Here is a 144,179-nt window from a genome sequence, read left to right as displayed (position 1 = left end):
AAATCTGGTTTTAAATAAGCCTGTAAGGTTTGATGAAGCATGGACTGTGACCACCAGAGAGGCTATTGAGAAAAGGTTTCTGTAGTCAGTAGTTAAGATTATTCATACCTGGTAGTTGAGCAGTATATTTCTATCCCCTTCAGACAGTTTAAAAAGAATCTTAATACTGTGTGCTGTTCTTTAGATGTATCAGGTTATGGTTTCTTGAAACAATCAAACAAATAACATCCAAATGTAGAAAGTACATAAATTCAGCTTCAGCTGGCACAGAAAATGGTATCTTGTTCACCGTGGCTATGGACACATATAAAACAAAAAAAAATCTGATTTTTTTTGTGATCCTGAAGACTGACCCTTACAGGGGGATGTATTATGTGTGTTGGTTGGATGTTGTAATTACAAGCTGCAGCAGCATCCCAAGAGGCAGTGATAGGTTTCCACATGGCTGTTGCTTCAACATGACATGTTTTAAGATGTGTTCTCTTAAAATAGGAGACAGCTGGGGGGAGAAGGTCATAGTTGCTTAAGTAGGATTTTAAGCAGCAGCCTCCAAACCAGGCTGCAGTAGCTGTAGATCAGGACATCACACTGTTAAAATTAATGACTTTACCAACATCTTGAAAATTATTCTTGGATGTGTAGTGCCCTTAAGGTATGTTCTGTATTGCAACCTTCTGTGTTATTGTAAATTTGACTATACAGGATATTTCTCATAGTGAAGGAAGGGAGAGGCAAAAGAGAATTGTTTACTGTAGCCACTTTATACCAGGTTTCCCAAAACATTCCTTCTGAAATCTTTTCAAACATCACACCTGTCTGCTGGGAAACAGAGCAGAGATCCCTTTTTCCCCTTCACTATGAATTAGCACAATGGGAATTTTAAAAAAAAGGTCATGATTTCTTGCTTTAGATTATGATTATTAAAAACAAATTTTCCTTTTTCTTGTGTCATAATTCCTTTGGAATCGACCAGTTGTGCAATGAAATTATTTTAGCTGAAATACATGAGACATTCAGAGCTGTAATAACTTACTTCCAAGACTCAGGCCTTATGATCATAATGAATACTTTATGGTACTTCAAATTGTTCATAATTCCTCAAAGTATTTGAAAAGTCTTTTCATTGTAAACAATATGACAACTTTCCTTGGTTAAAGTTCACAGCAGCTAAACTCCTGCTCAATCCAATTTTCCCTTAAGTTATTAAGCTGCAATTTTAAATGTACATTCAGCAAGAACTGCATTACATAATGTCTCTCTCAGTCTTACAAGTGTAATTATGGGACAACACCTATTCAAAATATGACACAGGAAATTCTGGGATGTTTTCTCGGACAATATAGCAGACTGGAGAGAGAAGTCTTAAAGTTTGTGTGTTTAAGGGTGTGATCTGCATCCCTAGTTACAAATTTAGCATCAAGCGAGATGATGGTTTAATTAGAAGCAGCACATTGCCTTTGATAAGCAGATGTTCCTTTTATTTAACTGCTGCCCACAAAGTTAGCCCAAATATATTTTTTTTCTTTGCTACAGAATGCTAATTTCTGGCCCTTGGTCATTGTGTTACTATAATCAAAACATTCCCAATTAATATGTCTTGTCATAAATGCATTAATTCATCCCTGCTTGTCTCCATAATTTCCTTAGAGCACTGCAGCTAAGAAGCTGAGCTTCTCTGTCAAAGCTGTGTGAGTAACAGTCCAATAAAGCCACACCTAGTTGTCAGTGGACCAGGATTTGGGTAAACATGGGCCAACCCAGCACTCATGTGTCTGGTGACTCGGTAAACAATGAAGCATTCAGAATTTTAGGGTCCTACCTACTGAGCGAATGTGACCCCACCTTGCTATTATTGCTGTAACAGCAAGGTAAACAAAAACGACACGCAATTCAAAAGAGCTGCCATTGGACCTACTTGAAAATAATTCTGTGCAGTTGCTCGATAGGTTGCTAAGCAAATAAAGGCTCGGCTTTGTTCTACTTTTCTAGCCTCTAGGTAAATAACAAGTGTAGAAAAGCACCCACAAGTTAATAAGCAAATAAAGCTTTTAACTTTTAAAAAATTATCTGTCTTAGATACTGTAGCAGATGTTATCTTGAATGTGTTACTGATTGCACCAGTTTAAGAAGAATGCTTTGTTATATTCTATCAGGTTATATTTTATCTTTATGTATCTTTGAGAGCTACAAATGTTTAACTTTGAACTTAAGTTGAAAGAATGACTGGATGTACTCTTAAAAATGGGTATTTATCATTTCTCTATTTTTTCATTTCAGTTCTACTGCTATCTGTGTATAGCCATAACATTTATGTAGCTCAGGATGTTAATACTTCCTAGGGATGGGTATGACCAAATGTCCTGAAACTGTAGTTGGTTGATCACTACCTCAGAGGATTTGGTTCAACACAACTTTTGTTATTGCTGTGTTGCAGATTTTCAAGGCTCAGCATCTAGCACAGCAGTTATGTTTGAATAAGCTCTCTTTCCAATTATAGCTTTAAACCTTCACAAAACCTCCTTGGAAATGCTGCCATCCCTGGTCCAAATTCTTCATTCATATTCACGGACAATGCTGATATCTAATGGACAGAAAAATTTCCTCTCAATCACTCCATCCACCCCCAAGTAAGAGCATTCATTTTAATAGTATTTCCTGAAGGTACATAATAGTATAATTTTGGTTATTTTGTGCTCATGAACAATTAAATATTTATGACCTGATCTTTTCAGCAGCTGAGCACCTCCTTGAAGGTGATGAATGCCATGGCTTTGATAAACATGCTACTTAAAGGTTGCAAAAATGAACTGCTCCTGCAGTCGTGCTTGTTCTCATTAAATACTTAGGCCATGCCAGGGAATATAAGAGGTTCTTAATTTGCCTTTATTTCCCAAAAAAAACACACAGATGGAGCCTGAGAGTGAGCTGTTACAAACGAAGAGTTCTATCTGTCCTACATCCTGTATTTATTTACACCAATGGGACTTCTTGTTTGAAAAAGGGCTGGTAACAGAAGCAGTTCCAAAATCAAATTGTAAGATTTTCCACATGACTGTAAGGGTTTTCCTTTCATGAGTTCTGTTAACTAACAGTATTAGAAAAGAAATCATACAGGCTGTAGGACCTACTATGAGTCAAAAAAACTACTGGGAGTCTTAGAACTTTAGAACTCATTAGAATCGAGCAAATCACAGCTATATGGTAAGTAAACCAATGATCACAATAGCAAATAGCTCTGCTACTGCAAACAAACTGCCCTTTCATTTCATAAAATTGGATAGAAATGCAAATTAGGCCACAAGTAGTAACATAGTTCAGTTGTAATATATGATACAGTTCCTACTTTGCATCTGCTGTACAGCTCTACTTTCTCTCAGAAGACAACCCTAGAGCCTTATTTTAAAGAAATGTTGATATTTGATATGTGTGTGAGTGTGTTTATATTTATTTATTTATTTATTTATTTATACCTTTATATAAGCTCTGAATATAAGCAAGGTTTGTATGGAAGCAGACAATTAAGGAAAAAACTCTCAGTGTTGCTTTTCTAAAATTAATTATGAAAACAGAGTAGAGAGTTCTCTATTAATAGCCTGATTCCCACTAGACAGTAGCCAAAGAAGGAGACTCCCTTCCTCTAGTTACAAAAGATAATACGACATCCCAAGCTTGCTGGCCTTTTACCTCTGCATGGAAGAACTCAATCTATGGTCATTTGAAAATGGCCTTCTTAACAGATAGGGATTTTGGCTCAGATAAAGACTGAAAAAGGTGCACAGGTCAAGGGCTGGACTATCACCTTTACAAGCAGTACATACTAAAGAACCTGTTTAGCAAACAGATCAGTCCTAGGTGCATTGCAGTTGTACTGATTATAAGGGCTTAGGTGAATGTACGGATTTGCAGGTGGTTTGCAGCCACTGTATGATTTTTGTCTTTAATTTACCAGCAAGCCTTGGTTCTGTTTTGGAAGGTAACCAACCTATAAAATGTTCAACCTATAATATGCCCATCTAGGCCATATTTTAGCTTCACTTTATGAAATTTTTTTCACTTTTGGCTTCTTTAGCTTTTAGAGGCAGGAAAATATTGCTCGATAGGAAGGGTTACTTTTCAGTTGCCAGAATTCCTTTGCAGTTTTAATGGAAAGAAGCAGAACTTTTTGGGGGGAGCCAACATCTCATTTCCATTCCACTCTCATACAGCCGCTGTTGTATCTGCAGGGCCTGCAGAATGTAACTGCTGCGGCAGGGCGAACAAAGGCGCCATTCAGCATGGAGAGCAGCTTCCCTTCCGCACCGCTCTCTGGCCGCGGCGAGCTTGGCTGGAGCACGCCATCTGACCGACACAGGATTCGCTGCCTGAACAAAACTCCCCAAGGACACCCCTTTGGCATCCTGAATTAGTCCAGTGGGATGAAGACTTCCTTTTTAGCGCTGGCGTGAGTGCCGAAAGACAGCTGTGGCTTGCTTTTGTTTCCCCACTCTTTGCATACAGACGTATTCTTTGGGACCGCACTTCACGAAACTATTGCTCCTTGGAGCTCAGGTGGCTGGTTCCCCTACGCCAACTGCGTTCTGGGGTGGTACATTGCAAAGTTACAGAAGCTGTGAGAGGACATTTTCTGTAATCTGCCGCCTCTGGAATCCCATCGCAGGGGTCATTTCCTGACTTTTATGTCCCTTGAAAGTTCCCACCCCCTGTAACTTTGTAAACTAAGTAAATAAGTGACGTGTTTTCCCATGTTCCTGTGTTATGTACATAAAAGAAATTAGCTTACCATTTTGCTTAAGAAAATTAATATAGACGCAGTTGCTGATTTAAATAATCCAACTAGGATTAAGTTATAAACTGAGTGTCTAAAGAGAAAGGAACACCTTATTCATAGTGTTGATTCATTTTTAGATATCAAACTGATGAAAAGTACAAAAAAAATTGTTAAAGCTTCATAAAAAGCTTAACACTTTTTAGCAAGAGCACATAACAACCTTCAGCACATCTGTTTTTTAAAGAGAAAAACCAGGTCACAACTTTCATTTTCAAGCCCTAAATTACACAGTACCCATACCAGATTTGCCAGGCAGGCTTTTCTTCATAGATAAACAGCAGATATGGTTGAGAGAGGCTAAGCCACTGTGACTATAAGCACCATTTCAACAGTCACCATTATGAACTGTGTCATTACAACATCAAAAAAACAGTGATTAAAGGGAAAGATAACCAAGCTAGGTTTAGTTGATCAACTTTATTCCTAATGAAATATCATTGAAGCAATGGAGGTTTATGTCCTGGATGATTAAGGCCCAGTACGTCTGCAGTTTCCTTCTACATTCCATGAACAGATATGGCAGAAATCTCCAGTGACTTCAGAGATGTGCCCATTATTTAAATCCCTATGATCAGTACAATTGAATGTACAGTACAGTTCTAGTTTGAGGGTTTGCAGGCAAACCTCTCATGTGTGTAGTATGTTGTGTTTCCTTCTTTCTTTCTTAAAGTAAAACTATTTTATTTATAGTCATCTCCATAAAATGTGGACTTCAGTAATGGATGAGTCACAAAGGATTGGTGGTTCAGTTCAAATATACATCCAGAAGTTTAGCAGTTTCCAGAGTTCACCTGATCTCATCCAAACTTCTCTAGCTGGGAAATGAGATGGCAATTTCCTAAAAACAGTCTGTACTATGACTTTGTAGTGCTTCCTTGTTTTATTCAGGACAGCTGTAGTTCAAGAACAGTATTTTGGTGTTTCCAATTTCAGTTCTGGCTGAAACAGAGAAGTGCCAAGACATAACTTTGCAATAGCTTTCAAAAACTTTTTAAGATATTAAGTTTTTAAGAGATATGCTCCCTGTTGGTTTGAATTTCATGTTCATTTTATTCTAGATAGGCTGGTCTAGCCCTTTCCACACAATAATGTCCCTAGTTGTTTTACTGACCAAGTATATTTAGTCCGGCAGCATTTTTCAAAAATAAAGCAATTTGAATTGAATGTGAAAACTAGCTGGCATGTAACTGCACAGAAAGATTCCTGGACTGTTGGCAAGTATTTTTCCCAGCACTTTTTAGCCTAGCTCTAAGATGTTATATACTTAGACTAAGTGACATGGATAGATTTATTAAGAGTGTTGTTACTAAGAGTCATTTACACTACAGTAAATGAGGCAGAGTACTGTTACATCTTACCTGGCAATATTTTCCTATATTAGGAAGTCCTATAGTAGTGAATAAGGATTTTTGGAACAATTGCATCAGGATTCCATTCAAAAATTGGAGAATAATCTTGAGCAGTGATGTTGCCTAAAACTTCTGACTTTTGATTTATTTTTATTGTATTTCTTGCATTCACTATAGGGAAATAAATGGTCCTCATCTGCAATTGAAATGGGCTGGTTATTTGCATAAACTTATTTGAGTAATCAGTTTTTAAACCCTTAACAACCAGCTTCCAGAAGAATAAAGATAAATTGCAGAGAAAGCAGTTGAAGGAAACAACCCATGGATGTGTGACATACTTTGCATTATTTCATTGTAATATTCCTGTTTCCTGTATTTTGACATAAACACATACATAAATGTATTTGGACTTTCATTCCTGAAATACAATTTTTGCAGCCTGCACTTTCAAGTCACACACCTACACTGCTCTTAAGCAGCGATCTCTCACACAAGTATCCAAACAAAATTCATGCATAAAACTTTCTGCTAAAAAAGCCCTGATGATACATACAGCAGCCTCACACTTGTAGGATGTCAGTGAATTGTAGTGGAATTTAATAGAGGCAGAGTTATCCAGCTATACAAGTGCCTGCAAATTTTGTTGCCTGCAAAGCTGTCTGAGTGTTCTGACTTTTCTCCTTCTTCCCTCATACTTTTGAATGATGAATTTTTAGGTGTTTGTACTGAAGAGGTCTAGGAAGGTGAATAGAGTTTGAATGAGAGAAAAAAAGAACTGAAATATATATAAGATTTAAGAAACCAAATGATGCAACCAATATGATGCTACTGTAGTAAAGAATTCTTAAATGGCCTAGGCAGCTGCAAATTGCAAGGAATTGGTCTTCCATATTTCACCAAGGTATAGAGCATAACCTAATGAGAAGTCCATCCATTCTGTTTTATTCTCTTCTGACCTTTCAGATTATCTATTTAATGCTAGTTGTTTACAAGATTTGGGGAAAAATTCTTTTGGTAGACATTGAATAAATGAAGGACAGCAGTAATCATGTAAATGTAAGCTTTTGCTGTGTTGTCTACTAATTACTTTTTAAAAATTACTCTAGGACCTTGTACCATCGAAAGGTCTCCAAGTCAGTGACTGACCATCTAACATTTCTTTTAAAAGTGCTAATTAGTTCCAGCTTTTCTATTTCTTCATTTCATCAAAATTCTTGGCCATCAAAAGAAAGTTCCTGGCAAATGTCATCTTGGTCACAAGACAAGAAATCATGAAATAAAACCAACTTGGCATCTTTGTTAGCCTGGTGAAAACTGTTAAAAAGCAATCAAGAAACAACTTCTTTTGTGTTTTATTAATGATAGGTCTGGCCTGCAGAACTATCGTGGAGTTTCATGTACCTAAGAGCTAGTGAAATACTTTATATCAAAATGTTTTGGGCATTTTTTTAACCTTATAGAAAACAAAGTTGTTATATCCCTTTTTTTTTTTTTCCCCCTTCCCTTTCCCATTAGGAAAAACAAGAAAAAAATATTCTTTCCAGTTGAGTGAATATGAAACTGTATATTCTGGTTTGCTGAACTAATCTGAAACATTTCATTTGAAGTCAGCACATACTGAAATCAATATCCCTCTGCAGCTGCTTTGCTATACATCTCATATGCATATTCCCTCTTGCAGGCTAGTGTTTCTTGGCCAAACTCTTTTCCAATCAGATGGATGATACTTCATCAAAGACACATGACCTGTTTATCAAGTGAAAGACTTCAGTTTGGCCATATGAAAATATTTCATTGTGAAAATGCTGAAATTAAGTATTTCCTTATTTCTCCGCTGGAATTTTTCAAAATAACACAACACATTAAATAGGAATTTCAGCTCTAGTTTCGCTCTGAGATGAAAGGATGTATTAACAATATTATTAGTCTCAACCATATGACAGTCTGATTTTCATTCAGATCAGGCATGATTAGAAAGAATTTCCCATCCTACTAATACAAACTAAATTACTTCATTCTGTGGACTTTGGTCTCAAGTTTGCTCAAGAATCCCATAGGTTTCCATGAGGTCTCCAGAACCAGAAGAAGACAGCATTTGATGTGTTTCTTGCATTAAGGCCTGAGTCTGATCCCACTGAATGGAGTGCATGTTTTGCCCCAGCTTCAATGAGAGGATTGTCTTAAACGAATATTTATGGGTAGAAAAGCAAAGCCACTGGGCATGTGGTTATCTCTCAATAAGCCACATCCTGCTGTGATTTTTTGCATATACAAATTATAAATGGCCACTTTGTAATAGAATTAAGTTGTCCAGATTCATGACAAAAGAACTTTTTAAAGTGGAAGTACTTTTACTCACTTGTGTTTGAAGTTGATTGCTAACATGGCTTTGATAGGGAGAAGGAGTAGATCACTAAAAACCTGTCTTGTTTTAGGGTCTAGTCCATGTTATGATCAGAGAAACGCATTCATTTAGCTATCTTGGATGAGGTGTTTAAAAGTAAAACAAAATATAGAATGCCCATCGATCACAAGTAGTATCTACTGCACTGTTGTTGAGTTGATTTTGTTTTTTTCATTCAGAACAGCTTCTGTGTAGAAACCCAGTAACATCCCTAGCTTTAAATATTTGGGACCTAGTACATATAGCTTTTTCCTTCCCTTCCCTTCCCTTCCCTTCCCTTCCCTTCCCTTCCCTTCCCTTCCCTTCCCTTCCCTTCCCTTCCCTTCCCTTCCCTTCCCTTCCCTTCCCTTCCCTTCCCTTCCCTTCCCTTCCCTTCCCTTCCCTTCCCTTCCCTTCCCTTCCCTTCCCTTCCCTTCCCTTCCCTTCCCTTCCCTTCCCTTCCCTTCCCTTCCCTTCCCTTCCCTTCCCTTCCCTTCCCTTCCCTTCCCTTCCCTTCCCTTCCCTTCCCTTCCCTTCCCTTCCCTTCCCTTCCCTTCCCTTCCCTTGTTCTGCAATGATTACCAAACAAGCTATCATGACTTTTGTGAAGATTATCTACATAAATAGTGCTAGCACTATTTTACTAGTATTGAATACTGCTCTGAATGAACTTCTGGGTATGGGATTGAAATTCTCTCACATGTGCCCCTACTTTCACGTATGAAAAAAAGATTGCTTTCAAAGCACTGTCAGCTTCACTGAAAAGCACTTCATGTTTACCATTATTTGTTCTTGTCAGGTAATTTTCAAGTTCTCCTGAGGCAGAACTTATCCAAGAAGTGGGACTTGAGATTCCATTGTGCATATTATTACCATTCCACAGCAGCAAAATGCTATCTTTTCATTCTTTTTTAACACCAAAGAGCTGTATTTCTGACAAACTGAATTCCCATGGCTAATGTAGTGATTGACTACACCAAGAACAGCAGTCTTATTTTATTTATGTTTGGTAGGATGTTTTTGGATAGTTTACATTACTTAAAACAAACACTTCTGTTTTCTTCATGGGACCCTCAAAGTAAAAATGGAAAATCATAATGTTTTCTTTATCTATTCTGTGATAAAGTGGTAACCATGTAGATGAAGGACACTCACCCACATGAAAAATAAGATCAATGCAATAATGTCCTATATTCATTTTCTTGTAACACATTGCTGTAATTATGTCAAACCAAAACATCTCTTACTGAAGTCAACTTAAACTGCCACACACAGAGACACAAAATCCTTTGAATTTTCCTTTTTATGGAGCAAGATATTCAAAATTTTGAGCCCAGGTTGATTTTAGCACCTTTAAAAATTTAGATAACTGGTAAAGAAAGCAACCTATCAGTTTGTGACTGGTGGAGCTCTTTTGCAATCCATGCTGCACTATCCTTGTTTTCTTTTCTACTCCATCTTTTTTAGACTACATTACACTGTTTGATTTCATCGCTACGGAGCACCAGATAAAACCTGGATAATATTTTTACCAGATATTTTCTCTTTCTTTTATAGTTGTTCTCTGTCTCTTTTCTCTGTAAGAAAAACAATCAAAACAACCACAACCATAAGATAATTGCAAATCTATATTGCTGATTTCATGTTTTTTGGAGTCTGCAGAGACTTCCACACTCATTTCTATGAGTACTTATAAAGATAGGAGACATTTTTCTTGGTTTCAAAGTGACACGTTTCAGTCTAAAACATCTTCTGCTAATTCATGAGAAGACAGAAGTCTGAGTTTAATGAAATTGATTTCACGTTACCTAGAGCTTCTCTGTACAATCCTGCTGAGTCCCCAGTTTCAGGGCAGAATCTATGGTTCCACAATTTGTTGGCTAAACCATTCCCCCAGAATGATTCCAGCAGAAGGCAATCCCTGCACCACTAAAATAAAGACTCGAGGAGACAAAAGAAAAGGTCTCACAGACGGTCATTTTGATTCTTGTCCCCATTTGATGAAGCAGAGCACAGCTGCACTCATCCAGTGACAATTTCAGCTCAGCCACGTTTTGCCTGCGCAGCATCGATGGGAGTGCACCTCCTTCCCTGGTTGTGTCTGCTGGCTGTGCTCAGCCAGGGTGTGCTGGGAGAAACCTTGGCTGGGAAGGTTCATGTCAGCCTGAGGCAAGCAAGGAGGCAACACCACAAGCAGAAACCACAAAAGGAGAACTCAGCCAGAGCCTGGCTTTTAGTTCTGCGTTCTTGGTACCCCATGTTGTTTGTCCTTAACTCTAAAGCTGCCGTGTCAATTGCTTTTGTCTTCTGGTCTTTGTTGTTGGTGATTACTGGATTATACAGGATGAATTATAGAAGCATCTGAAATCTAGTTAAAGATAGACTTACTGAAGGGGAAAATGCTGGTGTGATTGCAGATCCTGTACTTTCTGAATATCATTAGCATTTATTTTGATAACAAGGGCTGCACTTGTCCAGTGCAAGTACCCATTTATTCCTTGCTATGAAAATATCAAATCAGAATTTTCTTTAGCTTTGTGTTTGTTTACAGTTTCCAAATTTATTTAGACTGTGAAATTCAGACTTTACAAGGAATTTGAGTCTTTATGCATTTCAGTAGCTGCTTTTGGCAGACATGTCTGTACACCATTCAGTGTTTACCATAACTTCTGTGCAGAAAAAGTATTTAACAGTTGTTAAATATTTGTAAAGTTGTAAAAAACTTCAAAACTAAAATATCTGTCACAGGCAGCCTAACACAGTCTGAATTTTTATTATCAACATTTAATTAAGGATAAATTTATGAGGCTCTTTTAACTGAACAACTAATTTAACAACTTGCTGTTAAAAGTTGAAGTAATTTATACTTCCTTAATTTGGCATTTCTTTACTACCTGCTCAATTTTTGTTTTTATTTTAAACATTTCCAGCTGTTGTAATTTTAATTTGCATATCCATGGTATGTAAAGTTCACAAATTTTCTTTTTTCTGGTGCATCAATGTAGCAGATGTTTTCTCATTTAATAAAGCTTACATGTGTGGCTAGATTTAGTTCAGCAGTTCTATAAAGCCAACTCCATTGAGTTGATTACTTATCTCAATGAAGCATGGCTTTAAAATAATCATAATCATGTTCTCCATGGTAACTTACTGAAAAAAATGGGCAATATTTTCACCTAATGGGGTTCAGAGAGTTTCTGTTACTTGTCTGACTAGCTTTTGCTTTTATCTTTTACCTGTGATGGACAGGTTACTTTGTAGAGTAGGAATAATGTCTACTTTTTTTTCTATATGATTTGTTTAGGGGCAGTTTTAAAAGACACACAAAAAAGAAATTAAAATCCTCAGTTAACTTAAAGCAATGCAATATGTTTATATGACTAAGGCATTTGTAAAAGTTGAAGCTACATGGAGAATGCTGTATCTTCTGTCTAACAAAAAAAAACCCCAAAAAAACCAAAAAAAACAGGGTGTATTTTTCCTGCCTGTGTCTTATTAAAATTAAACACAGCAGCAAATGGTAGCCATTGAGATTCACCTCAAATTCCTTAAGCAGCTTTAGGACAAGTGAAACTCAATGGTTTTGCTATGAGAGATTTGTGAATATTTATTTCTTACCACATGCAGGAGATTTAAAATGAACTACAAATCTAAGTGTTCTAACTGCCATGTTCTCAATGTTTTTCCGTGATATTGGCTCTGTTTCTCACACTTCCAGAAACCTTGTTTCTCTTAAGAATATGCAGTAAAGCTGTGTGTTGAAATCCAGTCTCTGCCCATTAGCACTCCAGAAACATGAGCCTTTTACAGAAGAGATTATCCCATGCTTGTTCTTACACAGAAAACAGAAGTTGACTTGCTGTTGGTGGTGTTTGGGATAATGGTTAGTGACATTATTTAGGACATGGGAGATGGAGAGCTAATGTCATTCTCAGCCTGAGGGTTTTTTAATCTATCTCTCTCTCCTCTTTGTGGCAATTCTGTAATCATCCACTAACAAAGCAGGGTGGGTAAGATGTGGTGACACTGAATTACCACAGAACAGCCAGACAGGAAGAAAAGGTTACTCTAGTCTCGCTGTGTAAAACTCAACCAAGTTATTTTACAGCACTGAATTGGCTGAATTTATAAGTAAACAGAGACATAAATAAGTCATTTTGTGACTGTTGTGACAGTGTAATAAAACCAGTTTACAATAATTACCTGTTCATATAATTCCCAGAAAATATTGATATTATTTAGACATCCAAATCATCCAGCAGCTTTATACATTAGGCCTTCATCAACATAACATGACATGTTTAAACATGGCAATTGTTTAAGTATTTTGTTGCATTAAGAGCTGTATAGCATCTGTTTCCCATCAGACATGGTATTTAGATGAAAAAAGTATTTTATAAAAACTTAAAAATTTGTTGTCTCTTTATGCTTGTGAAATTAGAACAGAATCGTCATCCATGTAAAAGAAAAAGCTTAACAAATTATTTTTTCAAGTAGTTTATGCAGCTATTGTGGCAGTTTGAAGCTAGGCTCTTCTGACTGCTGAATTAGTGAGTCTTCCTTAGCAGCACAGAATGATCCTGCAGTTATTTTCATTTGTAGAGAGTTCTTGTATTCAAAATCTCACCCATTACTTTTATTGTATTTAACAGTCTAGAATACGCTTCTGCCTAAGCACCTTTTTCGGTAATATTCTCTAGTTCTGCCTGTGCCATATGTGCAGGAGTATGAAAGGATGGCAATACTCCAAACTTTAACACTTAAAGTGTATTACAATTCCTGCCATAAATTGGAGTATACATAGTCAGTTACCTGAAATTTGTACTGGAGTGGCCTGTGAAATATGATGCAGTGCTGCAAAGTTGTCTTAATTCTTCTTGCACCCTCATGGAGTCCAGCAAATGGAGCATACGAAGGGTTTTTTTTTATTTTTTGAAGCAGTTATAGCATCCTTAATCTTAGGGATTACCAGCATCTATCTATTTTTGTAGAAGAGCAAGTAATCAAGGTGACTGTCTGTGGAGTACTCTGAATTCTATAATAAAGTGAAATTACAAGTGAAAAACTGTAACAAATACATGGATGTAGAGAGTACTGCTCCCTTTCAACTCAGGGTCAAAAACAAATCAGATATCAGTCACAGGCATTATGGTTTTACTGAGTTTTGGACAGCTTCTATACACATTATCAAAAGAAATATCATCTTCATCTGTGTAAGACCCTGATATTTGCCTCACATTCTTCAAAACTTACAAACACAGAAGTACAATAGTAAAAAAAATCAACACTTCACTAGCCAAAAAAAGCTGTCAAACAAGTCATGGACAGCTATTTTTTATCAGTCTTATCTAAATCATTGCAACCCTCAGGCATCAGTTAAAGATCCATGCTCCTTTCTCCTCAGTATTGCGCACACGTTAACTTAAGACTGTACAAAGTTTCTTCCTGTTTTTCCATTTGATATAAATAATTTGAAGGGGATTATTTTTCTCTCTTTGTTAGATTCATGTAAACAGATCCCAACTTCCGTGAAGTGAATTTCTCTCTAGTAGAAAGAATTAGGTTAAAAGTTCAAGGCTGTAAGAGCGTCACCACCAACCTGTGGCACAGAGCACTGCTGCTGTATGCAGGGGGACACAGTAAAATTAGTCCACTTGAGACAGAAAAATCCTGAGAATTCTTTTCTTTCCCCTCTAGTTTCAGCTTCTGTTACCTGATCACACACATATTAGAATTGGGGCATTTATGTTGGTTGCTTTCTTTTCCTTTGGGCTAATTATTGTGTCAGAAAGCCTGTCCCAGGCAAGATTTAGTCCAAGTCCTGCCAGTTAGATCCAGGTAATTACTTTGAGAACTAAACTTCAAATTCTGCTTTTTTCCCAGGTAACAGGTAGGTCAGTTTAATTTGTATTTGATTGTTTCTCTGTAGTTAAAAGGATTCCTGATGGAAACTGGCTTTTGAAATAAATCTGGTCTCTGTAGCCGGCTACATTCTGCTCAGATCATTGTTGAGAAGGGGGAATGAAAGAATATCTGAAAACTCCAGGACATTTAAATGAGGAAAAAATTTAAAAATTTTAATGGGCTCTGAAAGAAGTTCAGTATCGTAATACACTTGTAAAAAGGCTGAAAATTGAGCAAATTTTCCTAAGCCTGAGAATTTAATTAAATATGTTGTAGGTTTGAATAGGAAGATATTTCTTGACCTTTCTTCTCCTATGGTGGGAGAAAGAAAGAGCAGTATTGACTGATCTCATAGGTGAGCATTCAAGATGAATAAATACATGTTTATACTAGGCTTTGACTGTGTAAATTGATTTAGTAGAATGAGAATAAGCAAAAGCCATACACAATTTATCGTTCTAGTAGCTTATATGCATTTGAAGTTACTATTCGTTACATAAAGTATCAGAGTTATTGAAATCTCAGATCTTTAAAAAGAAAATTAGGATATTTCAAGCTGGAGTATGACTCAGAACCCTGTCCTTAAGATCCTTTGTGCTGTCTGAAAGATCACAAAGCAACAGGGGGAACAGACTTTATATGAGAAGCAACAAAAATGCTGTCAAAAGCTAACATAAACAAATATAAAATACAGAGAAAAATAAATGTGTTTTGCCATTCTGTATGACTCAGTGATGCATTATGTTTAGTAGTGTCAACCATATGTGTTTAAGACAAAAATGTGATTGTATTTCAGCTGATACTTTTTCTTTGATTTTACAATACACCTGAATCCTGCACAGCTCTGTATTATTCACTGAGACAAAGGATGACAGCAAATGAATTCAATACATCAATAAATTACAATTCAATAAAATTCTTCCAATATGTTTACTGCTAAAGACTGTAAGAACAAAATAATCAAGCTCCTTTCTGTTTTCCCTGTTTGTCTCTTTGGCCCTGTTTCAAACACTTCATTGTTTTTCTAATGGGGTTAAAGGAGAGCTAGCAGGCAGTGTAGAACCCTTTTTACTGTATTTCTCTGAGTCACTACGTATCCTCAGAGATGATGGTATCTGAATTTGTCAGCTTGGTCCCCTCCTTGCATCTGGCATAGTTTCAGTGTCACAAACAGGAACAAAGACTTGTTTAAAACAAAAAGAAGCAAGTAGCAGGGCCCAAAATTATATATGCATATTAAGAATGTGCACAGCTTGGGAAAATAGTCTGTTCTCTCCTACATTCTCCAGTTCATCTATTTCTTAGAAAATCACAGCTATTCAAGTTTACAGTGATCTCTTCATAAGTTGGACATTCAGAGATTTATGGAAAGATGACAAATTTGACAAATAGCACTTATAGCAAGATGAGACCAGCTACTTTTACAGATTTTGACTTACTAAAAAACAGTGCTGACAGATGTTTCTCAGTATGCAATCATCTAAACAACTATTATGTTATTAGGGCAGAAGTAATAAAAGAGGAGTTATTATTTAATCCATTTGTGAATATTTTTGCTACTACAATGGTTTCTGTATTGCCCCTCAGAGATGGCTGTACTGAAGTGATAGATGTAAGTGATAGAAATGAAGTGTCTAAGCTCTTCCAAAAGATGATATAAACATTACTGCAACAAATAAAGAAAATTCTCCAGAATGAATGCCATTTAGAAAAGTGGCTTTCATACTTATTTGTTCAGAAAACAGAACAAAAACAAACTAAAAAACAAACAAAAGAAGACAATAAGTAAGCAACAAATATTCAATAGATTTATTTTTATTCAAAAGTAGAATACCGTGCCCTAGAATGGTTCTTTACAAGATTTTTTGCTTTCTTGGTATTTGTAAAACTTTCTTTGATAATTGAAAAGTGAGTTCATATGCTATGACTTTGTACTGATTAAAAAGTATTAAAAAAACATTTTCTGGTACAAGGCCTTTACAGAAGGTTGCTTACAAAATATATTATTTATTGATTTAAATTCTATAAAGGAAAGAGTTATTCCCAATAAGGCTTAGGGAGCTTTTGCAATAAAGCCTGATCACATAGTCAAAATCCTAAAATAAATATACAGACAAAGAGGATAAGTGAATAACAATTGACTATAAAGCTTTAAATCTGAACTTTATGATTCAGTGTTTCTCATGCAGTAATTTACTTTAACTGAAATGAGGACACTGTGCCCTTACATGACTGATGCTAATTTGGGTCTCAAACATAGGACACCCCTCATAATGAAGTATGGGTTTGGGTGTGTCAGACATGTGTGTGGCTTCATTTGAAATCAGCTCCACAGCTGAACATTACAGGAAAAGAATATGCTGAAGTTTCTTCCCATATCATAGCAGAGAATGTCACAAATGAGTGACTCATTGCCTGAGCTCTATTTTCAGTTTCTGGTGTGTTTGGTCATCCTTCTCCTGTGTGGGAAGATGGCATGTCTGGTCTCCTAGGCCCCACTTTATGTGTAGTAGCTGTGACATAGCCAGCTGCAAAGATGAAACAACTGTAAAATATATCTCTTCCCTTTACTTTTCCAGTGGAGCCATGTCAGACAGCTGGAAAACCTACAGTGACATTTCATTGGCTGTCTGCTCTTCCACACATGGTCTGTAACACACAGAGTAGTTTCACCTCCGCAATGCACTATCCTGTGCTTCCTAGGTGGCTCTCAAGGCCCCTAATGTGGCACTTTGGGATGTGGTTTAGTGGTGATCAAGGCAGTGCTGGCTTACGAGTTGGACTTGATGATCTTAAAAGTCTTTTCCAGCCATAATTTATGATTCTAGAGATTGTAACAAGACAGAGGGATCACCATCCCTGGAAGTGTTCAAAAGGTGCATAGATGTAGCACTTGGGGATGTGGTTTAATGGTGAATACAGCAGTGTTAGTCTAAGTTGGACGTGATGATCTTAGAGGTCTTTTCCAACCATAACCATTCCATGATTCTAATGAAAAGACCTCCATTATCCATGCACATCTGTGACAATCAATATCTCATCTTTTTTTGTTTCTGAAGATGTTTCTGAAGATGTTTCTCATATTTATGTAATTTCAAACAGAAGTATCCTTGATTTAATATGAATAACTAGAATCTTGCTTATAGAGAGGACAGCTGACGCTATTTCTTGGGGAAAAAAAAAGAAAATTAATATTTAGGACCTTTTCAGGACCCTTCACAGTAAATGGAAAACATCAAAATTTACATGATTGTACTGTGGATTTTACAGGCTACATTTTCTCTAGTATCTACTTTTGTCAGGGTACAAAAGTCACTGAATTGCATGGAATAAAACCTGAGGCAGAATTTCTGTCCAGACCTTTCAACAAATGTTACTTAACCAGCTTCAGTTTCTAACCAGAGCCCTCACTGCATGGAAGCTGCATATAGCTCTTGTGTATCTGCAAGTCTTTATTTTCTGTTGATTATGTTTTGTTATTTCGAAAGTCAGTTTCAAGCAAGCCTGCCAAGCCAGAAGATGCAAAGGCTGTCATGTCACCATGGATTCTCATGTACTGCACTACCCACAGTGTAGTATGCCAGGGTGTGGAGGACAAGCTCATTTATGTAGATAGTACTTGTTGGTATTAAATATTCCTCCTAAAATAATAAAAGAAATAAGTGAGCACACTGCAGCAATAGAAAGAAATCTGCAGCTGATTTACATACAAAATTGTCATTTGTCATTTGCTTGACAGTCTCCTTACTCTGAATTAGCTCACTCCTTTAATTCCTCTCTTTTTTCTCTTTAAGTTGTCCTACAAGTTGGCTGAGTGCTTTACTGTGCTAAATTCTGATATTTATGCAAGTGGACTGAGTACTTGCTACACTTCTTTGCGCACTAGAAGCTGAACTTCAACACCCCTGTTGACTGTGGAAAAGATGTATGGTGTGTAGACATGGAGGAAGAACAATTATGGGGCTTCCTTGCTATTTATACTTGTTTTCTCTTCCTTTTTCCAGTTTTATGCATCTACTGATTGTTACAATCATAGTTCTTCTATGTGATAAAAAATATAATAGCACGCAAAAATGTATTTGACATCTCCTTCAGCACCTCATCTTACAGCCTTACATGTTTCACATCTGTCAAATACTTAAAACAAAGTGCACAGTTCTCATATCCTGTCCTCCCCACAGAGGTTTGGTTGATCTCATATGTATACCCATTTCCACTGGACTTCACAAGCATCATGACAGACAGCAGGGCAATTTGGAATGTGATGATCTTTCTGGCTTATTCTATTACTTTCTTTTCCTTGATGAGCATTTTAAGAAAGATGCATTTTTTCCTCTGTGCTCACAAAATTCATTATTTCTTTGTATGGAGAAGTTTCCTTGTGTGCTCAATCACTTCCTCTCTATGAGAAATTCATTAGACATAGATACAGTCACTCATGGTATTTCTTAAACTCTGTTGAACATGTATTTCTGACAAATGCTACGTGTTCACTCCAAGGCATGATGCAGTGTTAGTCATCTTTATGTATTCCTACTAAAAATAGTGAACCCCACAGCCAACTATCTCTGTGTTAGTGGGAGCCAGCTCTGTGGCTGTGGAAGGGTGACTAACTCCTGGAGCAAACACTCTCCAGAATGCCTCCGCTTACTCAGTTCAGCTAGGACATTTCCTCCCCTCTCTACATGATTAATGTTTTAACCATTGTCTTCAACATTAGCTTTGTGTTGGCAATGGTAATGAGAAACATTTAGTCTGAAGCTTTGTTCCAAATTTAAAAGATGCTCTTTAGCCAGTTAAAGGGGATATCTTTATTGTTTGTACTGCCTCATGTTCCATTTTTGCTAAAGCACATGAGATCAAAGTATGCCCTGAGGCATCTTACACCACTGCTACAGTTTAAAAACTGGCCAATAACTAACAACAATTGATTGCTGTCAGATTTCACCAGGCACCACAGGACGGGTCAAAGTGATAGCAAATTTTAGTATTTTACAAGAGAATGTGAGAATCTTCCTGCTAGCAGAGAAGAAAACTGTTATAGACCTGGACTAAGCCAGGTCTCTGCAATAATGGTTATAGTTAGCTACAAAGTGTACATTGTCATGCCTCCTAAATGTATATGCATGTTTATATACATTTGTTTGTGTGTAAAATATTTCAATGTCAATATATACATATTATTGATAAATAAAAGGATGTATGGACAAAAGCTGACACGTGTAATTTCCAGCTCTTATTTTGGCAAACTACATTGCAAGTCCTAGTTCTGAACTTAGCACTATAGGTCAGTCTTTAACTGAAAAAAAAATTTCAGAAACCAGGCAAACATACGTCAAGCCAAAGTATTAACACCAGTTAGAAAGCAAACACCGGTTTGAACTTCCATCTGGAACCTGAAGCATTGCTGTGCCCACTTCTGGGCCTCTTGCTTCAAGGAAGACACTGAGGTGCTGGGGCATGTCCAGAGAAGGGCAATGAAGCTGGTGAGGGATCTAGAGAGTCAGTCCTATGAGGAGCTTGGATTGTTTAGCCTGGAGAAAAGGAGGCTCAGGGGAGACCTTATTGCTCTCTCCAGCTCCCTGAAAGGAGGTTGAAGTGAAGTGGGAGTCAGCCTCTGCTGAGCGACAGGACAAGGTGTCACAGTCTCAAAGTGTGCCAGGGGAGGTTCAGGATGAACACCAGGCAGGAAGAAATCCTCCATGAAAGTGGAACCACCATCCCTGGCAGTGTTCAAGAAACAATTGGACATGGCATTTAGCACTGTGGTCCACTCGACAAGTTGGTGACAGGTCAAAGGTTGGACTCACTGATCTTGGTCTTTTCCAACCTAAATGATTCTGTGATTCTGTAATATATAAAAATAATAAGTTCAGAGGAAAAATATTAGAAGTTATCCTACAAAGTTGTTTTGATGAAATGTGGTTAAAAATGAAAGGACTGAGATTTCAATCTTTATGTTTAAAGCTAAGTATTTGTTTTGCTATTATATTACTGTTTGGAGAAAGGTTGGACATGAGCCAGCAGTGTGTGCTCACAGCCCAGAAGGCCAGCCACATCTCAGGCTGCCCCAAAAGCAGTGTGGCCAGCTGGCCAGGGCAAGGGAGGGGATCCTGAACCCCTACTCTGCCCTTGTAAGAGTGCACAATGCCCTACCTGGGGTGCTGCATCCAGCTCTGGGGTCCTCAGCATAAGAATGATGGGGACCTCTTGATGTGCTGGAGACAGTCCAGATGAAGGCCACAAAGATGACCAAGGACCTGGAGCACCTCTCCAGGCTCAGGGAGCTGGGGTTGCTCAGCCTGGAGAAGAGAAGACTTCAGGAGACTTTACAGCAACTTCTAGTACCTAATGAGGGATTATAAAAAAAGAAGAGACGTTTTATACAGGCAAATAGTGACAGGGAAAGGGTTTTAAACTTAAAGAGGGCAAATTTAGATCAGGTGTTAGAAAGAAATTCTTTTCTCAGAGGATGGTGAGCACTGGAACAGGTCGCCTGGAGGAATCGTGGGTGCCCCATCCCTGGAAGTGTTTTGTGGCAAGTTGGATGGGGCTCTAAGCAACCAGAAATGGTTATCCTTGTCCATAGCAGGGGGCTTGGAATGAATAAGATGATTTTAAGTGTTCTTCCAACCCAAACCATTATCTTGTTCAATGATTCTCTGATTCTGTTTGAAATGAAGGCTTGTCTGCTCCCTGAATCTTGGACACTTTCCTTCCAGAATTTAAACAGAGGTGACAAGAAACCGTAGTTAGTTAATTTTATTTCAATGCTAGTCATTCTCAAAACAGCCATCTCCACAAGGACCTCAGAAATTAACAATTAATGCTCTTACTGAATGCTCAAAGTAATTATTTTTTATTGTTTCTAAATGTAATTTTTGTCAAGGACACACCACTCTCAACTAGTTTCCTGTCTGCTCTTGACACAGCAGAGATCTAGAACAATATTAGCATGACAAACAGAAATAACATCAAGGGGCATTATATACAAAGCAAATTACTTGCTTTTACCTCACTGACTGCCCAGACTGTCTTAATAAATAATACCCTGGCTCTGATTCAACTCTCTGCTTGCAGTCCTAAAAATTATGGCACAGACTGTGTTTCAATGTGTGTACTGAAAAAGAGAGATCCATGCTCAAGGAAAAATAGCGAAAAAAAAGAGAGAGATCAGTCTTTAGCTATCTAAACAGACATAATCTCATTTCTAATCTGGCCTTGGAAAAGAGGTGCAAAAATATATCTCATCTGGTGTGCGCAACAATTTTAAAGTAGTATTCTCTAGAGGATCAAATTATTCAGACAGCAGAATGAGAGGCAAAACAAGAGCCAAGGATTTTGAATAAATACTACAGCTGTGGGAAATGAGTTGCAGAAATAAAAGGAGGAGGGACCAGCTAGTTTTGAGGGTAATAAGCATATGAAATCTCAAGGAAACAGAGCAAAACTGAGTCTGATTTATACCCTAAATAACTTCATTGAGTTCATTAGAGTTCCATAGGATACTGAACACATCATCTCAGAAATTGGTTGGTATATGATGGCTGTGAATAAGAGAGAGGGAATTCTGCAGAAACACCAGTCCTTTTGTCTTAAGGCTTTTATATTATACTATTTCAGAAAACTTGGAAAGTGACAGGCCCAGAGTGGTAGCTAGCGCCAACAGTACTGCAAGCAGGTGTTCCACAACTCCCCAGCTCCTCCAGCTCGAGTGCTCTGCCTCCATCCATAATTCCTCTGATGCTCTCAGTTTGGATCACTCTATGCTGTAAATTTTGTGATGATCAGGGTAGTGCTTTTGTTACACATACAGATGTGCAGCACTGACTAGAAACAGATCTCAAGATTGTTTCCACTCTAGGCATCTTGGCCTTTTGTCAGAGCTTTTCTGTTTTTCCATGCTTTTCAGTCCTCTGTGTTTGTAAGGTTAAAAATAAAATGGGCTGAGCCATCCAAAAGTGATTCTCCACTAGGGACTGTTTCTGCTTCTGCAATTCTGTTCTGTGCACCCTTCCTTCCTGTTGACTTTGCTGCTTTGGTTCTCCCAAGCTAAGTCTCTTGCTGCCAGGGAAAAGACTTTGTTGCTCTCCTTCAGCCCTTCCTCCCCACCATCCCTATATGTGTTTGGGCATGACTAGGAGATGAGTATTGCTTCATATGGAATCTTGCTTCCTGTCTGTCAGAAAAGAACACATTTCTGTCTGCAGCCAAAAGGTAGAGAAACAAATAGCGAATCCTCATTCGCAAGGAAACTGTGCTTTATTCAAGATACATTGTGCCTGAAAATATACACGAAGCAGCAATGGTGACTTACTGTATCAGACCTCAGTTTCTCTATGCCTGAGCCATCCTTCTGAAGTGGCCCTTTGAAGTTTCACCTGTTTTAATTATTCCCTATGAGCTTTTAAAATTTTTCCTAGCTTTACTGGAGATAAAAGACAGAAACCTGAGATTAAGTCACAGAAGCAGTTGAAAAGTAAGCTATTTAGGTGGGAAGATCTTTCCAAGAAGAACCAGGAATCCAAGATGTTTATCATAAAGGGTAGAAAAACACAGAGGGAAGCAAACCAGTATTGGGTGCAATATCCTTCCAAAGCATATCATTGCAGTTACCTATTCTCATGAAATCAAGATTAAATCCATTGGAACAATGAATATACAGAGCTTTTAGGTCCTTACATGCTTAAATGCTGAAATACAGTTTTGAAAACTTCATATTTTTTACTATGGTTAATTGGAAAAAAAAAAAAATTGTGGATATACTTGGAAAGCCAACAGATGGCTCCAAGCCACTGGATTCTTCCACACATCCTGTGACCCTGACCATCTTTAACTACAGGTGTCTTTATAAAGCTTTCTATCATGACTTTGGGAGAAATGCCAAATTATTAATTATTGCTTTTTTTCCTTCCAAGAGCTTCTTTCCCAAAGCTGGATGTGGTCAGTATTTTGGTAGACATTACTAGTTTCTGCAGGAAGGAAGGAGGAGCCTGTATCACACGTATGAAAGATACTCATAAGAGCTTTATTTTTTTTTTAGAGCAACAAATATAGGACTTCTTTTGTTATTCTTTCTAATGTTGTCATTTTCAACTATTTTCTATGGAATTGTTCTTAGAGTACATACACATACATACACTGAGGAGGTTCACAGTCCACACATGAGAACTGGTTCATGAACCTCAGAAAAAGGGGGGAAATACTACTCTCACATCTGGCAGTCATTTGTTCATCATAGAACTGTGCATATGAAAGCATTGCATAATAGATATGCAGGGCCAAAATCATCCTGGGCGTAACAGTACTGACGTCAATTCCCTTACACCACGAAAGAATTTTTTGTGTAGAATGCAAACTGTTTTCATGAAAGAGAGAGATCAGTATGGATTCTTTTTGATTTTCTTTTCTTTAAACAGCTGGCAGTGGGTAGACATTGGCTTGCTGGCCAATTGCAATAAATGAGATGGACCACGAAAAAACAAAAAGGAGAATGGGTATGGAGACTCAATTGGTATTGAGGATTTGAAATGCTATGTGCTGTATGTAAGGGATGCTATTTCAGACTATCTCCAGAATGGTCACTTGATTTACGTACCTATTACAAGCTAGAAAACACAGAGTATGCTCCTGAAATGCCTAGGATTTTTTCATAACTAACATGCTTGGATCTCCTAGAAATGTGAATCATTTCCTACTAACAAAGGGTAAATTTTTAAGTGTACCTATGTGACTTAAAAAGCAGAAGACCTCTTCTGAAAAAGTGCAGGGAAATTTGCAATTGTACTGTCACTTAAATTTTAAATCTCCAAGTTCATTTCCTGTCTTGTTTTCAAGGTGGCTGGTCCTTGGAGCACTCCCTAACTCACAACAATAAAAACAGGCAGACTCCTTTAGCTGGCACCTGAATTTACCTCCTGGCTTCATCTATTGTGGATTAGGAACAATTCTACTAGTAGAGAAGCAGGAAGGAAAATTGCAGAAAGGTCATGAAAAACGGGAAAATTATTGTCTGGAAGCACCGACTGATGGCTGTCAAATTAATATTTCTCTAAGTTTTGTGATGTTGAATTTTGGGTTTGAAATCCAGAGGAGTTTTTGGGTGATCCTTTGTGTCCTAAGAAAGGCACACATTGTACATCTTCCTACAAGCAGTAATTCAGATTATCAAAAATATTACCATTGAACCATAAGACATTATAAAGGTTCAGGCTCTGCATATTAAGACATTGTAAAGATTTTGAGTCCACATATACAATAAAATTATATAAACATTTATTAATCAAACATCTCTCGAAACCTTAGCTGCAAAATTTCAGGGTACCTTTGTGGCTTCGGTGCAATAAATGGAATCTTTGCTATAAACAGAACTTTACCCTTAGCCCAAAATTGTTTCACAGATTACATATGCTTTTTGCAGGTAATGTCTGTGATTTACTAAATGTATTTGTAATTTGCTAACTGTATTGTCCTGCACAGAGGAAACAGCATGACACAGCTTCCTCCCTTATTCTTCCAAAGGAGTCTTTGGGGTCCTGACCCTGCTCAAAAGGCATTCCTGAACTTCTCTGAACAAAGTCTGCATTTGCTGCTGATACTTACAGTAGGCACAAAACTAAGTAGAGATTGTGCCAGTCATAGCTTAACCTAAAATGCTAAATCAGATCTTTTCAGTTAGGAATATTACCACTTTAAAAAGTTGGTGGTTTGTTTTTTTAAGTTGTACAGCTCTTTTTTAGAGAATTATAATATTAAATGTACCTGCTGAATAACTTCTGTGTGGTTTTTTTAAACTTCTGTTCCTTTACAGTGTTCACTCTTTGATTCTATTTAGTGGGAACAAGGTCAGGATACAGGATACATGATCTGGACACGTACACATTTAAACATACGTGTACAAATATTTTAAAAAAATATTGTGGATATATCCTTTATAAATTTTACATTGAAGTGGGGTGTGAATTTATACTTTTCATATTGTTCAGCTAGTTTGCTTCAAGAGAAACTTCACTGAATTAAATTGAACTACACATAAACTAGCTGCTAGAAAGCAAAAGGAAAAATCTGTGTATCTGTGTGTGTGTGCATATGCACAGCTTTGAATTAAAACTATTATTATTTCTTCAACTGAGCAATTTCAGACTGAAAAAATCAACATTTGCAACTTCAAACACAAAACATAAAATAACATCCTTACTCTAGTCGCAGTTAACCACATAGTGACTAAATATAGCATCAGCCTGTCTTCAGGATGTGTCCACAATAACAGATTACTCAAAATGTTCTGCTACTATTCCCTACCTAATATTATGTCTACAACAAAATGTGGAAGTTTAAAATATCTCTGTAATTATGGTAAACAGACAACAATCACTAAAATTGCAGAGTACTGTCCACTGCTCCTAACCTACAGGCTGTATATAGAAAACTAAATTAAACAATTCTGCCTACTGCTACTAGTCAAATGCAGACTGCATTCCAGGTGTTGGTGAAGCACAGTGGAATCATATTTTGAGTGAGATATAAATTCCAACCTGATTTTTGTTAATATTTTTAGACGACTTCTAATTCTGAACAGCTAATGTACGTTGCCTTACTAACTCTGTTAAGAATTTTCACAGACATTTTAAAATGTAGAAGCCATTAGAAAAACGACACGATTTCCTCTTGCTTCCTTACTTAGAAATGGGGAAATTACTCAATGTGCAAAAACCTTTATTCAGGTTAACTCAATCATGCAAGCCAAATTCCTCTTGGAGCTGAATGCAGACAGAAGCAGGTATCCTTAAGTGTCTCTCCAGCCGTGTTTTGAGGAAAGCATTCCTTATTTCTGGCCATGGCTCCCAGCCCTCCCTGCCTGCTCCTGCCGGTGCCCTTCTGCTGACGTACAGCAGCCTTGGAGTGAGAACAGGAAGAGGAGAATCAAGGAAGCAGCTGTTCTCTGAATCACAACCCTCTCTGGATTTCTCTTAAAAAAAAAAAAAAAAAAAAAAAAAAAAAACAACTACAACAAAGTAAAACCCTAATAGAAAGATAAGACCCAGAAGAAGCACAATATTCCTTGAAGCCACCTCTGCAGATGCCACCAAGAAGCTCAGCACCACGGTGATAAAGAGGCGTGCAAGTGCACACAGCGTTTTTTCTTTACAGACTGAGGTTCTCTTCCCATTTGGTTTGTACAGTCTGCAGGGCTGGATAGCCACAAATTCAGACTCATTTGTACAAATGGTCTGTTAGAAGCTGCCTTAGTTTGGCTCCAGAAGCTTCCTTTCCATCACCCTGAGTAAAGTCTTCCTAAGTCCACTTTTAATATTCTCAAAGGTTGTATTTAAGAATAAGCTCTGTCTTTCCTATTCAAATATATATCCATTTTTAATCTGCTTGCTTCCTGCCCTAAATGAGCATGTAGAGGCCAAAATCCAATATCAACACCCTATAAGCTGATTTCTATCCAGACACTTACAAAAAATTTATAGATTGGAATAAAGGTTGTTTTGCAAATTCAAGAAAATATTTCCTTTTATCATTTTAGAAATACCAATTTGCATTGTATATATCTGAATTCTGATTATCTGTTTCTTAATTACTTCAGATGCTTTTCCAACGAATAGAGCTGTAAGATGTCCTGAATTTTAGAATAAACTTCCTTTTGTTTTTCATATAAAAGATTAATTAGAAAGTTTCTGTAAAAGATACTCTCAAAATACTTGTAAAATAGCCTAAACTCAGAGTAATTTGTTCTGAAATGCTTAGAAACATGACTGAAAACATAATCGATAAATATGGTTCGAGTTTTCTGGCCAGAAACCTGACCTTCTGTTCAGGTTTTGCTTGGAATTTAATCAACAATTAGAGATTACTAGCAAGAGCTAAGATCATAAAATCATAGAATATCGTGACTTGGAAGAGACCCACCAGGGTCATTGAGTCCTGCCTCTGGTCCTGCACTGGATGCCCCAAGAGTCACACCCTGTGCCTGGGAGCATTGTACAGACACTTGTTGAGCTCTGACAGATTTGATTCTGTGACCACTTCCCTGGGGAGCCTGTTCCAGTGCCCAACCACCCTCTGGGTAAAGGACTTTTTCATGCTATCCAATCTAAGCCTCTCCTGACACAGCTTCATGTCATCCCTTGGGTCCTGCCACTGGTCACCAGTGAGAAGAAATCAGTGTCTGCCTCCCCACTTCCCAATGAGGAAGTTGTAGACAGCCATGAAGTCTCCCAGAGCCTTTTTTCTCCAGGCTGAGCAAGCCAAGTTGTCCAGATACTCCACACATGCCTTCCTCTCTAGACCCTTCAGCAGCTTCACAGCCCTCCCCTGGACACTCTCTAATAGCTCCATGTCCTTACACAACAAAGTAAATGTAAGCATTCCTGTATTATTAGAATCATAAATGACTGTGCTTTTACCTCTTCCTCCATTAAATTGTATCCAAAACTGAGAAGTACATTCATTCACAACTGATGAATTTCCATGCCAATTCCTGAAAGCTTCTAAGACTTAATTCCCTCAGCTGCTATTTCCCTTGTGCTATTTAGAGAAACAAAAAACCAAACCAAACCAAAACAAACAACCCCCCTCCCAAAAACCCAAGTAAAAAAACTCCACCAAACACCCCCTCCAAAAAAAAAACACCATTGATGACTCTCCTTCCTTGCTTATAGTTCCTTCCTTTCTTTCTTCCTTTACTGAGGTTGTATTCTGTGTGATCCTCTTGAAAACTAGATACTCAGTCATTCCATAATTTATGTATCAAATCAGATGCAGACTTACTTAGATTAATAGATACTAATATTCCCTAGACTGACACTTGTTATACTCTTCCGCAGTACAGCCACATGGTTCTGAAGTTTTACCTACATTCTTCCATTTTCCCATTCAAATCTAGATTTTTTAATAGTCTAATAGCTCTTTGTTAAAGGAACCCAAACCATTGCATGATTTTATGACTGTGCCTCCTTGTAAAACCTTTACGTTCCTTCAATGAAATAATACATGCATATGACTGATGGAAGTGGCTACATTGCAGAGCACTTGCAGTTTTGAAGATAGGGAACAGGTTTTGGTGTGTTGAGGACAAAGTTCGTCGCTCACATATTAGATTTCCAGTGTCTGACATGAAACCATAAAAATGTGGCCACAGCTTACTTGCAATACGTTTGTGGACAACATGAAAAATGCATAGACCTCATTGGATAAGGGAACTGCCACATTCCACCATGACTCAGTTTAAGATGAAACCATGATATGCAGAGAGGGCTGAAATTGGACATTTGCTATCTTGATGCTGTGGAGTCATTAAAAGTCACCATGGACCTTCAGAAACCTTTTATCACATTCACTGTGTTTTTAAGCATAGATGCTAATAAATTTCATAATGTAGATGTAAGATGGTGAAAAAACTAGTCTCTCTGTTCTCACATCATTAAAATTGTGTTTTAAATTCCCATTCTGGTAATTTCTGTAGACCTTTTCCCATACATTTTGCATGTGGTACTAATATGGGTAGAAAAAAAACTTTCCAACAAGTTTAGTTGGTGACCTTGGATGACACTTTACATTTCATAGTGTGAAAACAGACCTAGTTGATCACTTAAAATATTTGTTTTCTTGATTAAAGATTTCATGAATACATGACTTTAATTTTCATTGCAGCTCAGGCTTCTGAATGGACAAGTCACTATTGAAAAAGATCTTAGATGCCTCACTTGGATGTTTTTATCATCCTTTGTTAGCTTTAACATTTAAAAAAAATGACGCACACATTCCTGTAATATTTCATCAAGTTCTGACTAACAGAGAATCAGAAATGTTCTAAAATGTACAATTACAAACAGGCATAAACTCTGAGACATTTTTGTGGTTTCAGAGAAAACTGACTTAAGTACATACGTCTGGAAAGTCCCACCAAGAAGCCACTTCTGTATTTTCAGGAAATTAAACAAAAAGGCCTACTGCAATTTTTCTACTGTCATTTGTTTATTTATTTTAAGCCACATAATAAGCAGAAATTTGTGATCGTAGGTGTAGTGTTTGGAGCAAAAAGAACTCTTTTGAAGATAAAAGAGTTGTTTATATAAACAACTGTTCTGAAACATTTTGAGACCAATTCTAATGGTCTCATGTTCTGTGACACTGTCAATAGTGGGAGGGTACAAAGCTTTGTAGCTGTGGAACCAAGTCATGATCACAGTCATTCTCTTAAGTGCTTTGTTTTTACTTCCTTTTTCTGGAATGACCCACAGAGACTACTGGACAGATGAAAAGATGGTAGTATATGCCAGAAGATGCCTCTGAAAAGTCTTGATAAAAAGGGTGACTGGAAGAGTAGTATCCTGAGTTATACCCTGAATTGCTACTCTTGAGCATAGGAAGAGCTGTACTAGATCTGAGGGACCCTCTAGCCCCACACCCTGGCCCCAGCACTGGTCAAGAGCAGGGACCTGCAGAAGAGCAAAGAGCAGGAAGACTTAGTTGTCAACATTCCCTGGTATTTGGATGATCCTGATAACCAGCAGTTTGGAATTCAGAAATTTCTTTATATAAGAGCCTTGCATTTGTCTAGCCCCATATTCTAGCACCAAAAATATCTGTGAGTAGATGCATAAAACCCAGTAAAAGTAGATTAAACATATACTTTTCCAGTCTCTTGATTCTTTCAGATTTGAGGACTTCCTAATCCTGATACCATTTGTGCAGTAATCCACCAACAGTTCTCTCTCCCAGTTAGACAACCTTTCCCTAAAATACTGTAAATTGCCATAATCCACAATGTCCTCTGGTAACAAGTTTCACAAGGCTCCTACCCCTTCAGCTTTGAATTTAATTGCCAATAGCTTAATTTGATGGTTATTACTTGCAGCTGATAGAGACTGTAAGAAGTTGGTCCGTGTTAATAAAAGTTAGAAGGATTAAAATTACAGCCAGGGGGATTCTGATGTAGCTCAGAATCACATTTCCCCTTTTCAAAAAGCAAATGTCTTCATCATGCCTACTCTCTGCATTGACAAAAAGGAATTTCTTTTCCTTTTTTGTAGGGAAGCTTACCAGATCAAAGGCTTTTCCAAATCTCTGAGTTTCTGGATTTCAGCAGTACTTTCTGTCTAAATCCCCTGGCAATCCAGAACCCAGGTAAACGGTACTTGAAAGTTTTCAAGCATGAGTAAAGAATCCTCTTCCAATCCTGAGAAAACAGATAAGGAAACCTGGACACCAGACTTTTTGTAATAATACAGGTATCAGACAATTAGAGACTTACAGCTGCAAAAATGAAGCCTGATCATTCAGGATACTTTGACTCTGTCCCAGATGACCTCAAAGCAATATTGCAGAGCTGTGGGACTCAGAGTGAGCCCTAAGCTGCACAATTAGTGATCGTGATGGAGGGATCACAAGTTGAAGCCTAAATAGAAAGCATCTGTTTCATATAATCGTTGTGCAATCTTTGCACCCTTGTGCTGAGATATAGGGTAAGTTCTGTAGCACTAACGTAAAATGGAAGGAAACAAGAATATTTTTTCACACTGGCATAGTAAGCACTGTTATTCTGTCATATTTCTGCCACTGAAAGAGTGATGAGCTCACATAGCTTGTACAATCACAGCACATGCATACTGGGGAATGTCCAGCAGCAGCTAAAGACACTGTTCCTTTGTTCAGCTGCCTCTTTGGTGTTGTGAAGCACCTGTCTTCTGATAATGCAGCCTTTTCATATTACTACCTTACACTTTGTTTCTGTTTTCTATTTTTAGGACAAGGTCCCCAAATGTCTTACCTTACTAAAGGCAGAGCGTCATATAGAGTAGGCATTTCTGCAAGGGTTTCATTCTGAGAGCTGTAAGCAGTGATGTGAATTCACAGAAGAACCATCCTGCCATCCTGTATCCTGCCACTCCCCCACTCAGCACAGAGCTGTGTGCAGTGTCACAGCCTCACCTCACACAAGCCTCCAAGCAGACAAGACACGACAGGCGAGCCTGCACACACCACCGTGCCCCAGTGGAACACTCGGGCTCCTATGCACAGTGACATGCTGATAAACTCTTAATTAGCTGCTCTTCACGAGTGTCTGCTTCTGCTGCAGATCCTAATTCATTTGCCTCTGCCTAAACTGTGTCTCTGTGTGCCAAATATGGATTATATTGCAACTGGTATCCTCCTGTGTGTGCCTATACAAAGGATGATTAGCTGTAAAGCCTTCTGAGAGACATTTTATATGGAAAACTACTTACAGAATATATCGTGTTGCACCAGACAGCTGCCTAAATGCTGGAATCAATATCTTGGAATTTATATGCCAAGACTGCCATTCAAAGTTACTTGTAACTGTATCTACTACAGCAAAAACACTATTTGGCAAGTAACATTTTTCTGTCTCCCAGTTGCCCTGGTACTCAGACCTGGTAATTAGACCAGCCCAGCACGAGGGTGTCATTATGCTTTTCCTCATGTTACCTCTCTCTGTGGTCTACTGTGTCATCACTCAAAATTTCAGATGTCTGTTTCTAATTGAATGCTTCCTTCTGTGATAATAAAGGTGATTCATATAGTGATGAAATGTCCTAAATATTATATGGTGTTTTTCAGAACGCACCAGACACTTCTGCTTTAATGCAAATCAGTACTATTTTTCATTATACATGTTTTTATCAAAAGGGGATTAAAAAAGACAGCGAGAACTGCAAATAATATGACCTCTAAAGAGATTTATGCAGAAAAGGTATAAAGATATAAACTTTTTTCTTTGCACTGGAATCAGTGAACGCATTTCTGACACAACTCCTTTTGTGACAGTATGTATATTCTATGGTGTCTTCCCTCTTCCAGACACATGACATTCTTTCAGAACATGTTCCTCAGTAAAGATGCTGAACAATATATGCTGTCTTTGAGCAGCAATGAGCACAGTTGAAATCTGTGCTTCTGTTGGAGTCCCTTGTCACTCCCACAATAAAATACAACATGACTGTACTGAGTAGAAGTGACCTCGACTTTTATTTATACTGCTCTTTCTTTTATTATTTGCACCTGCTTTTAGATTTCACTCTATTTTAAACTGCTCTGTCATAGGTCATAATTTATATTTCCCCACCCTGTCTTTTAATTTGCATCCCAATCATAGTAAAGCTTGCAAAAAAGAGAACTCTGTAGAGCGAAATAGGGAGAAACTGTGCAGGCTGTTTCACTAGAACAAAAGGATTTTTCCCTCTTCAGATACCAAGAGGCTTTATCTGTGAACCTAATGGGTCACCTTATCTCTAAAAATTCACAAACATGCTGAAGGCCTGATTTCCTGCCACTTTAGGTTTAGCGAAGTAAAACGTGTTACAAAATTATCCCTGTGGCTTCTACTTAATTTATCTACCCAGTATTCCTCTCAGAACATGAAAGGATGGGTTAAAAATAATATTCTTCCCACCTTGCCACCCACCTACATTGCCCTTTTTTACCTCTCTGAGGCTTTCCTTTGCTGACGGACATGGGAGTGACAGCAGAACTTCCTTAGTTTGGCTGCCAAATCCTCTTTTCTTGTGGGAGTTGGGACACCTGCTAGTAAAGGTACCTGCTGCATGTTCAAATTTGAAGGTCATTGTCTGGCTTTGTGCTACTACTTATGTAGTAAGCTCAGTGCTGATAATACAGGATTCCTGTATTATACCCTAAAAGACACCATTTCCATGTGGCAGTAGTTTCTGATTCACATGTTCACTGAAGTCAGGCTTCCTCTTTTGAGAACTGGAGGAAACTAGATTTGTCATTTGAAATGTCAGCAGCTTTCACATAGGAAAAAAAAAAAAAGAAAAAAAAAAAAGGACAGGAAGTAAAGCCAGTGATTTGTATTTCTATCATAACACTGGCAAGACCTCTGAAAACAGGAACAAGAACAGGTCCTGGAATATTTTAAGTGTGGTGCCAAATCAGTTCCAACCTGTATCTATTAAAAAGTAGAAGTCAGCAGGAACATAAAACACTGCTGATTTATGTTCCTTAATCTCCTCCCAATGTCATATTGCTCTCATTGTACAGTTGGCTTTACAAGCTCCAGCAAAGGACTGGCATCACCAAGGGCTATGGAAAGCCCTGTGTACACATGTAGAGAAAAAGAATGTCTACTCCTTAAATAACAATCGTATTTCTCTCAGTGTGAGATTGGAAATGGTAACATATCACTGTCAAAATACACTCTAAAAATAAATTTAAAAATCAACTCAGAGCTGTCTTTTATAAACTATTTTACAAGCAACCTTAGGGCATTATTGTCACATGGACAGAAAATCAGTTTTTGTCAGAATAAAGTTAATTACAAAATCTAAAGCAATATTTACATATTCAAAAGCACAGCCACATAACAGCAATGCAAAGAGCCTCTGTGCAGGAGTTTCTGATCTATTGTCCATTAAAATGGGATTATTTGGCCTATTTTCAGAAAATCTACCTTGAATCAGGTCAGAACTCTGGTGACTTTACCCATTACAATCACATTTCAGTGCATTCACCACAAGAGACTCAACACAAGATGACAGACATGAAACTGAAGAATCAATTTAAAAAAAATCTGTGGAAAATGTAGTCTGAGAGCGTCACTCAAAAACCCAAGGTGAATGAAATGTGTGTAAATACAGGACTGCCATGTTTTTGACACAGAATGACAGGTGGGTAAAGGTGTGATTCAAAAGCATTTACTGAACAGAGAATTAATCTCAATATTATAAGCAAATTTGTGCCACAAAGGAAAGTCTGAGAGAGACCATATGGCTTTAAGTCAGGAAAATAACAGGTTTGCTGCCCGTAAAAAAAAAAAAAAAAACAAAAAACTGTCTTACTGAGTTATGTGGTTTTGATGGCAGATTTAGCAAATGATTGGCACAATATAATAGAGTGCAATTTTAAGAACCAAAGAATTATCCTGCATTGGTGGTACATGCCTTTATTGTATGCACTGAAGTCTCAGTCTGGCTCTAAATGTTTGTGTGTATTTCTTTTTTATTACTCATTATTCACTTTTTTCACAAAAAGTATTTTGCTTGAAGCAACGTGCAATATATTATTCAATCTATCCACTGGCTTTATTTATTTGGGGGAGAGACTTTAACAGCAATTTATTTCTGTTTGGAAATGTGAAAAATTAACAGGAAAATTCTGTTAGCTTTTGATAATTTCTTTTTATGGACGTCAAAATAGAAAAAATTCACGTTTGACAAATTTTGTCCCGTTTTGCAGATGAGGTTACATTCCTCCACAACACTTAAAAAAAAATAAAATAGGCTGAGGGAAATCACTTATGTGTTTAGTCTAAATATTTTTGATGTATACAGAAGAAAAACTATCTGACTGTATCCTGTTAAATATTCCTGGAAACTGGTGGTGACCTCTTACAAACGGGAAATGCACGGCAGGGGACAGCACGATGCAGTGGCTTCCAGCTGTCACACCTCAGCTGCACATAAACGAATTGATGCTGTGTTTTGACTAGGGAACCAGTAGACAGCAAGTGCACGAATTCCTTTCCATGGAGAGCATCCACACTGCTCCCTTCTCCAGCAGCAGTTCCCAAGTGGAGCCCATTGGCACGGGTGGGCCTGTGTCAGCTGGCTAAGGGCAGCAGCGTGGGGGGCAGAGGGGGGAAGGAGAGCAGCCAGTGTGCAGAGCTCCCCCCCAGCAGCCTCTGCCCCTGTGCTGCCACGCTCCCCTCCCTCCCAACCAGCCCTGCTCTGGCCACAGACCTGAGCAAATTACACGCGTGAAGTCGCCTTTAATCACAGCCCTTGCGGCCACAGAGACAGAGCTTGTGATGCATCTTCTCAGCAATTCACCCCAAGGCAGACCAACCAGCTGAGGAAATGAACAACAGCAATTCCCCTCAGAACATTTGCACCCTCTTCCCAGTACTTCCTCATGTTCCTCATTGTGTCTTTTCTTTCTGTTTAAATATATGTATGCATAATTCAATTTTGTACTACACAGCTTCTTTTGTGATTTTTCCTATCCTTTTTCAGTTTTAGCATGATTCTTTCCATATTTCTCAAATGTGGGACTAGAAAACATGAACACAAAAACCAAATCTGAAGTGCTTCCTAGCAGTTTTTGCATTTCCGTGATGATCTTCAGTCTTCTATGTAGCTGTGAAGAACCTTTGTCTAGTTTATCAAAATCTCTTTTGACCACTTTTATAAATCTAGTCAGGGTTTATAACAGCAGTCCTAAGTGCCCCTAAATTACCTTCAGAAAATACCTGAGATGCCTCTCTTCCATTTACATGCCTGATTAAGTGCTTATTTGCTATGCAGAGCAAAGCTCTTGCTTTGAAAGTTCTGTTTACTTAACAATTATCTTTTTGAACTAGAGCAATGCCAAAGGTTTTTACTCTGGTATTTCCAAATCCCTTCTTGGCATGGTTAATCAATCCAAAAGCCTTTTTCTTATTTAAACAGATTTATGGATTTATGAAGGCCACAAATCAAGTTTCTTTACTTGATGTTATAGTTTGAGTAGTCTCTGAATTTCTCATCTGTAATATGAAGACACTGACCTACAGGCCAGCTTAGCAGCTCTGCACTACTCCAGTGAAACAAAACAGTTTTAACTGCTGATAGGCTTTATAGAAAGATAATTCTTTTCACTTTCCTTCTGCAGCTTCAGTGGCTACTGGATGATTGGATTTTCCTTTTCCAAAGACTTGGCATGAACAGCTCTCTGGGAGAAAGCAGGTGTGTTCCTCTCAGATTCATCTCTGCTTGAAATGTGGAGTTTAGGCAGTGGTCCTTTAACTTCCCTGAATGAAAAGTTTTGTCTTTGTTCACTCTTTGTTCTTTTTCAGAATCAGTTCTCTTAAAGGAGAACACCTTCGGGTGGGACTGGATGTTATTTTAGCCCCCAAATTCAGTACACAGAAAGAATTTCTTTAGCTATGTTCACAACCCTCTTAAAAGAGGCTCTCTTTGTGATTTCAAGCCTGCTCCAGTATTTGCCAATATATAAGGAAAAATATGTATATTTTAATTATTCCAAGAATAGCCTAGTATTAAATAACCATAAATCAGTTGGAGACTGGTTTCAGCTGAGAGCACAACTCAAAATTCCAAAAGTCAAAACAGAGCCCAATGTTTGAATCTCTTTTATCTAAAATTATATGAATCCTGCAGGAATGTGGCCACAGCACAACAACATAGACAGCATCAATTGTTTTCTGTCTCTACTTAGCTGTTTTCAGGGCCTCAGTCTTGTCACTTTATCTGTCTCACACTCAATTTCTCCAGCTATAAAATGGTGTTAAAACTGTACTTCTTTGTAAAGAATTATAAGATAAACTGGGGAAATGTTTCTGTAGTCCTGGAGTTTTGTTATAGGGATTGTGATCAGAACCCTAAAGATTGCACTGAATATAAGCAAAAGATTTCTATGCCATTCATCACAGACACAAAACCAAAATATTTTTCTGGATATCAAAAAGTGACTGGACTGCAGTTGCTGCCCTCCAAGTAATTATCCATTTGTGAGTGACAGACATAGTTACTAGGCGATGTACAGCACAGAGTATTGACCTGAGGACTTCCAGTAAAATGGACACCCTTGTTCACCTTTAGTCTGTGACCTGGCAAATAAAGGGAAAGTCAGAGGATTTAAAAGGTTTCCACATTTGGTGTGCGTGTTGGTAATAGTAAGACTGGAATTTTTTAGGGAAAACATTATTTAACCAAAAAATAGCACCACTTTTAAAAGACAACATGTATTTCTGGCAAGCACTTCTCAGTACAGCACAGCAATGAATCTTTTACTGCTTTGCACATGCAGGTCATTGCCAATTATGTAAATAGGGTAGATAAGAAACTAGAGAATCTCACGTTGGGCAGTGCTCTTTACTAGGATAAATAATTGAACAAATATAGAAATAATCAACCTTGGAAAGTTAGGTTTACTTTAAAAAAACATAGCACTTTTGCCATAAACTTAGTTAGCCAGTCCTTGCATCATCTTGCCTTACAAATTGGCCACATACTCATGCTGACCTAAATTACTGGTTTGTAATTGGACACAACCTTTGAAAAGTTTCTCATTTGGGACTGAACTTTTTATGACCTGCATAGAAAACTGCTATTTGAGGGGAAAAAAAAAAAAAGAAGATTGTAATTTGAGCTGATGAGTTTTGCTCATAGGGAGACAACAATTGATTTGAGAATTTAATTTACATAGAGATCATGCCCAAAAGCATTTTACAAATACAACCATAGAATGTTTTTTGCAAATAAAGAGTTAAATCTGACCCTTAAAAAGCATCTAAAGCAATTTCTGAACATTTTCTTTTGGCTTTCCTGTCCTTTCATGCTTCTATGCATGAAATGCAAAACCAGTCCTTCAGCTGGGATTTCTATGCAAAGGTTAGGTCACCAGCCTAACTGCTGAAATTGGTTAGTTATCCCAACAATACATTTGTGATTTGCTAAATAAAATCATTCTGTGCTGCAGATTTATTTGCCAATGCTGGGCTTATATATGTGGACAACAAATATGAAAGTATGGCTTTTGTTGCAGCCAAACAAACCTGAATTTGAACATGCCCAGTTTAGAAACTGCCAGCTAGATCCAGACGAGCTGACTATAGATAATATGTGGATTTTGCCTACAAAGCAGGGGCCCAATGGGTCAAAGTTACTTCACTTACAACTTTTCTTCAGAATGCTTTCTCAGGATGCTGTAGACAGTCATTAAGATCAAAAATCTGCTCAGCAAAGAAAGTGTGACTCATATAAGCAATAGTTTGCTGAATCATCCATTTTTACAGTTGAAGGGCTTCACTCATTCTTCTTAAATAGCAATTGCAGAAATGCAGCCTAAACTGGGTATAAAATGCTCCTAAATGTGGAGATGTTACTTTGTACTCTCTGCACTCAGTTCCAGTACAAATATTAGTCACCATAAAGACCAGTGGCAAACAGAACCTGAAGAAGAAAATCCAGGGCACAAAATATTCTATGCTATCACATGCTCTATGGAATAAAACATACAGATTCACACACACACACACACAAAGGGGTTACACTGTTATTTATTTTGCACTGTTATCATGTTGCTTTGTGCCAAAGATTCTACTATTAAGGTTTAGAAATAACATTATGTTTATTTTAAAAAAAAGGAAAATTAAGTTATTTCAAACCAGTTATTAGTGCTAACTTTGCCTTAGAAAGTGCTTGTTTTGAAAAAAAATTGAGCATATTCACTTCATTAATTTTGTGTTAGTAGCATAATATCTGAGTTATAAGTGCTTCTGGTAGTCATTATGTAAGTCAGAACTTAGTTCCTTATTTTTAATTGACTTAGAAAATAGAAAGAGTTAAATAATGTTTTGCAGTATCAAAGGATCTTCATAAAAGTTTCATTATTGAAAGTAACTTCTATCTCCACTATGCCTTTTGCATAAAACCCCCAAGGGACTGTACAAATATTTTAAGCTAAATCTTACAACCCTAGCATGAAATACTGATAATAAGTGGGCTCAGGGGTATAGAAAGAGTACTATTAGATATTAGGTTTACTGATCATCATCATGATCAAAAACATCCAGGATGGAGAAGAAAATAATATGAAAAGTACCTTGCATCTGAAAGTCAGCAAGAAAAACACCAAGGAAAGCAATAAGACCAGATTGGTTGGATTCAAACTTTCAGACTTGTAACTCCATTCATCTCTGAAACTATTTTCAGTGGAAATCTTTTGTCATAAATGTATGTTTTACATTTGTCTATTTCAGAAATAGTGATAGCAGTGCTATGTATTATTATAGTGGCATGTACTATTATTTCCTTCATGTGCAAAACACCAGTTTCTGGGCACCAAGGAAACCCAAATGTCCATGATCTCAGACCTGAAAAAAGTTGGGTAACTGGACAAAAACTAACCTGTACTGAGTTACAGCAGCATGGATGTCCATAGGTTACTGTGATTAAAGCACCACCAAAACTTAGCTTGGTTCTCTGACTTTTGTTGGAGCAAACTACTCTTTCAACTTTTCATTTAGAGCTAAGCCTGCTACCAGAAGCAGCTTCTGTAGGATGTATTTCTTGAACACTTTAAAATGATGTTAAGAGAAGAACTAACACATAAACAACTCGATGCTGTTCTTTAGGAAAGAAGAGTGACTAAGGTGGAGACTCTGACACACATCAGAGTAAGAAAATCTTTTCTCTCTGCATGTCTTTTGGTGCAATGTGATTGTAAAGCTTCATTTTAGGAATACAGAACTGGTAAGGCATTAGTTCATAATACATTCATGTTAAGTTATAAAATATGACTGTTTGTACTGTGAAACTCTGAAATGGATTTTGGAGTTGTTTGGATATATTACCGGCCCAAAATTATTTTCATTCATTAATAAAACAAGTTAATATATTTCCATCCTTTAAACAAAACTAAGCCCTTCCTGAAACGCTTAGTAACTGTCACAGCACACAAACTCCCTTCATGACCTTGCCCAAATCTGCCTTAAGGGGGCTTATTTGATCATTGCTATCCCCCTTGTAAAAGCCACAGTCACCACAGCCTCCTCCCTTATGGCAAAGCTGTAGATCCACCTATAGGTACATACAGGGACAGCTTTGGCCTCGCACTTGAGGAAGGTAACATCCTTTTGGTATGCAGGGCTCCTGTCAGGTTACTCATTTACAAGTTACTTTACAATATTCTTCTCCATCTTCTATTCTGTATGTGCATATGTGTGTACAGAAAGGCACACATACATTAAGATGAAAACTGGAAAGAGCACATAAATATCCAGTCCACAAAGGGCTTTCTAAATTTGTAACACTTCACTCTTATCAGTACAACCAATCTTACTGATCTTTGCTAGGAAGCAGAAGTTCCAGGATAATAATATGACACAGAGAGTTGCTCCCTGCCTGCTGAATGAAATGTGGATTTAAAATTTAAGAAATATTTACTGTATATTTTAATATACTCAAATGTATTTAAAGTCCTTTATAGAGCAAGATAATTGTTAATTAAATGATCATGTTTCAGTTCATTTACATGTGTAATATTTGCATGATAAGGTGTTATGCATTTTGTTGACATTCTTATACTCTGCCAGAAAATATGCCACACAGAGTTAATGAAAGAAATGACATGATTTTGCTTGTAATGTTTATTTACTGTATTATCACCATACAATTTAATTATTCTGAGCAGTTGAGACCTGACTGTCATTACACTCATGCAGAGATAGAGCAAACATTTGGAACTGTAATGGTAATACTCTAACCACTTTGCATGAAATTATAGGCAATATTTAAATTTCTCTCCAAACTTAGAATAATTTCAGCCTGGGAACATACTTTCTACTTCAGGTTTGGGGGGCTTGTTTATTTTCCTTCCTAATAACTAGGGTTATTTCTAAGTCATTTGAGTTCCTTTAAAAATCAGGCTTTTGCATGCTCTTGAATGTCTAATAAACACTTTTGATTTGGAAATTGAAGCTGGCAATTGATTAGACCGCTCTGGAGCACAGTATAGCTCCACACTGATGAGAGCTACTCATATAGATTTTACTGAAGTAAGGCAGTGCAAATTGCAGCTTATACACAAGCACCTTTCTTAGAGAGCTAAATGACAGATACTTGCTCTTTCATTGACTTGAACTTTTCTGCAAGCAATAACATAGACGTGGTAAAAATCTGGGCAGTAAAATCATTTGCTTAGATTTTAAATGGCTGGTTTGAGACCTAATCTTGATCTTGTTAAATTTGCTGGTAAAATTCATGTAAACATCAATTGGAGGTTTAATCCTTTTGTGGATTAAAATGTTCTTGCCTATAAGTGGACATGTTAGCTATTGGTACACCTGAAAAAAACCCCCCAAAACTGTAAAACAATCATATCTGCCTGAGTCTAAATTAGATGGCTCCTTCAATATTCATACTTGTGGTTCAGCAGAGGGGGAGGTTATCCTTCACAAGGCACACTGCTTTAGACTTACTGAATAATTCACTAAAAAATGAATACTGGAAGAAATGTACTTAATGCTTTACTCAATTCTGAAAGTCTGATCAAAATGTGTGACTGGATCAAGCAGAAGCTTGGCACTAAATCTGATATGCCTTTCCTAAGAGGAAAATGCTCAAAAGATCTGGAGTATTTTGATTGGTAAATTGGCAATTGGGATTGCCTGGGGAAGTGGGCAGGGGCAGAAACTGTTTTACTGAACGGATAAGAATTCTGAACACAGCAGGAAACACAATCTACAACACTTTCCAAAAATGCTGGCACTGATATTAAACATGTATACCTCATTCCACTTGAGTAATAAGAGTATTGTGACTTAAATTTATTTCTCATGGTGAGGAAAAATGCATCCCACTGAGATAAAGCACTAGAATAACAATGAGACAGCCTGGAGGATGAGCTCTGTGCTGTTCACTGTACACCTGGGCTGTAGTGCCTGCCAGCCAGGTCCCATGGCCCCTCCATCCTATGTCCCGCAATCCTGTGCCAAACTGGATCCCAACAAAAAGACTGCTGGAAATGTTGCTATGCTGCATGACTCCAAGCTGCAGTTCTAGCTGATGAGAGCTAATGGCAATGGTATTAACTATAAACCACTATTTGAATGCTAAAAACATGAATTCTAGGTTGTTTTGTACTTCCTGCTCATTTTTCTTTCCTGATCCAAGAGGAACTGCAACAAAGGGTCAGTCTCTGTCTTCCAATATCCTTATATTATAATCCAAGAGAATCTGTAAAATAGAAAACACTTCTGGCCAGGGGGAAAATATCTCACCTGCATAACTGCAAGGTGCCTTTCCTAGAACTTGCCTGATTCAGTTCCCTAAACATGGCAACTCCTACTTACTTTCCCTGAACAAGCTCAGCACAGTCTCATGCATGCGCCCCATCAGCAGCTCGCTGACCCTGATCCAAGGACACCTGGACCAAAAATGTGGGTTTACTACTGAATCTTCTTCAGGATCAAAAGAAAAATTATGCTGCTTAAAGCCTTCCCCTGGGTGCCACAGGCCACCAGCCAATCTTAGGGCACAGTAAGAAATACCCCATGCTTTCTTGTCCTTCTCTCCATGGACTCTACATCAAGCTACATTTGGACGTGATGGGAAGTACAGCCTCTCCTTGAATACTAAGGAAATGTTGCTATGCAGTAGCCCTTGGTGATTTATTGTTCTATAAAGAAAAATATGGGGAAAGAAGCCATCAAACAGCTCAACCAGGACAACATACTTCAAGCTGCATCTCCCTGTGTTTAGCAGATGACAAAGACATTGAAGATCAATAATGAAACCATGTGGATTAAATTTTTTACCCACTCTATTCCCAGTTCCACTTTTTCTTGTGGCAAAGTCTGGTTTTGGCATTGATGTGTTGATCTGTTCCAGTCATCCCTCCCATCCCTTTGATTAAATTAGTTGCATATGTAGATTTGCGTTTGTGTGTTTTCTAATATCAGATAGCATCTAATACTGCATCTCTTTCAAAGGAGAGTGAGAAGAATGGGCAGAAGCTACATTTTACCAGTAGGTTTCCCTACTGTCCTCTCAAAGAATGTAACACTCTTCTCCTCAGACTTCTCTCTTTTTTTGCCTTATCTCCATATATCTTGAAAAGTTCTTTGTGTTTTAATTTCTGTTAGCTCACTCTCCTCTATTGAAAATACAAGTATTTTATTAATAAAATACATAGAAACACAAGCAGATTCCTTAAAATATATAAAAAATAAAATAAAGATTTTTAAAAACTGAAAAAATCAAATTACATTAAGAAAATAGCAACAGGCAAATGTGATCCCACATCATTTCCAAACTTGTGGTGTATGAGGAGGCAGTGATGGATTTCATGCTGTGAGTGTTTTATAACTATACTGAAAAAATAGCATTTTATTGTAGGTTTGTTTCAGACCTCAAAAGCCTAATGATGGTCATGCCAAAATAGCACAACATGGAAGTGGTAAAATAAACCCCAAGCAGATGCTTCATAGGAATATTCTGTGCTGTATGATTGCAGGGTTTTACTAGGGAAGGCTTTCTCATGCAGATAGTCCAATGGATCATTAGTGAACCTGCCAGTCTTAGTGAACATTTCTGTTCTCTGTGATGATATATTTCCTCTTCCTGATCCTTAAAACTTGTTTACTCATGTATTTCTGCATTACAAAACCTGAGAGATTTATATATCATGCTAAATAGACTAGATCACTAATATATTGTAGAGGAAGTCTACTGAAAGTAGAAAATAAATTTTTCAGTGATACCATTATGAAAATCTTACTATTTTTTAGCTTTTTCAGGTGCACTTCTGCAACTTTGACCAATTCTAGTTTCCATGTATGAGTTACCAGACACATGCATTTGGGAAAAAGGATGTGTAGTATACATAGAAGAATGACTCACAGAAGAAAAGGGCAGAAAAAGAAGGGAGAGAAATATCTAAAATGGGAAATGGATGGCAAAAGAGAACACAAAATCAGGAAAGTGTGAAGCCAAATTTGGGACAGTTTTAAAATCTAAAAATAAAGCTTTCAAATAGGAGCTGAATTTAAAAATAAAGCTTTCAAATTTCAAAAAGATACAAATAGGAGTAGAATTAGTCTGATCTTCTAGAGGGGATCTCTCCTTAAAATACTATTTGCAGTCAGATTGAAAGGGATTTTATTTTAAATGCTGATTACATTTTGTGAGGTGCAGCCTGAGAACCATGATTTATGTACGGAGACTCCTACGTAATATTAAAGATAAAGAGAATTATTCGAAGCTAGAGAAAAATATTCCAGCTCAGCTCTTCATCACATTGGCTGATTAATATTGAGCCTTTTGTGTATTGCCTGATACCTGCTACTGCTCTTTCCAGCTGGTTATTACCAGCTCAGCTGTAAGAGGAGAGAGCACCATTTCTTTTACCTGGGTGGTAGTTATGTGTTAGGAACAATCTTGCTTGGAAAGACCAAGTGATTCGTCCAAAATGATGGAATGGGGTGTCCTGATGCAACCGAAGGTGGCACAGAAAGAGCTTCTGAGTCTCTGTGGGTTTTGAGATGAAGTAGGATTTATTCGTGATGGTGCAGCAAAAGAAATGCTCTCAGAACTGTTTCTAAGAATAGCAGGATGACTTCTGTAGCAATCCTGTGAGTAATTTGAGAGCAGCATCTATTCTGTGTTTCTGAATCCCATGAGAACATTTGAAACATAAATATATATAATTGTACAACAGCTTTTTTTTTTTTTATTTATTTAAAATAGCTTGACTTGCATAATAAAATTTCTGCGGTCTACAGTGTTTGAAGAATCCTTGCACCAAACCTTGGGCTTCATATTTCTTTACCTTTTCTGTGAGCTAATGACAAAAGTCTATGGAAATGTAAGTGGTAAATTTGAAAATGAAAATCTGGGAGCTTTAGCAAGGCAGCTGAACCACAAGAGAATCATTCTCAGAAGATTCATTAAGATGCTGGCCAAGTTTCTTATATGTGTTTCATTTAATAGAAGAAATCACTATACAGTAGCTAGCATATATGACCAGTGAAATACACCCATGGCCAACATAAGAGATAGTAATGGTCTCACAGTCTGAGCTAATCCCAAAGCAAATATCAGCCACTCCCCAATCTTGAAAGCCATTGATTACAACTCTGTTTCTAATGGAAAATCAAATAAAAGCATTGACACTGTTAAAGAAAGGAAAATGCGATGTGGAAAGATTAAAGGACAGACATCCTGATCTAGCTGAACCCATCTGAATGCAGCCGAAACTATCAGAAGATTAGGAGTGGCAAGAGGCAGCTCCTTTTGCATTCTCAAAATCTTAAAGGTGTTGGTCCCAAGATTAGACTGCTTCAGGACTGCCTTGTATCCAAACCATGAGATCCAGAGAGTGTTTCTTAGCAAATTATTGCAAAACTATATATTCCCAGTAAGAGTGTCTTTCCTTTGGAGACATCTCTTGCACTTCTGGGTTGACAGAAATCAAAGAGACTATTTCCTGTAATATAGAAGAATATGGTTTCTTTACATGCCATATAGCTGCCATAAGCTTATGTTTCTCAATAATATAATTTTAAATTCTCACATCAGGCAGAAATTTGATCCCAAACCTTCTATAAGCCATACAGCAGCATTTCTAAAAGCAAAACTGAAAATGTATAGGTAAACATATGCATATTTGGAAGTTTGCAATATTTTTAGATCAGTAGTAAAGTGAAGCACAGAAAATTCCCCACAATAAGTGCATATGAGTCTTAGAACTTGAAAATATATACAGGAACAATAGGCCATAAACAAAGATTGCCTGAAGGTCCCAGTTAACTGCTACAGTCGATGTGATCTACATAAATGCTAAAGTAATAAAAGCTAGCAAAAGCTTATTGCTACATATTGCAATCAAGTTCTCTACCTCAAAATTCAGTAATATTTTGAAAGTTTATAAGTAGTAAGAAATTTAGCACCAGATCAAGAAAAATGGCCTCCTTGATTCTTTCTATATCTTTGTCCCATTTTGTCTATTCCTGCCCTTTAAAAAATTTTGACAAAAATAATTTATCCTACTAGATCATTAATAATGTGAAGCAAAATTTTTCTGATGGTTTCAGGACATTGGGAACAAAAAAAATAAACAAATGTGCTGAATGACTGTTTTGCTTGACTCCTTCTCATCCCTGCAGATAAACTAACTTTCTTTATCTGTTTTGAACAGTGTTTATAGGAGTGCTTCTCAGATGGTATTTTTATTTAACAGAGGTAATTACTATGCTGATTCAGGACGGCATATCAGCAAAGAAATGGTATCTCAAGACTTCATTGATGGTAATCGAAAAGACAAGAGTCCAAATAACATGCTCAAAGAGTATTTTTCACTGCATGGCCTTTTGCAGCTCACCAGGAGTCTGTGTCCTTAGCACAGCACATTTCTAGTCAAATGACTGAAAAAAAAAATTTATTTGCTTTTACATTAACACTCGCTTTTGCACAATAGGTGGATTTCTGCATAAAATATATGTCAGTCAGCTGCTTTCTCCATTAACTTTCAAGAAAGTTTCACTCTTCGATGCTCTCTTGAGGCTTATACTCCTTATTTCCCAAAATGCTTTACCAATCCACTTTTAGCATGCCCAATCTTACTGTTCTAAATTGATGCATAGCCAGTCAAGCTAAATAACAGTTCCCAGCAATCTCAGATATGCAGCATTTTCAGGTACACATTTTCTAGTAACAGCAGGAGAATAATGTGTAGTTAACATATTTGAGTGAAATCAAGAGACCTAGAATCAATTCATGCTCCTACCACAGGGATTCAGTACAGCCTTGGGTAATCACAGCAGAAAAAAATACACAACAGATATCCTCGGGCCTCTGATGAGGGCCTAGGTGTCTCACTCACAGTCCAGTCTCCCTAGCCAATTCCAGGCTAGATGGAATGGACAGATAATAGGTGCCTCCCATTTCTGTCTGCAAACAGGACTGGACTTCCACTCCTCATTGGATTATTCTCTACATGTTCATTCAATGGCCAGTGCAATGAAGCCCAGATTTTGAGAACCGTAGAGAGCAGCATCAGAGCCTACCAAGTAGGTACAATGCCATGGAAGAAAAATAGCCGGAAATGTTTTTTTTAATTTTGAACTGCTTAATTTTTCAAGAACAACTGAGATATAAATTTTCAGAAACAGCTGGAACATCCTTTTCTGAGGATAGGCTGAGGGAGCTGGGCCTGTTCTGCCTCAACAAGAGACAACTGAGAAGCGACCTTGTCTGAAGGGAGGTGGTCAAGAGGATGGAACCAGACTCTTCTCAGGGCTGGCAAGCAATAGGACAAGAGGCAATGGGAAGGAGAAGGGGCAAACTGATGCACAGGAAGTTCCTTTTGATTATGAGGAAGAACCTCTTTACTGTGTGAGTGATCGAGCACTGGAACAGGAGTCTTTCTCACTGGAGATAGTCAAGAACAGTCTGGACACAATCCTGTGCCATGTGCTCTAGGATGACATGGATGTTGGACTAGATGACCCACTGTGGTCCCTTCACACCTGACCCATTGTGATTCATGCACATGAAGATATGTGTTCATACATATGGATGTATATCTGTGCACACTCTTGTGTATGTGTGCATGGCTATACATGAATGAGTGTGTGTGTGTGGGTGTGTGTATGAAAGACATTTTAAAAATGAGGGTACTTCACAAGCATTTAGAAGATTGATTTAGCAATGGAAGAATTCAACCAAAAACCCAGAGCACATTTCCAGCCATGTGTTCCTCATTGTACTTGTCTGCATTTCCATCTAGAATGAATAACTGGAAACACTCTGTCAGAACACCAGATCACAAGAGGAGCAGGATGCTTCTTAACTACCACACAGTTCGTAAAGGAGAAAAGGCTGTTTGCTGTAAGTGTAAGTCAGATCAGGCTGAAGAGAAGCAATTCTGTCTCTTCCTCCCACACACAGACAATTTACACCTGCACAATTCAGCTGTGCTGAAGCATTTTAATCAATCTCAGAAAATCAAGAATAGGCTTTAAAATTCCCTTCTCAGGGAAGATCAGAGATGTAGGAATGTCGTATCATATACATTGCAGCTGGTGTGTGCACTGGAAATAATTAAAAATAGTTTCTAAAATCTTACGAAATTTTTTCATATATTTGTGAATTGGATTTAGGCATTAAATTAACTGAACACTGTTCTTTGTACAGCAAATACATGTACTTTGTTATTTACAGTGGGAGATTTTTTTTTTATCCTTACAGAATGTGGAGGCTAATAGGAAATATGTAATGCATTACTATTATCCACAATTCATTGACAACAGGGCAGTTTTTGTCCATACTTCTTCAGAAATGGTGTTTCTTACAATAGTGCCAACTAAGAAAAAGAGTCCATTTTTCTAAGCACTATGGAAACAGAATAATCTTAAAACAAGCCGTACCTCAAACAGTTTACAACCTAAGGAATGAGAAAAAGCAGATTAGGGTTGTTACTCTTTATGTCTTGCCTTGTATAATGAAACTGTAAAGAATTATATAAATTGTTGCTAGTTCTGATGTAGTCTGTGATTTGCAGATTAAACTGAAACTAAGTATGGCTTCTGCCTTACTGTTCCAAGATACATTTGAATTTCTGGATCTGAATGAACCTGACAACCTTCTTTCTCACAAAGGCTTTTAGTTTTACTTCCACAGTTTTTTAATCAACCTTGGATGAAAGGGGAGACATGCTGAAGGTTTTCTGGTGCCTTCTAATCAGAATTCTAAATCAGATGAGGCATCAAAATCAGATCACACTTCTTTATACTTAATCTGAATATTTGTCCTTAATTGTTCTAAAGTTGCTAAAATGCTCTCATATAAACTAGTGAACTGCCTGCAAATTTTAGCAGACTGAGCTAGCAGGGGAAAATTTGATGGACAAAAATAGATTTAAGGCCTTGAATGATAATTCTAATATCTTTGGGGGACAGGGGGGAGGGAAACCCTAACCAGTTATCCTGTCTCTATTTCTGTTTACAAAATGCCTCTTCAAATCTCATTTAAAACATATGCAGGAGCAGTGGTCTCCATGCCACCTTACAAACTGCAGATGTGTTTCTCATCCATTGTTGAAAGGAAATCATCAAGCTGCAAAAAGGCAGCAAGTAGAGTTCCTAAAGCACTGTTCTTGGATTAGTTCTATTTGCATCTGGATGGACATAGATGTCACTGAAAACAGCTGTGCTTACAAGATGGACTAAAAAAGCAAAATAATGGCAAGAAAGGGAGATATCACACCAGAAAAACTGGGTAACTTTGAGGACTGGAGTAGCAGAAATTAAATTCAAACACTAAACCCAATTTTAAACTAAGAACAAAAGTTTTACTGTAAAATCCAACCTTTTTAGCTGGAGGACACTCAGGAGGAGAAGGACATGTAAACATCAACTGGATACAAATCTCTTTGAGCTACCAATCTGCTATAACCAAAGAAAAAGAGAGATACATTAATAGGCCACATCAGGGATAGGGAAGGATTAATACCACTAGCATAGAACCCTAGCAATCACCCATATGTACTGTTCTGCACAATTCCATGTTCAAGAAGAATTAATTCAAGCTAAAGTAGTTGCAGAGATGGTATATTCAATTGCTCTGGGAAATGGAGAGCCAGGCATATGAGAAGAAAATTGAAGACTGTGGTCTGGTTCATCTAGAGTATGGGGACAATGGACTAAATATATTAAGGGGGGAAATAACTATTTAAGGTAGCAGACAGTGTTGTCATAAGAACACACGGGTATAATCAGAATAGATTGAATAAGCAGATTTAGGTTGGAAACTAAAATATTTTCTCTTAATTAGGGAATGAAGAGAGATACCAGCTTCCCACTAAGTATGAAGGAGAAACACACAGGGTGTTCTAACACAACAGTTTGTTCTAACAAAAACAGCTCAGTACAACAGAGAAATTATCTAACATAGGTGCTCATGCGAGCAGAGCCACATAAGTTAACTTACTGGTGTTTTGTCCTTATTACTTTATAGAATTCTTTTAGCTATGTATGCAAAGCTTCATTTTTGAATTGATGTTTCAGCAGAGTAATTGAACCCATTAATCCTTTATCTATATACCCAACCCCACTGAACTAATAAAAAAAAAAAATACATGGGTTAAAATACTGGAAGTCAAAACTATTTTTGCCCAAATGATTTATGTGTGCCATGCTGCAGTGGGTAAGATGGCATCCAAAAAGGTTGTGATATTATTTTAAGTACAGTGTTTTCCAGGGCTTCCCAAAAGCCAACAGTTTTATTCCTTCCTGCTTGGTATGTTTACCACCCATTGTATAAAATGTTACTATAAAAAGAAATTTGTTAGTTTTATTACTTAAACCCTGGAGAAGTCAAATATTTCTAGAGAGCTGGTGAGCAGGCATTTTACTGACATGCCCATGTAACACTGAAATACACTGAAAAGAACTAATAAATTTTTGGCACATTTGTCCCTAAACCTGTGTGCCTGTGATCTGTTCACTAACATCTGACAGACTACAGACAGCTTCAACATCTTTTCCATTTTTAGCTGACTGTGATATCTCAAAAGAATCAATTTCACCATTGATAACTAAATTATTCTTGAGCAAGTAGAGAAAACAATTCAAAAGTATTTATGGGGTCCAGTCTTTTTCCAGAAGGATTGTGTCCTTTTTTTTCTATAACTCTCTGAGAGTTTTTCTATATCTCTCTGAGATCCAAGACTACCTTTTAATGGTTCACAAGTTGTCGTTGTAATCAACTTGGCTGCAGGCCCAAAGCAAGCTGTGTGACTCAGTGACAGTTGCAATCAGTGCAGCCAGGAAAAAGACAAAGAGCCAATACATTTGGAATCCATAGCCATGGATGAAAATGTTTGGAGAGCTTTTCAAGAAGTCTATTGGTTGGAGAGTTTCAGATTAAACTGATGTTTAAAATATTAGAAGTCATTCTAAGGAACATGGATACAGCATCTAATGCAGCCATCTATTTTTTTTTAAGAGCATTATGTTTCAGATACAGTTGTTTTTTTTTTTTTTTAATGCCCCACAATAAAATGTTTCAGTGCTGCTGTGCACTACAAGACTATTGTTTAGGAAAGGCTTAGACATGTTTTAATACAGGCAGCAAGTTGCACTATCTTAAAGAGGCCAAGAATATCATCAACTGTATGCATGAGCTTAACTCCTAGAAATATCAGTGAGATTTAAATATGGCCTAGACAGAAAATTAGTTGATTTTATTAGGAACATGTACCATCCCAGAGCCCAATACATCTTCTTGAAAAAGAAAACGTTTCCTATTTGCAATTTGCAGATTGCTTTGAAATAAAAAATGTTACTTCAGTAGAAGGTATCTAAAATTTCTCTTCTTGTAAAGAATAAAGTCCCTTGGTATAAATTTATTGAGCAAATTCTTTCACAAGCATTTTGGTAACATTTGTGTGATCTGCTTGTGAGAGCAATCAGGAATCCATGCGAACACTGTAGGGAGGAGTTGAATCTAGGGTGAGATACAGACGATGTTAAATAGTTACACCTGTTCTGCACTTTCTGCAAGGAGAAGAAAAATGCACAAGCATATGAGAACGAGTTAAAGATATCCTGAATAGCTCCAACTTATGTAATAGTACACCCACTTTCTCTGCTAGCAATTCATTGCTTCTTCATGAACAGAAATGTACTTTAAAGTCACCCACAATCACACATATGAATACAGTCCCACTCGCACATTTGAACAGCAATTCCTATAATATTACCTTGTATCAAGTAGCCTAAAAATGAACTTTTAAGGAAGAACACACAATATACATTTTAAATAGCCCTGAGAACTCAGCACATACATCAGTGAGAACTATGACATGTGCCCTTGTCACAAAGAGCCTTTGCTTACATAAAAATTGCCAGATTGGCTCAGATTAGTTGTCCATCGAGTCTTGAATCCTGCTTTTGAAGGTGACAAGTACCAGATGCTTCAGAGGCAGGTGCAAGAAACCCCCATACTGAACACTTATGTAATAGAGACGGTTCTTCCTAAAATCAGGCAGTTGGTGGGTGGCTTGTGCTTCACAGCAGGAGAGTTTATAATGCCGCGAAATGTTTATCTTCGTTATGTAACGTCGATGTGATTACCCATCTATAGTCAGCTTGGGCAAAAGGTGCCACAGGGCTTTTAATAAACACTGCTAATCAAGACCTTGTTTTATTTCTCAACTGAGAGACATCAGAGCAATTGAGGATCTGAGAGACCCTAGAGTATTATATCCATTTGCCAGACTGATCATCTTTTACAATACAGAAAGTACTCTTAAGTAGAGTTTGTTTGGCCATCTAAAAGGCGAGTGTCTGGCCTAAGCTAGTCATGAAACCAGAAATATATTCCATTGCTGATAACTAGGAGCAGTGAATTTTTGGGGTTACACAGGATGAGCTTGAATTGGGGAAGTAAGCAATGGGGCTTTTTCCTTCAAGTCCTCCTTGGAAAAAAAAAATGTCTTAGGCAAATTAAATTAAAAATAGCCCAGATCTGAAGCAGAGAGAGTACAATTCTAAAATAATATTCATAATCTCCACTACTCTAGATGAAATATAGGTTTTTTTCTAAAATAAAAGGATGAATTTGCTCCAGAGTACAGAAGTAAGAATGGAAACTTGCAGTAATAAAGTAGGAATGGAAATGTGAAGTATACATACCAAACTCATCTATAGTGGATGTTTGGTTTTTAAGTAAGTTTGTATTGGTGTTTTAGATTTTTGTTATACTTCTCCAGGTTAAACTTTTCTCTGAGAGGCAACATGCATATGTAATGATCAAATTGAATTTGTTTGATAGCACAATCATGTCCTTAGTTAATTTAGCTCAACTCTATATGGCTTACAGAAATAAGGGCACACAGAGTAGTCATCACATTGGTTTGCAGCACAAGACCATTTGTAGGAAAATAAACAAGTACAGTGCAGAAAATCTCTGGGTTTAACATTCTTTTAAACTAAATTATTTTGATGAAGTGGCAAAAATAAGCATGGTGGAAGAAGATATTGGAGTAACTGGGCACCTAAAGTGGTACAAGGCAAGTTCCCCCTCTGCTATCCTGTCACTGTGCAGTCTATTTTCTAAAGCAAAGACTATGTGCAACATTCACTTGCACTTGAGTCAACACTCCATTCAGATCTTGCTTATCCATTCCTGATTTCTTCCTGCTTCTATCAGACCAGAAGAGCTTGAGAGAGTTATATGCTTGCATATCTGAGGGACTCTTAAAAATAGAGTGAATATTTCCATTCTCATTTTTAGAAGTGAGAGAAATCAGGGCGGAATAAGAATTATCCTCCCATGGAAGTCAAGTGATGTAGGAACTTACTTCCTCATGACTGAACATATTAAATGGTAGTGCAAATGCTCCTTGTTCATTTTACTAAAAAAAACAGGTCTGCTTGAATCCCTGCAGTGGTAAGTTGAAACTTACCCATCTGTGCCCTGAAATTAATTAAAAGTCTGCATAAAACTGACCACAGCATCTCAGCTGAAATCTCTTCAACTACATTGCAAGTTCTTGCTCCATCACATCATACCCTGGAAATATTTTAAATGAATTTTTAAATGCCAAAGACTGCACAAAACAGGGTTGCAGGGCTGGGAGGAGAACCATGACTGCTGATCCTGTGTTCAGTGCATTAGGCCACAGTTTCCCCTAGATAGGGCATTTCTGCATATGGCACAGAAATGTGTCTCCTGTTTCTATTTCATATGGGCTGAAATGACTGCAATTAATCTGTCCGCAGCTGCTGGCCAGCAGGTACCACTGTAATTTCTGAATATATTTGGGGCTTTCCCTTTGGAGGATCCTGAGAACTGATTTTCTAGGTGACTATTGATCATAACAAGTCAAAAAGCAAAAGAAAAAGAAGAAACACATGAGAGCTTATATTAAATTAAGAACAATATTCTAAGTAAGACTTTAGCATGTTCTTCACAGAATAATTACTTCTTAGCATAACCATTTGTGAACAAAAGAGATTGCAGTGTACTTAAATAGTCAGTTTTCTTCCTTGGATTTACCCAAATTTTTGTACCAAGCCACACTTTAGGTTGGCACAACTCACCACTGCCTCCATAAAAAGCAGTTTTGCACTGTCACCATCTTCTTCCTCCCCTCTCCACATTATCCATTCTCGTGTGAGCGTGTGTCTAGTCACATGGTTAGCTGGAAATACTGAAAGACTAATCAGGGTGGTTTTCCCACACTAGTTTTAATCTAAGTGATCATCCCAGTGAAGTACATTGCCCAACACACAAATATTTGGGCCACCTATGGTACCACATAGGGAAGGGAACAGAGTAGGAGGAAGGTGAGGTTGATTGCTTCAGTAGCAATGCTGTCCTAACTGGCCTTACCTTAAAGCATGTAAAATATCACCAAAATCAAACATATACTAATCCCAAAGCACCCTGCAAGCATGCTCCAAAAGGACAGAATAAACTTCCCGAACAACTGATATCACAGACCACCACTGCAACTGCTGTGCACAAATCACATCTGCCACATCAACATCACAAGATGAGTTCCCCATCCTCCCACCTGGGTCTCCATCTTTCCAACACGAAGCAGTAATTTCTATCCAGATTGTTCTGGGTTACTGCAAATCATCAACTGGAATAATTTATGAAACCTTGATATTCTGATGAGTTAGATCCATTTCAAATACATTAGAATTGATAAGGATTTGATCCTAACATTGTATTGTATCTTGCTGGAAAACATTTTTGAGCCAGTAGCATCAGTAGAACAAATAAGTTTTTCACGCCATGTGCAGTAACAGGATTCCTGTTTAGAACTTAACAAAATCTGATTTTGCTGATATACTAATATAGATTTAATCAGCTAGGTTTAGCTAAATCCTTATTAAGACGTGTAATGACCACCCAGTGTTTTATCTCACACTAGGATTGTGAATGAAAGCTACTGCAGAAGAAATTCCCAAATGACCTCTAATAATTTTCTTCAAAATGGCAGAACATCCACCTGACCTTCATTTTTTTTTTTTTTTTGTAAATGTATCATTAGCATCTGTATACAAACATAAGCATCATGGTGTTTTGTGGAGGCAGATTTCAAAACTTTCATATTTAGGACTTAGAGCTATGAATTGGTCACTTAAGTTCTGCAATGACTGACTAATCTGGATTGCATTACTTAACTTCCACTGATCCTATTATGGATTTTAAGATGTGAATGCCATGCAGATCAGAATTATGCAACCTAACCTCCATAATACATCTAAATATAATTCTTCTGCCACAGACTCAGAGTCCTGCTACACTCCATGGCCACTCCTGACCACCTCTTTCATCAGAGGTGTCACACACGTGAAACTGTTTCAAGGAATGGTGAACCAGAAGACTGGGCCAAATGTTTATGCTTGCTACATGTTTTGCCCATGATGGTATTTGGTGAGTGATCTCTCTGCTGGACCTTATGGCAATGCACAAACCTTCAGTTATGTTTTCTCTCCCCAGTCCAGTTGCAGAGGGGAGTGACAGGGACGCTCTGGTGGGTGCCTGGTGTCCAGCAAGGGTCAGTCCACTACACTTACACAGATTTCTTGTATGATATATGGCTTCCTAATAACAAGTATCACCTTCATTTTGGTTTAGCAGTAACAGTTGTCTCCCCAGTTCTCATTTCAAAAGTGCCACAGCTATGAAAATGTTACAGCAGAGCAATGGCATTGACATATAAATTAGTTTTTGTAAAGGGCGATTTAAGAGGTGTTTGATATAGCAAAACATCAAATGCAACATAAAAATAATGATTTTAACCTCACTTGCCGTTTTCTATACTGAGCATATCTTGTCTTTAGCTAAGGAGTCACCTCTGTACCCACACCAAAAAGTGAGTACATTTCAGCAGCTCTAGTGAATAGAGTAACAGAAGCTTTCCTTTTTAGAGGTAACTTTTCCAAGGCATAGAGAAGGCGGCCAAATTTCAACTCAGAAGACTTAAGTGGTCCAGATTCTAACAACACAAAACAGAAGCACAGAATTTACAAAGACAAGGCCCCAAAACATGTGGTGGTTGGAACAAAAAGTAGAAATTGTTTGAGGTGTCTGAATGGTGACATATATGCCTAATTTGCCTCTGCCTTGTTTGCACAGGTAGGACTCACATACTACAGAAACAAACCATTTGCATTGAAAACACTTGTTTACTTAATTCTGCTCAAAAGAATCGGACGTGGAAAGCCCTGAAACCAGCTGCTGCTCAGCAAAATAACACCAGTACTCCAGGACTGTGTTCTTCAAGCTTTCTGACCTGGACAGGAACACAAACAAACAGGATTTCAGAATCAAGACACAAATCAGAGCAGATTTTCTGTTCTCTTTAGGATACTCAGGTGAGGGGAGGGAAACTGCTTGCAAGACCTCTGCATGAGACTGCCTGCAGCAGTTGAAGGACCTACCAACATGTGAAGAAGCGGGTCCTTCTCCCCTCACTGCCTCCACACAGAAAAACAGAAGCCCAGGATGAGTCTCACATTTTTCAGTTGACAACTGAATACACATTTTAATCTTAACAAAGAAACTCATGAAAACTTTAAGAAGACAGAAATTATTTGAAATTATTTGTGGTATATTAAAAACCAGTTCATTTTATTGAATTGCTGCTATGAAAATAATTTTAGTATTAAATATATTTAAAGAATTAGCATAAAACGCACACACCTAGATTAATGATTTTGACAGCATTGTATCTCATTCTTCAGATGCAGTGAATAGAGCTAGACCACCATCTGACAAAATGAACTATTCTTAAGCTTCCCTGCACAAAATCATGTTAATTGATTTATCTTAATCAAAACAACAACTTACAGAATGTTAAATATTTCAACTTTAAAGCCAAAAGAAAATGAGAAATAAATTAGCAGGAAGTCACATTATCTTGCCAGTCACAAGACAGGAAGTTCTCTGAAAGGATTCTTATTGCTAAGTAGAATATTATATTATACCCACAGCTAAGTTTTAAACACTTTTCATGTGAAGTGTAAAATTATATAAAAGTGGGTTTGTAAAGTATTTTTAGTATCTGGATGAAGTTGTGGCATGAATAACTTCCCTTTTTGAATGTACTCTCCTGAAAAAAGAATAAAATTTACAAAACAATTGGAAATTTCCCCCCCAAAGCCTCCTGGATAAAGAAGCAAATTTTAATATTGCAGATTTGAGATGTGTGCTGCTTGAAACATGTTAGTGTCTTTATCAGAGAAAGTATGATAACAGTTCACTGTAATTGCACCATTAAGTTTATGGTAGAACCCTTTTATAGAAACATGGAATTTCAATTTCTAGGAACACTGCAACATAAAGTATCTAGAAATGCAACATGCCTTTCCTTGACTTCTAGGTAAGATAAAAACAGATTTTGTTTACAATGCTCTAAGTAACCAAAATAAATATCTGACTAAAACTATATGTTTAGTGAAAATGAAGTATTTCCTTAACAAATATGCTTCACAAATGCAATACTGCCCTGCTTCTGGGAATTCAAACAAATGATGCAAGTTTATAGTCTGGCCTTCAGTGATGTGAGGCACTCCAGATTCCCTTGAAATGGTGAGAAGTCCTCCCGATTTCCCATGTTCCTGTCTCTCTCTCTTGGGAAAAAGTCAAACCGGAGTGTGGGAATCAGACACATTATTATTGCCAGCGGAGCTTGCCCCATCTTTTTCAAACAGAAAGAGAGAGGAGGTCATTGCCACTCCTATAGTACCACCAGAGTAGGGGAAAAAATCTCAGCTACAGGAAAAAATGAAATGGGATCACAACTGACAGAGAAGGTTCTTAGAGAGCAGCTGTGAAAAAGTGAGGAAGAACACAGGAAGCCTGGGATAATGGAATGTGTATTGGGAAAGTCTTACAGCAGCAGCAGCAGCACTATGTTTTGGGTTCTCCATGAAGTTTGGACAATGAAATATATCAGTTGGCAAGCATGCATACAAAGACTAAGAAGGAAGAAATAAAAATCCAACCGACAGACAAAACCACAGTATAATCTTTTATTATAACTTAATTTACTTGATGGTCTGACTCATGATTTTTGAGTCCTCCGGGTTTGCAGCTCTGCTCCACTTTTTCATCAGATCAAGCGGCACATTTACAATGTAAGTTCCTGAAAAGGGATTTGGTTGCTGCTGCTTCTTGATTTCACTGCTTTACTTAAATCAACTACAAATGCTTCCATTCCAGCATGCATTTAGAAAAAGGGACGACTCGAACTTACACAAACCCTCCCGTGCCGTCACTGCCTCAGAACCGCAGTTACGGAAAAAATTACACAAGGGCCCGCTTTTCCAGGTCCCCGGAGAGCACACTGGCACAGCCTCGCACGGCACGGCCGGGGCGGCGCAGCCCGGGCTGCCGGCACCGCTCCCCCGGCTCGCCGGGGCAGCCGCTCCCCGCCAGCGGACCCGGGGGCTGAGGGCGGGCGCTCCGGGAGCAGCCATCGGCCAGGGGGTCCCGCTTCACCAAGTCCCCCGCTCTCTCCAGAGACGGCCGCACTTTCGGGCTACGTTCACTCCGGCTTTAAAAAGTAGTCAAAAAGTGGGAGCCCAGCCCGCAGGCGGAGACTCCGACGCTCAGCCGCGCCTGCCCCGAGCCCCCAGCCGCTGCAGGCGCCTGAGCCGGGCCCTTCGCCACCGGCGGCCCGCTTCGTCCCCCCACTCTCGGGAGGCCCTCCCCGGCCCGCGGCAGCTGCCCCGGGGGTCTGCGCGGCCCCGCTTCCAGCACGGACCGCCCGGCGCGCCGGGGCCGGCGGGGCCCGGGAGCGGCGGCCCCGCGCCCTCGGAGCAGGAAGGAGCGCGGCAGCGGGCAGCCCGCGTATCCCTCCGCGGCGCCGTGCGTGCGTGTGCGGCGGCGGCGGCTCCCCGGGAAGCGCGTGAGGCAGCGCCAGGGGGAGGGAACTACTTTCAGGAAACTCGAGCGTCGGGCAGCGCCGGGCGCCGCGGGGAGGGCGGCGGCGCGAGCCCGTCCGGTGGCGGGCGCGGGTCAAGGGGATTACTTTCCTCCCCTCGCTCTTCCCTCCTCTCCCGCCTCCCTTTCCCCCGTGGTTATTTTGGATCAAGCTGTGGCGGCGGAAGGAGCCTGAAGTCAACGCTTCCGCCCAGTTTTCCTGTGAGGAGGAGGCGGGGGTGGCCGCGAGGAGCCGAGGCGGCGGCAGCGGCCGCTAATGGAGTTGTTGCCGGGGAGGAAGCGCCGCCACTGAACTTCCCCGCGGGCTTTCTCCCTCCTCTCCCCCTCATCCTGCAGCCGAGAGCTCCTCTCTCGCCCTGGGAGCTCTGCTCCCCCTCCCTCCCCGCGCCTCTCCTCACACAAACAGCCGTGACGCATCCTCGCTCTCCGCCGTCCCCCCCCTTCCCACCCCCAGGCTGGTTTAAAACGCCTCCCTCCCCCCGTCGCCAGCCTTCTCCTTCGGGCCGGCGCGTCCTCCCTCCGCAGTGCTCGACGACGCTTTGGAGGGGGTGGGAGATCTTCGTCGAGCCTCTCTGCCCCCCTTTTCCCCATCCCTCCCCGCCTGCCCCGGCCTGTGGCGGCTCCGGTGTCTGGAGGAATTTCTGCCGCCGCCTGCCCCGGCCGTGCGCGGGAGGCGGGCGGGCAGGGAGGGAGGCGGCCGAGCAGCAGCAGGAGGAGGAGGAGGAGAAGGAGGAGGAGGAGGAGGAGGGCGGCAGCAGCGAAGGCGGCTGCAGAGGGAGATGAGCTGCAGCGGGAGGACGGTGCGGTGCAGCTTTTTGCGGCGGGGAGCCCTCCCTTGTCTCCACAACTCTATCCCCCTCTAATTGGGAGCAGCTCGATATCAGAAGATCCGTGGGTTTTGCTTCTGTTTGCTTCACCATCACCACCATCATCATCGTCTCCAAAGACAGGGGAAATACGCTGCACCGCCGGACGTCAGGATTTCGGGTTTCCAGGATAAAGACCGCTCTCCTATTCCTTCCCCCCGCCCCTCTCCCTTACTCACCGCACGGCCCGTGCCCTGGCCGGGGGCGGCAGACCGGGGGTAACAATGGTGAAGTTTCTGGTGAGTTCTGGCTGCGCCCTGGCTGCGTCGGTGCTGCTCCGTGTGCCTGTCGGATCGTGGTGAGGAGAAAATGAGCGAAGAGACGGCGACTTCTAACGAGTAAGTGGCGGCGCTCCCCCTCCCCTCCGCCCCGGGATCGGAATGGGGATGGGGCTCGACGCGTCCCTTCGGCTCCGCGCCCCGCGGGGCCTTTGCCCGCGCACGTACGGGTGCTGTCCTCCCCCTGCGCGGACTGCGCATTTCTGCTCGCGTACATGGAAGCCCAGAAGCTCCCTCTTTGTGAAGGAGCTTGGTTTGGAAGGGCTGCGAGCCGCCGGCCGGAAAAGCTTGGTTTAGTTAAAGCCCGGCAGAAAACGGTGCAGGTAACGATGGTGTCTTGGAGGGGGAAGATGGGTCTGAAATGCCCAGAGAGGTGTCGGCACGTACTACCTCCGAAAAAATCGTGTTACTTGTAGATATTTCACATGGAAACTAGTGTGTGGGAGCTTCATCCTGCAGGAAACTGCTCCTGAATTTTAATTGGATGAGTCAGTCCGTGTAAATACAGCTTAAACCTACCCTAAAGCCCTTTTTTCCCTTTCTTTTCTTTTTTTTTTTTTTTTTAATGAGCACTTGGGACTTTTTCCCCCTTCCCTTCCCCCCTCCCCACCCCCAGAGAGGAAAGGGATAGTTCAAGGATCTCTTAATATTTTTGCTGTGACTGGTTTGGAGGAAATTCAGAGGAGATTGTGTGTCTGTGCGGCTGTATTCCCTTGCATGTAATCAGTCTTTGAAATACATTTGGGTCGGAGGCGGTAAATGTTTGTCAGAAAACATCCGAGTTCTTTATGGCGTTGAAACAGGAATATAAAGTATTTTGAAACTTTTCTTGTGATCGGGAAGTTTAAAGTTGATTGCTGCGGTGTCCGAGCCGCAGCGTTACGATTTGCGAAGTCGGTGTTTGCTCGGTCTGATTTTATGAATGATGCGGTGACGGCCGCGGCCATGGCGGTGGGGAGGGAGCGCGGCGCCCATTGTATCTGTAGGTAGCGGTGAGCGGCCGGGGAGCAGCCGAGCTGACAGGCAGGGTGCGGACGGGGTTCCTCCGGCAGGAAAGATGGATTTCCCATTTCACTGCCGCCTTCCGAGCCAAGCCTGCGCACCTTCCCGTGCGCTCCCCGAACGCGGCGTTCGGGTCCCCGGGGAGCGGCGCGGGGGCCCCGCGGGGAGCGGAGCCCGGCGGGACTCGGGGCTCGGGCGCTGCCGCCCGCGGCGCTGAGCGGGCCGGGGGGAGCCGGGCCGGGGAGAGCCGCCGCGGCGCCCGCGGGGCCGGGAGCCGGGGCCGCCGCCATGTTTCCTTTTTTTTGTGAATCGCTCTCATTTGCATACCACAATCTCCATTCATAAAAAAAAAAAAAAATTGCGAAAAAGAATTGCTGTCACCGCCGCTGACCTGCGGCGGAACCTGCCCTGCGGAGCGCACGAAGCGGCTGCTCCCGGGCTGAGGGCCGGCCTGCGGCCCGCGGCCGGCGGCGGAAGGTCTCCAGGACCTGCTGTATTAATATGTGCTGTTCGCTGCTTGTTGACACAGTTATGTGGGAAATATCAGCTCGGGGAGGTGCTGGGAGCACGTGATCAGCTCCATTCATAAAATACCTGGCTGTCCATTCACAGTGCAGTACAGTGTCTGCATTCAGCAGCCTCGCAGATCAGACCTGCATGGGAAGGGAGAGACAGCCAGGCCGGCAGGTTTATCGGAGAGGGCAGCAGGAAGAGGGCTTATGGCTGCGAGCATGGGAAGTCGCTGTAAAGGGAGATGTGGAGGGACGAGAAAGGCTTATTTTTATGGTTTATGTTTATCCTTTTCCTATAAAGGAGCATGAATTCATCAGTACCTTCTCGCTGTACCATCTTACATTTAAACTAGGAAGAGTTTTATTCATAAAATGTTGAAATATTTTCCCCTTCATGAATAGAGTCAAAAATAGAATACTGAAAATCAAATTCATTATTATGAATGCATTTTCGAGACAGGGTATTAATCCATTTGGAGTAATTTACATTTTATTGATACAGCCTTACATCTGCAAGAGATCAACATGGTGCAGAAAGAAGGCAGTCATACCTAATGAGGCATCTGAAAATGTTGCCTATTATAAAATACAGGTGACAGTGAAAACAGCTAAATTGATAGAAATCAACATTGCAATTTATTTTTCTGTCTGTTTACTCTGAGAATTTTACAGCAGATTAGCAATTGTAGTTTCTCCTTAACCTATGCTGTGGCTAAAGAGACCTCTGAAATATCAGAATACCAGGAATGCTTTTAATATGGCATAAATTGTTTAGAGGGCAATGTATTATCTTTGATTTTAAATCTATTGAAATTTAAAAAAACCCACAGTGAAATTTACTGATGAAGGATCCCCAGAACAGGCAGTGTATTTTTCTGATGTAACTGTTTTGTGGTTGCCAGTGTTAAAATGGTGATGTTCATTGCTCATGAGTATGCTTTTTCATTATCTTAACAAATTACACTGAGATGATCCTTAATTATATATCCATGGAGTGGAGGAGGCTTGTTGTTAGTACAGCCTAAGAGAATATGTGGAATATTACTAATCTTTACTTAATACAAGGAAGGAAAGCTCATATACCATATTTGCTTTGAGTTTTTTCAATGGTGCTATAGGACTTAATGTGTTCTTATATAAATACCTTTACAAAGCACTATAAACTATGCTTTTTCTTAAAAAATACACAAGGGATTTTGTTGGTTTGCTTTTTTTTTACTTCATGTGTTTAAATATTAGAAATAAAATAAGAAAAATGTTTCTCAGTTGCTTTGCTTTTTTTGACAGCATTTTTGGTGTGGCCAGAGTCATAATTTTTCTCTGGTTGCTTTTGCACATAGCACAAGTGTGTCACTTCAAATGGCTGGGAAATATGATTGAAATTCCAGATGAACTGTTAGTGAAAATAAGACAGATGTACAAATTGAAATTCATATATTAGGAGTTCACTGTGTTTAATTTTATCAGTAGAACTGATGGCATCAATGGCCTTGAGTTCATTAACAGACCTTTCGGCATGTAAGAGTAAATACGGGTACTTTGCAATGCATTTTGTGTCATTGTAGCTACCAGGAATATTCTGGTGATTGAGCATTAGTCTTTGTTTATAAAACTACATTTTACAAAGTTAGATATAAATATTTGTGGTGTCTGGAGTTTGACCTCAGTTAATAATAAATTCTCAGTGGTGGTGGGAAAGATTAATTAAGAAGCTACATTAAGGACTACTGGGTTTCTTCTCAATCATGAACATATGGAAGGCAGCCTTATAAAATTCTGATTACTACAGATGAGTCTTCATTGGTGATTTTTACATTGTTCTTGTAATGTTGTTATTGTATTTTTCAGTTAGGTATTAGTTAAATGAAAGTATTTCTATACTTCCAGATAATTTTATTCTTTTTCTTCCTCAGTGATGTTTTGCAATCAGGGTGGTCAGCATCAACACAATATATTCCCAGAGCCAATCAGTTTTTAAATGAAGGAATTAGAATTTTGAACTCATGGGTCAAATTGCTACTCATGCAACTGAATATAATAATGTTGCAGGAGTCATGTCAGTGAGCACTATCCCAAATTTCTCTTTTGGTAGCAGGTTTTAATTGCTGTCTAGAAATGTGACTGAATTTCCATGTTAGGGAAAGCAGAATGGTTCCTGTGCTGTGTAGCCCTCATTCAGCAGGGGTGAATGATGACAGGCTTAAGATGGAGTCGTAGTTGCTGCAATCGAAAAGTAGCAGCACTGCTTTAGTGCCTTGTTTACTTTCCTCTCTATTGCAGGTGGCCGCTTTTATTTCAGGGAATGCTACTGCTCTCGAATCATATTTAGAGTTGCTTTTACATATTGTATTTTTTACAGATTCAGACTGTCACATGCTGATTGTTTTACCACATAAATATACTCATTTTCATAGATAATTTAATTAAAGAGCTTGTAAATTAAACACACTACATTCTAATGCTGTGTGCTTAACAACATCAGGTTATGGTGCTGTAAACATCCTCAAGTGCAGATTTGAAAAAGTAAAGGTGAACAAAATTTTTAAATAATGTATTTATTCATGTCTTCCTTTAATATATATGAAAATACTGTTTGTACTTCATTTGTACTTCAGACTTGTATTAAATTTGTCTTACAAGCCTAGATACTGAAAGCTGAATGTGAAATTGTATCACAGAAAGTAATGCCTATTAATTTGGGCTTATTACTTCTGGGAGGTTTTTAACACTTTTTGGCAGGCTAAATTTCTTTCTGCAGTTCAGGGCATATATAGACTCTGAAATTCTTCATCCCTTAATGAAAGGAATTTGTAAATAGAACTATTTTTTTTTTTTATTTTAAGGAAAGGATTTTCTAACCCAATTGATTATATTAAATCATTGCAATTCTGATATGCTTTCATTTGAGGGAAGGTTGCTTATGGAGTCCTTGGGAGGCTTTTCCAGTCTTATGAAATGTTTCTTGCTGTCTGTTTGGCTTTATATTGTATGACACTATTTTGAAGGTGAAACTGAATTTGCATGTTACATAATCTGAGAGTCAGTTGGGGGGATGGGTATTTTTACTTTTTTCTTTCAAAAAAAGGTTCACCCTAGCAACAGTCCTTGATTACTGTGATATTGCAGAAAAATGCTTTTGGATGTTTCAGTAACTGGAGCCAGCAATAATATTTGAATTCAAGAATGCCGAGTGTTTCCCTTTGTTCATTTAAAATGTAATGCTCTTGATATGTTAAAGTGGCTGTGAGGACATCAGTGTGATTTTTAAAAGTAAATATGTTTCTTGAAAGAATATATCCTGACAGGATCAGAAGTCACAGGATTAAAGCTGAGGGCAATCCTGGTACATTTGGGGGTAAATGCTGGCAATTTTGTTTCTTATTTACTCATTCTTGTGTATATCTGGAGAAATTTCGTGTATAGGTGATGATTTAATGGGGTTGTGACAAATACTAGAAATAAAAAATACTCTTCAGAGTATTAGCACAAGTTTAAAAAGGAGACAAAGGAAATAATTTTGTCTTTTTTGGTTTTTATTCCGCTGATTCCAAAAGAATGACTAGGATATGACATAGAGTGTATGTTGTCTTAAATGCTGTTGTTCAAATGTTAAATGCTTTCTCCCTTCTGCTCTTCTTCCTCAGTTAGAACATGTCCCACGTTACTCAGAAGAGTATGAAAGATGTCTGGAAGTTGCCATATTGTTCAGGATCCCGGTTTCTGTATGCTGCTTTAGGAAGGAAATGTCTTTCTCTTTTTCCTGTTCTAGTGTGCAACAACACTTCAGCAAGTAAATTTAAACTAGCACAGTTATTGAATGGCTAGAATTGATTGCAAACAGAAATTTCATGTTCCCTAAAAATATAAAGTTTGTTCTTCCCTTCTCCCTTGAAAATATTCATATCTCTTTCTGAAAGCGTTTTCCATTGTTTTGTATCTGTTTAATTTTGGGCAACTAATGTGCTACAGAGTTTCCAAATTAAAATTCAATAAGGTGTAAACACATTTGAAACTTTTTTTTTTAATGCTTTTTAATACTTTGTTAGGTGTGTCCCTTATCTTCAGCAGTGCTTATTTTTTGGTGAAAGGAAGAGGACTGAATGCTCTTGTGTATTGCCATCTATTTCTAGATTTAAGACAATAGCAATACATAATTCTGTTGTGCTTGGTTTTTTGTACTCTGTAAGTGAAGATTTTTTTTTTGTTAATGCTTAGACTATCCTCTAGTAAAATCTGTTGGCTGTCATTATTCCCTGTGGTTTTTCTCATTCATAAAGTGATAACATTATGTATATAGTAAAATATTTTATGGTGTGTCATACTAGCATAAACACAGTACCTCTCCTACCTGAAAGTTGTAATAAGAATCAATCTATAAGACTGCAGTGGTATTGAACAGCACTTACACTTGCATAAAGTAAGCAGACATTTTAAGTGCCTGTATTTTCTAATATTTTCAAGCTTATCTTTATAGTAATGTTCATGCTGGTATCTGTGATATCAATTTGTTTAAAAATATATACTAATTTGTCTATATTCATTGCTTTATTTTAATTTTGTCCTACATAGGAACAAGAAAAAGAAGAAAACCAAGCAACCTACAAGTCTTTAAATATGCTAAGGGACAAAAAATTTGCATTTAAGTGCTCTGAGTGCTAGAATTTGTTTATAAGTGTGGTTCTGATTAAATAACTATTCACTTGCTACACACAGGCCCTAACTCCTAATGCTCCACTTAAGGTGGGGAAAACAGATGATGATGATGATACTATTATTATTATTATTACTATTGTTAATTTTGTCCTAGTATAATGACAGTAAATTAATCTATCTGTGAAAGGAAATCACTCACAAGCATTTTTCTCTGTAAGAACTCAATGTCATATGACACTAAATAATTCAAACAGGGAAAACAGGCTGTAGAAACTTCCTCAGTTAGTGTGTTCCATTCTGCACTGCTGTGTGATACCAAACTTCCATTCAGAAGAAATGTTTTTCATGTGTACTCTATGCAAGAATTCACCAAATGTGTATAATTGAAACATCTAAACCATTTAAAAATTAGGTGATATGGCATCTGTTTCTTCTTCCCCCCTTCCATATGTATTCATACCACTGTTCATAATGTTTTAATTATGTAAGGAAGTCTAATTCTGTTAAAGCAAGTTTAACACTCGCCTGTTCAGAATGCCAGAAGGAATTCTGTGGCCCAAATGCTTGGCTTGAATGGTTTGGTGAGCCAGTTTTTGACAATAACTAGTGCTTACAGACATACAGTGACATAGAGTGGTTTGCAAGAGCAGGTGTCATTAAAGTCTACGGAAGAGTTGGGGTTTTTTGAGTTGTTTTTAAAAACCTCCAGAAAAACAGCAATAAGTGAATAGGCTTTCCCCATGATGATCTGATGACTGTTAACAATCACCCTTTTTCTTTGACTCCTGCTGGTTAGTTGAGATACTGAAGTTTGTCAAAGCAAAAATGAAACTGATTTATTTCAGCTTTAAGTAAAGTCGAATGTTGTCAACAAACGTACATACCAAAAAGAAGCATCAAAAATTTAATTAATGAAACAATTACTGAAATCTAGTGCCAAGTTTATTAAAAATTGTTACTGGGACTGACTGTCTTCCCTAAATAACTCCAGAATGGTAAGATGTAGCTGTCAGTGAGGATTCCTGCCAGGAGTTTTTATTCCTTCAGAAATTGTGCAGAACTGTTTTGGTGAAGTGGTATAAACCTTGAGGGCAGAAGAGATTTCTCTCTCCTTAGCCTTTTTTGAAAGGATTAAGTAAGGTTAGTGAAAGGTGGGAGTACTGCGCCTGCTCGGATTTAGGAATTTTTATGTAGCTGCTTACAAACTTTTTAACCTTTCAGATATGCTAAAGTATTCTGAGCCCTGGGTATTCCTTCCTGTGCAAGGGGTGCTTATTCTGGATCCCAGTACAGCATGTCTTAATATGAGGCCAGTGGTTGAGGCTGATACATGTTGAACATTGAACAGGAATACATTTTTAAAAGGTGTAAAGAAGATAATTCAGGATTTAGAGATGAGATTTATACATTTAAAATGGGAAATCCTGAGGGGATTTTTAATCTGTGTATGGGGCTGACCTTATGTAACAAAGCTGTATGTCTGTAAGCACTAGTTATTGTTGATAATCACTGGTCTTTGCTTGCTTTAGGGCCAACAGTAATTTGGAAGTTTCATATAACAGGATAGACTTCAGATAGGTATGTTTGTGCTCTCTTCAGGGGGCTGTTAACTATCTCATTACAAGTTCCACTTGTGATTCAAATGATACTGATCTGTGCTTCTGATGCAAAATAACTTTGGCATTGCTGTCTCTAATTTCAAAAGATTTTTAAGAAGAAATTGGTTGCTGGTACCAATTGTACATAATGAGCGTGACAAGGGAATGCAAAATTGTAAAATTCAATGTTTGAGAATTTTTGTGTTTGAGAACTGAGATTTTTTTGTGCAAATAAAATCCATGTGGCCAGGATGCATGAATTTTGATGATTTTGGTAATAAGACAGATACACAGTTGTAATTAGGTTGCCTGGGTTCTGCTCTCAAACCTTCAATATTAGGAAATGACCAATTCTCTTTTTTTTCAACTGCTTGTCTAATTTACTTCTCCTGTGCCAGGGAGGAATATTGTGTCTTCTGGTCATGCACAGGTGGTTCTGTGTAATTGAAGACTGCATCTTAGTAAGCATTAAAATTCTATTAATACTAATATTGAAAAATAAAGCAATATTCTGACAGATTTGTTAGGGTTTTTTTGTTTGATTTGTTTCAGAGTTTGGTCTGATTTTAGTCTTTAATCTTCAGATTTCAACTATGTGGGCATTTCAAATGTTGATAATATCACTGTAATTGCATCCAGACTCGTAGCATGCTGTTTCTTACATTCTTTCTGCTAATGTGATTTTCTTAATCATTACCTGAAAGGCAGGGTTTTAGTGTTGGGGGTTTTTTCCCCCCAGTTCAGAGCCTCTCTCTAACTTTTTGAGAGGTTTATTTGAGGAATAATACATTTGCCTTGTTGAACGTTATTTTGGTTTGGTTCTTTAAGGCAGTAGCGGTGTCTGCTATGAGGAGTCATGCACACTCGATGCATGCATCTCAATGTGGCAAGTCACAGAGTGGCCGTGACGCTGTTATCAATGTATGGGCTTATTTGCTGTGGGGCCACCTAATGTAAGGGGTGCCATTAAGCCTGGGTTTTCTGTGGTGTCCCTCCTGTATCCTACAGGAATGGTGTCATAGTTCAGGCCTGTAAGCTCAAGGTACTTGGCACTCTCATTGACATGAAAGTGCCTGTTGCTTGTCATTTCCTAATGAGTAAAAAAAGGAGTAAGTATGTTTTCTATCTGGATCTTTTTTACTGTTTTCTGGAGGCATAGGGTGAGTGGGGAAACTTGTAGGTAAACTGTGTTCATAAGATCTTTTACTATGCTGTGCTTTGTGGTTCCCAAAGAAATTAGTGTGTGTAAATCAGGCCATTATTAATTACACAGTTGTTTTAATGCATTAAGACCCATAAGTGTCTTGACAGAATCTTTCTTCATCTTCTACTTCTTTCAGCCTCCAGAAAACTTTTTTAATGGATGTGTAACCACTGCTTGAGCAGTCTTGTGAAAATCTCTAGCACAGTACTTTCATGCTTTCTGTTTCTGTACTGAACAGGGCTAGCTTAAAATATCTTATATTGTCTTAGATGTATTCAACTTGACACATCCTCTAGAAGAGCCCCCATATGCACCTTAAAATGTACGTGCTTTGTTACTATGGTGATGCAGAAGAATCGTGCATGTTAACAACCCGGGTTAGGTAATGGAGGATTTGCTGAAATCAGTTAAGCATCTGCCTGGGACATGGCAAACTGAGTCTGTGACCATACCTGCACCCCAGCCTCTGAGCTGCAGGCAGGCTGAGGGAATCTTGTTGTGGGATTACCTGCTTCCCTGCTTTCAGGTTGTCTGAGGGGCAAAGATGACTTTTTGCTAATGGTTTTAGAAGGTGAGGTAGTCTTGCCTTATCAAATACTTTTAAGTACCTTCTATCGTATACTTAGGGTGTTCTGCGTAGTGTAAAGGAGATGCTTGGGCAAGTGTGTGTTTGTCACTGACACAAACCTCATTTTGCTTTTCCTCAAACTGGGCTGACGATGCATGAATTCACAAGCTTTCATTTCTCAGTCATGGCTGTCAGCAAATCCTGCCCAAGGAGGACACGTCCACATTAATTGCCCTGAAGCAGGGTAGAAAACATGAGCTCTTCTTCATCTGTTAGTTGAATTCTGGATGAAGAACTGGTCTATTCAAGGAAGCTATTCCAGAGCAGGTGAATTTAGAGTGCTGTACTTTAGTACAGTGTAATTTCCTGTGAAGGCCTTTTATTTTCCTTGTTCTGGAGTAAGTTGTGGTTAACTAATAGGGGGAAAACTAATAACCTTACTTGGCTAATTAGTGACGCTTTTTCAGGTTCTCTCTTCTTTCATTCTCTGCTGTACATTTTAAAAACTATGGGTTTTTTGCAATAATTATTTTGTTTATTTCTTTGTGGTTTTTGTTGTTTTTTGTTTGATTGTTTCATTACTGCTGAAAGTGATGTATCTTTTCCATGTTTTGAATGTGATGGTTTTGAAGGTGATGGTTTTGAAGTGTGTGGGTATCTCACCATCCTCATAGATTTTGGCTTGTTTTTAGTAGTTTTAGGAAGCATTTTTAGAGAATATTTCTCTATTAGTGTTCTCATGTAGATTATCCTGAAAAACTTCTCTGGAAAGTAAGCCACTGGTTAGTATCTCTTGGAGATGTTTCACTGGCCCATTAGCATCCTTACAGGTCTTAATACCAGGGTTTTACGCTTGAGCAATGCTAGCAAGAAGTTTGTCCTTTACCACTCTGGAACAATAAAAACATAACCCAAATAAAAACGTGTTTCTTTTGCTGTAGAAGGAGAGAATGCTTCCCACAAGCTACAAGTTCATCTTCTTTTCATCAGTGAAAGAAGACATTGCAAAAATATTGAAAATCAATGTTGAGTCACTTCTCTGCTACAGAAAATTCAACTTTTTTGATATTTGCCAACTAATTTTTCTGATGTAGAACTGCAGATGTATAGCTCCTTTTCAGAACAAAACCAAAATGTGTGCACTAGATTTGAGGAATAACGAGCAATAAGTTTACCCAGTCTTATTTCAGCTGGTTTTTAGGCCTGAGAGGCTCTTGGCAGATACAGGATTGGCTTTTCTACCATTTGGCAAATCTATGCTGCTTGAGCTTGAGCCCCTCAACTGAAGCTCAAGGATGAAGAGCTTTTAGTTAAAAATCCTCATGCTCCTTTCAGTATGAGCTTGGATCAACTTAGCATCCCAAATAAAGCATGATGATCCAAATCTCTTCCATGTACTTCAGTAAAAGATCATTTCAGTAGAGAAGTTGTAAGAGAGAACTTCATTGTATTTCACATGGCAAAAGAGGAAGGATCAAGTGACACTTCTCAAGGACAAGAGCGATTTTGGTCAGCTTTTTTGAGATTGCTTCACAGTTTGTTTTAAAGGCAATTACAGTCAGGCAGTGCAGAAATTGTGGTATCCTACAGTAGAAATTAATTGCTTTCTTTTTTTTTTGTTTGTTTGTTTCTTCACTTATACCTCTGTATTTTACAGTGGAGAAAACATAACTGTCAGTTACTTGGTTAATGTCTGTGATCTAGGTGTATTTGCTGAGAGGATTTTTTTCAGTGTTGTTACTACTTAGCTTCCCTTATTTTGTCTAAAGAGTAAAACAGTACATTTGATTCCTGATGAATTCAGTCTTAATAATTGAAATTAAAGATGCTGTTCAATCTTTTTATCATTAACCAGAAAAATGTGGTTGTATCATGTTTTCAGTAGGATATAACTTCCATTAGCTTTATTTACATTGAGAAATGGGGTTCTCCAAAAGAGTGATCTTACTTTCCTCTGCAGTGGGCTCTTACTATAACTCAGCAAATGATTTTGTCAGGATGTATTCCTGTTTGTCTTTGGGATTTGTCCTTTGTCAATAACAACGCTGGACAAAAAGCAGGAAAATCTTTTGGTCTAACCTTTTCTTCATGCAATATTCCAGTAGATCACAAGAAGCTCAGACTAATAGTTCTCACAGTTGAAATAGCCAGCTACTATTTGTATTCTTTTCATTTCCCTGACAGTATGATCAGAAATTGCTGTAGCATCTGGCAGCGCAAGTAGGGAGGTTTATGTATTCCTTCTGTCTATCTATTTTTGAAGATTTGATTTTTTCCTAATGATAAACTTAGATTCATTAACCTTCAGTCTCTCAAGCTCCTTTATGTACCATTTTTTTCACAAAGGAAAATGTTGTGTGTGCTTTATTCATATAGATACTAGACTTGCACTGCAGTTTCTCAGTCTTGGCTAATACCAAGTGAGGTTCTAAGATCCACAGGAGTGAAGTTGAATTCAGTGGTAATCATATTTCTTGAGATTACACAAAATTATTTATCTATGGCTCTGAAGGGTCTCAAAGTTGTTGCTCCTTTGTAAAAATACACAGAAGAGGGTACTCACAAGCACATCTTCATAGTTGCATGGGTGTTTTTAAGAGATGTATGTAAATGCCCCAGCTCCCAAGCAGTATGAAGCAGTATGAAGATTTGTAATCATATATCTGATATGTGTTGTCAATGGCTTTGTTGTAAAGGTTTCTGATAGCCTGCATTATTTGAAATGCTTAACTCTTCAGGATACGTTTGAAGGTTTGGTTTGGGTTTTTTTCAGACCCCTTCTGATAGCCTGTGAAGTATTTCAGAATAAACTACAGTTGTTTATTTAACAGCCATTTAAAATAGAAATAAAAGAGAATTCCATTATTGCAGTGTTTAATCAACACTGACATATCCAGTTTCACTAAATATAAGAGTACTGGTGCTGTCATTTTGACACACAAAATAACTTTGTTTCTATGTAGTTAATAGTCCCCTCTTAAAGCAACTAAAGCAAATTTACAGTTGAAATCAGTTAATGAGAGAGAGTGGGAGTAGATTTATTTAAAATCTACTGAACTTAAATGCTCACTTGTTTGCTTTTTCATGGTAAAACAGATCTGTGGTTTGAAATGGTTTGGGGAAGTTGTGACAAGGCAGATGATGATTCAGGACTGTTGAAAGACTACAGAGGGGTCAGCTGCAGTTTCTCCTTTCTGGGAGATTGGTAATATCCCTTTGAAAATGTCTGAGAAACTCAATAGAAACATCGAAGATGTTCAGAGATCCCATTTATATCTGGACAGTATTCCAAGAGCATCACAATTGAATAATGATTAAGTAGTGTATTTTGTTATTTTAACAACTTAATGCTGCTTTACTGAAGATTATCATGCTTTACATAAAAACATAAGAATTTCCATATAGGTTCTGGCAAAAATTTTTGTTGACATCCTTTCTCTATCTTTTCCATTTGCTATGAAACTTGGTTAAGTTCCAAATGCATCTATTTCCTCATCAGAAGGTTTGAGCTGAAATATATTATTTCTTTCTGGATTGTTTGGTGGGAAACTTTACCATGTGGTTGTTTGGTAGAGCTTCATTTGACCTTAGGAGAAAGTTAGATTTGGGTGGTTTATCTGCTCTTAATTGAAGTGCTGTGTTTTCAGGCATTTAGAAGTTATTGAAATTGCTATGCCAGCTTATGCAGTTTTAATCTTTTGATGTAACTGGCTGTTCGTGCTTGATGGTAGAACTTGAAATTAGTCTTATCTATATGAAGTATTTCAGTATCTGTGTACTGCATGGGTATTTCTTTTCTTGAAACCATTTGTCCCACAAGAACCAAGTGAATAAGGTGATGAGAGAAAATGGTAAGCATGATGTTCTAGGGAAGAACTTAGCAGTTCAGTTTTGTTAGGAAATGCATTGAATTAATGGTCATGTCAGTGTCAAGTGCCTTCTTTCTGATGTGAAGGTGTTGTTTTAGCAGATAGATAAGGGGGCTGGGAGGTGCTGGTGCTCTTGGGGCGAGATTGCCTGTGCTGCTTTCCTCCAGTCTCTGGTCAGTCAAGGTTCATTCATTAATACTTGGAAACTGGATGGGTTTCTTGTTTGTTTGTTTTGTTGGGTTTTTGTTGTTGGGTTTTGTGTGTGGTTTTTGGTTGTTTGGGGTTTTTTTAAGATCCTAGTTTATGCTAGATACAATTGAGGCACAAACAAAGGATTTTTTGATTAAAAGTTAGGTACTTCAAAATTTGCCTGTGTATTCCACTTAAATGTATGTCTGTCATTTTTGTACACAAAACAAAATATGCTTAATGGAAATCAATTTAATTCAAGGAAATTCTAACTGGTTTTCTGGGCCAAGGTGATACTGACTGCAAATGTGAATTCATAGGGGTTTGAGAGAGCTGCTGAGTGTTTTAAATTACATTTTTTGTGTTGTTGAACTAGAGTTAACAACAGGTCTGGTGTTGCATGCAAGACTTCCTCAACTGTAAAATCTTTTTTCAAGGGTGGTTTATCTGTTAGATAAACCATTAGAGAGATGAAAGTATGAAAATAAGGGAAGGATCACGGAAGGGCAAAAGTAAAGCTGCTGTAAGGTCTACCAGTGTCTACAAAATATAGTAATTTCTTTCCCCTAATTAGAACTGGATCTTCTGCCAAGACAGGTCTGCTGTTCCAGCTGGGGCTTGCAGTAGGTGGTATATACCATTCTTCTAATTCTCAATGGCATTGATGGAACCTGAAGCTACTTTTCTTTGCTCCTGACTATGCTTGTTAGAGGTTGACATGAAAGGTAATAGAGACAGTAAGACAATGCTGAAAGAAAAAAAAAATAAAGACTGACAAGGAGAGAAATCTGGGCCCTAGTTTTAGGTATGCATCTAGAAATCAGGCAAACTGCTAGCATTAAATTTCTAAAATTATTTCAGATGCCTGTGCTGCTATTTGAGAACTCTTCTTGTAGCAGATTTTTAAGGTTTTTCATTGAAGTATATAGTACAGTGAGCATTAGAGTCCTTTATTAAGGCTGCTTCTCATTTTGAATTACTGCCCTGCTGCCCAGTGCATTGAGTTCTGGAAAAATACCTAGTAAACTCCACAGCCTAATTGATGTTCTGTTTGGCAGTGTTGGAAGCTATAGATAGTTTGTCTAAGAATTGCTTCCAGTCCTACCAGTGGTATCCATGGCACTAGTAAGAAAGCATTTTTAGGCAATTTTTATTGGCTTCACTTGTTAGCTTTCTTGCTACTCTAAAAGAATGCCCAAACACTATTCTGAAACTTTAAAGAAAATGCAAAGAGAAGTTTAAATGTCTCTGTGGGCTATACAGCTGCCACTTTTTATATGAAGAATGACAGGCTTCACCAGAATGTCTGGCTCTTAAAGCAGGAGACCATGATGCTGAAACACATTAGAGCAATGTTATTTATATTCTGCCAAAAGCAATTATCTTGCAAGACTTATAAATATGTGTTAGCTTTTATGTGTGTGATAAACTCTACAGACTTCCAGAGAGATCTGTAGGTCTACTCAGAGTGATATATTTAAATTTTTGCAGGACTGAAGCCCAAGTGTTTGCATGAAAAGATGTTTCTAGTTGCAGGCATATGCTGATTATTCAGTAGTGTGGCAGGAGTGTTTGGGATTGGTCTGCTATGATTAGGATTGTTAGTATGCCGAGCTAAAGACTTTTATATTTAATAGTATTTGATAAGAGTTGTTTAAAGAAACCTGTCTGGATCCACTGGTATTTCTTTTCAGCAACAATTTCTAAGCTCCCAAGGGCTCTTATCTATCCAAGTGCCCCTATTTTTAATTTCTGTGAATCCTGTACTTTTTTTTTTCTCCATAAAGATGTGTTCCTCCTTAGAAGTACCTTCAGTTAGCTACTTCAGGCCCTAAAACTGGCTTTGTTCTGTGCTTTTTGTCACCCTGTGACAGAAAATGAGCTCCACTGTTTGAGAGGAAAGGCCTGTACTTTGGATCTTGGCTACCAAATAGAGCAGCTTTTCTGTTCACCCCACAGCTGTTGTTAATGTTTCATTCTGCAACTGCTAGAGGATGGGCAAGTAACCATCCTCATACGAGACAAAAATATAACTCCATTAGTCAGCTGGCGTGGGTTGTTGAAGCAAAAATGCAGGCAGTATTTTCTCCTGATGGAGAAAAATCCATCACATCCTATTAAAGTTGCCATTAGCTGACTATGGGGCAATGTACATTTCCTGAATTCATGATTGCTTGTTCTCCTTACTTTGATGGCTGTCTACTTTAAAACTTGTAATTTAGTCAAACTATTATAGGATCATGTTACATCTCTGGGGTTAATTTTATTTGACATATAATATGTCTGGGAAAAACTCTTAAGAAATAATGATATTTGATGCTAACTGAACCTCAAATTTCTCACATTATTGTAGTGTGAATCGCATGGAACCTCATTCCTAAAGAGGTTCCATGCGATTTCTCAAATCTATATTACCCTATAGGACTTCTAAGATCGAGTATTTAAACTTGTTGCTATTAACAGAGACTTTTAAGTTTCTATCAAAGATGGCTTTGAGGGGAGGAAGGGGTTGTGATTTTTTTTGTTGGGGTTGTTTGGATTTTTATTTTTTACAGCTGTCTTCTGAAGGTTGAAAATGTGATAGACTAGTGGCATTGCTGACATTCTCTTGCCAGTCAATATTCATTTTAAAGTTTAAGTGAGGGAAAATTATAATCCTTCAGTGTTTTTACACTAACATTTGAATCCTTTAAGGTTTTTGGATGTTTAATCTTCATAATGTGAAGTTGTGACCCAAGGCAGAACCAAGAAAATAAAAAGGTGCCATCTTTTCCTAGCTGCTTATCAATGAAAAGAAAATTATTTTTCTTTTGTATTGTGGGAGTGTGACACTTTCATCATATCTACAGCAGTGTTTCCATAGAGGATGACTCCCTCTCTGAGGGAAATACATATGTGGTCAGGCTTCTTAGTTTGGTGCTTAGGGATTTTGTTGAAATCCCTTATTTCTTTAATTGCTTATATACTTTTTTTTAATGTAACGTGGACAGAGGGAAATGTACAATCTCTTAAATTGAGAGGGATGAATATTTAACCTTAACTTGAAGATTGAATGTTTTTTTACAATAACACTTCTGGTGTTAGTGTATCAAATGTCATAGATCACTGGTGGCAGGTTACAGGTGCATTAACACCTGAGTTAAAGGCAAACTATTATGCAGTTCCTATGCTGAGTGACCCATGTCTATTTCCACGTTGTGCAGGATATTGATGAAGAAATGATGCGATGGAAAACTGTGGTTTAGTTTTGGTCATTATTGGAATAATGTTTCAATGTAGGCAGATCCTGGATGTATCTCCAGCTGCTTGACAGTTCTTTGTCTCTGGTGGTTTTCATGTTTATTTAGGACAGGAAATCTGCAGCGCCTTCTGCTGCTTCAGTTTTGCTCCCTATTCCCTTAAGTAAAGCAACTTCTTGTTCTCAGTAAGCTGTCTATGTGGTAGTAAAGAATTTAAGAACACAGCAGTGAGCAGAAAAGTTAAATAGGAAAATTAGATTACTGTGTTGTTATACAGATATAATGACTCCACTAGTTGAATTAAGCTAAAAAGTGAAAATGACATAGCTCTAGCTGAGGGAATGTATTTTCTTTCAAGTCACTTGTTGCACGCTCGTGTAGGTTGTATACCCTAAAATCTAATGTAAAAAATGTTGACAAAATTTTGTACTAATTTACAGAAGAACTTGGTTGCTGGGCTAAAAGCTGTTGTAAAATGCAATTATTAATTTATTAGATTGAAAATAAAATCTCTGTAAAAATAGTTTTTGACTTCCTAGAAAAGAACATGAGTGGGATCCTATTTCGGTGTATTTGACCAGACAATTCCAATTTTACCAGAGTTAAACACAGGTTTCATGGATGTAAAAGCTGGGCCCTTTTGGGAATCCTATCAGCTCTTCACTGAGAGCAGTGGAATATCTCCTCAGGTGTTGCTTCTTGGAGTGATTTTCCTACTGGGTTTTTGCAATTTGGTATTCAATAAAACTTTAATGCTTTTCCTTCATGAAAGGAAGATCCATTTTCACTATGTTTGATTAGCTGGTTTTGTCTAGCAGCTTCCAGACAGCCATCGAGGTTTCAGAGTCCAATTTTTCTCTCTAGTCTCACTCTCCAGCAGTGAGCTTATCCTCTGCATGCATTGCTCATCAAACAGGCACTGGTTTTTCTTCAATAATTTTCTTTATGTCAAAGCCTTCTAAACAATACCTCTGAGTCTGATTTTTCTCCAGACCACTTGAAGTTGCATGTAGGCAGCTAGATAGAAGCTGGAGTGTGCTTCTGTGAGTATGGCCAGGGCTGCTCTTACCCTTGAACTACCATTTTCTGTACTTCCTGCCTGTTCCATTAGGCCCAGATGTAGTAGCTGGTGTGTGTGAGCAGGCATGTGGACACTGCTGTGTGTCGGCTCTCACTCTTACCTGCTCCTCTCCAGACTGCCTTGGGTGGAAGCTTGTTGTGCCTCTTACGGACTGAGAGAGATTGCCATATGGTCTGGTGCAGTTCATGTACACAACTGTGATCCAGGAGAGGAAAGGCAAACTCCCAACCCCCCTACTGCTGTTTCAGAAAGGAACAGACAGGAGGAAGTAGGAGTGAGAACAGATTTCTGGATAGATTGGTAGGCAGTGGGGTGAATTCTTAGCACTTCCCACCAGAAGTCTATTCTAATAAGCGTCGGATTTTAACTCTGTGTATGCTGCTGAGGAAGCTGGAATATGAGTATGAAGAGTAAATGCATAAATAGACTTAAAGGGACAATTTCAATTTAAAATCTTTAAAGTGTTTCTTTCAAATCTGAAACAAGGCTGTGGTGCTCTCAGCCTCTAGCTGGGTGAAGTTAATCATGGCTTGATTTATTTTATTTTTTTTTGTTTTTAACTTCCCTTTTTTTCAAACTCTACATTCAGCTGAATGTGTGCACTACTGGCTTCATCTAGAAAACACTGCTGTAGCAGTATCATACCTGAATGAGACTTTCTTAGGGTTCACACCTAGGAAATAGGTGTATAAATAGATGGAGAGTGATTGAAATATGCCAAATGCAACAGAATTTTTTTTCTTGGTTTCTGCATCCCTTAAAGCAAAGGGGTAATGTTATTTGTTCCCAGAGTATACAGGAGGAACAAATGGATTTTTATGTTGGAAAAATGACTAGGATATTGGTCATCAGTTTCAGTCTGATTTAACTCTTTAGTGCTTTACTGAGTTAAAGTAGTAAACAGGTAGTCTATTTAGAATTTAAAAACTTATGTAGACTATAGAACAACTTCTGTGGCTTTCCTGTGGATAAAAAAAATATTTTATACATACATGTGTCTCCCAAAATGAATATTTTCGATAAGTCTTTAAAAACCTATGCAAACCTATGAAACCTATGCAAACTATGCAAAATGATGAAATATCGTTTCGAGCTGCCAATGAAACGCATAGTTGACATTCACAGCCTTGGCCCTAGACATAAGGGGCACATGACTGAAGGTAAATTGGGGCACTGATCCATCAGAACCATCTTTTTGGGAGGATGGGTTTTCTGTTTTGGTTGCACAACTAGTTTTCTTTACAGTTGTATACTGATTTAAGTTAACACAAAGGAGGTAGGAGAATTGTACCCCAAGACTGGAGAAGAAAGGGGTAGGAGTTCAGGCTGGATTTAGTTGTAGAGGTTTAGCTGCTTTCCATTATCCCATAAAAGCAAATAATTTTTGCTGCAGACCTACAGATGCTGAATCACTGATAGAGCTCTGCATTTATGGCTGCTCAGTCATCTCCTATGAATAACATCTTGCAATTAATAAGGAATTCAAAAAAATGAGAGATCTACGTAGCATTTATGTGCTATGCATAGTACAGTTTACTCCTGTCACATACCCGCTCAATGGAGCAACACCCTTTAATTTGTCTCCTGGAGATGCATCATCTGTCTGTGTCAAAATGCTTACATGAGTGCAAGCTTTTCTTTTGAGTGCCAGTTTACTGGAACCTAGTGTTAAAGTTTCAAATCCCTGGATTCTGTGTTATTTCCTTGCATTCTCAGCAAATGCTGAATAACTTCTTTTAAGAACCAATCCTTATTAAAGGATGAATAGCTGCAAAACTTGTAGAGTTTTCATGTTTGGGACTTTTTTTTCTTCTTCCTCTTTTGTGGAGAGGAGATTTGTATTTCCTCTCCCTTATGTGCTTGGCATAATAATGCAGGAGCACGAGCAAGGGGGCAGGGGGGAAATGTTTACAAGCAACAGCGGTTCATTATGCCAGTAGTACTGTGGTTGGAAAATGCGTTTTACTAATAAATTGACTAATCTCAATTTAAAGTGTCTCCTTAACAAGTAGTTAGTTAGCAGCCTGGTCACTTCATCAGTTTTGTTTTTCTTTATTGTGAATAAGTGTTTTGTAGCAGAAAAGGTTCTGTTGCCAAATGAATTTTTCTAAGTTGTTTTTAAAGACTACTTTTTTATTGTAACAGAAAAGTAATACTTCCTTGAATATTGGTGACTATGCATCAGAGAAAATGAGGTGATGAATCACTTCAGGAAAATCACATTTGATTGCTTTATATTAAACAGAGACTGCTATAATTCCTTTCCAGTGAAAATATCCAGACTGAATACTCCTAACCCTTCCTGAGAAGGTAGTTTGCATTCAGACTTCTAAATTCATACAGTATGACTACTATCTTTAGTGCTAATTTATTGTAAAATTATTTGTTTATTAGTATAAAAGTTTGGCCATATATGTTGTATCATGTTTTAACGTGCAGAAAGGTAGTACTCATTTCTGTTATATGGCTGGAAATATTAGGTTTTGCATGAATTAATGATAAACAGATTTAAAGCTATATGCAGGTTATATGTGCTTTTAAATACATCACATCTGCTTGTGATGTATTTTCAATTGTATTTCTTGAAAATTGTTTCTCTCACCACATTAAGGGATGAACTTTTTAGTGTTCAGAAACCCTATTTTCTGTGCTACCAGAGTTAATCCCTTTGCACCTTCTGGAATCAAGGCTGCTTTCCCTTTGTGTATTCAGTCATTACATAAAGGAAGTGGTTTGATTTGTTAGCATATAAACTGGGCTTAACTAACACAAGGAGGGCCAAAACCTCTCAGAGTAAGGATTCAGAGAAAGATTTTTTTTTTTCCATAACTTTTTTTACATGCTTGGTCCTCATAATTTCTCACATATGAAGTCAAAAAAATTGATAATTAGATGTTCTCTTTATGTTTATACTGCAGAAGAAGGTCAAATATGCCAAACTTTGTGACTTAAATCCTGGGTGTTCATATTGTTAATTGTGTCCTAATCTCAAAATACATGTGTAATGTAGATAAGCAGTAAAGCTCCAACTGGGCTGTAATTTACTGATCAAGGCTGGATAATTGTTCTGGATTGAAGATGCTCTTTCTTCTGGATTATTCTTGATTCACATCAGCCTTCCCAATGTTGATCACTGCAGAAGCAGTGGAGAAAGCGAATGTAGAAATAAATGGTCAGGGCAAGAGAAGGATGGAGAGTGCTTCTGGCAACAGTGCCAGATCCCATTACTTGGGAGTGCTTAGAACAATCATTGTAGTGCAGGTATGTGAGTTGCCCTGGATTTATTAGCAGAAGATAGTGTAGATCTGTCAGTAGCTTTGTGTTCTCTCACAAGTCTCTGTTAAAGTACTTCCTGAGATCATGCTTCAGAGAATAGTTTCAGAAAAGATTAAAAGAAATCTGATTGCTCTGCATTTTCAGCTGTTTCTGCTTACTCATTGGAAATGCTTCTTAAAACCATTCTTTCTACTTCTTCATGATTTTTGCCAGTTTTCCACCTGTTAAAAGTGTTAATATGGTATAGATTTTGATACAATAACTTGTATTTGCTGGAAATTACTTAATATACAACTTAAAATGAAAAATTTCTATCTTACTCTTGGTTTTTTTAATTGGAACCAATCTAACCAGTTTTTTCCTGACATAAATTTGGCTGCAAGATTTTATAGTGCCCTTTTAGTCCGGGAAAAAAAAACCCAGTGTATTATAGAAAGCCATAGCATAACAATTGCATGTCATACAATGATGTGCCTTGTGATTATGCTTGTCATTGATGAAAGGCACCTAGTTTTTCCTCATGTCTGCTTTGTCTGCTTCTTGTTTGGGAAAAGGAGACACTGTTTCCTTTCTCTTTCCTACTTCTTCTGCATCCCTTATTTATTTTTCCTCTCCTTTTTTTCTTCTCCTTTTTTTCCCTCTCCTTCTTTTTTGTTTCTCCACTACTGTTATTTACTTGACAGCAGACAATCTATACAAACCATATTTCCCCCCCCCCCAATCTTTTAATGTCACTGACTTTTGAAACATCTATTACTTCACTTTGGTTACTTGACTTCTGGCATTTTAGCTCCTCTTCTTCCCCTTAAGTAACACCTTACGCAATTCTTTTTTTTTGGTGCTTCCTAAAGAAACAACTGTGTCAGCTGTTTTTTGTTTGTCTTTTAATTATCTTTTTATGTAAAATACGCAATATTAGGTTTTTACAGTCTTCTGTGAAAATGCCTCATATAGATGGTTGTATTGAGTACTGAGCACACAACACTTCCCAGTCAACACAGGGGTGAAGAAAACAAGGATGAGCTACAAGGATGTAGCTACCTAAATCCTATCTAAAAGTGCAGTGCCAGTTCTAAAATTCTTCTACTCAAATAATCACTTCTCTCTATCAGTATGACTATTTCTAAGAATGTACTGGCTAAAAAACTCTTTTACCCATTCCTCCCGATATTATTGAACTTATAGGGAAATGAATCTGTCTAGGAATTGCTGCATGACTAGAGAAGAGTCTTTCTTCTCTTCCAACTCAATTTAATTTCTTGATATTTGAACAACCAAATTTAAGAAGCAGATACCTCAAAAGCACTATTTTACATCCTGTATGTAAACCTCATATGTGATAAATGCTTTCCTAATGTTGGGTTTTGAGCAAAATGCACAGAATTCTGTCAGATGAACATGTGTGATGCAGCTGATACTTGAAGCCTAAATTCCTAAACAGTGAACATTTTAGCTCAAAATTTAGAGATTGTTAGTGCCACCAAAGTTACTTGTAATATGCTGTTGGTCTTTCAATTTTGCTTTTCCGCATGCATAATAAAATGTTGATAGCTTTTCTTCAACTAATAAAACAGTTAATGACTTCTCTGCCTTATTTGAATTACTTGGACAGTATCCTTGCAGATAAAAGTACTCAAAATTCATTGTTGTTTATAATAAAGGAAAATTATTTGTAATCCTCACTGTTTTGATAGTAGACCCTGTCCTTAGAGTATAAATATAGAAGGTCCTTCTGTTGCTGCAGTAAGAGCAAAGATCTGTAACAAAACACATGGGTACTAAAGAAAGAGCCAAATTTAAATCCTTGAATTTGATCATCTCCATCTACACCTATTTGTCTGTTATACCAGTATAATTTCTCCTTATTTTTTTGAATATATAATGTCTTCAGTCTCTCTAAGCAGAGATATTTAATTTTCTGGTTGTATTTCTTCAATTATGTACCCATGATTCATTTCCAGTACTGTTAAATGCATAGACACAAATATTTTTTGAATGGCTTCATGTATATCTCATATTAATTTAGTGAAGTTTTTTTCGTTTTGTACTTTAGCCTATATTTTATAAGGTATTACACTTTATTTTGTATAATAAAATGGGATAATGCCATTCAAAACATTTTTACAGTGGATAGCAATCAGCTTTGTCTAGTAAAGCTGTGCAACATTGATGTCAGAGCTGCACCAGAAAAAAAAAAATCTGCTTAGCTGTTCCTATGTGACGTTTTTGTCTCATAGATTGACTGCAGCTGAAAGGCTGTTGTTTTGCTCCTTGCTTGGATTCTGCTGTCTAAAAACTGTTTTGAGCTTGCATTGCACAATGTTGCACTTGCTTTCTTGGTACTCTAATCATGAATCTTGTGCAGTTTGACTTAGCTGTCTCCATCACCTTTTTCAGAATTTCTTCCACAGGTTGAAGTTCCACCCTAATTTATCATAGAATGATTTGCAATCAAAGGGAGCCCAGAGGTCATCTATGGAAGATTTGGGCAGGGGCATCTTCCACTAGACCAGGTTGCTCAAAGCCCCATCCAAGACAGGCTTGAACACTTGCAGAAATGGAGCATTCACCACTTTTGTGGGAAACCTGTTCCTGTGCCTCACCACACTCACAGTAAAGAACTTCTCCCTAATATCTGAGCCTATCCATCAGTTTAAGGCCATTATCCTTCTAATGGCATTAATGGTTTTAAAAGTCCAAAAAAGAAACAAGGAGATGTGATTATAATACTAAATTATCTCATCTCATCATTTCTGTTGCAGCCCTTTGTTCAGAGTTGTGTTGTTGCCAAAACAAGGAAAATGTATCTGGTGGATCCCTTTTAAGTTTCTGAATAGACAGCGACTCAGTGATTTTTGTGGGAGTTCTCATGACTATCATTTATAAAGTGTGAATTTGTTCTTATTTTGGTTTATTACATATTTGGTGAGGAAGGGAAATGCATGTGTACTCCTTACTCTTTTTCTGTGCAGTTGCTTACAAGTTTCTAAACTTCTCTGGAAAAGCAGCAAGTAATGGAACTTATATAATCTTCATTTTGAACTTAGAGGCCTTGCAGTGCCTGATTATTGCTTGTCTCTGTGTTATGTTCATACACCACCCATGTATTCAATACAGGCAGCTTTTTGTAGAAACTTGTGAAGAATAATACTTTAGCAGTAATTGGAATGGGGAATGTAGTAAACAAGGCTTAGTTATTTTTTGGGATGTTTTGTTAAAATTCCTGTGTTCTCACCTTAGGGCCTGTGGGTCACCTATTTCTATACTTAGACTGCTAATTATTACTGAGATTATCAAACATAATAATACAATTACATAATGGCTATGTAAGTTACATTATTCATGTGGATGTATGACAAATATAAAGGGCATACCATTGAAACATTTTGTATAATCTTATTAATATTTTTTTCTGGTTTGATGCACTATCATAATAGAAGTATTTGCATTTGTCTTTCACTTGTTTATTTCTGTTTACTTCCTCTCTCTGAAATATTCATGGTTTGTTAAAACTACAGAAAAGACTGGTTCAAGCCATGAGATGTGGTGCTGTGTAGCAAGGAAATGGGAACTTCTTTTTTTGGTCAGTGAACATACACCTTTAAAAAGGTTCTTTAAGTTCACAAGCTTCTTTCTTAAGGCTCATTTGGACTTCCTATTTTACTTTGATGTTGTCAAGCATGTGGCAGTTTGGTTTGTAGTCTTTCTGTTTTGTTAATGCAGACATTAATGATTTATCCATTTGCATATGTTTGAAACTTCCTTTTGGATGTTTACTGTTTTTTTATAATAAAAAAACAGTATATATATATAAAAGGATAAATTTAGCATTAGGGATTTTCTTAGAATATAATTTACTTTGCAAGATGACTTTGATGTTTTGTAGTTAAAGTCCTTGAAAAGCCACGTCAAGGTAAATGTTAAGACAAGCTTTAGATTTAGCAGTATCAATAAATGATGCTGCAGTTTCAATTCACATGGATTTCACCACGTGAATGTTTCTTGTATACAATATTCATTAGCAATCTCAGAGCTCAGCAAGGCTGCTTGAGTATTTTCTTATGTGCGGATATGCTTTATTTGGTTCCAGGTTCTGTCTCCTTTTCTGTGCAGGCTGAGTTGGAAATGCATGCCAGAAATGACTTGTGCCTTTTAGAAATTTCTTTTAATGTGGTAAGAATAAAATTTAGATTTTGTGCTTGCCTACCTAATATCAAGTACTATTTTAGGCGAATAAGCTCAGTAGATCTGATGCTTTTTTCTTCCATAATGCATTGCCAAAAGTTCAAGAGTATGTAGCACTTCACCCCCTAAGCTCTGAACAAGCAACTCTGAGCTTCACTGGATGATGCTCATTACAGATGCTGTCTGGCCCAAAGGCTCTGTAGTCCAGGATGACCTGACAGAAATTCAGGCAGGGTAAACACAGAAAGTCTGTGATGATGTTTTCTGACCTGTTTGTGAAAGTATAACAGCTTTGTCCTTTATTTTTGCTGCATAAATTCTTAGGTGGAGGAAAATAATAGCTATCTGAGCATTTGTGGAGTTCTATTCCTAAATACAGCAAGCACTGGGATAAAAAGTACACAGGTGCTTGTTTGAAAATAATATACTTAGTATAGTCTGTTGTACCTTAGGGTAGTTAAAATTGTTTATAAGGAATGTGTTAGTTACCTTCATCTTATTTTAGTGGTCTAGAACTTTATTACAAAATGACTTGTTGATTAATGTATTCACACCTGTTAACAGGGTTTCCAGTCCTGAAATCCATAACCTCAGTGGCTAGATGGCCAGCTTTGACAACGAGAGTGATCTAATTGCACTTGCATACTTCATTCTCAGAATTTGTGAGCAAATAATGGCTGTGAGAGAAGAGAGAATTCTGACCTGTTCAGATATAAATATTACCTAAAATCTTTCCATAAATTGTTACCCTAAATTGTAGTATTCCCAGGAAAATGAAAAGTGCAACTGAATCTGCAAGCTTCACTTTTAAAAAAAAATCTAGACTGGATGGTGTTGTCTGATGAAATTTACTGGAAGTGTCAAGTTGTCTTAGTTTCAGTGGAATCTGCCTTAGGCTGCAGACTTGTGCTTGTTTGCTAAGGCGCTCAAGAAAATGAAAAGCTTGTGTTCCATCATTTCTTTAGATGTTTCTTTGTTTTTGCAAGGTTGGAAAGAAATGGTAACTTTTCTCACTAAAAACACCCAAACTAAACCTCTTTCTTTTGTTTCGTTTGTGAGCTTTTCCATTGTTCTCTATATGTTTCCATGGTAAGCAAATCAGAATTAATACATGGCGTCAGTACCCAATAGCTGGGTAAGAAACAAGTAATGATTTCACAGAATTAAAAGAGGGTACAGACAGTTCTGTGCTATAAATGGAATGAAGAGATTCCTGTGGATCTTCAGAAATTCTGAGGTGAGGAAGAAGTAAAAACTATGAGAATATATGCAGAGAAGGGAAGAAAGGCTAGAATAGCGAGTGGGTATTTCTGGAGTTACAGCTGTCAGCATTTAAAAATGAGAAAAATGTAGGGTTTTCTGGAAGAAAACCCATTTAAACCTGGAAGGTACATGAGTACCAGGATCTGACCACTTGAATCATGTTACCCATCTGCCTAAAACTGGATGGAATTTAATTCAGAAGTCCTTGGTACTGGCAGTCCTCTGTTGTGAACAGGCAGCTGTGGAAGTGATCAAAAAGCATCTTCCATGTCCACCTTATCACATAAACCACTGCAAAGGGAAATTACATATTATATGTTATTTATTTAGTTCTGCTACATGTGTCCAAAACCTGTAGAACCACCTTCAAATGCTACCTTGAGTCTTTTTAATTTTTGTGGGGAAGGGTGGAAAGAAAAATAAATTTGTTTGGGTTTTTTATTTAGTCCTTCAGAAGGAAGTTTCTTTAAAAGGAGTAGAATCCAAGTATGTGTTTATCTTTAGTGTGATAAATATTTCTTCATTTAACCAACCCTCATAAATGACATACTGAAGTAATAGAAACTAGCTACAATTATCAAAGAAGAGAAAATGCTGGGGAACAGGGCTAAAATGTTTTTCATACAAATGTCAAATAAGTACTTTATACGTCATTTTGATGGGTTTCAAATCTTAACAGCTTCTCTATTCTTCGTATGTTCTTGTGCTTTGCAAAAGAGCTTACAGCTGCAGCCTTTCTTCCTTGCAGCATTGATTACTTTACGTGGACATAAATCTTAAATTGTCTGTATTCAAATAGGAACACTATAACCCCATTCCTACTTTTTTTTTAATTATTCTTATATTGTGTCCGAAAGAACACTTCATGAGAGCAATATAGTATTTTGACACTTGTTCATTTGTGTCTAATTTGCTCTTTTGAATTGTAGGTGCACTGTTAAACAGCTTGTTTTATGAGCCTCTTCTACTAAATAATAATTGTGATAATGTGGTTTTGGCTCTTTCAGGATACCAGTTATCCCTTGCTTTTGTAATACCGGTTCCCATGTAGCTTTTTCCTTTTGCCATTTTGGGTTCAAGCTATTTTGCTTGGTAGCTCAGGTTTCTGTAAATAGAATTTCTTTTTGTTGTTTTGTTTCATTTTATTGGTTTTGGGGGTTTGTTATTTGAGCAGAAATGTTCCATTCAGGTTTTTTGACAAAATCTGAAGTTCTTCAGTAAATCAGTGTTGCTACCAATATCCTACATGTAACAGCATTTGTCTGTAATTCCTTCCAGAAATCCATGTCTTTCTTGCTAAGCTCCTCAAAGAAATAAACTTCCTAGGCATTGTAGCCGTGCACATTTGCTGTTTATTGTGAGGAATACCTCTTGCCTCTTTTTAAAGGAGAAAATCTGACAAGTCTTGCATTCTACCAGTGTAAGAGTTTGGTGTATATTCTGATTTGTTGGTATAATTTTGAGAGGAGGAAGGTAACAGACATTTTAAGCAAAGCCTCATTTAGTAGCTGTTATTATAGCAATATCCTCTTCATTAAAAAATCAGAACATACTCTGTCATACATTTTCTTGATGTAAATGATGTCTTCTTTAGCACTTGTGCTACATTTGCGTCTCCTTCTGTTTTAGGTAAGTCATTAATATTTTGTGTCAGTGGCACTCATTCCCTAAACCTTTAGTAACAAAGGGTTTATAACATCAGCAGTGTACCGACAAGATCATCTGGTATTGGTGACATTATTTTTCTTTCTATGTCATGTCAATATTCAAAAAATGCTATCTGCAAGTAAAAGAGACTTTAGCTTAGTGGTCTGACAGTACCTTTTGGTATGTGGACATGCATGTACTCATGAGCACTTCTCTAGCTGGGAATTATAAGGTCTTCTGCTAAGCTACTTTGATAAGAAGAACCATAAAAAGCCAATGTATGCCCTTTTGGTAAGGATACAAACAGAAGTTGGAGGGACTAAAGTATGTTTGCAAAGCCAGTCAAAGGTAAAGAGCCTTGATCCATGACCATTTCACATTTGGAGACCAGCCTGGAGCTGTTACGTGGGTGCCAGCAAAGATAGTGCAATTTCATAGCAGAGTGTGTCATGATTTTTCAGAATGCCTTTTTTTTTTCCCCCTTAGCCTTGTCAGAAGTGTTTAAATAGCAGTTCGCACAGTGACAACTCTTGCTTCAAAGTATCATGAATTCTTCTAAATTAACCCATATATTCATGGATTGTATTTATGAAGTTGTATTTTAGTGAAATTGGTGGGCTTTGAAATATGATACTAAAGAAAAGAAAGAATAATTGAGATTGGATGACATCTCCGGTTGCCACCTTCCCTGCTGCTCAAGGAAGGGTCACCTAAATCTGCTCACCTGGGACTGTGTCCAGGTGGATTCTGGAACTCTCCAAGGATGGAGACTTCACAATTTCTCTGGATAACCTGTGTCAGTACTCAGGTACCCTCACAGCAAAGAAGTGATTGCTTATGTTCAAATGGAACTTCCTGTGTTTCAGTTTGTGTTCACTGTCACTGGGCACCACTGAAAGGAGCCTCTGTGTCTCCTCTTTGCACTGTCTATCCTCCCTTGAGCTGTTTGTGTACACTGATACCCACAGGTCTTTTCTTCTTCTGCCTGAGATGTCCCAGCTCTCTCAGCCTTCCCTCATATGATGGATGCTTCTGTCTCAATCCTTTTTGTTGCACTCTGCTGGACCCACTCCAGGGTCTGTCTCTTGTGTACTGGAAAGCCCAACACTGGACAGAGCTCTCCAGGTGTGGCCTCAGTAGGGCTGAGTAGAGTCAGAGGATCGGCCTCTGTGACCTGCTGGTGTAATTGTTGGCCTTCTTTGTCTCAAGGGCGTGTTTTTGGCTTGGGTTAGGCTTGGTGAAAATGAAACTTGAGGTCCTTTTCTTCAGATCTGCTTTCCAGCTTTGAAAGAAATTTTAATTCTAAATATGTTTACCAAAGCTGAAAGAGTCAGTTTCTCTTATGGTTCAGTTTATAACTCCACTTGCAGATTCAGGTTTCTCGATGGTAATGGTAGTAGCTGTATAGTACTAAAAAAAAAAGAATTTGCAATTACAATACAATCACTTTAAGCAACATTTCTGAAATCACTTTTGCTTTTCAGTCCCATATTAAAATAGAAATGTGCAAAATGCAGTGTAAGTAGAAGAATGGCAATGTTTAATATGAATTAGGAGAGAAAAGACTTGCATACTGTTGAAACTAGGTTAAAATATATGTAAAGCAACAAGACGGCTGCTTCCCCACTATCCCCAACATCTCTTCCCCTTTTTTACAATTGTGTTCCTTCCCCAGCTACCAAAAGCAGGTTTGTTCCTTAGCTGCAGAGCTGAAGGTCCCTCTTGGCCAGTGATGTGCCTCCTGCACTTGCACAATGGTTTAGTCATCCAGTTTATAAGTCAGTTTGGGCCCAAGAGCATTCCAGTGATAGAAACACACAAGGACTGTAGGTCATATCTTTCCTGTCCACTTATGATTTATAACCTTTTGATTTTGCCCCTAATGCTTTCTTAGACTGCTTAATTCACCCCACTTCAGATTTTGATTTTGGTATCATAATCTTCATTTGATTATGATTTTAGAATGAAACTTCACACAACATATTTATTATGCTGTCTTAAAATTGCTTTGTTTCAGGTTTACTAGCTATAGTACTCAGACACATGCTGTACTCTTCAGCAAGTCTTCACTGCTAGAGGGAAAAAACAGTGTAGATAACCTTTTTTTTTTCCTCTTTCTCCTTTATTCCAATTTATAATTCCCTTTAATCACATTATAATACAATACTCTTATCTCCTACCTGAGGCACTCAGTTGTTAGAGAGATCTGTTTCCTCACTTATTAAAAAGTAAAGACATCTTTTATTAAAAAGTAAAAGATCTTGGATTTCAAGTGTCATTGTCCCCAGTCTTACTGAACCTCAGTACTGACTTTAAGAAAGCATCATGCTCCTTTGTCCAGAATACCATTTCCTTTAAACATTGCTCTGCCTCAAGAATTTCCAGTGGCCACAACCAAAACCAGGGAAAGGTTGGCAGTACAGTAGCTTTGGACCTGCTGTTGCAATGCTGCCTTCATGCTCCATTTCACACTCTTATGGTGGCTTTGGCAAAAGGCTTTGTAAGAGCAGTGCTCAACTGATTGCTCTGCTTGGCTTTTCTTTTGTTCAGGTATTCCTGATAGAGCTGCTAACATGCAAGAGTAGGTAAAAACCCTAGGCTGTGTTAGGAAAACACTAGAGCCTTGTCTGCGCTCTTTCCCACTGCTAAGGTACACCAGCAGTTTAACCATTTGTTCTAAAGTTCCCAAGAGTAGATGGGGCTATAGTGCTTACAGATACAGGACTTCCAAGTGCTTTTGTAGTGCCAATAGTGTGACATGCAGATCCTGTTTTGTTTGCAGAGGATTTTGGAAATGGGAATCACTTATAGGTCTTGCCGCTGCATTCTGGTTAATTGCAAACCAGCTTGTGTTGTTGCTAAAAATAGCTATATTTGTTACCAATTGTGAGTTCCATTCAAATACAAAAAAAAATTTTGAAACAACCACCAACAGAAACATAAAACTAAAAATCTTTTTGTAGACTTTGGCATTTTTACAAGTACAAAATTTGTCCACAAGGATGGTTATATGGATCTACAGGATGGTTATATGGAAAAACTGGCTAGTTTCAATTTAAAAGATTGTTCATTAAATATTACCTTTTGGAGAATGTTATTTTGCACTAATGCAGTGGATTTGATAGTAGTTTCTAAAATATTTGAAAGGCTAAATGTTTAAAACATTCATTTGAAATATATGAAAAGCAAGTCTAAAGACTGTTAACTAGACCAGACTAAGCATCTCAGTGTAGGACAGGGGGAAAAGCCCCAACACTGACAGAGAACTCTATTGAATGGAAGTAGCTTAAGCCTCTGTCTTTGCTTCTTAGCAGTTCTTGGAAAGAAAATGTATGTGGAGTGTGAACTTCCATTTTAAGAAAAAATTAATGTTGTAGGTTTTTCTCATGTAGCCTAAGGGAAGTTCTCCTTAACTGAATTCTTGCTGCAGTTGGGGGATATACAAATAAAAGCTCTAATATTCAGATTTGCAGCCAAATATAGAGTGAAAAACTTAAAAGCTAAATTTGTGGTTCACTTAAATTGAGAATACAAAGACAGTGTTTAGGCTTAACCAGTTGTTACATCCAATTTCTTACTGGTTTAGAGGAGAGTCCTGGTGTCCTCAGTTTCTGTCAGAAGAGGCTCCTCTGAGAGGAATGGGATGAGACTGCCTGTGTATGAAGTGCACAACTGCAGTCTGACCTTAGCTCTGAGTGAAACACAGTGATGGAGACCAGTGAATAAATGATTCAAATTTCAGTAATATTATTCGGCATTGAGATGCAGCCAGTTGTGTTTGCAGGTATTGAAATTGTGATAGATGCATACCAGGAAGGATTGGATTTTTCTTTATTATATTTCTCAGCTCTGTTTGAGTATTTTACTGAAAGATGAGGTAAAGAAATGGTGAGCAACGTTGACTGAACATCATTTTAACTGTGAGATATAGAGAGAGGAGGGGGCTGTGCTCAGAGGCAGCAAACTAAATACAGCTGCCCACAAGCTAAAAATTTATAGTCTTATAAAATTTTCCATTTTACAAACCGTTATGTACTTAGGCTTTACATGCTTGCAGCAAAATTCTTATATATATATATATGTGTGTGTGTGTATATATATGCACACAAGTGAATCATATTTATGAATCATGCATGTGTGTGAGAATGTAACATATTAATTATGCAAAAAAGCCTACCTTTGTTATTTTTGGGATTTTCAGGGGGATGTTGGAAATAAAGCAGTGATCTTTTAAAAGTGCAACAGCTTCATTAATAGTTTTATCTCAAATACAGAAGGAACAACTTTGATCTCTTCTAATGTTTCTTCTTCAGCCCTTAAGTTTGACATCACTGGTGCTAAGTGGCATAAATACTTAAACCCTCAATCAGGAATATGTTGCAAAAAGATAACACCTTATTTTAAGGTAGTGAAATGTTCAGTCATCAACTGCTACATTCATCCAGTAAACTGTACTTCAAATGTAGCCTCTTATCATTGGCAAACCATGCAGTTTTTCAAGTGATATAGTGGCAAATTCATAACCAAAACTAAAAGTTTTCGTTTAATTTAAAAGAAAAAACTAAGAGCAGAGAAAGAGGGAAGTGACCAAAACCTCTTTTTCCAATACTCTGAAGTTTGGCTTTTAAGTAATGACATGGTAATAATTTGTTTATTTTATAAAAATACTAAATGATGGAAAAATGCTAGATTGTAAAGTTACAGTAATTTTACACACGATACAAATACAGGAGAGAAGCAGCAAGTAGACACTGCAAATGTGGATCTTAAGTAGTTGTAACTGGTCCTGTTTTCAAACCCCACCATGTGTGTCCTGACCTGCCCTTGCAAAGAACAAGTTATATGCATGGGGAGGAGGGATGGATGAAGGGAAGCAGAGTTTCCGGCTAGAAGCCTGTTCTTGTTTAGATTTCAGTGACAGAAGGCCTGACCTCTTTCTGTTTTCTTATTCTCTTTTCTGTGCAATTTCATGGTGGCTGACTGGCTTCATGATTAGTCTAAAATAAATCAGGAGTTGGTTCGTATTCTCTTTCCTGCCCTCTAGCTAGATCATTGAGTGTAAAGTTTTTGGAAGAATATGAGTTTTGATTTGTCAATTATGTTCTCTGGTTAAGCCTCTTTACAAAAAATCACGACCTCTGAGAAGTCCTAATAAAGGCACAAAAATATAGAGGAACATTTTTTAGAGGGTGATCTTAAATTGTTTTCTTCTAGGTGATGTTTGTGGAAAGACAGTGCTAATTAGTGTGATCTTGGTTGTGGGTTTGTTGGTTTGTTTTGTTTTTAACTTGGCTGAGGTTTTACTAGACTTTATGGAAAACTAATGTCTTCTTTTGCTTCTCTTTCAGTAATAGTTATGCACGAGTGCGAGCTGTGGTGATGACCCGGGATGACTCAAGTGGTGGATGGTTACCACTTGGAGGGGGTGGACTAAGCTGTGTCACAGTCTTCAAAGTCATTCCCCAGGAAGAGAATAGCTGTGCTGATTTTCTTATCCATGGAGAACGACTCAGGGATAAAACGGTAACAATTTCTATCTATTTAATAGAGATACTAAAATAGATGATATAAAACTATATGGGGCGTAGGTATAGATGCTTACTTATTATTGCCTCTAAACTACAAAGTAAATTTGTAGTCTCAGTCTAATGCACTGCTGAACTTCTCTGTATCTGTGATTGTGTACCAAAAGACCCTCTTATTTGGTTTTGATTCTGCTTTTCTAGAATCAAGCGCATTGATTGTTTTTTGAACTCTCCATCCATATTGGGAAAAATTTTGCTATTAATTTTTCTTCCAATGAAAGATTAGAGTTAAATCGTGTTCCTATACCAGTGATACTGCATTTAGGAGTGTTGGAAATGAGAATTCTCTTAAGAACATGAAACCAGGTGGAATTGCTCAGTGATTTGGTTAGCTATGGAATATGGCTATGATAAAAAGAAGCCATTTTACATGAGAACAACTTTGTATTGGAAGACAGATGAAGCTGACAGGTCCAAGAATTGACCTGGCTTGATGAACACATAGACAGTATTAATTCATCAGCTACCTTACATAAAATACCAGTAATAAATGTCTCGTAAGAGGCATCATGAATATCAGCCTCGCAAAAGAAAAACTGGTGCAGGATCTCAGCCATTTCTACATGTAGACCTAAGAAAGACAAAATGGGCTTACTAAGGATTGCTTGGTTACTTGTATGGCAAACAGATTTCTGAAAGGGGCTGTGTTTTACTGTGGAAACAAAAAGAAGTAGAGAATGCACAAAAGCTCCATCTTAATGACTTTTTTCAAGAATTTATTATTTTCTGCAAATGAATGTTGACTCCTCTGTAAGCTTAAAAGATAGAATTACTTCCTATACTGTACTGCTGACCCTTCCTCAAGCACACCAGTTTCTCCTCTGAGGCAGGACTGCTGATTTTTCTGCCTTGACTGTGACTATTGTAGGAAGAGAGCATATAAATAGAAATTGTGCTGACTCAGTTGTTTCAGTGGGACGTAGCGCAATTAGCAGAGTACCCTGTGTTCCCGCACAGCTACGTGCACCTGCAGTTCCTTCCTCACTTTGCAGTAGTTCCCTTTAGAACTTTTTTTAGTCTTGTCAAGGCTCTTTTTGAGAAGCTTAATTGCATTTAGAGATACTTGATAATTTTTTCTTAATTCTTAATACTTGGAATATTCACAGCTTGCCTTAAGAATAATAAAATGCTCCAAAGTAGAGACTGGTTTAATGACTTGTCTGCATGCATATGAAAATGTCCAGTCATCAGTGTCCTGATCTGTTTGCAGTGTCCTCTCTCCCATTTCCCCTCGGCAAGACTTGTTTTGTTTCCACTTCTGGTAGAAGGTTTTAAATGTTTCTCCTCCTCTTCCTGTCTAAAATCAAGCTCATATTAGCTTGAATATTTTTTCCAAACATTTGTTGTCTTTAACAGTTTGTTTTGGTTTTGGCTTTTTGGTGTGTATGTCCCATCCTGTGTCCATCTGTCTTCTTGTACTTAGGCCCCCCAAATGTGACCTAACAAGATTGCAATCTTGCTGTAGTTATGGGAAGTTGCTATTGGAAGTCAGCCTCTCAAAAACACAGGATAAAAGGTGGAAGAAGTGCAGCTAGGACGCACATCTCTCCTGTGTATATTGAATAAAACTCAGGGAACTAACATGTAAATTTTAGGTGTGGAGAAGAACACTGGAGAACCAGTAATTAATTGATAACTGAATGAAAGTCACTGTGTATTCATGTATTTCTACAGATTTCAGTTAATGCAATTATAAGCAACAGCTAATGAGTAATGAATTAACAACCAACTTGTATGGAATGCAACAAGACCCCACTTGGCACAGAAAGAACAAGATCCTACACTAAGAAATGTGATGACAAAATTAGGTCATGATGCTTATTTAGAAGGGCAGAAGATAGCAGGCACTGAACAAGAAATTCTGTTGGACACGTCACTGATTCTAAAACTATTCTGATCATTATGCTTTCAATATGGTTAATGGTTTTACATTCATTCTTAGGATATTCCTGTGGATTCACTGTTCAAGCAGAAATTTTAACCTTTTCTTTAATGAAGTCAAACAAGTGGGGTTTTAGTCCAAATAGAAGTTACAGGTGACTACTATATTTCATAATAATTATATATATTTATTTTAAAGTAAAGTAAAAGTGGAAGCCACTGTATTTGCTATTGAGTTGAGACCAAATATTTTGATAATCTTCAGATGTTGTGGAAGTGTTATGCTGAATCTACTGTTCCTGTGCACCAACTTCCCTTAAGTCTCATTTTAGAATGCCTTTGGTAAATCTCAATGGCTGTATAATCTTTGAAGTTAGTAGTATGCTGTTTAGTTGGTTGCTCTGCCATTGTATTTGAAAAGACGTTACAATTTTTTTTTAAAGCTTCCTAAACAGTTTCTAACATTTCAGTTACTCAGGCTTTGAGTACATGTGTCTTCAGGAATGTTTAATTAATAATCTGCTGTAATACCTACAAGTCACTTGGACCATGGTTTCCATTTCACTGAAGCTTTTGCATGGTACACACAGCTGTTTATGAAAATACTTCTGTGGATTAAAAGAGAAAGTCATTTTTACAAAGCAACTTCCCCACATTCTCTAAAGTCACATTACATGTTGCTGAAATACCTTTCTAATCAAGATTATATCTTGATTTTCTCTAGCCAATAAGTCTCTTCTTTTGTGAAATGGCTTAGCTTCCAGAAAAGGTGCAGAAATTCCCTTAACATGAAAACCTAGAGTGTGGAACTTGGAACACTTTTCTTTGTCATGGGGAAGCATAGGTTTTGAAATATCTTAGGTTAGAAAGTAAATGGAGTTCAGATCTATAGCTTTTAGCTAAGATAAATGGGAATCATAATGCCTGTATAACTGTTTAACCACCAATGTGTCAGATTGTGAAAGGTGAAATTTTCTCTAAACCAGCCTGAAATCTATAGATGAGATGTTTGCTGGAGATATTTTCCAGATGCCTATTAAATGGTTATACTGAAGAGGAATGAGCTTTAGTTGCTGCTGCTCCCACTAACTGCAGTTCCATTCCAGTTTACCAATCTTTCCATGTATTTTATAGGCTATGAAGGCATTTAGTTATAACAATAGATCTCAGTCTGTAAGTCAGCTGCATAAATTAAATACTTCGGAATCAACATCAAAATATTTAAGATCCTTGTTGGAGAGGGCTCATCTTGTTTCTTTTTAGACCTGAGGGGCAGGTTGCTGTCAGCCCTTCTATGAATCAGCTTCAGTCTACATGTAAACTTCCATAATTTTTGTGCATACACAGCTATTTAAAACATCTTGTGGCATTCACAAAAAGCATCCTGGTTATCTGAGATGAAAATCAAAGTGGTGGCTCCATTGAATCAATTTGAGAGAGAATGCTTCCCACTAGTTTGCACAGGTTGTTTAGATTTGTGTTGGAATGTAAGGGTGTTTCATGAAGACTTTTCCCATAATTACACATTTCCCCCTTTATTATAATCACCTTCTTAGATCAGGCTCCAGCCAGTCTGCTTGGAACAATTGCACTCCCTCAGAACCTGGTCAGATCTGCTGTTCTCTCTTTCAGTGTGTTCACAGTAGCTCTCTTCTATCTCAATAGCTAAGCACATATTAGGCTCAAACTTACTAGTTTTTAGGCTTTGGGGAATTTTACCTTCTTGAATGCAAAGTCTAATAGGCTTCTCTGGTTTGTTTTCTTCTCCAGACTTTTCTCCTTTTATTAAAGGAGAGAAAAAAATATTACTAGTATCTTTTAGATCATGAATCAGGAGTAACAAAGTTTAAAATCTTTCCTTTGAATGAAAACTAATTGTGTAAAGGAAGAGACACAAAGCTAAAACTGAATAGAAATACCTTTCTGTTCTAAAAATCTGCTGTTTACAAACTTAATATTTTACTTTTTAAATTGTGTTTGAAGTTTGAGGGAAGTTTGATTCTGATGGGCTGTAGTACAACTCAGTACATCATCTTCTTTTTTGAACTGAATGTAAAGTATGCATGGAATAATTGTCAAATGGTTACTGTGACACGGGGTTCATGTACTCTGTAGCATGAATCCACTCAGGTCGTGCTGCTTGTTCCCAGGAGTAAAGCAGAATAGGCATTGAAAAGTGGTGTGTTTGTAAGTTTGTACATTTGGGTTGGGAACGAGAAACAGTGAGGCTGTCTATCTTACATGTTCTCTTGTAAGCTTTGAAAGTACAGCTAGAAAACAGTACTATAGTGTACAGGATCTCAAAATGTGCAATTATTGGGTCTGTTACCAAGATAGAAATTTGTATCAAATGCAAAAGTTTTGGAATTTTTTTTGTTTGTTTGTTTGTTTTCTGAAATAAGCTCTAAATAATGATGTCATATCTTCAATACTCATTTCTATTTAAAAGTATTTGGATTTTAAGTGCTAAAGTAGAAAATTTCTGACTCTGGGGATTGATATTATCCACATAAGCCAGATAGATTTTATTATCTTTAAAAATTTAGTTTTTAGAGGTGAGAAAAGAAACATTAGGCTAACAAGTATTTTTGAGTAGCAATGAATTCATTACTGTTACATTTAATGACATCTAGATATTAAAAGGAGCTTTTAAATAAATAACAGGAGACATAGAGCATAAATAGGGCTCTATATTTGTGCTCTGAGAGTTTAAATTTTGGTCATGTGGACCTCTTTTTCTTCTGTCTTGAGTCTGATGATTCTGCAACATTTTCCATTATGAGCCAAGGTAGATGTTTCATATTTGTATGGAAGTCTTATATTTAAGTCTCCAAATGAAGAAAACCTTCAGAACAGTAACCCATGGGATGTTTTTGGAAATGAAACTTAGTTAAGCTGTAGGCATTTTATTTACAATTTTTCAGGCTTTTGCTGTGCTTATCCCTGGAGATCTTGGAGAAGGTTTGGGAGTGCATATTTTGGATAATGATGTGGAAGAGTATATGATCTTCACCTATGATATGGAGAGTTCTGAACCATAGCAAAGCACACTAAAAATAATTGGAGTTTTGAAATATAACTGCATTGAAAAAGCTTGGTTTCCATTTCCAGGCCTTGGAGAATATGTGTATGAGGATACTTCCTCCCCAGCCCTCATGATAGCTCACATCCTTGAGTATAAGGTAGCCTTTGGCAAAATTAAGTTTTACAATTAAAAAATTCACTATTGTTGCAAAGCATAGAAGTGTTTCAGGGAGAGAAAAATGCTTCTGGGGATGGTTGGTATGTTTTTTTAATCTGATCTGCAATTTTTTGTATTTCTGAGTGTAACAAATACTATCGAAGTGCTGGATGTTTATAAATTTGTGTCTCACTGCTCATTGAGACCCATAGCTTTTCAGCTTTCTCTCGGGTAGGGCAGGAATCAAGCCTTGCTTAATTTTAATGCAGCATATTTTTCCCTTTTCAATGCCTTTTCACTTATATCTTCTGTGTTAAGCAGCTTGTTTTCATACAGGTTTAAATGGGGAAAAAATCAGTGTCACTCTCTCAAATGTGTTGTTTCCTTGAATCAAGTTGAAAACAATTACAGTGTTGGATGGGATGTTTACTTGTTTTGTTAATCAAAGCTTGTTATATCATATGTGAGGGTTGGAAGTTGGGGGTGAGTGTTGCTTTTTGGGCTGGAGGGAGTTGGTTTGGGAATTTTCTAGTTTGGTTTGTGAGTCTTTGAAAGCCCTAACTTCTACTCAGTGGTGAAGTTTTAATCCAGTTTTCATCTCTAGTGGTAACATTTTTACTGGGTATGAATTTTCAGTATGAAGTAATCTGGATTAATCCCTTGGGCACCAGAAAATCATTGTAATGCTATAAAATCAGGCTTGCAGTACTTTTTGTTGACGTTTTGGATGACATGGCACACAAAATAGACTGAAAATAGTTGTTGTTAATGTATTAGAGATTCCCCCTAAAGAGCTCTGAGACCTAGAAAAGGCAGTGTTGTGAGAAGCCTTCCTTTTTAACTGCTCTTTGAAAGAGGAAGCAAGTTTAAAATCATCCAGAGGAACAAAGAACTATTTGATGCACCTTAGAACTGCAGAATAATCCTTTTTTTTCTTCCTGCAACAACTTTTCCCACAGACCTACAGCAAACAGATTCCTTTTTATGTTTTCTTGTAAGCGTTTTTACCTACATATTGTTCACCATTTAGGGAGATCTGAGTGGAGAAACAAAAAATTACATTAATGCTAAAGGAGTTTATATGTGCAGATAGATTATTATCCTTAGAGGCAGAGGTAAAAGGCAGTAACAGTTGAGAGGAGATGATTACTGGTGGGTTGTAGGGGGAATAAATAATGAAGTGCAAGAGAAAAAAACCTATTTGCCTGTGTAATAATTAGACAATGAAAGGAGAAGAGGAACGCAAAGAATATGTAGGAATAACCCAAATATATATATATATATATATATATATATATATATTAATTTGAGGGGTTTTTGCTGTTGTTTGTACTTAAACTAATTTTACCATATTCTGTGAGGAATTCCCTATTTTTTCTTTTAAAAAGCCACATATGTAACAAAACAAAAAATGAAAATATTCTAGAAGTACATCAATGAAATGATAGAATATTGAAATTCCTCATTCATCTCTCAGTCAGTGTAGGCCTCCATCATCAAATACCAATACAGAGAGACATATCTTACTGGGAGCTTCATCATACTGCAGTGGGAGCAGATCAATGCATTTCCCTCCATACTTTCTTGTTCACATTTGATTTTTTTTGATCAATAAATGCTCAGTGCAACAATGCTGCTTAAAATAATTTTTACCAGTAAAATAAAAATGCAAATATAGTTTTAAAACCAGTCTATTTAAAGGAGAAATGATAAGGCTTTCCAGTACCTGAAGGGAGGCTGCAAAAAAAGCTGGATAGGGATTATTTAACAGAGAATAGAGTGACAAGACAAGGCAGAATGGCTTTGAATTTAAAGAGGGTGGATTTAAATTAGATACTAGAAAAAAATTCTTTATTGTGAGGGTGTTAAGGCACTGGAACAGGTGGCCCAGAAAAGTGGTGAATGCTCCATTCCTGGAAGTGTTCAAGGCCATTTTGGATGGAGCTGTGAGCAACCTTGTCTAGTGGAAGGTGTCCCTGCCCATGTCAGGGGGGTTGGAACTGGACGCCCTTTGAGGTTTCTTTCAATGCAAACCATTTTATGATTCAGTGTGAAGACTGTGACTTTGCTTTAGAACTGAATGTACATATATACCTCTAATGATTTTGTAGCCAAATACTTCTGTTCATTATTTGCAGTTACTTTTTTTTATATACAATACACAAATGTATTTTTGTCTAGGTGCAGGCACTATAAAGATGTTATTAATCTCATTTTTTGTAAAGAATTCTCTTGTATTACTTTCACTTGTCTAGTAGCCTTTCTGAGAGAAATCTGAAAATCTGCCTGAAAGCAGCATGAAGTTAGTCTAGTGCTAAAAAATTTTGTAGATCTCAGTGATACAGCAAAATTTGATACCAGCACACATAATACTTTTTTGGGGGATGTGACCTATTTCATTTGCTGAACATCTACCAAGTCTATACTCGTTGTTGCAGGTATGAGATTCTTTTATAGGTATGAGATTTTTGAACAGGAATGTTGACTCAGTAAACAAATAGTGTCTTCAACCCATACTATTTATCAGCAATCGATAGTGAACAATTCATAATGGAAATGAAGTTAAAATTACATCCTTGTAGCAGGATGAAATTTGAAGAGGGACCTCAATGATGTATGTTTTAGTTCACCAAGACTACCTTTTGTTCACAAATTCGATATATTCATCATTGATATTTTTTCCTTCTGTTTTCTTTCTGAAAGGTGGTCTTGGAATGCACATTAAAGAAAGACCTTGTTTACAACAAAGTTACTCCTACTTTTTACCACTGGAAGATTGATGACAAAAAGTTTGGCCTCACATTTCAGAGTCCTGCTGATGCAAGAGCATTCGATAGAGGTATTCGGAGAGCAGTAGAGGATATTTCTCAAGGTACATATTTCAGGTGAAAGACTTGGTGGGGTGGATGAATATTGAGTCATTACTAAAAAAGATGTCAAAGCACTTTGTGTAACATTTTCATTGACAGTACTTAAGGATGTGGATTAAACTATATATATCGGGATTTTAATAGGTAATAGTACTTCTGGCATTTCTAAAGTGCCATTCATTCAAGTGTCTTAAATTGTTTCACAAACACTAATTAGGTAATTTCCTGAAACATCCCTACGTAATAAAGCATTGCCTCTTTCTTTTAGACATGAAGAAATGGAGGAAGCTGGAGTGTAATATTCTCTCACTTGGATCTTAGAAGCTTTTTGCAGTTCCTGTGTTCTTGTAGGATAAGCTGGGAAGTTGAATAATTTGTGACCTATTGAGTTCTCTTTTTATCTACACATACTTTCAGTTAACAGTTTTAGTTTTTACTAACAGCTGAGTTAGTAGTAGTTCTGTGTTCAGCATGGTTCTGAGGACAGGTTTTTTAGGAACAGAAGAAGAATTTACTCAGATAACAATATGGCCCACTCTGGAATGAAGTTCCCGAGTTTCACTGAATTAGTGGAAACCAGCGAGCAAACTGAAGGATATCATCAAGCCTAGATTCTAAGCTGAAAATATGATAAATGTATTGCTGGATTGAGACAGGGAGGGAAGAGAACATGTGTCTGTTGAATTGAAAGAACATCTCAGGCTTGTAAAAAGTAACTTTAGGGATTTTATGTGTGTTATCCTACTAATGAAGGGAGGAGCATGTTTCTGAGGGGAAATGTTTTTGACATACTCTAATGACTGCTTTGGAAATTTGTTGGTACAATCCATATCCCTTCAAGACAAATATTTAGAGAACATGAGAGTAATTTTTTTCTCTTAGGGTCTCACACTTTCAATTTCTGCCAATTTATAGCAAAATAAAACAGTGTGCATTCCTGCCAACCAAATGATCTGTCTTTAGTTTTCAAAGTGCTACATTAAAAGGAATATACTCCCTTGCTTCTGACTGCTGATGACACTGAAAATGCTTTTATAAGGAAGGTGGGAACAAGAGAGAGGAGTGTGGCTAGGAATACTCAGTATAGAAAATGCAGTGTAGAAATAAATCATGCTTACTAAATCAACTTGAAATGCAGTGATCTATATGTTAAAACCATAAACAAGAATATTTGTATAATCATCACTGGATGTTGAGAGATGATGTGGATAACTGGAAGCAGTAAGTGGTAAATATGAAGAAAATAACTTTGTCTACTTTTTTTTCTTTATATGAAGGTTATCCACCCTCCCAAAATGATGTTGAAGTGGCAGAAGACTGCTTTCAAGTGAGTAAATTTTTTAATTAATAGTACATTTTTTATTTTACAAATGTACTGAAGAGATTTTGCTCTCATTACAGAGAATAAGCAAAATAAGAGCAATAGCAAAATTCAGTTTAATGAAATAAGTTCTAGAAGAATTATCTAGAAGACTTATAATATTATCTGTCCTAAACAAAGTAGTTATTATTTAATCCATAGGATCATTAAGTATCCTGAGTTTAATTTTTAACTTCAGTATGTGTTCAAGTTATATGTCCTCTTTGATCTTATTGAAATAAGAAATATTCTCCTGGGCAACAAAATAGAGGGATGAAGAATCTTTCTACTTATACATCCTGTTTGTTTCCTTAGATTTCCCTTTGCAGTGATAAAACTCTTTAACTTCAAATGGTTAGAGTTGAAAAGATGCTGAGACAATGGTTGAGAGGATCTGGTCCAAAGAAAGGCAGAAGTTCAATTTTTAAAAACACACTGAAAATAAAGTGGTTACTTACTGAGATTCAAGTTTTTATTGATCTTCTTTTTGCACTCTTCAATTTCTGTAGGTCATAATGACTTAAGAGATAAAAATTTATGTCCAACCATGCTTCAGAGCTACAGTACTATATAAGTATACCATATCATATACCATAAGTGTGGTAACACTGATGCATAGCACTGCCTGGCAATATCCAAGAATCATGTAATTAAAAAGCCAGTATAAAAAACCATTATGGATGGATATATAGCTATAGATTAGCTATAGATACACACATGCAGAGTGAATAACTGTATTATAAGTGAGGAAGTCCTACTTGTGTCTCTGTATGCTTGTCATTTTTCCCTTCTTACGTATGGTTTTAAGGGAAAGCCACGTCTTCATTCACACATATATTCAGTTTTCAGAGTGCAGAAATTTAAATTATTATGAAGATGGCAAAGGAACAAGTTGACTCAGGGGTCTTAGTGACTATTCAGAAAACTGCTATTGTTGCTAAGTGATTTCTTCTGGAAAGGAGTCTTGCTACTTATGCAATAATAAATCCTGTATCAGTGTAAATAGATCCAGTGTAGAACCTCTAGAACACAAAATCAAGAAAATTAGCAGCTTACTTTGAAGATATGATAGGAGACTGAGAGTCAAGTATTTAGAAAGGATACTGCAATGCAGTGGCAACACAGAAGTCTCCTGATATCTTTTCATTTTATGGCAGAAGAAATGTATTACTTTGTGTAAGTGTTGGCTGCGTAATCACCTGTTGTTCTATACTTTCAGTACTTTATTTTAAGGCACTTGAAAGTAAAATTTTTATGAATATTAGATATTTCAGATTTTAGAAAGAGATTATCTTTTTACAGGGTGAAGGAAATATGTGCCAAAGTTAATGCAGTCCTTAATCAGCTCTTAAATGACTTGCTTAAACATGCTTTGTTGCAAGGATTAATAATTGAACAGTTTCTACAGCCCTAATGAGATTAGAACAAACCAATTACCTCTGATTTTGCTGCCTAGTTATTACATTTCTATATAAGGATGCCAAAATTGATGAAAATATCTGAGATTCATTATTGTTACAAATTTGTTATTGGCAAAGTGGAGAAAAGTGTATTTACAGCATCTCTTCTATACATGTGAATATCAATACACCACCTATTTATATATGTAAATATAGGCTTACTTTATATTCCATTTTAAAAAATAAATGTATAAATAAATGTATATATTTTTAAATGTCTGTAAACCAGATTATAATTATTATTATATATTAAAATATATAGATTATATATTATTACATTATACATATAATGTATAAATACTCATACACCAGATATATATGTTAAGGTACAAACAATCTTGTGTGGTACAAGCCACTGGCCAAACTATCTTTTGCATTCTAGACACTTAAAGACTTCATCACAGTAGATATTATTTAACTGTGGATTTGTGCTGTGGATAGATGTCCTGTTTTCTAAAAACAAAAAAGCTAGTCAATATGTCTTACCATATCTCTGCACAGCAAAGTAAAATAAGTGATACTAATACTAGAAGGAAGGAAAAAAGAAGAAATGCAGAGAAAACTGAATCCACCCTGGTTTAGCTATGCTTCATCTAAACTGGGTTTATGTATCAGTAACGAAGCTGCAATTGCAGACTTATGAACATGAGTGCAGAAAAGCTACACCATTTTAGTCACAGGCATCAGGTCTAGTCTCCAAGAACACCTTTGAAATACCAAATAGTCCACATTTTCTTTCAAATTATTAAATCCCCCCCCCTTCCAAGATTGGTACTCTGATAAGAGAAAGTGGATACCCCAGGGTCCTTTTAACTTGATGTGTAAGACCATCATTCTTTAAAGAGAATGTATTGAGTATTTGAAGAGTTGTGTTGACTTGTCCCCCCCCGCTTTTTGCCACTTCTACGTTGTTTAAAAGACTTAATGATTTTTTTGTTTTCTTGTTCATTTTATAAGCTGTTTTCCTAAGTCTCCATTACTATTTTTAAGTGTGTTTTGGAGTATATCTGTGCAAGGGCATTTTGGAGTGTGGATAGAATATTAAAGAGTAGTTTTTCTGTACTGTTCTAGTCATCTTACACAGCAGGAATCCTATATTTAATGTGCATTTGAATTATAAATATAGTATTTGGTTTGTACATAAATTTCATTAATGGTGGCTTGGTTCTGTTGTTTGCTTTTTTTTTAATGAAGATGATTAGATGATGAAGAAAGCTAAACATGTTTCATAAGTTATTTTACTGGCTGGTTATATTTGGTGCTACAGAGAGCAAATAAAATGATCCAAAGAAGATCAAAAATTATCATCGCAGTGTGAAATCTCAGTGCTTCCTTGTAATATGTATTATCACATTTTATAGAAGTAGTTAGCAGAAATAGTGATTGTCCAAAAGTTGTATGTGCATATCTTAAATGTAAATCCAAAAACTGAACTCGTCTTGTGCCTTCTAGGCTAGCAATTGGCTTGCTATGTTATACCCAGACTCACTAAATTTCTGATTTTTTAATTTACATTTTGTAAATAAAATCTCCTGGAGAAAGCATTCCTTTTGCTGAAGATCAAATTTATCATTTTAAGACATAGCTTCCTTATAGTTTCTTTAACCTCTCTGTTGTTTCCAAATAATATTAAAATCCTAGTATTAAAAGAATATGATCACTTAAGGGTTTTCATGGTTACTTAAATTATTGCAATTATTTTTGGTTGTTTATTTAACTTATTCAATGCAAATTGTTCATATCATCAAATAAGTCCTAGTCTTACCAGACTCATTTCAAACAGAAATACACCAATGAGTTAAGGCAGAACTATCTGACTTCCTATAATGCTGGTAAATGGAACCTGGAAAAGTAGATGTACTTACATGGAAATGTACATTGGGAATTTGTTCTGTTAGAAAGTTTAGATGGTTTTGGTATAAAACCTTGCATTTTGAATGTAGGAGCAGCTTGTGTAAGTCACTTTGCTTGTTTGTTAAAATATTGGCTCCGGTTATTTTCCTCTACCAAATATAAACTTATTGCTCTAAAATTCACCTAGTTCATCTGAAAAAAAACCCCAAAATATATTTTTTTTCCTTAGAAGTAAATCTAAATGAAATCTAGAGTTCATACATTCAGAATTATTTTTGTAGGGGTTTTGTGGACTGAAAAATAGAGTAGTTGAGCTTTAATTTCTTTCAGTTTTTGTTGATTCAGCCATATTGGTGTTATATATAGGCTACCAACACATTTTAACAGTTTGAAGTAATAAGAATTGGATCACTTATACTTTTGAGTTTCTTACTACTGGCAGAAGAAAACTGTAGACTGATAAATTGTAAGCAGAAAATAAAAAGTTTGGCTTGTTCTTTCAGAAGTACACTGGACTTTTTGTTAATAGTAAGGGGGAAGGGCCTGAAAATTACATGCATCTTAAGTGGGTTTGGTGCAGGCAGGGAAGACATTAATTGTTCATATGCTCCTCAGTAAATACACTGTTTTGTGACCTTTTCATAAGGGCCTTCAAGGACCACTCAATTTATTTTGTCTCTAAAAAAATGTTTGCAGAAGTTTTTATTTTATAAAAATAACATTATGACTTTTAAGGAAATGTGAAATAATTTACCCTTGATGCACTGTATTGTTTTATGGATAAGACAATACTACATGGTAAAACAGTAAAGATTAGAAATATTTAGTGCACATAATAAATTGTTTAGGTCCAGTTCTTAGAACTAAAAGTAATACTAATTCATATTATCAATTTCAAATAAATCTATTAATATGTTGTGCTAAACCATTTTGATTTATTAAGCTTTTTTTATTGGAGTTGTATATAAAAAACAGGAGGAATTTTTTTTTCCTTCACCAGTATTCCTAGCAGCCTCTTTATATGTAGAGTTCTCTATATATCCAGGTGGTAAAGCCTTTGAAGAAAGAGACATGTCAAATATCTTATTTTTTAGTTTAAACTGTATGAAATATTTAGAGTAACCTAGGTAATATTTCAGCCTATGTCAGAAACACATACCTGAAAATAATAGAGTTTCTTTGCCAAATATATTGCTCCATCAGTCTCAGATATAGCCAAAGCAGAAGGAAGTCATTCAGATGTTTTTGAAACCTATATAATTTATTCAGAATTGAAAAATTAAGGAAAAAGCATTAAAACATTTCTTGTGTTGTTAGCATCAAGCAGCAGATTTTCGGGCCCCATGGGAAGTAAATGCAAGAACTGGGATGCAGCGGAAATGTGGTTTCTCATCCATCCTTCTGTGTAATCATTAAACTTACTTAGAGGAGAACATTTTTAACAATGTTTGCAGAACAATGTTGAATTCTCTCCCAGACTTAACTCTGGCAAACTGGGAGAAGTAAGGAGAGAAAATTTGAAGAACAAGAGAAGCTCAGTCTGGTTTTCATTTTCTCTACAGCTGTCATCTGGCTTTGAATTCTGCTGGAGAGCTACAGCTGGAGTCATTTTATTGCTTTACCCAGCATCCTTTTGCTTGTGCGCACAGAAATGTTTTAGTAGTCTTGGAAAAAAATTCAGAGTATCTCTTAGCAACCATAGGACAGTAATTATTATACCAGCAGCTGGGAGCAAACCAGATTTCCGTTGTGCATTAAAAACTGGCGTAGGTTGCTTTACAGATGATACTGAATAACCTATGCCAGTACTGTACTTTGCAGGCTGTGGTTAAAGAATATTGAATGTGGGCGGTGTAATTGCTTTGGACAGTAGAAAGGGAGAATGTGTGCATCTGTGTTAGTGTGTGATACTGTATATTTGTTCTGTATATGTTCTTGTGGAAAACTTTATATGTTTGCTTCTTACTTAAATGCATTTTCAACACAATACCGTTTTTGTTTCTAGGGCTTCCTACTTCAGATTGTCAGTGTTTCCATTATAAATGTGGGTTTTCAGATGTTTATGACCTTTTAATAAAACATCACATTGGAGCAGGAAGTTGTCCAAGGAAAAGGTTTTTGATACTAATAAGCGTGGTTTGACTGTATTAAAACTGCAGTTTAGTTAAAAGCAGAGAGTTCACCAGGTTCATCTTGCATTTCTGTAATTCAGCCTAGTGAATATTTATTGGCTAAAGGACTGACATGATTGCTTTTTATTTTAATACCAGAAGTTAGTCTGTGTCCACTTACCTGTAGGGTATGGGATGGTAAGCTGAGCACTGTGCTTTCAGAAAGGCTGTTTGGCGAGTTCTTGCCTTACAAAAGGTCACATGCTTTTCTCTGTCTGCTGCCACCCTGAAATTTGTCCTTGAAGTCAATTAGTTTGAATTGTGGTATCTGTGTTGGAATTTTCTAAAAGCATTCTTTGATAATTGCTGTGTATAGGGCATGAAGGTTTGCTTTAAGAGTAAGGTTTGGGTTTAGTGCATCATCTGGCACTGCTAGTTAGCACAGTCAGAGGTGATCCGTGCCTGTGTCCTTCATTAGATGGAGCCCTCCTTGAGTGCCAAGGGAAGTACTTGTGTCTGCCTGTGTGAGCATGTGCATGTGTCCTTTTTGCTCTATAGTGTAGATAGTTTCTTTTTAAAGAAGAAAGGCATGGATCACCTGCAGGGACAGGAAATAATGCAGGCTGCTGCAAATCTCACCCAGGGATAAAAACAGGCTTGTGAGTAGTATATGTTTTTTTCCCTGGGAAGGAAGGAGTAGAAGTTTTTGCAGCTTGCTCCCTTCTTCCTACACCACTAAAGTTTATAATTGCCAGGGGAAGGGGAAAGGGGATGCTTATCACTGTGATTTCTGTAAAATGGCTTCTGGCTCTTAGCTTAAATGCTTGTAGTAATTTTAAACATTGCTCATACCAAAAATGGTTGTTCCTCATTTTGAATACAGTTCTTCTGTAGTTTGAGCCACTGTTTTGGAAGCTTTTTATGTTATTGGGCAATGTATCTGCAGGAGTACCTCCTGCTTTGAAGATGTTTGCTATTGCACTAATATTTGATGCTTTTTGCTCTTAAAATAAGTATACATATATGAAGTCCAATTCTTTTTAGTCATTCCAATATTTCTTTTATACTCGTTTTCCAACAATGTTTGACCAGAAAATTTAGTTCTGACAATAACAGAGTCAATTACTTTGTGGTGGTGTCATGCTTAAGGATCTGCCAATAGTACTTCTTTTTGGTATTTTGCCTGTCTTCAAAAATTTTCGGGGGTACTTTACCCTGATTGAGTGACCTGTATGCTCTGTAGTATTAATTATGCTGATCATGAATGAATTACTAAATTTAATGTTTCCCCACATGGGGCTTCTGAAACAATAGATATAAATTTAGTGATGTGATGATTTTCTTTCTCCTACAAAATCAGCTACAGACCAGCCAGCTACTTCAAGCTATCTAGATGTCTTAAAACTTGATACATTAGGCTTTTATGTATGTGAGGTACTAATGTAATCCTAGAATAAGTTCCTTAAGTACTTTGATAAGTGAAAACTAATGATTCTGGGTCAATATTTAACCTGCCAAAACTTTAGGTTTGCCTCTGCCTCAGTATTTTTCTGTAGTATTCTTATTCTTTTCCTCTAAATGTTTTCTTGATACATACAAATCCCTGTAATAAAGCTGAAACATTCTCATTGCTGGAAGCTGGATGATGCCAGAATTTTCTCAGTGCTATCCACGATGACAGCCAGTTAACTTTACAGCATCCCTCAATGCAAACAGAACATACAGTATATTTTTGGCAGCTCAATGGAATTTGTATCAAAATGCTGTGCTGTATCCTAAGTATGTCCCAGTCAGTCAAGCTTAAAGAATGAGAACTGTTCATTTTTCAATTCATTTCAGAAACTGGATCATCTTACAAGCCAGTATTCCACCCAAACATACTTCCTGTTCCTTCTTTTAAATAGCACAGGTCCTGCAGCTATCTCATCATGTATTGCTTCATAGTCTCACTTTTGTATCGAGTTGCCTGATAGAACTTTAGTTACAAAATGACTGTCATTCATGTCTAATGCACACTTGGTGCAATTAGATATTTTAATTGAGCCAGTATAGGTTATTTTTTTTTCTTTCAGCTGATTTTGCTTTTAATTTATTAAAAGATCTGACTAGCTTTTGCCTTATAAAATAGTCTCCAATTTTTTTTTTCTCCAATTGTGTTTTTGTAAATACTGGCAGCTTCATGGGTAGTTAGAGAAAACATCTCAGAGACAGGTTAATATCTATTTCCTTAAAGAAGTCTGATTTTGCAACTGTATTTCAATGGCACGTATCTCTAGTGCCAAAGTTGTGTACTGTCTGCAGAGAAATTCTGTATTTACAAAGGCTGATTCAAAATAAAGAAAATACTTGCCTACTTCTAAATGCTTTAAAAATGTGCATTTAAGATTACTAGTGTTTATAGATACCTCTAACACATTATATGGAATATTAACACACCTATGTATGCACTGGTTGGATTTGGTGTTGTTTTTATATAAATGCAAAAATCATCTCATGGAAGTTCCTTATGTGTTCTAGACTGCTCAAGAAAATACATCAGGTTCACTAATGAAAGATCACCTTTTTCAACATGAAACTGTAGTAACCAGTGAAACTTACAACAGTGCAAATTTACGGCCTTCAACATTTGAGGATTTCAACACCAGGAGAGCCTGTTTTCCTAGCCAACCTAACCAGGTAAGTATACCAACAAAAGAAGCAATCCTTTCTTTGCTTGCTGTACTAATGGCACAGTATGTAGTTTCTGACAAGAAATCACTGCGTTCCAAGTCCATGTACTTTCAACTTCTTGAAATGTTCAATACAAACTTTGCAGCTGAAATATTACAGCATTATTATGACAGAGGTAAAGTTTTGTGAAGGTATTTACCTATCGTTGTAGTGCACCAGACTACATGAATAAATATTTAATTTCTTTGAAGTCTGTTTTTGTATTGCAGATTTCAGTATCTGCAGCCTTAAAAAGCTGTTCACTTTTTTTCAGAAAATGTTAATTGGACATTAGCTCAATCGTAGTTACATGTATATTAATACTGTTTTGCTTAGAAATATTGAAAAGTATTCAGCCATCGGTACAGCTATATATCACTATACATTTTTCTTTTTTTCTAAAGCTAAAAGAACTGAGTTTTTGTAGACTGTGGAAGTAGTCTTAGTAAGTTGGATTACAATTAATTTGATGGTCTTATGTCTAGAACCAAAGACATAGAAAGCTTTTAGAATATGCTGAATAACAGATGTCAAAGCAGAATGCAAGTTCAGGTAGTTCTGAAGACTTACAAAAATAATTCTACTGCTTATAATAAAGCTTTTTAGTACCTTCAGTTATTTTTGCAGAGAAAAATAGGATTGTACTTAAGTCTTATATCAGCTACTTTTAATCTGTTTTATTGGGCAAAAGAAGCAAGCAGTGTTATCTGGGGAACTAAGAAGCTTGAAATTATTATTTTTTTATCTTTAATCGTTGATCTACTCCAATTATCTCTTCATGTACATCACCTCATATTTTTGTTTCTGTTAAGGTACATGTTTACCTTTTGTTTCTGTTAAGACACATATTTTTCTCTCTTCTCGTTTATTTCAAAGAGAATTGTAAATGTTTTTTAGAATAGAATGGATTGGTGATGAGGTTATTGCAGCTAATGGCTACAGTACTCAGTGATATACGTCCTGTTAGTCTTCCTTGCATTGTAAAGAAAAGTGCAGCAGCTTGAAATGCCTGTATATTTTAAAAGCATGTATAAAATTGACTACTGAAAAAGTAATAATTTAGATTGTGTTAAACTGATTAATCTGTGTCTGTCTGATAGAAATTAAATAGAAATTTCTTTCAAATGACAATGTTAGAATTCAGTTCTTGAAAAGTGAAGTTATGGGAGATTCCATGAAAATTTAAGCAGATATTCTTTTAAATATTTTTCTCCTGTTGTAGCACCTCCTGCCAGCAACAGACACTCTCTGCTTTTTGCATGGTCTTGTGGTACACACATTTGGAACATAGGCAGGTCACCAGAACTTCACATTCTTTATGTGCACACACTGCACTGGTCTGCTAAACTCCATGCATGTGACCAGGTGGCACTACAGATCTTGAGCTAATTCGTGGGTTTATTTCAATTTTGTGTAAATAAGTTTGAATATTCTTACTTAAGAGTGTGCTCATAAGTTAAATAGCTCAAGTACATGCTCCAACTAAATAAATTATTAATGACAATTCAGATTTTACCTGTAATATTTTGACTGTTAGTAAAAAATACTCAAGCCCTTCAGCTTTCCAGCTTCTGATACATGGATGTGTGTTAAACTTAGTACTTTGCAATGATGTAGGCATCTGCTGGTGTCTTCATACTGAGAAGCTGCAAGATGAGCAAAATCAGGTGTAATTCTTTGAGGAGAAGCAGCAAAGGCTACAGTGCCAAGCAAATGACTGTGCCTTGTTTAAAGGTGCGCACTTTCAAGTAAGGTGTGATACTTGTGCGTTCAGTTGCACCAACAAAAATTTTCTGTCTGATTTCCAGTTGGCTAATCGTGTTCGGAATCAGATTCTCTGTGAAATTTCAGTTTGCTGTAACATTTGTCCTCCCTTCCTGCTTCAGCTTCACATAGATAACATTTGTACTGAGTTTTAGTTTTGACTGTTTAGAGGACTAAGTGCATTATTTTCATTAAATTTTGCTGCTGTTTTACCTATGTAAATTTGGATTGTGAATTGTTCAAAAGTTTTCATGTACTTCATGCATTCACATAGGTCCCATTTAATACCCAATGAGTAAGCTCTTTTCAGCATTTCTTCAGTTTGCTTATTTTTCAGTATGTTCTGCTCCAAAAATATTTCTTAATATCAGTGCCTTAAAGAATGTAGCGGTGCCTTATTTGTAATGTGCCAGTTAAGCATTTTTAGGTGTTGGACTCAAGACTTGAAAAAAATAAATTAGTTCTATGTATGTGGTGTGTTCTGCTCAAACAAATAAAAAGCCTCCAAAGGCTAAGGAGAGGTCAGATTCTACCATTGTTAGTGTTTGTAGTAATCTTTAATGGCTATTAACTGTCTGGGCAATGGGAAGTTGAGGGGGTGTTTTTGTATTGAGGATTCAGGGTTTTTTCTTCTAAACAATGGGGTTTATTTACTGTCTTAAGTGCATGCATAATATTCTATGTGGACAGCAGGGTAAGGATCCTATATGCCTTGGAATTTAATAACTTTTACAGCTTTTTTCTTAAATAAATTTATGCTGTAAAATTTTGAAATAAACCCATTAGCCATAGTTAGTTATTTCTGCTAAACAATAGATTATTCCTCTTGTTTGAAACAGAATAGGGCTGAGAAGCAGTCTGCTTTTATAAGCAAAGGGGAAGCTTAACTGCTTGTATAGGAGCCTGGGGAAGTATGGAAGAGAAGCAATGTTAGCTGAATAGGGTATAACCTTTCTTCTCCCTGTATCCTTGAAACCTTGTGGAAGTTCAACTATGTGGCTTGGAGCCAAGGAAAAAAAATTTTCTTGTTAGCATACTCCAGTTGAAAGTCCCAGGGCAAAGCATCTCTAATTACAGTTCTGTACTCATCACACAAGGATTGTTGAGCAGGGAAGTGATGGTTAGAGCAGGCTACAGATAATTCTTACATAATCAGAAGATAGCATATTTTAAGAAGCTCTTCCTTCCTCTTTTCCAGCTGCCTTCCCTTTTCCCTTCTCTGTCTCTACCCCAAAATCAGGACATGCAGACTTCAGCACAGTAGGAGTATAGATGCATGCAAAGTGACATAGAAGTGTTTTAACCTAAAACATCTCCAGTAGTTTCACACACTGCAACAGATTAGGAACATGCAGTTCAATTGTTGTACTTGACTATGGAATGGTGACACATTAATTCTCATTAGTTTGAGTACTAATAAGATAAACCCTCTCATTTTATTGATGCCAAAGATTATTCCCAAGTAATTCGGGATTCTGGAAGAATTTGTAAGACTAACAGGTTAGAGAGGGGAAGGGTATTCTGTCTTTTCTGAGAAATGGTTTACAGGCTGTGCACTAGACAGAGAAAAAGGCAGAATTTGACTTGAAGCCCACTTGGCTCTAATTATAATAGCCCTACAGTGTAGAAAAATAATTGTCTGCCTGTAAGGTGGAAATACTGAGGCATACTGAGACTCTTGCTTTTTTGCTGCACTGCCTGCTATTTTCAGGAGCTACTTTTATACACATGCTAAATTTTTATCCTGTAATTATTTGCACCTTTTCTTGCAAGTCACTTGTAATGTGATTTCAGTCACATTTAGTGGCAATTCACTATCTTACACTTAGATATCTAAGGCCTACAATATTTCAGTTTGGATGATTCTCTTAATTTTGTCATCTTTGTCAACTTTTTCACATTCCCACACCCTTTTATTGTGAGGCAGAATAAACAAGAATTCTCACCTTATTTCTCTGATGGTTTTGTATGTATTTAGCACATTCCTTACTACTTGCCTTTTGAAGTATAAGGTCTTAAATATTGGTCAGTTCATTACAAGCTGAGAATTTAAAAAGTACTTGGGTCTCTGCCTGCTTGTGTCCTAAACTAATCAATATAAGGACTGTATATTATCTAAGGAGAGATGCATTCAGAAGAGGCTGTTATTGAATGTTCTTCATACTGTGAAATCCTTATCTAGAACACAGCCTTGATAATTAGTTACCAGTATTCAGTGCTCTTGTTATGAATTTGAGAGAGTTTGAAGACTTAGAGTAGGAATTAAGGAAAGCTTCTCCTGGATAACACAGTAGTGAATGTCTCCGTTCTCGGCCTGTTGTCTCTGCCTGGTTAGGCTTAGGATGGCCTTGAGGCAGCCCACGCTCCAAAGGACGAAAGCACTCTTCAGATTTTTCGGTCTTCAATATTGTTTATTAATTCTTATCTACAAAGTTGTGTGCCAGCCTGACAGAGGTCTGCCCAGCAAGACAGCCATGGGCACACTGACCTCCCTCTGGGCGGTTGTCTATTTTTATACTAAAAACTATGTATAAGATATTTACCTTTACCTTCCAATACCTTTTACTTTTATTAACAAGTGCAGATTTAGTGTGAACAAATCCCAAAGTGCCAGCATCACCATCAAAGATGGATGACAAGAAGAAGAGCAGAAGGACAGTGCACACCCTAATTCCTCCATCTTGCCTCCTAAGAACTCCCCTGTACCAAGATCCCAAAACCTGTGCTTTCACCCTGTGATTAATCAATTCCTTCACCACTTATTACCAAGTGATCCTCTCGTCCTCATATAGGTGGCACATCCTGCGCAGGGTCAAAATCCAACCACCAAGCACTTCTGACAACATTCCAGGATTTCCGAGTTCCCCCAAGGGTTACCTCGGCAACTCTGGACATCAGGAGTGATGTGCTGAGTTCCCACGTGAATATAGCAGGGAGTTAGTCCTAAAGCAGCAGATCATCACATGAAATCAGCACATAAGGCATAATTAGTCTGTGGAATTCGTTTCCACTTTAAGATGTTAATACTCTAATTTTGAGAATAATTCACAGATCTGCATCAAGTTTTATGTGGATACCAAAATACCCAAAGCTCTTACGAGGGACTAAAAAGTCAGGAAAGAATACTGAAGCTCATAGATCTAATACCCTACAGAGGACTCCTTATTGTGGGGATATTTGTAAATTTTAGTAGTGAGAAAATAATCTGAATTTTTTATCCTCAGTCAGCAAAAGAAAAAAGTTTTGGTTTTTTAGTTTTCTAATCTAAGTTAACATTGTAGGTGGACATAAATTTGGGACTTCACCATAGTAACTTCTCTTACTTTGCCTTACTTTTCAGGTCCCACTGAAGTCAATCAGACACGTTAGTTTTCAGGATGAAGATGAAATTGTCAGAATAAACCCTCGTGACATTTTGATACGTCGTTATGCAGACTACAGGCATCCTGACATGTGGAAGAATGACCTGGAGAGGGATGATGCGGACTCAAATATACCATTTTCTAAATCAGACAGTAAAAAATCTGACTATTTATACCCATGTGGAGATGGAACTAAGTTGAATTCCCTAAAAGACTCAAAGAGTTCTGTGGTATTTAAAACTCAGCCTTCCTCATCAAAATTTAAAAACTCAAAAAGAAGAAAAGAGGATGGTGAGCGTTCCCGCTGTATATACTGCCAGGAAAGGTTTAACCATGAAGATAATGGCAGAGGAAAATGTCAAGATGCGCCAGATCCTATTAAAAGATGTATCTACCAAGTTAGTTGCATGCTTTGCGCAGAGAGCATGCTGTATCACTGCATGTCAGACTCTGAAGGAGATTTCTCTGATCCTTGCTCGTGTGACACTAGTGATGACAAGTTCTGCTTACGCTGGTTAGCACTGGTGGCGCTCTCGTTCATTGCTCCATGTATGTGCTGCTACCTCCCCTTGAGAGCATGCCATCACTGTGGTGAGGTGTGTGGGTGCTGTGGAGGAAAGCATAAAGCTGCAGGATGAATCAGTCTTGTGCCAAACAGAGCTGAAAAATCTTTGTTTCCAGGAAGCATCTAACTTGGATTTGTGGAAGCTTTTTGGCAAGCTGAAGGGAATCTTCTTTCACGTAAGAGATGCTTGATGTGGAGGAAGCAACGAGACTTGTCAGACCTTGGCATTTTACAAGTGCTAGCCACGCCTAACTATTTGCTTTGAGTGCGTGGCATTTGTTGCAAGTTGTGAAGGAGATTTTGCAAAGGAAAGCCTGTTCTTATTGGCTATAAAATGAGTATATAAACTATGATTATACTAAAAGGGATTAACTTTTGCCACTTTGTACATTCACGGTTTAGGTGAGGGGGCTCTTTTAAAAGGATTAAAACTTATCTGAGGGGAAATTTTAACTAAAAGTGCACTAGTGACAGTTGATTTAAGATTAAGAAAAGTTAATACTCAGCAAATGAGAAATGAAACTGATTTTAAGTGCAACTAAATCACTTATTAATAGTTTTTTGGAAGCAACTTTATGTATAAATAACAAATGTTTATATTTAACTAAATGTGTAAGGTACGAATTATTACTTGTTAAACTTTCCTTCCCTCCGATATAGTAGGTATGGACCATATCTACTGTCACATTCCATAGTAGTATTTTAAATAGTTAATTTAGTTGCATTTTTATTCCAGATGGACAAATTGATATTTTCAGTCCTGGTTCCCTTCAGCTACAGTTTGTGTTGAGTTGTATCCATGCATTCTGATAATCTAAAAACCTTTAAAATATTAATTATTCTAGTCTTGAGTGACCAATATTTTTTTTGTTAAGCACAGATGTAATTGTCTAAAATGTTCTTGTTAGAACATAACATTTATTTTTATATATAAATGACTTTGATTTCAACATAATAGCAAGAAGGACATTGTTTCTGTTGTTCAACCAGCAAGTTGTTTTCTTTTGGGGTGTCCTCCAAAAATACTTTCTTGCATATTCAAATGTTCATTAAGCAAAAGGTACATTAAGGCAGTTGTAACAAATTGTCACCAGTGTTCTTGTTTATCCTTCTGTTAAACTAGGATCCTGTTCAGCTGTTTATCAAGTACTATGATTAAAACAAAAGATTAATAACAAAAGTGAAATTGTTCTCATTATTTTGAACCACAACTTTTTCTAATTTGAATGGGCAAGAACAAAAGTACTGTGTGTTTTTTTCAAAAAGAACAACAAAAGACTTAGCTTGAGAAATAAATTAAAGCCCAGGCAAAACTGAGTGAACTTCTTAATTGGGGAAATTTGAAGGCAGGGCTGGGGAGGGAGGCTGGAGAGTGCGTGTCTATGTATGTGTATGAGTGCTGGTATATTGTGTATGGTATTTCTTATGGTTTTGTACTTAGTAAGTCTAACTTTCAGGTAAGAATTAATCAATTAACCCACAGAATTTTTAAAAGCATTACATGTTGTGCTGTGTTATAAAATAAGAATCATTTACTACTTATTAAAAACATGTAAAACACTGAAAAACAGTCATAATTCATTAGCAAACATGCCTGTTTGACATCTTGGCTGGAGTGGGACAGATAGTCTTTAGTATACCCTTGTTCTTAAACACAGAACCAAATAATTTCATTTTAAAAATGCATTACTTTTCTCACTTACATGCATTTCTTCAATATATTTTATGTAACTTATTTTTGCATGTATCTGGCCCCTTAATTTTCTTTGTAGCCCAGAAGTAAAATGAGCAAATGTATATAACTATCTGTCTGTAAAATACTTTTTAAAAGAAAACATTTATATTTATATTACAGCTTGACTTGACCACCTTGTGTACATAGATCATCTCAAAGTATTATTTCACATTGAAAAAGATGACAAATATCTTGATAACTATAGAAGTTATGGAAGAGCTTCTAGTTTTGTATTAAGAGTTGATTGGATGGCTGAAGTCCAAGAATATGACACAGTAGCAGCAGTCATGGTTTTTGGATTTTTACTGTTTATGTATTTGAAAGCTGCTACTCTGGTTGGTTTTCATGCTTCACACATTTTCAGCTAAACTTGGTTGCCTAGAATAGACTGTTAACTTTAAAAACAACTTTCATTAAAAAATGGTGACGTTTTTCTAGTGAATGAGAGAAAATTAATATTGGTAAGTGCTAAGTTCCTAATTGAAGGTGGAGAGGTATGAACAACCTAAGAAAAGAACTTGCTGGCTGTATAAGAAAATACTATATAATCACACTGTATATATACTTCAGAAAGAAATTAGTTTTAGCAATTTCCTCTGAGCACTATAAAACATAGTGAAACTCCTGGCCCTGTACTGTATTTTATATGACACATATACTTTAATATTTTTACTAAATGTGTGCATTAATATTTTCACCTTGCATTTAACCACTTTGCTGCTAAACTGTTTTCACCTTCTGCTTTTCTCTTTGAAGACTTGTATCATCTAAAACGGGCTACTGAATGGGCCCATGCTCGCTTGTTCCTGTTGTGCAGCGTCAGCCAGCTTGCCTGGTTGGAGAGACCAAACAAATGCAGAGGTCCGAGGTTGCATAAGGCTTGGTTTCAGTGGCATGCACATGTACATGTTCTCTGGTGCTAGGGATCTCGCCCACTGTCACATTTAGGAGATGAGCAGTGGAAGGCAGTGGAAGTAAACCCATTCCAGAACAGCTTGTTACATCCATACATCTTCCGGCTTTGGTGGCACGTAACATTCATTCCGTCTCTTCTGAAATACTTTCTTGGGCATTTGGAAATAGAGAAATTTCTCCTCCGATCCATAATGCTTGCCCTTAACATCCGAGCTGCACTTTGTCGGGCATGTAGTATCAGAGCTTTGTGCTGCTTGGAGGGGACCCGAGCCTTTGGAAGCCGTCACTGAATGCCGAGTCCCTCGCTCGTTGAAAGCCTCGGTTACGGTGAAAATCGTTTCCCCTTCGGGAGGGGGGAGTTAAGCGAGCGCGGCGCTCGGGCGCCATCTGCTGGGGAAAGCTCGGCGGCCTCAGGCGCCGCTCTTGGTGACACCGCGGTTAACGGGCTGTCCGTGCACGGCTTAAGGCACACGGTTAGGGTGTGCTTTAGCCATGAATTTACACAATACTCATTTGCAGTCTGACTGGGATGCTTTAGCTCACCGTGCCTCTTAAGCTGCATTATTAATACTGAAGTAAAAAATCCTTTAACTATATATTTTGTTAGGCTTAAATTTGTTGTGATGGCCTGTTACAGGAGCATAAGAACCAGGAATGAAATGAAAATTCTTTTGATTGTGTCATTGGGCTTCTAAGAAAAGGGGTTTATTATTATAATTATTTTATGTATTTCCCCTCTTGAAGTTCTTCCCACAGCAAAGGGATGGAGTTTTGATGCTCGTGCCGAGGGAATCTGGTCTTTTGTGATACAAATCAAGTTGTGAGTATGCACAGGTGGGTGTGTGCTCTCACACATGAAATTCGGTAGCTGTGAAGGATACACCAACAGCTGTGTGCATGGTTAAAGCAATATCTAGTGATAATCTACAATTATTATGGTAACTGTTTAGTAAACAGCACGACATCATAAAACTCTTTGAGACCTTATAGAAGTTTCAGTCTTAACCAATGCAGTTTCCTCTAGAGAAGCAAATGTATTTTAAAGAATGCCGTAATTGTGCATGCTGGAATATAACATTCCCATTTTGGATGAGTTCTCCTCAGAATGATATGTTTGTGTATATCTGAAGGGTGATGTTGAACACTTATGTAAATAATGCCCAGGTTTAAATTAGACTTTAAATCTTTTCCAAACTTATGGCACAATGTGCAACCAGTACAGCTATACATTCATATTAGTAAAATGAAGATCAGGATTGCTGGCTGGCAAAAAAACCCCAAGAACTATAACAAGATGCCTTATGGTACTATTAGTCCAGCATCTGGGTGGATAAAACTTGTTTACTTTGGTGCATTTGCAAATATTAAGAGGGGTTGAGGAGGATGTTGGATTTTCATTTTGGTTTTTTTTTTCCCCTCTGAAAGTTTCCCTTAATTGCAAAAGTTGTGGTTTGTTAAAGAAATCAAAGCATTTGGTGAAAAAGCAGCCTTCATGTTTAAAGCTGTGGTATAAGCTGTACATGGTTTTTCTTCTTTTGCTTGGTGCCATATGCTTTTCACCCTAATGACCTCAAAGTGCCTCATGTGTATATTGTTTCCATTAAACCTCAACTGCTATTTGTGTCTACTAAGTGATGTATAATTTAATTAACTCATCCCGTAGGTGTTTGCATAAAGAATATGAATCTAGCTTGTTACTTTGAGTATATAATGTAAATATGTCTTTAAGTTTGTAACTGGTTTGTTACATCACATCCTTCTAAGTTGCCGAAGTAGATAACACCATAAAAACAGTTTCAATGTTTTTTCCTGTAATTACATGATTAAAACTATATTGAAATGAAAAAATATGTTTTTCCATTCTGTGTTGGTGTTGCTCAGAACAGTGCACATGAAATGTTGCAGCTCAAGAACAGAATAAAAAGAAGTAAATACAGGTATTACCTTCAAACTCCAACATCTTTCATTGTAGGAAGCATTTTTAAGAATTGCTGTAATGTTTTAAAGAAAAATGAGCTTATACCAGTTTGCTTTGTATGCACAGCAGTTTTTGTTGACATCATGCTGAGGAGGTCAAGATTCCTTTACATAAAACATATATATCTGAATTCCCACTTGACCCCACCACAAAAATGTGTATCTCTGAATATAATTCTAACCTTGTGTAAGTTACAGAATAAGATACACACCAGAAACGGAAGGGAAATGAATCAGTCTATGAAGAAAAATGAACAAGTAGGAATCTGTGAGACTGTAATTTGAAAGTTCAGTGGTCAGGGTTTAGGATAGATTATTTTAAATTGAACTGTATTTGCCTCTAGGTTTTACAAATGCTTTCTTATTGGTTACAGCCAATAAAGTAATTCTTCCTGTTCATTTGATCAGTTGCTAACCTGAAGAATTTTTATTGCCAGGTGTAAATTTTACATGGACTATTAACTGTAGATACTTGTGCTTTTAATTGATGATGTGAAAATGCACCTCTACCAGAGAAATGAAGCAGACAAATGAATTGAATGACGAATAAGGTGAAGAGCTAGTAGAGAAAACTATAGAACTATGTGAAAAACAAGTATGAGAAAGCAGTTCAGCATTAAATATGGTTTCATATGACTTAGAAACCTAGTGTTACATCTCACACAAATCTACCTTAATGTAATGATTAATGCATAATCTTCTGGCTTTGAACAAGAAAAAAGGATAAGTAAGGGGTACTTGTTCTTTTATTTTTCTTGTTGATTTCTTTTTCTTGCTCTTTTTTCTCTTCCTTTTTTTTTTTTTTTTTTTTTTTTTTTTTTTTTTTTTTTCTTCTTGGCTTGGTTTTTTTGGTTTGGGGGGTTTGTTGTGGTGGTGGATTTTGTGGGGGTTTTTGTTTCTTATTCCTTTTTTCTGTTATTCTTTTTTTCTTTACAGCTGAGTCAGTTGCTGGAGTTCACAGAGCTGGTGGCCAGTTTCTAAAGACAATTCACAAAAATATCCAAGTCATTTACCAACTAATACTCAGATTTTGTATCACTGTTTCCTGAGCCTTTTGGCTTACTGTTGTGGATCACTATGGGATCCTGTGCCAAAGACTTCAATCTGCAGTATTGTATCATCACTTCCATAATCTGAGAACACTGAGCTGTAATTTAAGAGTTTGGAAGCAGACATAACAAGTAAATGAATGACAATAAAAAATAATCCACATTTTATACATTTAATTTGAGATTGTGTGTATACACACACAATGGGATCTGACTTAATTGTGCTTTGAGTAATGTGTACTGTGAGTCACTAACAATACTTGGTTTTACCTAGAAGGAAAAGGAAAGAAAGAGAGAAGTCAGTTCTTCAAGAAACTTGTATCTCTAGATATCCGTGCCCTGACTTGAGGGGTTTGGGAATATTTGAGACTATAATGTCTTTGACAGAATAAGCTTCTCAGATTAATTGTGATTTCAGCTAAGTGGTGGTTTGGCAGACTCCAGGCACATCCCAGTACCCACCAAATTAAATCCAATGTTTTTAGCAATATGCAATTATCTGTGTCAGTTCGAGATAATGCACAGGAAAAATTATTTCATGTTTGTCATTCGCTGCTTTTTTATTTTTTAAACCACCAACAAAACCTCTTCTGCTTTCTGATCTTGAGTAATATGAATCAAGGTAAGTAAGCTGACCTTAAAATAATAAATGTTTGAAAGAAACACCCTTCTAAATGTAGACCCAGTACTGATCAATCAAATCTGTTCCTGTGGTAAGTGCTAAAAGTAGCTATAAGAAAGCCTGTTAAGATGATTAAACTTACTGTTGCATGTAAAACTGGCTTTGAGTTAGGGGCTAATCTTCCTTACTCCAATATTGCAACCTGCCAAACCATTCCTGTATGAGCTCTCTCCTTCCAGTACTACATTTGTAGGATACAAATGTATTTACAGCTGACACCTCCTAGCTCTCTAAGTAACTTGCCATTTTGTATCCCATGTAAACAGCAAGTGGTCTAGTGAACGACTTCTTTCAAACTGAAAATATGAAAATATTGTTTCTGTGAAGTAGAAGGGGGTTGTGCAAACATATTGCTGCTGTCAGCAGTTATCAGTGCCCTTTGCTGGAGCTGGCTGTCTCTTTGTACCTGACAATGTGCTTTGGTGCTTTTCTGTTGTTGCTTTTAATGCCTGTGAGCGAAGTTTTACAGTGACTTGTTCTTTCCTGTCTTTTCTCCATAACTTGTGCCCTTTTTCTTTCTGTGTGGTCTGAAGTTGTCTTCAGCTTTCTCTGCCAGTATATAAAGTTTTTACAGTCTCTGTGTGCATCTGATGATGATAGCTGCTAATTACTAAATGCCCATTGTAAATAGTATTTAAAAGTTGTATTGCAAGCTTCAAAAGAGTTTGAAATACTACATCACTCTTGAATATAGTAATGCTGAGAAGTTGTCTCCATTAAGTGGGCATTCAGCCACAGACTGACCAATCCAAAAACTGTTTTCCAAGTCTGATATGGTTTTACCTAAGTTTTCTTTTGTCTCTTACCTATTTGCATTTAACGGTTTATAAGATGGACAATGGGCTAGATTCTGCAAAACATTGGGAGACTCTTTTCAATGGGAGCAAGAAAACTAAAACACTGAAACTCTAAACAATTGTTGGTTTGCTCTCTTTTCCTAAAAATCACATTGGTAATAGAGTTAAATAATTTTAACAGTTGTTAGAACTATGTTGAAACCAACGAGGTGGAACAGATTAGTTTTGAGAAGGTTGTCACTGTTGGCCTTCAAGAGTACAAGAGACACTTGAGTCACCAGCTGTGCAGGATCCACTGTTCTTGTTTTCCATGACTCTACAGCTAAGTGTTAAAAATGCTGCTTATGAAGGAGAGAACTCTTTTGCTTTCAGGGCTACTTCTCTAATGAGAGTGGTGAGTGACTCTTCCTGCTTCCTTGGGCTTAGTGGTCTTCTATTAGTTCTTAGAAGCCTGGAAATTGGTGGAGACATAAGAATGGTGATCCCTGCAAGGCAAAGAGGTACACTGTGGGACAGAGGTGAAATCATCTCCATTGAATCGGGATTAGAGAGGGGGAGAAGAGGAAGAGGAGCGTCATCTGGGTCCTGCTCACAAAATTAATCTCTTCAGGATGTGTTCACAAGTAATTTCAAACATTCTGAATACAGCTATGCAGCTTCTGACTTCCCCAGCACCTTTGAGCCTTTTTGTGTACCTGAATTAATAAGTAAAGTCTGATAGAGTCAAGGTCCTGGCTCTTCCATAACAGGGAGTGTTTCAGAAATCTGCCAAGTCCTAGTCCAGGACTCTCTACTTGGTGCATGTCTGGGATTTGCACAGATGAACAGCTAATTGACTGGTATTGAAGGCTGACTGCTGTCCAGACATTTCAATTAACAACGCTGTTCTAAAATAGCGGTGCTATCCAGACTTCTAATTGGTCTGTGGCAGACTTGCACAGATTTCTATAAGTTAGCTACATTAGTAAACTTATATTTCTAAAGTCATAGTTCTGAAGGCTTTAGTGCATTTGGAGCTGGTTGATCAAAGAAGTGATGAGTCTCCATCCTCTGAGACATTCAGAATTCACTGAGGCAGGTCCCTGAGTAATCTGTTTAAGCTGACCCTGCTTTGGGCATTTGAGGTTGGACTAGATGATCTCCAGAATTCACTTACTGCATCAGAAATTCTGTGGTTTTTCAAGAAAATTATGAATTTTGAAGAAGCAAGATAGTTTCAGAATAAGTGATGTGATTTTCTGCCTGCTAAACCTGATCTCTAATTTTGAGGCAAATCCTACTGTTAATGCTTGAATATTTCAAGTTACGATCAAAGAATTGTCATTTTAGTCATGTCATCATTATAACTCAATGTTTTTCACTGTCAGAATTATTAAAATATGAATATATTTCATGAACAAAGGCTTTTCAATATAAGTAATCGGTATTAGCATGGTATTGAGGTGAGGGGGAAAGCTAAGTGTTAGTAAGCTTAAAACTATTCACAGGTGTTTGCATAAGTACTGAACAGCTGCTTCACATGCTCTTTTGGCACAAAAATGTTTTCACAGAGTTGCTAACTTCAAGATAGTTTAGTTAAAAAAATCAGGACCTCCAAACCTTTTCCAGATTACCAATCTATCTTAAAAGCACCTCTAAAACCTGACTGGAATCTGGGGCCTCAACAGCCAGGTAAAAATTCCTGTGCACAGTAAAATGGGGGGCACACACATCTGCTCAGGCTGAAGCATCAGCAGCAGGGTGACACTGGACGTGGGTGAGTACGGGCAGAGCTGGCAGCTAGTCAGTGAATCTGGGACCCTGTTTCTACTACAAAATTTAAACTGTTCTTAGGAGCCAGAGCCAGAGGATGGGTGGGGACTTGAGAAGACTGAGTCATTCCCCTTCATGCCACTACTAAAAAATCAAAGTAATGTCAGTGCACACAAATATTCATTTTGTTTTTAGTTAGACATTTTTGAAAGTGGTTACTAGAATAGATTTTAACTATGTAATTGCCAGTTCACATTTCCTAGTCCCATTTCTCTCTTATGAAGTTTATAAAAATGAAATATTCTAAAAACTTTGGCCCTTTTTGTGTTTCTGGAAAATTCACAAGTATCTGAACTGCATAGTTTGCTTGTTGCCAATGGAGTCCTGCTAGTTTACCTCCAGCCAGCAGTGAGGTGGTAAGTCTGGCTCATCAGCTTACTCAATAACATGCTGATCGTGACTCAAGTCCTTCCTGCACTATCCTTGCTGACTTCATGCTCACTGTAGCTTTTCTCTCCATTAATCTACCACTGTCTCCAAGGTTTCTCTTCCCTTTAGACCAGTCACATCTTTGCTTTCCCCTTAGTCCTCATTTGCTCAGCCTGATACCTCTGAACTGGCTCACATTCATGAATGTGGTGGCAGTTCTCACTACTGAGAGTATTTTCCTCCAATGTTTATTAATTGTAAATATAATTTATTGGTAAATGCTGCTGTGAGGCTTTACAATAGTGTAAGGAAAGTAGAAGGATTTTGCCCCAAGATCAAATTAAAAATCTACTCCTCCCATAAGGTGGGAAGTAAGCTAAGGGAGGGAATATGTTGGTTGTACTTTTCCATGCTATCACTCCTCAGTTTTGCAGTAATATATCTTTGGCTCCAGAGTTAGAGTGTAAGACTCACTTTGACTTCACACCCTGAATGTGTGGCCCAGATGTATCTACTGAAACTCCTTCGCTGCAGCAGTTATCTCCATTCCCTCTGAATTTCTTTAACATAAACATTTACATTTAGAGGGAAAAGTAGAGTGAGAACATTAACAAATCTGTATTGTAACAGTTCGTTAGGACAATTCCAGTTATTATTGCAATAATTTAGAAAATGCTCAACCAGTTGACTTGTACATTTCTAGACAACATAGAATACTTTCTTCCAAACTAACCTTTACAATGTGCCTTGCCCAGAGCAGGTATTCCCAATTGGCTATGTATCTGCTGAAGAATGAGACAGAAGTCAGCTTTAAACAAAACCCTGGGGACAGGTTTCAGTTACATCTTGAGTTCAAAGCTGCCTGTACTAGGAAACAGCTTATTTCACGTCCTTGCTCCCTTCATTTGTATATTTTTTCACTCTTTTCTTAAGGGCTTGCACTTGGGAATCTACTTTTAATCTCCTGAGGAAGATTATAGAAGCCTTACCGTTCATAAAGCAGGCAATCATAAGGTTATACATTGGAATCTTTTTGTAGACTTGGAGAGAACACCACCTGGGCTTGCTCCCTGATTGATAAAGTGGCATGTACTAACTCAGCAATGGGTTGTATATTAGTGTTGTTTGCCCACAAATGACCTTTAAAAAATGTAGGCTTCCTTATCAGGCTATTGGCTAAAGAACTGTCCCTTGCAAGACATCAAAGTGATACAGATTTATAAATAGACAAACTAGGTCCTGCTATGTGTGTGGACCTCTTCTGGGATTGTTTGCCTTCTAAAAGTTTTGAGTAGGTGAAAAAATCTCACTTTGTGTAATGAATGATTGTACTGTAGAAAAGATCTTTGAGCCTGCCCAGTTTAAAGCTGTGTGTGTGGCAACTGGAGGTAAGAACATTTAAATGGAACAGCTCCCACGTGTTGCAAAGGTCATTTAGGAAAGGCTGACATCATTAATGACTCATGTCTGCAAAAACACAGCAACTGACATACTATCACAACATCACTTGAGATGAAAGTCTTGGCTGTCAGAGCATTTGGAGAACACACTGCCAGGACTTGGTGGAACTTTGACATCTGTGATGCAGCCCAAGAGGAATTTCAGGTTACATATTTACATGGATGATTGGATGGCACCTCATCAGCTGCAGTTGCCTTGCAATGATCTTTTCTTCCCTATTTCCACTACGTGGTGCTGTAAATGCTTAACTATATCTCTGACTTTGAAGATCAATTCTACTTGCAGTACTTTCACCAGCTACTGACATGCTCGGATAGTCACTCAGTAGACTTCAAACAACTTCTGAAATGTGGCTGGTAGCAACATGCTAATAGAAGTTCCACTGAGTTCTTTTCTTCCTTTTTTGGACAGTCAGTAACTTGTCAATAACACATCTACAGTGACAGTATTAAAGAAGTTCTTGAAAGATTGTCAGTTCACTCTTACCTTGATTTCTTACAAAAGTGGAGAAAGCTAGTAAAGAGGTAGGTATCAACAGGTGCTGCTTAGTGTCAGTAGTCATAGTCTAGCTATGTCATTTATAGATATAGATAGATACAGCTATGTTATTCAAAAGCCTGCCATGTCATCATGTCGATCAGCACAATACCTGAAAACTTACTTTTGTCTTGATACTGACTGTTAAATCACAGCTGACAGTAATTTGTGATGTCAAATCAGGACTGAAGCAAAGATCTTTCCCTAATGTGGTTTTTCTTCGTAGTATCCTCCAAGTCAACTATATGTTTGAATATAGGAACTTACAGTGATCATAGATCTCGGGAATTCAGAATATAACATTGCTTAAAATCTGAACTGGGCTCATATACAATGTGGTGAATGCCCAGGATTGCTGAGTGGACGGTCTTGGTTTCATCCAAAAACTCATGCTTGCTGAAGACTTTTTGTCCATCCAATATGTATGTCAGTGAACAAGCAGCAGGTAATCAGGCAGCTAGATAACATGTAAGCAATGTCCCACAGTGGTTTATTGACAGTCCTCTTCAGGTGAAATAGCTCCAGATGAGTTATTGATGGCTGATGGTACACGTAGTCTAGTGTAAGTTCATTTCAATGTTTTCAAGCCATTAGCTGACCAGAATGAGAAAGCTGAGCTGTGGTTTACCTTAGCAGCTTGGTATTCAGCCTTGCTCAACCCTGCATTAGTTCTGCTCATCTGTTTAACTCAAACACAGTAATTTCAGCTCTTCTACCAACATAAATATTGCATGCAGCACTCTGCAGAGGCATGGCATGAAAAGTTTCTTTTCAGCTGAGCAGAGCTTAGTGAACCACAGCATGTCCCAAGGAATGGCAAATACACCCAGCCTGATGTTGAAGCAAATTGTGGTATCTTAAGCAAAATCTCCATAGCCAGGTAAAAAAATTGTGGTGTCTCAAGCAAAATCTCCACAGCCAGGAGATTCTGCTTCTCTCCTACCAGCAAATACATCCTAGAAAAGTGGTTTGGGTTGTTTTATGGTTTTTTCTCTCTTATTCTCAGTCACTTGTTTGCTTGCATACATTGTTCCCTGAGCAGCAAGTTTAGGCTTTTAATGCTGCTTGCTGCCTGTAGCTTTAGAAAAGCACCAGCTTTGGGAATATATGTAGAAGTGCCTCATCTACATGCACACTGCTCTAGAGTTCTTTGGACAGGGTCAAGGACAGCTCTTCAGGAGATCTGTTTTAAGCCTGAATCTTCAGCAGCAAACATCAGGGGAGAACATGATCAGTATCACTTGTAGTCTTGCAGGTTCCTGTACTGTGACTTGAAGCCCCCTGATGCTTTTTTGTTAATCTGGCAGTGACAGAGTTACACCTCATCTCATCACCATTCACCTCAATAATGAAATAGCCAATCTTGTGCTAAAATGAACAAACCATGACAGTTTTCTTCCAATCATCCCCTAGGAGCAAGCAGAAAAAAAATTGCCTAAAAAGGTACTCCTAAAAAATGTTTCAGGAAAGAAGGAGCATATAAAAAGGTTTTCTTCAATAATATCACACATAATATCTTCAGCTGTCAGGTTAGAGGGCAATGTACCTTCAGCCTGAGGTCCCAGCAGAGGAAATTGATCAATTCCTTTTGAAATGCTGAAATGTGATTAGTTAGGCTTCCTGATCTTATATTCTTCTTCTTCTCCTTACACCATCTTTTCTTCTTATCTCAGAACTTCCATTGTGACCACACTCACCATTTAGTATTTCCATTATTTCATTACATTAATAAGCACTATCTGCACAGCTTCAAATGCTGCAAAGCTAATCTAGCTTTCCACCACTCCCCTTACACATCCTGACAGGCCAAGTGGGAACCCCTTACCTGCTTCCCATGCCAGCAAACATCCCAAACACCTGATCTTTAGCAGTTAATCTTCATCTTTAGAAGCTGGATTACAACCTGGAGAACAGCCCTGTAAACGTGTGACCCTCCTGTGCATTGGGTTCCAACGACCCTCTTGTGCTCTGGTTTTAGCTCACCTTCAGACTGGTTGTCCAAATTCCACTTTCCCTCTTTGTTTGGTCCAGTACATCTATTCCAGCTGGTAACAGGCCTCTGAGTTTGTCACTGCTCAATGAATGAACCACATTGATAATGTTTTTGTAAGTTGCATGCAGAAACCCTGTTGTGCTTTTCCTCCCTTACTCCCTCTGCTGTAAGAACCTTGCATAAATTTTAGTGTCACTTAGTCACACATGAATAAGACTCTTTCAGTACCAGGGGAGAAAAAGTCATTGAAAGGCCAGTTACAAAAAAAATTTAATATCCCTTAAATCTAGTAGAAATATATAAATTTTTTAAACTAGATCAGCCCTTTAGCTAGTAGAACTTATTATTTAGGCACTCTTATTGTGCCTTACATTTTGAGTAAAGCAAAACTGCATGGGTTACAATGGAATTATTTATGGAATGAGGAATGTCAACAGAAAAACACACTGAATATTTCAAAAACTGCTTTAACCCATAAGTGGTTAACATTAACATTTGTTTAGTGCCAGTGAAGTTAAATTTATGTGGCACGTAATTTAGGAAATTGAGTAGGCAGAGAGCTGGTAGATGCCTTTTTAGTTTAAAAAAAATGTTCATTTTCCATTAAACGCTCACACATTTGTCATAGCAACCTTGAAGGTGGCCATAATGCTAAGCAAAATAAACAGTCCTAGCATAATGTTCACTGCAATAACATGTCTCATGAGCTAGTTCAGTACTCCTTTTTATTACCTTATTTTCATTGCTCATTCACTGTGTTGGAGTTCTGTTTTGTGGTTTAATCATTATTACATCATTTTCCTTTCTTAATTTAAAGGTGCTGCCCTTTTCCTGTCATTCCATGACACCTCTTTACTACATGCACGTATCCCTCTTAATTTTTTTTTTTTTTATTTCTTAACAGTGAGTTCTTTACTCTATTAGTTCTCAGTAAAGACTAAGAGTTGGGTATTTTTTTACAAATCTAATTAGACTCTGCTCTGTCATTAGGAGGAAAAATACAACAAGAAGGGCAACAGTAAAAGGGCAATACAGTTAAAAAAGTATGACAATACAAAATGCATAGAAAGGTTCTTCAAAGTCTATAATAGTGACATCTGTGCATAACAAAAAGTTCAAATGTTTATAGCTTATTCTCATCAATTTCATGAATCATGGACAAAGCACCCAATATTTTGCACAAATTCTGAGTTTAAAGTAGAAAAGCTGTTCTCTATTCTAGCAGTCTTTTTTTCTTCCTCTTCCTTTTGGAGATGAAGATATGTAGGTAAAATTGAGCAGAACAACATATTAGAGATTTGCAGCAGATGGAAAATTTCTCTTCTGTGTGTCTTTCCTGTCGTTCCTAATATACTCAGGAAAATCCCCACTGACTCTCCCTGGGGATGGCCAGCTGCCAGGGCAGGACTGAACAGGGACAAGGATTCAGGGCTACCAGCTGGTTTTAGCATTTTACCCCTTAACAGCTGATGTATTGAAATAACTAAACAGTTCATTCTTAAGTAACATATATGTACTACATAAGCAGAAAAAATTAAAATACTGTATTGCACTTTTCCCTTGGTAGAACATGCTAGTTCATCATTCAGGTGAATATTTTAATCAGGTAATCATCCTCATCTGAGAGCTGAAATTTAGTTTATCTCGGATAACTTAGGTAGATAAAGAATACTCACTTTTCAAAAATCCTTCTGAGATTCCCATTTACTCAATTCTGAGTTAATTAATGAAAAATAAGTAGGTTTGTTTTTTTGGAGTTTTTTTTTGAAGTCTCATATTGTCCATTCTCTGATACTCTCTTCAGGCCTGTGTATAAAGGTATGAAGAAATGGCCTTTGAGACATCTAAAGTACCTCTTATGATATTTAGCCACAGTGCCATAGTCATGGAAAGTGTATCTAAAAATGATGTAAAATCCTCCAGGATTAATGAAGAGTAGAAGGAAACAACAGAATGATCATAAATCAAATTTGCTGATACATCATAGATATTTGCTTTATAAAACGACAAAAAAAATGTTACAAATTCTTCTCCCAAACCAAAAATATAATCCAAATTAAATGTACTTATTCCCAGGAGCTTTTCCCCGGTGCTGATGCTTCAGCAAGGTTCTTTTCACTTAACTGTCTGCACTGAAATTTGATATCATAGTTATTGCAATAGTTGTGTGGCTTTTCTCTTTTCTCACTAATCCACCTCTCTCTGTGCAATGCTCAGGTACCAGAATAAAAGGGAGGAAATGCCATTAGGCAAAGCTTATTTCCAAAGGTCCATCTGTGTGAGAAAGCTCTGCTTGCAGGAGTGTAGATTGGGTCAATTTTGGATAAAGCATGACAAATTATTTATGGAATTAGATTTGAGTATATAAGCCCTAACCTTTTCATGCAATGGTTTTCTGAAAAAAAATAAGATTAACTAAGAACTGATAGGCTAATGCTGTTTGTATTTGTTTTATGATGTTAATTAGGTTTACATGATTGTCTGCCATTTACCTCAGACCACAGGATTAACTAAATGCCTTCCTATTGACTCCCTCATCAGAATTTTATCACTGCTTTTTCCAGGCAGTATTATTACATACAACATTTACTTTAATTCCCCTCAAATATTGAATAAAAACTGTATTCATTATATAATGCATTTACTCTTAAGAGTCATGAAGTCATGAACTCATTTTAAGGACTGAGAAAAAGAAGCAAATACAAAATTATTATGGGCAAGACATGCTGTCTGCCTCAGCAGTCAGTTTAATGTCTGTCATGGAGAAATGTATTTTCAAGGCCAATTGTGGCACAAGTATTTTTAACTTGCCCTTGCTTACACTGGTTTAAATCTGGAATAACTCACTAAAGTTAGAGAGTAGAAGCCTGGATGAATTCCACAAAGTGAGAAATTAATTTGGCTGCTAGGATATAAAACTAAAGCTGTTAATCTTCCTTTTGATTCTCAAATTGGTCATTTCTATATAAATGTTTACTACAGTTGTAGAATCTAGGAAGAAACTTACTTAATATTTTGGTTTGAAATTTTTTTTTTTCCAGCTGAAATCTATATTTCAAGAAAATGTCTGATTCTGTCAAGTGCATTAACCTGTCCCCCTTTCTGTACAGCTGTACAGCCTCTACACTTCCCACTGTTACCAAGTGGTTTCCTTTACAATACTTCCAGGAGGTGTTCCCTTTTAATGGACAGCCAACTGCATCTCACAGGGACTGTGAGCCAAATTCAGAGCAAGGACCTTTTTCCTCAGGTGTTTCTGTAGGCACTTGCAGACACATTCAGTTACTTTATCTACTCCACACTAAAAAGCACCTGAAATCACTCAGTGCATAATATTTCACCTGTGGATTTACATTATATATTGGCTGGACATACAGATGCATATCAATCATATCAAACAGCAAGTTGCTGGGCAGCCCCAGGGATCTGGCAGGATTCACAAAACAAAGGTTCCTCATAATTTATCTATGATTCTTGATTTACTAACTATAATTCTCCAGTAAGGAGGGTGTGTGAATCAGTCCCAAAAGTTCAGCCTGTCTGAGTAACCCCTTGGGCTTCGAGTGCCAGGCTTGGACCCCAGCAGTGCTGGTGTCCGTGCTCCTAAGTGATGGTGATTGTTCCATCCACCAGGCTCTCTGAAAAATTTCTTTAGTGCAATTCTTTCTTTTTTTAAATTCTTTTCTTTTATTCTATTCTTTCTATAGAATAAATATTTGCTGTGTCAAAAAGGCACATTTCCAAGGCATGCAGCTAGGTAGGGGGTAAACTTAATTCTAGAAATTTCTCAGTAAAACCAATTTATTCATAACTGATTGCCTGAGAATGCCTCAGCCTGCAGCCTGATGGCTTGGGGAAGGGACGTGGTGGGGGCTGTGGCTGGGGACACGGAGCAGGGATGGCAGGTGGGGTAGGGTGACACATGGTGGGCCTATGGGGCTTGGCAGGCAGATGTGGGGGCATGACCTGAGGGGTGGGACCAAAGGCTGCACAGTACAGGTTCAAATTTGGATCTCCCACAATACAGAAAATGAAGAAATAGTGAGTTAGAACATACAACCTCCATCCTTCTTTTCTTAGTGATTAAGAAACACAATTTGACTGTTACTTAGTACAACAGCAACCCTTGGACCCTTGCCTGTCCCTTGGTATTTCCCGGTGGATAACTAAGCTATATCTTGCTCATATCAATCAGTTTTATGAGCTTTACCCTTCCACACCTAAGACTTTTCATGCTTTATGAAAGATAGGTTGGGGTTTCACATCACTGCATTGCAGCTGGTAGCATGCCAAACCCAGGGGGAAGACTTAGGCCCCGCCATTAATTTGTCTTCAAGAAAACTGATAGAGCTGAAAACTGGCCCAGAAAGTGCTCCAGCATGTTATCTTGACTCCTCCCTTCTGTCCACCATGTTCTTCTTCTTGAAACGCAGCAGTGTCTCGGTGGAATCATCAACTAAACCAACTCCTTCCACCTAAAAATACTTTTTCACTATCTTTATGTTTTAATAGAGAGCAAGGAGCACCAGCTCCATGTTAGAAAGGAGTAGTGAAAGGATCTCTGGGTGCCTACAAGGTGTACTCAAATTGTCTTAAAGGAGCTTTTCCATTGTCACCACTGGGCCATTGACAACTTACATGCTTTGTATGTACTGTGACTCGTAACAGAGAGCTTCCTGTCTTGCAAGATGCCCAACTCTTCATTTAGGAAAAGAAATAGGAAACAGCATACCCTAAAGTTTGGTCATGTCTCAGCACTACTTACTTTTTATTCCTATTTATGCCTGGAAATCTTCTAGGTAGGTTGGTGTCTAAATGGGTGCCTCTATTGCGAAAAAATAAAATTAGGATGAGCAAAAGCTCCTACAAAAGAAGTCCTAAATAGTACCAATGTGTTAGAGATGTCCCCTGAAGTTCATAACAAATAAGGAGAATTATAATTTGGGAAGGCCAGCATCAGGAGCTAACATAAAATATATTGAAAGTAAATTATAAAATTGATGAATTATACAATTGATAAATTATTGTTAAAATGGGGTTTTTAAAGACTGTTAAGGAATATCATTCCTAGATAAGTACCTAAATGGATCTAAATGCAACATGTAGCTCTGTGCATGGGCCTTACAATGAAATTCAGCTGTGAAGCATAATTTGTTTTTCTTGCTACATGATATTTTGCTGCAGAAGCCAGATCTACTGAAGCAAGCCCCTCTATGAACACACCTGAACTCAAAGACGAGTTAGAAAATAAGGAGCAAAACGTCTATTTTCAAGTAAATCTAAGTAGAATTGTGAACGGCTTGAATTTAATATATAGTTTTTCCCCCAGAAGTTCTTTCCACTGCACCAAGGGAAGGCTGCATAACAATCACCATCTATAAAACCATTCTATGCATATACATTGTGTGTGTAGGTACTATACAGAGCACCATCTACTGACATAAAAGTGCTGTAATTCTCTTCCTTCCTAAATTATCTTTATTGCAGCTCATAACTGTTTTGAGGTTTTAGTTTTGCTACACCCCACAGCCTTTGATTTAGATATGTCTTCCAACTCTAATTCACACTGTAAAATGCAAAAGGATCATGAGGCAAATAAAATTATGTTAGGAAGTAATCAGACTAAGGACTTTCTGTGTCTCCAGCCAGCACACCCTGAATGTGATGATTTCTGTGAATAATCTTATCATGTGTATTGTAATAAAAATGTGAATTAAAAAAAATTAACCTTGTATTGGCAGAGAATAAAAAATGCATTTGCAGAGGCCATAATCTTTCTTTCATTTTCTCAGTCTGAGTAATTTACATCAAATCCCAGCTTGGATTAATTCATCTTTCATTACAGTAGTCAATTTTGCCTGCTCACAGGAAGAAAACCTAGAAAGTAATATATTACATATATCACTTTATCTGCCTCTCCTGTTAAAGTGAGTTTAAAGGTTTTAGTAGACTGAGAGCTGTTGATTAGGTACCTCTGTCCTCACTTCCCTCAACAAGAGGAAGCAGTTTATTTTGCAGTTTTTATTCTTCTGGCTTCACCACAGTGAAGTTGAATTTCCAGACTGCTTGTGCTGATTTCCTTGCTGTCACCCTCCAGACATGAGCTGCTGTGCCTAAAGTGGCTCAGAGAGCAGTAGTCTGCTGATGGGAGATACTGCAGCTATGTGCGAGCTGCAGAGAGCTCTGGGGCATCATCAGTGCTTCTATCAGAGGGTTTTCCCCCCAGTTTTATAGAACTGAAATGCAGATTCACAGAAAGAAGGTATGAATGACAAAGATGTCTTGGAAATAGAAAGGAAGTACAGTCTTCCTTATTTCTCTGCTCTGTAGTAGAATTATATATTTTTTTAATATCAAATAAAACAATAAAGGGAGCAAGAAAAACAGATTTTTTTTTTCCCACATCTGTGTCAGTCAGCCATTACTTACTTGGTGTATGAATTACCAATGCAAATAGTGAGAGGGAGAGGAGTATTTACAGAGTAGCTGGAGGATTTGTGGAAGCGGTCACGCACACAGGGTGACAGTGCCTTGGTGTCACCCACATTGCTCCCTGTGCTCAGTCCCAGAGCCCCCAGCTTTCTGAGGAGCAGCCATATGCTTAGGGAGAGGGGAACTGATGCTGCTCAGACAGGATTTGGGGCTGGTTTTTCTTCTGTGCTCTCAGACAGAGAACTCCTTGAGGACAAGCTGGGCTTAGGTGGCTGCACAATTTCACCGTATTTCCTAAGTGATTTTTGCAAGATCCTTTTCAAAGGCTTGCACAATTCTACTTTCCATAGTTTATAGTCTTATCTTCTGGTTTCTGTCTTAATACTCATGTGAAGGTAAGCTGTTTGCAAAAGTCTGTCATTCAACAGAGATAGTCCTTCCCAGCAAAGCCAATATTTTAAATTATTATAGTAGTACTAAGAGGATACACACAAATCCAGGTTCTTTCTGAAAAATTGATAAATCTCTGAGCTTCCTGAGCATTCCCCAAAGGCATTTAAAAATTAAAAAATTGTTTGTGGATGACCCTTCTGATTTCATCTCACCAACACTGTGTTGAGATCATCTTAGACTCATGCAATGCAGGCATTTAGGAAAAGGGAGAGGAGACTATTCTTGAAGAGCTACAATGGTGCAAACAATTGCTGTCATTACATGTTACCAGTAAGCTCAGAAAACAGTTAGAACTGTCCTAATAGCATCAGCCATGATATAATCATCTGAAATTGGACCACCAGAAAGGAAAACACAAGCAACAAATACACTGGAAGTCAGATGAAGAATTCAGCACTGTCAGAATGGAATGGGTCTAAACATTTTTTCTGATGGGGAAAAATAGCCATTGGGAAAATGATTGTTGCTATTTGTGAACATCAGGTTGCTAAGTGACATCATGTGATGTTCACCACTTCATCGGCCACCCACAGTTCTCAAGGAATAGCAACAGAGGGGGTGAAAGGGGTGAAAGAAAACCAAAAGGCTGAGTTACTATTAAAAAAAAAAGGCCTACAGTTCAAGGGAAGGGAAAATAAGCTTTCCAAAAATACCTTATTTCTTTTCCTAGGAGAATCCAATAGAACTATGCTAAGTAAGAACTTTTCACAAAAGCTGTACCTAGGTGAATCATTTGAAAAAGAGAGACTAAGAACCAAAACCTCCCCCAGCCTGAAATGTAAGTTAAGGACCTGCTTTTATATATATATATGTATATGTATGGATGTGTGCACATGTGAGTTTGTATTGAATTTTTCCATGAGAGGAAGACTCCATTCATTAAAGGCCACATCATACTTTTTTCATTTGCTTCTAATGCTGTCAGATTTCTATATTTTGGGCTCAAATACTACACACTCCTTTAATTTACTAATTTTTTTCAGCTATGTCACCTCTACATAGATTAGATTATTTAAGCACCATTTCTCTGAACCTTTGTCACTTCCTGTCATTTGAAGTCTCTTGAAGTTTATGAGGGGAACCAGGACAAGGTTGAGATTGAGATGGAGAAGAGAAAAAGTCTGGATCCAACACCCCACAAAAGCATGGGTGAGAAACTGATGAGCGTGGATGTAAAATAGAGAAGACTGAGAAGAAACAACAAACTGCACAATTCATTTATTTCTATTGTCTGTAAGAAAAACTCTGACAGCATAGATTGGTGGTCAGCATCCAAATCCTCATCCCTTCCTGTTTGGGACACTCATATCACTCAGGACTTGAGAAGCACCTTGCATAACACAAGCATGTGTTATGCCTTTCATGCTACTGTATCTTTTTAGCTGGTAATAGTCATGTTTTTAATCTCACCTGTTTTTTTAGACACCTCTCCCATTATGACTTCTTTTTGATGGCTTTTTGACTGCTTTAATCTGGACCATAAACATTCATTTTAACTTTATGATGCTTTGCTTTAACCTTTAATACTAATATATAAAATGATTGAAAAATATAGATACACCCTAAATGTCTTGTTGTAGAGAGGGAAAAGCAAGAATTTAATTCCATGCACACGCTTCTTTGTTGACATTTTCATTTGTGCTGCTGAAAAAGAAAAACACAGCAAAAAGGCAAATATGCCCTCAGTTCATTTTCCCATGCTAACAGAGTAGCTTTTTTTCGCTGTGGCAAACACACCTTCCAGACAGGGAGTTGCTTTCGGCCTTTAGTGGTTCACTCCCTTCCTGTTTGAGACCAATTATGTCTCATTTGCAATACCATTAGTCAAGGAAGTGGCTATCCTGAGGTCACTTCTCAGCCCACCCTTCCTACATGGCACTGGAATGCCTTTCTTCCAAGGCACCAGGCCGGGAGGCTGGGCCCTCTGTGTGGTGCAGGCTCCTCCAAAAGCACAAGAAATGTCAATCTCTCAGGACTGGCCACAACTGCTGTGAGCTGAAATGCTCCAAACTAATTTGAAAGCTGTGGCTTGAAAAATGATGCTGGCTATTTATTAAAACAGCAAGCATGATCAGACCAAGCCAATTCGCTGGTTTAACAGATGGAAGCTTGTTAAAAATCTTTATTCCAATATGTTAAGAATCCAGTTTTGCTATAAATTGTAAAGTATGACTTGTGAGTCAAGCCCCAGTGGAATGGATGCCTCATACTCTGAAAGTCTCAGCCTTACATTTAAGACCCAACATTTGCAACTTTATGTTTTGATTCAGGGACCTTTTAGATGTAAATCTATTCCCATCATTTAACAATATTTCATGTTTCCTGTCTTTTATTTTAACCAGGATAGATTGTCTGATACTTTACATTTTATCAATCAAGGACAGGATGATGATTATTATTTCTTCTATTTATTAAATTCTGGTCTACTATCTTTACTACTCAGATAACACTGTGCTTTTACACCTGAAGTACAGAGTTTTAAGTGATTTCCCAAGGCTACACTGTGTACATGACTAGCAGAGAAATAATTTTGTCTTATTATACACAGAAGATCTTCCTTTTCCTGGTATATCAGCAGGGAGTTAATAGGGGAAAAAAAACCACAGAAAATTCACTTGATTGTGGGAAATCTATGGAAAAAAAGAAACAGGTAGTGATAAAAGAGAGTTAAGAGCTGATAGAGGGAGCTGCTGCAAATTTACATCCTCAGTTTCCCCATGGATGTAGCACAGTGTCTGTGCTGCCCTTGTTCACAGGCTTTCCTGGACTGCCCCGCAGCCTTATGGTGTTACTGACACAGGCTGCCAGGACTCAGTAGCACTCTTCTGACCTCAGGGAATCCCTCTCAGGTAACTCACACTCCTGATCACATACCTTCTTTGCCACTTAAATATTCAGCATTTTCTCATTAAATCTGTATTTGCTATAACCATCATAAGACTTGTCTCTGCTGTACTTTTTTGAAATGAAAACAGAGTAAGTAGCAATCAGGCACCTATGACTACATCATGCATGAGTATAAAAGCTTAAACTAAAAAGCTTGTGTACATTTATGAGTAAATCAACTTTCAGCCAGAAAACCTAAAAGCAGGAACACTTTGTGCTTGGGTTTCACTCCCATAACTCCAGTTTTGAGCTGAGATTAATGAAGTTACCTTTCAGTGAAACAAGTGAAAGAGACAAGAATGGCTGTAATACACGAAGCTGCTCCCAGTGAAGCCCCACCATTTAACTTCTAAGAAATAATGTCAGTGTAAATCATGATGAATGCTTCACTGAAATGATTCATGCCATATGGTCTGAAGAGCAAAATGGGCACAGTTTATTTTTAAAAGAATAAGAAATAAGAACTTGGAATATTCATTGCTTTGTCCTGCCAGGCTGAACATTTGCTGCAGCAGGGGCCAGACTTACTGCAGGTCTGTCTTTTTTTGCTCACTTAATATGTTGCACTAGTTTGTGGCTTCAATCTCATTCATATTGGAATAATGCCTACAAAATTACAACCAGTACTCTGCAGCCTCTTCTGCAAACAAATGTTTACTGGGCACCTAAGGGCTACATCATCTTCTCACTTTCCCTTAAAAAAAAACCCAAAAAACAACAGAAATTTCAGATGTAATTAGTCCTTACAGTATAATTACTATCTTGGTAGCAAGAAGACAATTAAACTGTGTCCCCTGACGGAGGTGAAAGGTGCTGGCAATTCCACGTGTCACTCAGCTTTCCCTTTTGTAAAACTGTTCAGTGCCTTTCTTTCTGTATTCTTGTGTATTTATATCTTCTGTGGGAGACTCCACGTAAGCAAAAAGAAATCTTGGTTCTTTAATAGTCATAATGCTTCTCTTGTAATGCACCACTAGGAAAAAAAGAGAAACAAATTATTCACATTTATTTAGTGATGCTGAAAGGTGCAAGCATATCTCACTGAAATATTTAGGCCCCATAGCTACTACCTCAAAGGTAGATGACAAAACTCAGTGACTTCAATGATGTGCAGTTAAGTTTATAACCTTACAAATCTAGCAGCCTTATTCATTTCATTCCAACTCAGGGAGAGTGAAAAGACACCATCTTCTTAGACAAATACTGGAAAAAGGGTACTGGTGGGTATGTTGCAGTCACTGTGCAAGGTGTCAATGGCTGCCTGGTTCAGCCCTCTCCTATCCCTGTGCATAGAGATGTGCCACAAGAAAGTCACTTGAGAGCAGTCCATCTTCAAGGAACTGAACTTTGTATTCTGCAGAATTTATTACTGTGCACAGTTTCTTGAAAGAATTCATTCTGGACTGAAAACTTTGATGTTACTGCTTCAGGGGGCTTGATTTGGTCTGGAAGATGTTAGAAGGGTGATTTCTGAATCAAATATTTATGATGGGATGTCAAGTTCAATTTCAGCAAGACAGCCAGTAAATGGATGGGCAGGATCCTTGTAGCTAGTGGAAATTTGTTCAGGTTCGGTGACATGGATATCACATCATTCACATTCATTGCAAATACTTCATCTGCAAGACTGATGTAATTAAAATATATAGATCAATGTCAACTTGCAGTCTGATTCCACAGTGATGTAATGAGATTCATATTGCCTGGGGTGGCTACTCCTAAATCATCCTTAAAGATAAGAACAAGTTTATGGAACGATTAAAAGCAACTTAACATTAGCTTTTAAACAAGCAAGCTACACTTGTTTAAATGACAGCAAGTCTGAAGAACAGAACCTATTTTTTTAAACAGGATAAAAGAATGATTAGCACCTTTTTACAGATGGAAGCTGAACAGACTGGATTAAGTTAAACTGATGAAAAAATATCTGTGTAAAGAAGCTACTTCATTGTAACAAGTAAACTTGTTATTGGTGTATTTTAAGCTTAATATAGGCTTCTTATATCAACCTAAGTACACACAGAGTGCAGAGTGCTGTCTTTTCTCAATCATTTTTAAACTGTGCACATACAGTTTAATATTGCACGTAGGCGAGCTTGGATTAGAGGAAAGCATTTATCACGTAGTACATTCAACTCCTTCTCCACTCCTGTGATTCCCTCTAGTGGTCAATTAATTGTCTGCTAAATGTTTCTTAGTACTACAAATTACTTGTACCTCTCCTGCATTAAAACGGTGTCTGGTTCCATTCTGTTTGAATTCAAGAGACCTCATTTTTTATTCCTAGGCTGCATATGAGAAGGACAATGCAATGAACCTCTGAAATGTGCAGCTGCATCTGTGGGCAGCTTTATTTTCCCTTCTAGGAGCAGACAGACTGTGCCCACCACGCAGAGCCCAAGGCCATCTCTGCTGGCAGTGCAGACCAGGAGGTGATGGCCCTGCTGCAGCAGTGGGCGGGACCCTTCCCTCCACTCTTGCCCCTGGGCTGTCTGAGAATGCCCACTGCAAGCCTGGCAGCGGGAGCGCTTCTCAGGCTGTTCTGAACAGTGTAACAATTTGTGACTTGTCATATTCATGCAAGTAAATACTTGAGGTTCACCTACCTCAATGGAAAACTGAGTAATGTTTTGGGGTTTTTTAGCAAGATTACAGGCAACTTGTAATTTAGAGATTTCATACAGAGTGGCAGACCTTTCCCCAAAATTCCCATCTTCACCTTGCTGTGCAGAGAGACACAACTGCCATTTTGTATCAGTTCAAGCTGATTCAGATCAGTGCTGACCCAATGCTGTCTTCATTTTCTTATCTTGGCTGTGCACCTCTATTTCTTCCTTGGGCTAGCACCAAGAGTTACCTGACTGCTGAGGGAGATGGCCAACTGGGAATCCAGGGAAAAGACAAAAACTGAAAAGCTCCGGGCGCTGGTGACCTAGCTAAAGTCACATGGGCCTTGTGTTGGAAAGTAATGGCTGTGGAGTGCCGAGACCTCTCCTTTTGGTGCTCTCACTTGTGTGCTTGGGGTTTGATGTTTATGTTTGTATATTGCAAAGGGCATGGGGCAAAGGCAAAGTCCACACCCATAGGCACAGATGGTCACAAAACGTGTTTTAGCCAGTGTTCTAGTGATTCTTTTTCCCATCCCCAGAGATGGGAAACTCAGGAATGCACACGGAGAAAGCTGGGAATGGCAGCACCATGAGAGGAGCATTAGCATACAATCACAATCAAAATCCTCTCTCAATTGTGATTGTCAAGAGACAGTTTGGGAAACTCAAATTTGTCCTCCCTCATAGAGAACATCTCTAGTACACAGAAAAGTAACAATTTTTCCAGAGCACCCTGCGGAATTAAAACGGTGACTGATACACATGCTTGGCTATCATATATATATTTATGCATAAGCAATGCTATCAAAAGGCAGTGGGAGAAATTACTAATTCAGGTGTCTTCCTGTAACATAAATTAGCAAAATACTTTTATTAGGAATATTTAGCAAGACACACTGCTGCCATCTACTTGTACCACACAGTATCTCTTAAATCACCAAGTTTCTTTTTAGTTTTGATAATGTTATGCTAGTTTCACTTCTAGTTCCCAGTTCTTTGTCTTAGCCTGCATTATTGACTGATATGAAAACTTCCCAGTTTTGGAGAACAACTGCACAGTGATGAATCACTATGGGTGGCATAGAGGTACAGCTTTAAAAAAGAAAGGAAAAGAGAAGTGGTTATTTCTGTCCAGTTCTGAATATCTTGTTTTCTCATTCTACTAATTGGATGTTAATGTTTAAAAAGGAGCAAGAGTTCATGTTCTGAATCTCTGCTTTCAGATGCATGCTCCTTCATTTAGAGAAATTATGTTAGCCCATTTGAAACAAAAGCTAATCAAAGTTCTGCCACATGGTACAAGCCAGTTGAGAGCTGTGAAAGAGATTGCTGAGGCACTGATGTACACATATGGTCAACATAAGTGTGTCAGCCTTCAGGATGCTCTTCCTTCCCCTGACTGCCACAAACAATGTTT

The 144,179-nt window shown here is 37.6% G+C and overlaps 1 protein-coding gene across 1 annotated transcript; it reads left to right on the top strand.

Moving 5' to 3' along the window:
* Window positions 1–59,741: 59,741 nt before the first annotated feature.
* On the top strand, window positions 59,742–118,235 carry SPRED1 (sprouty related EVH1 domain containing 1). The gene is made up of 6 exons (XM_059473939.1): window positions 59,742–60,127; window positions 93,702–93,876; window positions 101,704–101,872; window positions 103,148–103,197; window positions 111,173–111,331; window positions 116,469–118,235. Exons 1-6 carry the CDS (start codon window positions 60,099–60,101, stop codon window positions 117,126–117,128), a joined length of 1,242 nt encoding a protein of 413 aa, XP_059329922.1. The 5' UTR covers window positions 59,742–60,098; the 3' UTR covers window positions 117,129–118,235.
* Window positions 118,236–144,179: the final 25,944 nt, after the last annotated feature.

This window comes from Ammospiza nelsoni, chromosome 6 (genome assembly GCF_027579445.1).
Source record: "Ammospiza nelsoni isolate bAmmNel1 chromosome 6, bAmmNel1.pri, whole genome shotgun sequence".
NCBI lineage: Eukaryota > Metazoa > Chordata > Aves > Passeriformes > Passerellidae > Ammospiza > Ammospiza nelsoni.
This window is presented reverse-complemented; position numbering and strand designations above follow the sequence as displayed.

Coding starts and splice junctions, on each gene's coding strand:
- SPRED1 (XM_059473939.1), top strand. CDS start 60,099: ATGAGCGAAGAGACGGCGACTTCTAACGA. Junction 60,128..93,701: donor GAGACGGCGACTTCTAACGA/GTAAGTGGCGGC, acceptor CTTCTCTTTCAG/TAATAGTTATGCACGAGTGC. Junction 101,873..103,147: donor AGTAGAGGATATTTCTCAAG/GTACATATTTCA, acceptor CTTTATATGAAG/GTTATCCACCCTCCCAAAAT.